Genomic DNA, 144,179 nt, shown 5'->3' on the forward strand with positions numbered 1-144,179 from the left:
ACTGTCTCTGCTGCTTCTAGGCTCCATGTAGGTCATAGCCCTTCCAGTTGGTTGTCATGACAACCCATCCACTCTTCAACAATATATTTTCATGACGTAACAAATGAAAAGGAAGAAAAAAGGACCCAGCCCTAGCTCCATCTTTTATTGGTTGGCAAAATCCCCACAGACTCTACCAAGAGTTCCATGCTCTTTAGCGAAAAGGAAGGCCTGACCAAAAGTCACTGGCTTTGCTTAGTTCCCTCAGCAGGACAGGTATGCCCGGGGATTATGTTCTTTTTATGAAATTATTCATTTGGCTTATTTGTTTCCAAAATACAGAATGTATAAAGGTCATTTTAAGTGTAAAAAAGGCCTTCAAATTACACGTTTGCAAAGTGAAATTGCAAAAGGACTGACTAAATGCTGGGGAAATGTGTGGTGTTCAGATGTTACGCTTTTATAAAATAACTCGTGTTTGGAGGCCTGGACACTTCCTCCTCCCATATGTCTTGGCGATTTTGTCACTCATTTTGGTGGCATCAGCTGTCTCTCCAGAAGTGAGCACAATTAGCCTCTAAGAGGGCACAGAAATGTGATATTAAGGGAATGTGAACTACTCCAGAGTGGGAAAAGGAATGAGGTGAGCCCTTCCCACCACATAGAGAAGAGCTACCTTCTGAGAAGAGAGGACTGAACCACTACCCAGAACTTCTCCTCTGTGAGAAGCTGGGTGCTCCAGGCCAGGCTCCTTGAACATGGGCCATCTGAGTGTGCTGACGGGAGGGTCACAAAGTAGGTCCCACTAACACCACTAGGACCCCTACTCTGACAGGTTAGCAAAAAGGGCTAACAAAGGAGAAACTTCCTTCTAAGATGTTAACCATTGCTAATGAATACATTCAAACTCATATATACCACCCTCACAGCGACTGTGGTAACTTTCCTTGGTACTTTTCTATGCCAGGGTTTACTGTAACATATGCACAGGCCTCATATCTAGCCTAAGAAGTTTAAACTATTTACATCAGACTTGCAAAATTTGCCAGACTTTCACATTTTTCCCCCGTCTTCCTGTTTTGCAGGTTTACTCCATTTCCAGGCATAAATGTGAGAGAGGCAATAATCAGATTAATGTCCCTTGAGCCCCAAAACACACCCTGTGGGGGCTTTAGTATCAGACTACTCCAGAAAACTCTACACATTAGTGGACATGCCAAATCGCACCAGGGAGCTGCAATATATTGAGAAGGGTAATGAATGGTTCCATATGGCCTTGATTTCTTTTAAGTACCCTATCAATGTTTTAAAAGTAATTTGTATTTACGATTCCAATTACTGGGCATTTTAAACAGATTTTCTGATAAGTGGACTCAGACACATGCTCACTTCACGAGTTTTCCCAGGATGAGAAGTAGAGTAGTTGGACCACTTACAAAGCCCCGTGCCACCTGCTGCAAGCCAGTCTGGGGCAGAGTTGCATTGATTCTGCCTTCAGGTCTTTCTGTCCCTTAGAAGTAATCTGTAGGCTCTTACAATAGGATTTTCAAAATGTAGTCACAAACTCAATGCTTATTGCTGGCTTTCAAAAGAAGAGTTAAGCACTTCCTTCAATTGGCAAACAGTAGCCTGGCTTCTGTGTCCTCAAGGACCTAAAATGTTGGGAAGATAAAAAATAAAAATAAGAAGTACTTTGATTTCAAATCTCCTCAGATTTTTTTTTTTATAGACTCTTGTTCCCTTGCTTATATTTTCAAGCTGCTCTTTTATTTCTTGATATATTTTAAGCACACTATTTCCTATGTCTGCTTATTAAAATACCCTAAATCTGTGTGTCTGACCTTACTCCCCCCATCCAGTCCCAGGATCAAGACGGGCACAACATTTGGGGGCGAGGGTATCCTCTTCCGCATAGCTGGTCAATTTCACATTCATTTTTACTTTGACTCATTGGAGTCCCAGTTTTATGGGAGATACACACACACACACACACACACGTATATGTTTTATTTTGTATGAAATTATTTTTTCCAGCTTTTTAAAGATATACTTGACATGTAACATTGTGTAAATTTACAGTGTACAATGTGATGATTTGATATACATATATACTGAAGTGCTTACCACAGTAAGGTTAGTCATCTCACATAATAACATTTTTCTGTACATATGTGAGCATTTAAGATCTATAGTCTTAGTAGCTTTCAAGTATACAATATAGTATTGTTAACTATAGTCACTATGCTGTGCATTAGATCCCCAGAACTTATGCATCTTCTAAGTGGAAATTTGTACTCTTTCACTAACATGTCCCCATTCTTCCCACCCCCCAGCCTCTGCTTCTGTGAGTTGGGCTTTTTTAGATTCCAATTATAAGTGAGATCACACAGCATTTGTCTTTCTCTGCCTAACTTATTTCACTTAGCATAATGCCCTCAAGTTTCATCCATATTGTCACAAATGGCAGGGTTTCCTTCTTTTTTATGGCTGAGTAATATTCCACAGCTACCACATTTTTTTTTATCCTCTTGGCCCTCAATAGATACTTGGTTGTTTCCATGTCTTGGCTCTTGTGAACAATGCTGCAGTGAACATGGGGGTGCAGGTATCTTTTCAAGATAGTTGTTTTGTTTCCTTTGGATACATACCCAGAAGTGAGATTGCTGGGTCATATAAGTAGCTCTGTTTTTAATGTTTTGAGCAACCTCCACGCTGTTTCCCATAGTGGCTGCACAATTTACATGGAGAGAGGTTCTTATTATGCTCATGATCTTGGACAGCCCCGAGGCTTTATCTTCTGTCTCTCAGCCCTTGTACACTGTTGAAGTGGAAGCTCAAGGACACTGTTGTCTGATGGACTTTCTAGGAGCTTGCTCACTTCCCAAGGGTCCCACCTTAACTTTGCAATTGGTCTGTGTGGTTTTCTTGCTTTCTTGCCAGCTCAGCAATTCATTTTAAAAAATAGTAAAAAATCTTACGCAGCTTTAGTTTTCATCATGAGGTTTGTTCTGGGTATCTACTCCACCATATTAAATTGAAGTACTTTAAAAACAAGATTAGATCATGTATAATCAGTTGCTAAACAGAGTTGAGTTACAGTTTCTCAAACACTTCTATTCCCTTCACTTTTTATTCAGAACAAATATTCATCCTCAGAACACCAGACAATGCCTGAGTGGAGTAGGGGCAATGGTGTGCTGGCCAACTGACTTTCAGAAAGAAAAAGAAAAACAACCTGATTGTCAGCATTTGCCAATTTCCGTAGGGTAAATACTCCCACAATGGTCCATTTCAAGCTACCAATTTGATTCACTGAACAAAGTTTGGAAGAAATGTGCACCGTTGCTTCTCATGAACTGTAATGAGCCCATTCTAGCATGTCACTGTAAAGGTAGAAAACACATGTTAGGGTGGCTAAGTCAAATGCCTAGAGATTAGTCAGGATACATAAATGAGGGAAGAGGACCTGATGATGATGAGGTGAACTGGAGAGCACATACCAGCTAACTTGCCATATGGCAATGGTGCCGGTATTATCAGATCTTCTAAATTTTTCAAGAAGGGTTAGAAATCTGGCTTTTAGGTAAAATCTCCTTTTTAAGTGTTGGCAATTGACTCAAAAAACTTTAAAAGCACATGAGAGAGCCTAAAAACAACCTGATGGGGCAGATTTGGCCAGATAACCACCAGCTTTTGACTGGTTGGAGTAGTGCTTGGGGTTATGTGTGCTTGTCTGGTTTCAGCAGCCCAGTTTTTCTAGGCCAAATGGCCATATAAAGAAATACTGTTGGAGAGACAGTGCAGGGTTGGGGGAGGAGCATACGCCATGGATTGTGACAGACTTCATTTCAAATCCTGGGCCTGCCCACTCACTGTGTATTGTAGGGAAAAACCCTGTAAAATCAGAGGCATGGTTCCTGTTGGGTTAGGTTGTTTTACAGGTAGAGTGAGATGTTAAGTGTATGGGACCTGCCCTTTGTGTGTAGTTTTTTTTATGGCTCTATCATAATTTTTAAGCAAAAGCCAGTTTAGTCATAGCTGAGCACAAACACTGGAGAGTGCAGAAGAGAGACCTCTAGCTCAGTGTTCTCAACCTTCACTTCCTTCGGCTTATCTGGCAAACATTAAAAATATATATCAATGCCAGACTCAATACCAGGATTCTAATTCAGTTGATGAAAGATGGAGCCTGGGCATCGCTATTTAAAGACATATACCTCCCTTTATTGTAATTTCAAATGCTTTAGATTCATAATCTCATTTAACCTAAACTTTCCAACAGTCCTAGAAGATATTCTCATTTTATGAATGAGGAACTGAGGCTCAATGGTTAAACAACAGCCCAGGGTCACAAGGCTGGTAAGTGAGCAGATCAGACCTAAACTGAGAGCCTGAATTCTTAACCCGCATACCATTTAGCACTGCTGTACCTATCTCATACGGTCTTTGTGAGACTTAAATTAAGCATGGCAAATAAAATGCTTCGTTTTAGGACTGGAACATATTAAGTGACAAACAGAAGTTAGCAATCATTATCTCATAACACCAAAACAGAGAGATTGCCTCCTACTTTCTCTTTTCTTGCCTATGAAATTCTTTCTCAGGTAAATCTTCAACCTTTTTGGGGTCCTCCTCTATCTCCCCTCTGTAAACACACGTAGTTGACCCCCAACTGAATAAGACAGTCACTGTAATGACCCGGAGGAGGCAGAAGGGGTTTGGAGCAGGCTTCCCTAAGAAAAGCTACTTTGGCATGTGAATTATTTTGAGATAAAAGCAATGGAGACCCTGTGGGCTCAGGAGAAACTCCTGCTCCTTCCTTAACCACCTACAAGAATCTAAATTGGAGGCCTTGCCCATAATGACTGTTATCACCAGAGATAAACTTTGTGACTTACCTATAGGGCAGAGCAAACTTCTAGCTACTGACCTTCTGCTCTTATCTCCTTCCCATGGCCTTCCTCCTCTGCGAAGCCCCAGGCACCTTATCTCATAATAGCTCAGGATGCTATATATACCTCTTTTCCCCGTCTCTTAAGTTGTCATATGTGTGTCATTCCCATACATAAGTATGTATGTAACTCAACTTGGTTACTTTTGTTGTTAATCTGTCTCACATAGATTGAATTATTAGACCAGTTGAAAGAACCTAGAAGGGTAGAGTGAAATTTCTTCCTTCCCCACAAGGCTCTGCCAGGGTATGTCATGCCTGAAGGAGGCAAAGAGGACGAGAGAAGAGCAGAGCCCTGGACACTCTTGGAGAGGAGGAAGATAAAACCCATCTGGAATGCCCTGAAAGACAAGCCAAAGCTCAAGCTCTTTGGTACGTATTGTTCAGTAAATGTTTTTCACCTAAATAGTTTGCTGAGAAGTGGGGAATCAGAAGGGACTAATGAGAGTGTCAGACAAAAAGGAAGGGGAGCAGCTATAGACGTGAATCCTTTCTTTCAGGCTCAGTCACATACAGGGTGGGGCAAAAGTAGGTTTGCAGTAGTATGTGAAACAATTCTTGTACTAGTTATTAATTACTGTATTACTTTGCATATGAACAACTGTGTACCCACTTTTGCCCCACTCTGTATTTGTTTGGAGGCTTACACTGTATTTGTGTTTCCTGTCTTCATTGTTGAGGCAGACATAAAAGCCAACCCAAGAGGGAAATGAGCACTTTGCTGACAGGCAGCATGCTCAGTCCCTAGTATTTGGGCTCTGGAATCTACTCAGCTTGTTCAGGTGAAACATTTCAAAAATTTGCGTTCCTCTAGTGACTGAATTTACAAAACAAAGTGGACAATCACCACCTGAAATTGTAGAAATAAACAGAGTGTAAAAAGAAAGTGGGGAAAGTTTCGACCAAAAATTCTATCTTGAAGGTCGTGATGGCATTACTTCTTGATCAACAACCTTAACTTACTCAGCTTTCATATACTAAAAACTTGAGAGGAAAAAAAAGGGTTGGAGGTGGGGTGGGAAAGGACCAAGGAGGCCTTTAAGATCAAAGCAATTTTAGGATAAAACAGAAAAATCACTGAGAGTCAACCTCTGAGTTTTCAAAGGTTGGCCATTAGGACAAATTACAACAGTAAATTCTTTGGGTAAGATGCACATTTACTGGGCTGAACATTTATAGCCACTGCCATTTGAAGTTTTGAACCTCAATTCATTTGAAATTTACCCAATACTCTATGTATGAAGTCTTGTATTTGTGTTGTACAAATACAACACAAATAAACTCTTGAAATACTGAAGTTTTTAATACTGCATGTCTTAAGCTCAGACTGTAAGCTCTTTGAGAGAAATGGCTCTGTCATGCTCCCCACCCCCATTCCTTACCAAGAGGGTCACAATGAGCTCAGTTGATCTACTGAACCTTTAACTCTTCCATTTTTTGGAATACCCTTGGGATATGCATTCTGAAAATGGACACATGTTTTTAGTGAAAAATCTAATGGCCAAGAGCCCAGCCAGTGCAAACACATTCTTTCTACGTCTTCACTTTAGTGACAGAAGATTGCTTAGATTTAGAGAAGCAAAAGAGTGGATTTCTTTTATAGTGTGTTAAAGTATTAAAAAGAAGCTGAGAGTTCTTTGGCGTTTATGCAGTATCACGGTGCAAAGCCCAGGCCTCTCTGTTACCCTCAAAGCTGAACACCAGACTCCAGGTAATGTCCTCCAGCCCCCGCCCCTCACTCCCACTTAATGGGCCTTTGAAGCTGACAGTTGTTTTGTACATCACGCTCCGCAACATCAGGCTATAAACCAAATGCAAATTCAGGGCTCCTCAGCCAGGCAGGCCCACAAGAGGAGCCGCGCGCGCTGAGGAGCAACCCCCAGAAGCAGACAGAGGCCCCTTCTCCAGCATTCTCCTTCTAAAGATAACCCGAAGGAGCGGGAGCACATTTGTGCGTGGACAGAAATGTAAGCCCGAGATGGGCAGGCACGAAGGTACTGGGGACATTCAGAGCAAGAGAGCAAGGGCACAAAACACGCAGGGTGATGAGAGTCAGCCTGCGGCCAGGGCGCTGTGTGCTAGTGAGTATGTGAGTGTACGAAATCTGCTCCGCAACCGGTGGCCGCGCAGCCTGGCCTGGAACGGCCTCCAGGTCGACGAGAAGCAGCTGGCTTTGTTCCCGGAATATGAATGCGGGAGCCGTGCCCGGGGTAAAGAAGGAAGTGTTCCCTGGCGGGAACATGTAATCTACCTTGAGGCTGGGGCAGAGCGTGAAACTCACTGTCAGGCTTCCCCGGCGGAGCTGCGGACTGCGCTGGAAGCCCGCAGTGGGGACAGCCTCGATTGCCCGCGAGCAGCGCCCTGGGAAGCCGCGGAGCGGGCCTCGCCGCGTCCCCCAGCTCCCGCCTGCGGCCCCAAGCTTCCGCCGCCGCGGCGCAGCCAGCACTCCATTCCATTTAAAAATAACACCCACGTGCGCCGGTAAACAAGCGCGCACGCACGTCGGTGCCGCGCGCCCTCGGCGAGCAAGTGCGGCGCGCGCCCGCCCTCCTCCCGCACGTGTCGGCAGGCTCGGCCCGCGCGGCTCGGCGGCTGCTCAGGCTCCTCCCCCCGGCGAGCCGCGTGCCACCCGGAGCCCTGAGCCCCGCAGCTCCCAGGCCATAGCGCCCCCTGTGATGCCGCTGAGTGCTTTTCGACTTCCCTCCCCCGGTGCCACCTCTCCATGGCAGGACCCATCTGCCCAGGTCGGCTCCCTCTCTCTCGTTACCACCCCAGTCTCCTCACAGCCCCCTCACATTAACTTTCCCTCCCTCAGCACGCGGAGGACAGGCTTCTGGCTTCTCCCCTCCTACCCCCCACCCCTCCTTAGAATTTTACTCGATTGTTTATTATTTTCTGGGGGGCGGGGGACGGAGAGGGGCGTCTAGGACCTGGAGACTGGTGGCCGCGGCCAGTCAGCGCGCGGCGTGGCTTGACGAGTAAGCGGCGCAGCGAATGGCTTCGCGGTGTGGAGCTCCCGGGTCACGCGCGTGTGGATACAATGACATCATCTGTTTGTACGCGTCGAACTAGCTTGGTGCAGGGGCGGGGCCGTCCGTCACTTGAGTGACGGGCTACGCGCAAAGCCCGGAGCCTGGAGTCCGCCGGGTGGGCGGACTTCTGCGTACGCTGGGTTGGGCTTTTTTGTGTATCATGGTGCTGCGGTGCCCGCTCTAGGCTCTAAAATATCTCCAGTGGAAGGATTTAAAGGAAAAAAAGACTTTTATAAGCCAAAGTGGATAGAGTTTTGGTGTGCGTGTAGCATGTAGTGCATTCTTAGTGCACAGATGAATGATTTGGGCACTGATCATTGGAAAAAGACTTGTAGAGAGGTGTGTTTGTTTTTTTAAAAAAGTAAAAAAATGCACAATTAGACGTTTGCAGTTATTTACAAATTAGAATCAAATGATTTCCCATTCACAATTGTTCAATCTGCTCTTGCATTTGGGCACGGGGGAATAATTTGCTTTTTTGAGTTAGTTACACTTCCCTCGTTTGCCATGAAATCCATGAAAAATGAAACACGATTGCTTTCGGGTGTCCTGGGTAAGAGACTGAGCGCAAACTTTTTGGTGCCTATTCAAATCTGAGGGCATCAGCTTATCGAAGTTCTGAAGGCTTGACCAACATGTTTGCTTGTCAGTATTTCCACGCCGAGGTAACCCTTGCCATCTGCGGTCAGTATCTTATCTTGGGTGTTACCTGGTGTCGGGTTCTAAATGGGAACCGGACACCAGGGCGGGCCCAGAGCCTGGCGGACAGAGGCGCTTGACGGGGACCCCAGGTGCCAGGCGCCCCGCCGGGAGTCAAGGAGATCACGCAACTGCACTCGTGAAGCGTTTGGGGCTCTGCGCTCTCTTCTCCAGGGCCAGCCCCGCGCTTTGTTGTCGTCGAGGCTCCGGGGAAGGGAGGAGGAGCCCGGCGGGGATGGCTGCGAGAGCCCTCGGAGTCGCGGCCCGCGGCGCGCTCCGACACCCACGCCTGCAGCCTGGCGGAACCGAGCCGCGCAGGCGCGCACGCGAGCGCACGCACACACACGGACACCAGCACACCCGGGTCGGCCGCCCAGCCCTCCCCCTGGGCGGAGACCCACCCGCCCGCCGTCAGCTTAGGTTGAGGCACCCTGCGTGTGTCTATAACTTTGTGCTGCTGCCGCGGCCGCCCTGCTCGTGAAAGGGAGGAGGAGGAATGTGGAAGGTGGCAGCGCGCAGGCTGACAGGCGGTTCCTCAGGCGGGCTGCGGTGGCGGCCGGAGCGCCTCTCCTTCGCAAAGGTTGCGCGACCCCTCTTCGCCGTGCCCCGGGCCCTCGCGGGATTGTGCGTCCTCCCCCCTCGTCCCTGAAGGGAAGGAACCGAGGTAGGCGCCGGAGCTGTGCAGCGGGACGGCCGCCTTCCCGGTGACTCCGGATCTGCTTCCGAGCTGGGCCAGGCGCTTCCCTTTTCCCTCCCCGTGACTCGGTGTGCGCGCCCCTCTTCTCTCCCGCTAGTGTTTTTAAAGGACTTGAGCGAAGGGGGGAAAACTGTCAAGATGGCAGCAGCGGGAGCAAGGAGGTGATGAACGTGCTTGTCCGGGTTTTCTGGCGACCCGGGAGACTTGGCGCTTCCCGACCTGTTGGAAGATTTACGTTCCGACTTGCCCCCTCCCCCCGTCCTTTACTGGGAGAGGGGTGGAGGGCAGAACGTCCGTGAGAAAATAAACCACACAAAACCCCAAAGTAGCCCTTTCTTCTAGGCTCGACCCTTTGCGAACACCCGCCGAGCTGCTTGCCTCCCTTCTTCCCGTATTTTCTTTTTTTCTGGAAGTGACAAGGGCCCGTCTGCGCTCGGACCCACGTTCGCCTTCGCAGCCCACGGGCGAGGAGGGGAGAAGGGGGCTGCCCGCGCCGTCCCCGGCCTCCGACCGGTCGCTGGGAGGGAGGTGACGGGGGTGCGGAGGCGGCAGGGCTGGGGACCGGGAGAGGAGCCGAAGACTCCAGACTTTGGCGGCAGCGCCGCGGGAAGCACTTGAACGGGCCCGAGTAAAACATAAACAAATGCACGCCCGCCTGAGCTCCGGCTCTGACCGAGTCCAGGTTGCGCCAGCTCCGGCCGCAGCCCGCTTTAAAGGCGCGCCCCGCGCCCCTCCCCCTTCGTCCCCGCCCTGCACCTAGCCCAGGGGAGACCTGCAGATCTGGCGGTGGCTGGGGGAGGGTGCTGCCCCGTGCGAGCCCGTCGATTCGCCCGCGTCTCCCCGGCGGCCTGACCAGGGGGCGGTGTCTGCAGCGCCAGGTTCGCGGGACGCACGTCTCCAGATCTGCCTGCTCCTGGAAGGCGGGCGCGGGTGGGTCGGGAAGCAGCAGCCGCGGCGGCTCAGGACTTGCCGAGGACTGGGCTCCAGCTCGGGATAACCAACTCCCCTTTTCTCTCCTCTCGTGCCTCCCCAGGCGACTGCAGTAGCGGCGGCGGCGGCGCCCGGGAGTCCTAGCCTTCTCTGCGTCCCCGTCCCTCCCCCGCCGCACCCCGCCCGGGCAGAGAAGGGAGAGCGAGAGCCCGAGCCGCGGGCGGGCGGCGAAGATGGCAGAGGCGCCGGCCTCCCCGGCCCCTCTCTCTCCGCTCGAAGTGGAGCTGGACCCGGAGTTCGAGCCCCAGAGCCGGCCGCGCTCCTGTACGTGGCCCCTGCAGAGGCCGGAGCTCCAGGGAAGCCCGGCCAAACCCTCGGGGGAGGCGGCCGCTGACTCCATGATCCCCGAGGAGGAGGACGATGAAGACGACGAGGACGGCGGCGGTAGGGCCGGCTCGGCCATGGCGATCGGCGGCGGCGGGAGCAGCACGCTGGGCGCCGGGATGCTCCTTGAGGACTCGAGTCGGCTGCTGGCTCCCGGAGGGCAGGACCCGGGGTCTGGGCCAGCCCCCGCGGCGGGTTCGCTAAATGGGGGGACGCAGACGCCGCTGCAGCCTCAGCAGCCACTGCCACCGCCGCAGCCGGGGGCAGCTGGGGGCTCCGGGCAGCCGAGGAAATGCTCGTCGCGGCGGAACGCCTGGGGGAACCTGTCCTACGCTGACCTAATCACTCGCGCCATCGAGAGCTCCCCGGACAAACGGCTCACTCTGTCCCAGATCTACGAGTGGATGGTGCGGTGTGTGCCCTACTTCAATGATAAGGGCGACAGCAACAGCTCTGCGGGCTGGAAGGTGCGTACCCACCTTGGGCGGGCGGTGGGACCCGCTGGGCCTCCTGTGCAGTGCGAGACGCGCCTTCGATTCGTCGGAGCGCGCCTACAGGAGCTGGGGAGAGGGGTTGGTCGAGAGCCTAGGCTGTGAGGCTTTGGGGGTTCTGTCTGACCCCGAAGGAGGGGTACCTGGTGATGGCCTCAGAGGGGCGGCTGGGGGGGGTGTCTTTGGGAACTTTGGGGGTTGGCCAGGTTGGGAGAGGGTGCAAGGAACTGCGGAGAGGGAAGGACAGATGGACCAGAGTGCTGGATCCTGGGGACAGCGCAGAGCAGGTAGGTCCTAGGCCAACTTTGGAGTAGAATTCACCACAGTGGGGTGCAGTAAGGGCGCTGTGGGTGGAGTGAGGGGATGTGGGGTTGTGTTTGGGACTTGGTGCCGGGAGGAGGAGTTGAGTTTGTGTTTTTCAGGAGCTAGGTGCGTTGTCACTAACTGGGTGAGAACCCTTGGCTGGGTCCAAGCTTCAGGCTTGTGGGTGTTAACTTACACAGGCATAAAGATATCATTAGAAAAAGCAGTGGTTGCAAACCTTTTCCTGACTGGCGTTCTATTGACACCTTTATTGCTTAAAGATGTATCTTTAGTAAATCGGCAATAACCTCTGAGATGTCTGGGGTCTGGAACAGGCTAGCTCTGCCACCTCAACGCTGTATGGCCCCACCTGCTGCTGGGGCTGAGGCCTGGACTCTGGCCTTGTTTGAGATGGGGTCCAGGTCTGGAGGCCTGGTGCCTCACCTAGGCCTTTGGAAGGGAGGTTTGGTGGCAGGGCTGGGCTGTAATGGCTTCTACCAATAAGTGAACCTGAAGAGAGGCTCTCTACTGTTCCTTTTCAGCCTCTTGGGGGCACTGGACACGTGGTAGGGAGAGAGGTGTGGAAAGGCCTATGATGTAATGACTTCCTGCAGTTGGGCATCCAAAGAGATTAGCTCCTGTGCCCCTGCTGATACCCAGCTGGTTTGCTTCTCCTGGCCCCTTCCCCCAAGATATGAATGTGTCAGTTCCAGGCAAAAGAAGAGTCCTACGCATTTGGAGATACTAATTGCTTATCAGTTGGTTTTATTTGCAATTTGCTGCTGCTGCTGCCTTTTAAAATTAAAGAGGTAGTTGCTTCCTCCTTCTGTGCCTTCCTTTATTGTCTTGGGGAGCCCTGTATCTTCCTGGGTTCCACTAGGTGTATAAAATAAGAACAGTTTGGCCTTAGTGGAGAACTGAAGTACTAGAGAGGAGACTGTATATGAAAACCTAAAGACTTTAGTGTACCGACTTTTAATTTGCTTAAAAATAAAACCCATGTAAAGTGCCTTTAAAAAAATTTTTTTATGGCCAGTATTGGAGAGGCCTTGTTTAGATTTAAACCCTGTTTAGATTAAACAAACTTTGAAAGCAGAATTTGTGCTTTGATATTATTCCATAAATCTGTTTCATTTCCTTTAACAAATGCTGACAGTATGAATGTCACATTTGATTTAATTTTATTGCTTTGCGAAGGAATGCCAGTCTTGTGATATGAGGGCGCTTTACAGAGTGGCCGACAGTTCCGTTTCAAAGCAGTGCTAATGTGATACCTGAGTTTCCAAATGTATAGCAAGGGTTAATCTCAGTGTACAGTATCAGGAAGGGGTGAATTCACAGGATCTAAGAAGATAGATTTGGGGTTTTGGAATATTTTTCAAATTTCTCACACTTGAAATTTAGTCTGCATGTTTTGAATTTGGTGCACAGAACCTGTTAATTAAGAGTTAGCTAACTTTTCATTTAGTTCAGTTTTCAGCTTTCCTATGATTTTTGCAATTAAGAAGTAATTTAATTCCATAAATAGCATTTCATGCTGTTGTGCTTATAGTTAATAAGTTTAATAGCGTTTGATTTAAAAAAAAAGAATTCTGTGAGAAAGTGGTATTATCAAAAGTAACTATGAATTGAGACTGGGCTAATTATACTTTCATGTAGCTTGCAGGATTTGCAATAGAGATTTTGGGCCTAGTCATAAACTTTGTGGTTTTGTGTCCTAAACATTTTTTGGTCTCATAGTTCCTTTTTTTCTTCTCCGCTATCTTATTTTTCTTGAACCAAAATTTTATGAAATATTGTAAATTGAAACTCTCAAGCCTTAATATGTTTAATAGAGGGCATGCATTTTATGATTATTTTTACTGTAAATTGTTATACCAATTCCACTTTTGGGTATTACGGGACAACTAATTCTTGAAGACTGTAGGGATATAATTTAGTTAGAGTTTTTGTAAGATGACCTTTATCAAAAGATGCAGCCATGCAGGAACTTCCAAATCTTTGATGATGGAGAAGGCCCTTTGAGACTGGGGCTGGTTTCATATTCTGATTATGAGTACTAGCCAACCCTTTTTGTGTTTATGGTTTAGTAGGGGCAGAGAAAAGGGAAAAGGGAGAGGTCAGGAGCTGATTGTGACCCATGTTCATGTGTCCAAGTTTCAGGAGTTCACTCCTATCATGATTAGTCATTTTGGAAGCATGCATGTGCATTTAAACCACACTACTTTCATTCTGAGTTATGCATTTGGGTTTTTAACCTCTAAAAATGTCTAGAATTCAGATTAATGTCTCCCAGTCACGTGTGCACCTAGGGACAGTATGCAGGGTCTAGGCCTTACTTCTTTTGTGGCTTTTTGGGCCATTGCATTATGAGAGCCTGTAATCGGAATTATCACCGTAAGGTTGTAGAATGAAAGAGCCCTTGGGAATCAGGATCAAGACCAGTGGTTCGAAGCCCTAGTTGCCTGTTAGAATCACCTGGGAGTCTTTAAAACATGCTAATACCCAGAGAATCTGATTTAATTGTGCTGGTGTGTGGATTCGTGTTTGTCATTTGGAGAGGGAGAAAGGTTTGAAGTTTCTCAGGTGATTCTAATGTACAGCCAGGATGAGGTTTGCTGATCTAGTTCAACCCCTTATTTAATAGGTGAAGAACCTGATTCTTCAAGTTAATGACTTTTCTAAGATCACACAGCTAGTTAGTACAGAGGTAATTAGTAGCCAAAGTTCTAGAGGTCTTTGTTCTTAATCACACTGTTTTCCTCTTTAAGTAAATCTTTTTAAAAGGTTATTTACTCAGTAATGAGTAGCCTTAACATAAGTAGAGTTGCTTTCCTGAAAAACATATTTACCTCTCAATCTGAAAACATCTTGGTTATTATTTCAGCATCAGAAAGACAGGTGAATATTGATGGAGGCTGAGTGAGTGCATCATGTTTGTATAGCTTGTCCAGTGCCTATCAGTATGGGTATTTGGGAACTATGAAGTGATAAAGGTGGCAAAAAACAGCTCATTTTAACACAAAGAGGACTTTCTTGGTTAACTTAGGTTTGTCAGATGCCTGCTGTGCCAGGGAGAAAGGTAGTGGCTATCTCACAGGTTCCCTTACCTCAGGCATTAAAGTAGAAGTGAATAATCAGATGTGGTTAAGAGGGGAAAAGGTTACATTTCCTTCATTCACAATAAGCTTACTTGCACTGCACCCGTAATTAAACTGGTGGGTTTTCTCAGTTCCTCCTGTCTTGGGCAGACCTCTAGGACTCCGGAGTTCACCTTGTAAGGCCTGTTTACCACTTATTCTCTCTCTCTCTCTCTCCCTCTCTCTCCCTCTCCCTCCCTCTCCCTCCCTCCCTCCCTCCCTCCCTCCCTCCCTCCCTCTCTCTCTCTCTCTCTCTCTCTCTCTCTCTCTCTCTCTCTCTCTCTCTCTCTCACACACACACACACACACACACACACCCCCACACACCCACACACCCATTTCCCACGGATGAAGGCACGGAGACATTGGGCAGCCATTCAAAATGACAAAGTCATACTAGTTCCATATTGTCCGTAATTTTGACCTCAGTCACCTTTGGAGTAACTCACCAAAGGGCCAATTACGGTCCGTGTGAGGAATCTGTCTTCTGCTGTGCCCCTGTTGCCAAAACGCTATTTTGTAATTTCCTATGGCAGTACTGTCATCGTCAGTGATTCTCCACTAATATACTTCCTCTTCCTACAGCAGCAGTACACTAGGGGGGCTGTTTTCCTCTTTCAAAGCTGTGTCATCAACCTATGAAGTGAAGAAATTGGCCCTTTTGGACTTTGATCTGTGAGCCCCATGTAGCAGAGAGACTCTTTAAAAAAGAAGCAAAGTGTTTGTTTTGATATGTTTATCTCCTTCTTAGAAAATGAAAACTATGCAGACTTATTTTTAGGAGTTTTTAGGAGAGCTCTATTTTAAGAGAATGACACCCTACAAGAACATCTTGTAGTTAAACTTTTTAATACTCTACTCGTCAGTCTTACTTAAAACCTGCAAGGTGTTTTTATTTGGAAAATTAATGAAGAGGCCTTTCCCACTAAAAAAGTCATTTACTTGCTCTGGAAGAGTTTAGCAGACTCAATCCATCCAAAGATCTTGATTTAAAAATGCAAAGATAAGACTGTTAGGCTTGTGCCTTCTGGTGAAGTATCCCACTTACCCATTGCTGATGCATCAGATTCCAGATTCCCGGGGCTGGAGAGAGCATGGAATTTTGCTTTCATACCCACTCATCTTGCCTGTAGGAAACATACTTGATCCTATTCTCGACTACTCGTTTTTCTCCTCACCTTTTCCTGTATCACAAATTGAGGGGTCCTGAAGATCCATTTTGGCTTTTTGCTGCTATAGATGGAACTTGGGATGACATACATACAGGGGAAGGAGGATCAGTGGACATTACAGCAGGAGTGCAGTAAGTGAGTAAAAGACTGGAAAGAGAAAGCCCTTTTACCAGTTTGTGTCACTTCATTTGTGCCATTTCATTCATTCAGCAAATATTTATGAAAGGCACACTATGTGCAGGGCATTCTGCGGGCCCCAGGGAGCTAGTAGTAACACAAGACAAGGTTTCAGTTCACAGTGTTCACAGCCTATTGGGAAAGACAGAAAATAAACATGCAAATTTGTGCTCTGTGAACATGTCATTATTGTCCATTCTCTTTTCCTTTTTTCAAATGTATACTTCTGCTTTCCCTAGTGTTTCAGCTCTGCAAATGGCAGAGTTGGTGCTGAGCTCTGGCTTGGAGCTGGCCTTTAATTCTCTGCAGATTATTTTCAGCTTGCTTAGGAGTTGCAAGGCCACTGTAACATGGCTGCAGTAGCTTGGGTCTGTTTGGGAGAAGCTGGGGCTTTCCCAAATCCACCCAGATTGGGGTACACCTGGGGCCCTGGACTGATCTGGGAGCCCCAATTCTGTCTCATGGGGCCTGGTGTAGGACTGGCCTCCCTCTGGAATGGATGTGGAGCCTTGTTACAGGCAAATCATCTGTATCACTTCTTGCCTCAAATTCAGAACTAAAGGAGGTCCTGGAGATTACCTAATGATTTTACAGGTAAGGAAACAGTTAAATGTGTCCTCCTGAGCCAGAGCACCACTGTTCTGTAATGTCTGCTGCTAACCTTTGTGGTTTCACAGCTGTTCGAGTCAGTGCCTCCATTTCTGCAACCTCTTACTTCATTTGCTCTCCTCCCCTCCTCCTCCCCCTCCTCGTGGCTGGCTCACACAGAGTGGCTGTGTTTCTCTTTTTGCATTCTCCATCAGCACTCTCAGCCCCCCTTGCTGAAAAAGCCTACTTTATCCACCCCACCCCACCCTACCCACCCTGCCCCTGACTCCTGCGTGTTTCTTTTGTTATTTTTCTGTGGCTCCTGTATATTCCCAAGTACACTATAAGAGCCTCGAGAGCACAGAATGTGTCTACCAAACAAATAAGTGTTTCTGGTACTTGAGCTGCTTTTGGGATCACCATGTCTGTCCTCAGCCCATAGGTAGCCTTGTCTGGGGCTTGACACTGAAAGGGGATGATGTGACTCAGGAGCGAGGTTAGGTCATGTGTAGAGTCTTTTGGATACTTGTAGCTATAGAGGTGGCCTAAGCTGTAGACCTCCTAGTGTTGATGTTGATATGATGTAGTAATTATGAAATGATGCTCTACTATCTAAGGCATTTCTCACAGTGTCTTGTTTCCTACTGTAGAAGTCCCTGAAAAAACTTCATCAGTGCCAGTCACTGCCCATCACAGAAACTGAGGGAAACCTGATCTTGGAATGACCTTTCACTAAGAGGAAATTGAAATCTAACCTGCCATCTGTGTGTACCCCACTTTATGCAACATCAACACGTACTGTCTAGAAAGAGTCACCATGGAATTATTCTGCCTAAAATTTACTTATCTACTTCTTATAGGAGCAAAGTTGTTGTATAGTACTAAGTTGTCCATAACGTTCTGCATTTGGGTGCATCAGCCTCAGACGTACTTGAAGTTTTATGTTCATGGATTGGAAAACAGACATCACTTACGAAGGAAGAAGAGAAAGCAAACAGTCTTTGAGATGGACCTTTTCAGGGAGGCAGTCTGTAGGTCTTTTGAGCTAGAGGTTTCTAAATAGGTAGTTAGGCTAGTGATAGTGATAAAGGACCCCAATTCTGATCAGATCACTGCCACAGGCAGATTCAGTACCTTTAACCATTTTATTCTTGACCAAGCAATTCTTATTTCTCAGTATCACAATTTCCCCAATTGGAAAAAGAAGTAAAGTAGCAGGCATCCATAGACTATTGTGATATATTGCTCCTTCCTCTTAAAATGCAACTGTATGATTGTTGGAGCATGTTTCAAGCTGGGCTTTTCTAGAGTGTGCATCTTCCACCCTTCACTCTGACTTTTGTTTGCGATTTTTATCTTGAGAGTTTTTTCTTTTAAGTGCGGCAGTTAACTGTTACGGGATAACATTACAAAATGAAGTGGACTGTAATGGGCTGTTGTCCTTCCAGTAATTTGCTACTCCAGTAATCGCTTATGGTGAAGAAGCCAGGTTATCTTTGGGGGCTCACCAGGCCTGCATGTCCAGATGCACCCTAGTCCTGCACTGGAGAGGTGAACACAGAGCAAGGAAAGCTTCTGGCATACTTGTTAGGGGGCAAGGCCCAAGCAGGAAGTGACCCTCGCCCCAAACAAATGAAATGCGTTAGCTTTCCCCTGCAGAGGAACCCATAAAAAATCCAATAGAGATGCCTTTGGCAGTTTTCAGTATGTATTTCTAATTTCTTATTTATTTCTTTTATGACCTTTACATGTATGTGGGGGAGAATTCATGTCATATTTTTCCTTGTGTTTTAGATGTCTAGAGAAATTAATAACTTGGCTCCTGATGCCATTGAGCATTTATTTTAAATTCAGAGCCAGCAGAGGGAGTACGAAAGACTTTAAGCTGATCTCAACTATTTTTCCCCTTATAGCTAAAGTAATACCTTGATTAAAAACAATCAAGATCTCTGATATATCATGCTTCCGTGTAGGCTTAAGTCATCATGAGAAAAGGATAGCTTGGAGGAGGGGCAGTTAAAAACCTAAGGTAACTTTTTTAAAGGAAACTTTGGTCTTCTGAAACCCATCGTCAGTGTCCCATCCCCAAATAGTTAAGTGAAAGCCTTTTAATGGAAAATTCTCCTGCCTGTAATCTTTTAGCTACTTCACTCTTGATAATATGCATGTGTGAATGTCCATCTGTACCTGATACCAAACCTTAGACATAGATCAGAGGAATATTCTGTATTCTGTGATGTTTTGATTGAGATTTTTGATATTTTCAAAACCTTCAGTTTCCCATGGACTGAGAAAAAGGTAAAAACTGCATCATTTCAAGCTCGGATTTTGGATCCACTGGAGACCATAACTTTGAAATTTTTTGCAGTTCTGTGATGCCATAATTTGTCATTTCCCTCCATTTTGCCCCATATTTTGGTTTTGGTGGTTTATTTTAATTTGGGAGTTATAGTAGGTTGAAAACTATCCCTCCAAAATTCATGTCTACCTGGAACCTCAGAGTGAGACCTTACTTGGAAATAGGGTCTTTGTAGCAGTAATTAGTTAAATTAAGATGAGGTCATATTGGATTAGAGTGGGCCCTAAATTCAAAGACTGGCTTCCTTGTAAGAAGAGGAGAGGACACACTAGATGTGGAGGCGGCCAACTGAAGACAGGCAAAGACTGAAGTGATGCAGTTACAAGCGCAGGAGCACAAGGGACTGATGAGAGCTACCAGGAAGAGGCGAGGAAAGACCCTTCCCTTAGTGCCTTCAGAGGGGGAACAGCCCTGCCAACACCTTGATTTTTGACTTCTAGCCTCCAGCACTATGAGAGAGTGAATTTTTGTTTTTTGAAGCTCCTAAATTTGTAGGACTTTGTTATGGTAATCTTAGGACACTGAAACACCAGGATGGAAGAGAGGGAGGAGCAGGGTTGCAGATAGAGGAGAAGAAAATGGTTTTAATTGGATTAGAATTAAAATGTTAATCATTCATAGGCAACTTGCTGGTAATTTAAATTTTGTTCTTTATCCTTTTGTGAGAGAAAGAAGGGAGGCATGAGCATGAATTCTCCTTGATTTCCTAATTAGAACTCTTCCCTCCTTCCCGTTTCTATAGAGTTTGTCCTAGGCTCCCTCCCCACTTCCCTTATTGAATTTCTTCTTCTTGGCCTAGTTTGGGAAGTTGGTTGTGTGGCTGTCCTTGTGGAGGATGGGCTTTGAGATTTACACTAAGGCCATGCAGTCTGGGTGACAGCTTTGGTCTAGAACAGCCAGTCTTTGAGGGGAGAGAAGAGCCTGGGGTCCTCAGTGGAGGATCATGTTGAAGAAGGACCCTCTCTTCCCTGTTTCTATCAGGGCTTGAGAAGATGGAGCCCTATCAGGTTTGTGGTCATTGACGGTGGTGGTAAGGCTAATCCAGAATCTCTCTATAGAGTCCCCTCAACTCCTAGTTAACATCCAGCACCACACAGTTACAGATTTTGTGTGTGTGTATGATGAGAACATTTAAGATTTACTCTCATAGCAACTTTGAAATGTGTAATACTAACTATAATATGTAATGTGTATTATTAACTGTAGTCACCATGCTGTACATTATATCCCTATGACTTGTTTATTTTATAACTAGAAGTTGGTACCTTTTGAAAATAGGTACCATTTTAAAAGTTGCTACTATGCACCACATTCTTTACATATATTACCGCTAACCCTCATGTTAAACCGCCAGAATACTGTCTTCAGTGCTTATCTTCTGAGTGTGGTGTGGCTGATTTAGGCTACTAACACCGTTCTCTGTGTTGGTGGGGCAGTGGACTTGGACCCACAACTTAGGCTCCTTCCCTTGATTTTTGCAGGAGCTAGTGACTTACAAATGGAGTCAGTGCTTGGGCTTTAGTGGGGGAGCAGGAGTGGCTTTAGAATTCTTTTAGAAACCTGTTGGTTTGGGGATTCATTTCTGTTTGGTTACTGACTTGTTTGACCATGGCTTACTGTGGGTCAGATACAGAGTGTACTATTTAGAACTAGTGGAGTGATACATAGTGTGTGGAAATCCTTTGGGTTGGGCTGTTATCTCTGAGAAATTCTGCCTTGGGGGGAGGACAAGGTGTCTTTATTTCTAGAGGCTTCAGGTAGGTAGATGAATGGAGACACCACCACCAAGAAAAATAGATTTCAGGGGGAAAAAAATTTACAAGAAGTTCCTGGCAGAAGTTTGGCTGCCGAATCAGATCTTGTAATTAAAGGTATTAAAAATGTTTTGTGAGTGGTTGACTCTTTGCAATGCAGTTACTAGGGTTTAAAGGCAGGCTGCCAAGACAGAAACAGAAAATGTTGCATAATGTAAGTTGCTGGCCAGGTTAAAGTGTTTATTTCTATTGAGCTTACTGCTTTTGTCTTCAAGGTAAAAACATGTATGAAGAGGGCCTAAAATTACGGTTTTAATTGGCTGCGGGAACGCAGAACCCATGTGCCCTAAGATAAAATGTGGTAGCAGAATACTAATCTCTTGTGTGTTGGAAAAAATTTCAGAACTCTCGGTTTCATAGTAGAGATAGGTGAGTAGTGTCTGGATTGTGTCCAGAAGATAGACTGAAACCCTGTGATAAATACGGAGCAGGCAGAACGGTTCTGCCTGATAACTGAATATAGCCACGGCGTGGGGGAGGTGACAGGGCTGGAGGCAGTTGCAACAGAAGGTGGCCATGGCCACAGTGGACTTTTAAAGGAACAAATCTGGGTGTAAACCTGAAGTTTAAGGAGGGCATAAAATTACAGCCAACATAGCTTGTGAGATGTCTCCTTGAAAATTGGAGGTACATTAGAAAGATCGAGTGGATACTTAAGTCATTAACTCACATAATTTAAGTCTCAGAACTGATTTTTTCCCCTGAATTGTCCAAATTATTGATTTTAAAAATGATACTTCTTTCATCATAAATTAGCTAGATAACTGCCTTGGCACCATATTTCATATAAAGTTAGGCTGAGTGACGTTTAAAGCCTCTTGCTCAACTTCTCCTTTTTTAAATTTTTATTTACTTAATATTTTTTAAAAACTTGGTATATCTGTAATGGTTTTATATGTAAAATGCTTTCTTTAGATCTCTGCATTAGAACTTTTCATGTTGGTAAATTCCTAAAAAATTTGACCTAATTTAAAACTCACTGTTGCTGTATTCTTCCAGACTTTTACCTCGTGCAAGCGCTGTCATGGGGCTTCCTGCCAGCACTCCTTTCCAAATGAAGGCCTCGTTAGTCTAACCCTTCACGCATTTGTATCTTAGTCTGTATTGGGTACCTTTTTTCCCCCAGCTGGTAGAGTGAGAAGGGACATACTTTCATTCACTGGTTATTTTTCAGTACAGTTCCATTAACAGATTAATTTGCCATGTCTGAATATGCCTATCATTCAAATAAACAGTGGCCCTTGGACTAAATTTTAAGCAAGGTAATTTCTTTTAAGTAAAAATTGAAACTCTCAGCCCAAGCATTCTTCTGAATTTCCGTAAAAGAATAGTAATCAGTCAGATCAGGTGTATCATTTGTGTAGCCCTGAGGAGCCTGGGATGGGCTATGAAAATGTTGTAAGCCGGATTATTTTAAAGTTATCTTTGAGCTGATACCGGTGTGAGTGTGCTTGCTTTGGCACATGTGGGCTCTTAAGTTCTTGATAGATAACTTCCTAGGTGAGCCAGTATACTTTTCTTGAAATTAGTGGCCTAGATCAGGCCTTCTATCTCCAACCCTGTCCAATAAAGATAAGCTTACAGGCTTCTGTTTGAATAGATGCATGTCCTCTGCTGAACTGAATTATCTAAATCAGTCCTATTTAGTGTCCTCCCTTTCCATAAAGATCCTTATTTCAGGCTGAAAGTCTAGGTCATTTGGGCCATATTTTAGGCTTTACCACTTTCCACCATTGTGTCAGTTGCTACGGTGAAATTTGCCGCTTGAGTATAGGTATCATTTAGTAGGTATGTTCTTTGGGAGGAAGGGAGAGTTTTATTCTTAGTCTTATAAAATCAGAGAATGCTTTGAGTCAATTTGTGGGCAGTTAGTACTGAATAAGTGAAGTGCCATGTATTAAATTAGGAAAGCTAATTTGTGCTACTGAAAATTAGTGTCTTCTAAGTTGATTTTAATTATTTAACAAATGAATGTTTTTATAAAAAATTATCATTTTTACAAAAAATGTCTCATTTTTAAGATGCAGATTTATCTACAGTTTAGTAAAAAACTTTGAATTGATGAGTTAGTTTCATCTGGATTTTCTTCTCTAGGCTCCCTGTGTTGACCTTGTTTATGTGAGCAGAGATATTTCACCTGATATTTCTGTGTTATCTGCCCTGAGATTCCCTGGTCTGTTTTATGTTCATCATTCTGACTTAAACAGGATCACAAAGCTTACAAACGTTTTCTCCCCAACTTGTTACTTCATGCATCTGTGCTACTCAAGAAGAAAGAAGAAAATAACTCTATCTTGATTTTATCATCCACATCACATGATCTTAAAACTTTTAAAACTCATTTGTCAGCGTAGTTACTGGGAGGATAGTTTCATTTATCAAGTGCTCTGAGAATTACTTCTTCAGTCTCTTCTCTTGCCTCCCCTTTAAAGAAAAACAATTTTGCTCAGGAAAAAATGTTACTGTTTTTTTCTGGTACATGATTTCAAAGTTGATGCCTTGTTTGTGAGAAGTTACAGCACTTTGCTTCAAGTTCCTCGTTATTAACTCTTCTGGAGGAAAAAAAAATAGTACATCTTGTTAAAAGGGTTTCCTGATAGGTCTTTGGACTGTTACCAGGCCTTTTGCAAATGAGGGCACTGCCTTGGTCACCAAGCCATTTCTTGTTTTTGAACCCAAGACAGCTGTCGTTGGGTTGATCCTTAGATTGATCTCAGACTAAGCATTTCAGATTTGCCTGTCCTAGTTGTTGCTAGCTGCTCTCCTGTTCTTTTCTCTTTCCTTTTATGTTTCCTGGACATTATCTAAAGGAGGCTACTTCTCTCTTTCCCATCCACCTATTTTCCCTCTGACTTTTCTCCTACATCAGTGGTTTTCAACATCGCTGCATTTGAGAATTACCCAGGGAGCTTAAAAAACACTTGTGTCTAGGTCCCATCCTAGACCAGTTAGTTCAGAATTTCCAGGTGTGGGGACTGAGCTTCTATATTTTTAAAGCTCCTAGGTGATTACAATGTACAGTTAGGGTTGAGAACCATTGTCTTAGAAAAATGAGAGATTTTGGCTGTGGATGTTATCCACTATTTCTGTATTGACTTTAAGGTCTATTTCCACCTTCTCCTCCATGGGAAGATCACAAGGTAGAGTTTGTTCCCCAGAAGCTCCTTATAAAAAGGCGCACTGTCAATTTGGGGTCTAAAAGAACAGTTGGCCTCTAGGATAAGGGCATCATTACTTAACAAACTGTGTTTATCTAGGATCTCCTCCTGCACTTCCTTTCCTATAAATGAATGTGGTTGTTTTAAGTTTCCAACTCCCACTTGTTTTTATAGTCTCCACTGGATCCCAGTTAACTTATTTTGAAGTTTTCAGGAATTTGTAAGAAGAGATGGTGCTATTTCAAGTCATTGCGTAAGACTTGAAAAGTGAGACACATAAACTTGTATCCCTTTTCTTTGCAGCCTGCTTTGATATCCCAGCAGTTCAACTGTAGTCTGTAGTCTGTTGCATTCAGCTAGTGGTCCTGTGTGGTCTCCAGATCAGCAGTTTCAGTATCACCCAGGAATATCCAAGAATCTGTTGGAAATGTAGATTCTTGGGCCTACCCAAGACATACTGAATCAGAAACTCTGGATCTAGCCATCTGTGTTGTAATAAGGCATCCAGATAATTCTTACTGCAAGTTGATGTTTGAGAACCACTGCTTTAAGTCACTTGCTAAGTCAGGAATTCCCCTGGTAACAGCCTAGGAGTCAAAAATCAAAATCCTCATGCCATCTTGGCTTCAGAATCCTGAAAGAGTAGGAAAAGGTGAACAGCCATGCTGTAGTGGTGCCTGCTGAAATATAGCAGAGCCCTAGCTCCTTGAGTGTTCTAGACTTCCCACCGAGCCTTGTTGCTGTGCAGCTTTCAGTACAGGGCAAGGGCACCAATGAAGGATCTGCTCAGGTGCACAGAGGAAGCCAAGTGTTTGTCCTAGTGCATATATTGTGTCAGAGGACTTGTGTTTAGCTTGGCTTCTTTTTGTTTTCTCATCTCTTCCCCTTACTTGTTTGTTTTGGTCTTTGGGAAATGTTCTTAGTTTTCAGTCCAGAATCAGACAGGGGAGTAGTCGCACTGACTCATCCACAGTCGGACGTGGGACCTGTGGGAGAAAGGTAAGATTAAAATGTGCTGGGTGTAATCAGTGTGAGAGGGTGAGTGCAGTGAGGGAAAGTGATGCAGCTCCTGTGACAAGGTCCGAGGCGAGGCCACGGTGAGGAAATGGCATCCATCTTGGCTCCGATGTCTAAAAGGCACACGGCCTCTCCCACCCCGAGGTGAAGCCAGGTAAAGATCAAAACAAGTGATTGCTGCGCAGCGGTATCGCTGGATTCTGTAGTCCATTAAGCAGGGCCTCATGATCGGACATAACTGATGGCTTTAGAAAATATAAATAGTGCAAAGAATAGTGGGTTGGCCAGGTCTTGGAAGTTCATTTCAGCATCTCTTAGCAGCTGCTTCAGAATGTTGCCCGAGATTCATAAATACTCTTATATCTGACACGTTAAAAAACAAATAACAAAACAGGATTTGTTTGGATTACAGATTCTTCTGTTAGTAGCATCTCATTTCGTATGTGAAGTCCTATTGGAGGTGCCATGGCTTGGGTGCTACACTTCAAAGGGGTTTCTCCTTGGGAATGGGGAGGGCAGGCCAGTTGCTCTCTTCAGATTCCCCAAGATTCTTGAGAAGGATCAAGAAGAGGGCAGGTCCAGGTGTTGAGACATCAGAAGGGTATGCAGTGGTGGGGCAAGCTGCATCGAGAGACTTACGTCTGTGCCAGAGTTTAGAGGAGAGTCCTGAATATTGTGCCATTAACACTGTAAACAGCCCTGGCTGTTTGCTCAGCTGGTTGGAACGTTGTCCCAGTACACCAGGGTTGCAGGTTCGATCCCCAGTCAGGGCACATACAAGAATCAACGAATGACTGTATGAATAGCTAGAACAACAAATCGATGTTTCTCTCTTTTCCTCTCTCTCTAAAATCAGTAAATAAAAAAATTAAAAAAATAACAACACTGTAAAATAGCATTCAAAATTGGACTCCGGGAAATTATTAGGGACTTTTAAGATTAGAATCCAGTCAGATGCAGCTGGTGGGAACTTGAAGTGCTTAGGACAATAGGATGCTTCCCACAGCTGCCACTGCTAATGGATGAAATGTGTCAGTACACTTTCAAAAGGTTACTTGGTTTTCCAAAAGGATGCTTGCATATTTGGGGGACAAGGAGGGGAGGGTATCTTGAAAAAATCTGGTATCTAGGAGGCATTTCCAGAGGAATAAAGTGCCTTAAGGAATAATCAGGCACATCAGAAGAAGCCTCCCTGGCAGCAGTCTAGAGGGCTTGGCTTCCAGCCCAAGGATCAGCGGGATCTGAGTCCTTGGCTCCTGTGGTCCAGATCTGAAGATGGTAATAAGGGACATCTGTGTGCTCAACCCTCTTTGGAAATCCCCGCTAGGAGGCTGTAGAGGAGGGCTTTGGTTTTTAGAAGGTGCCCGTCTCTCAACTTCTGCATAATGCTGAATTGGGGAGAGTTGTAGTTGAAGTTGGAAAGCTTTTATCCCCTCCCCACCAAAAGGACAAAAACCATCATATTTTTAATCTGCAATTGGTACAAATGGGTGTGATGTGTGTCGTCACAGCCTTAGGTTTACCTGTCATTTTCATGGTCATAACTAAAAGCTACGGTTAACTGAACATTTATTATGTGCCAGACTGCTGAGAGCTTTGTGGATATTAGCTCTTCTTCTTTATAGATGAGGAAACTGAGGTACAGGATGGTTACGTGGCTTAGCCAAAGCCATACAGTTGCTAAGGGATAGAGGTGGGATATCTGCATCGGTATGTCTCTATTTTGACGAAATAAACTCTAAAATGGATCATTTATTCAAGCTTTATGATTTTGATTTTATAGTACAGCCTGACATCTCTCTGGGCTGTTCCTATCACATCTCTCATTTTGTTTTAAAAAAGAAAGAAAGGAGGGGAGTTTGCATGATATTCTGTTTAAATTAAGACAGATTTGTTCTACCTGGCTTTTCATTCTTTCAGAACCCATAAAAACAGACTTGAGCGTTAGGGTGTGGACAGGCATTCACAGTGAACACAGAGGCCTTTAAGACTTGCACTCCTGTGAAGTATCATTACTCTGAAGGATGGGACTTTCCAGACTGCCTGTTTCCCCAGGCTGCTAAGCAGATATGTGTTCTAGGGAAGGTGATCCAGGTCGTATTTTGCAGATTCATAAATGAGATACTGAGATGCTCTCTGAACCACATCTGGATTTCCCGTGGCCACTACTTTCCCTCTCTTCCTCGCCCCTGTGGAAGTGGAAGCAGCCTAAGTGTGTACCACCACTGGGTGTGCAGCCGCATCATGCCTGGCCTGGTTTCGGAAACCAGTTGGTCATTTAGGTCTAGCTTTCATTCTTTTCTTTGGATCTTTTCCCCACTTTGAGGCCCCGGACATTGTGTGTGATGGTTTAAGAAGGTAAACTGATGTGAACAGGTATTGAATGACGGAAGCATCAGGAGAAGGAGGCCAAGGTGCCCAGGACTCAGGTGATTGATTGATTGGCAAGAGGGATCTTGGCGTATTGGGTGATGGCCCAGTAAAAACACCTTGGCAGGAGCGGGAAGGTTCTAGTTGTATGGTTGTGATGAAATATCAGGGGCAATGGCTGGGCTTAAGGCAGGTAAACCATTATGTAATTTCTTCAAAGAGCATTATCAAACAACACATATGTATTCTCAGCTAAATGGTATCATTAATGAGCACATTTTATAATTAAAATGCATATACTTTGCTTTCAGTCTCAGTCATGGAACCACTGAGACACTTTGGGGAGGAAAGTGAACCATAACAGTTCTTACGCTGGAATGAAAAAGAAGAAAAAGCAGAGTTATTTTGTGGTTCTGAAATAGTAAAAAAAGTAATAATATTTTGTGTTTTGATAGTGTCTTCCAAGGAGTTTAGAATTATGAATACTTTCTTCTTTGTCAAAGTGGGAGAGGCATTTTGTCTGTAAACGAAATCTCCCAAAGTCCCGTGTTTGAGGGGCAGAGGAATGAGAAGGAAGAAATAGGAAACGGTATGTTCCATCTTTTCTCCATTATCACCCTTTCCTGAAAAATGATCTGCAGCTTCCTGCCAAGGCTTTGTTAAAAGAACTTGGTTGTCTGGTATTTCTCATCTACATGAAAAACAAAAAGTGTCTCCATTTTCTCTGAGATTAATGATAAAGATAAAGCTTTCTCAATACTTTAAAATATAGGCTGCACACTCTCCAAGAAAAGCCCTAAAAACAACCGAGGCTATTTTTGGAATATTACGTAAAGAGAGTTTCAACTGTCATATAGGGACAGAATATTTTCCTTGTACTTTTAACCGCCAGAGAAAAAAGGGGGAACTCAACCTTCTCTCTTGGTTGGGTTGGCATGGGCCATTTATTTAGTAGCCACTTAAGTAAATGCCTACCAGTTGCTTTTAGATTAAAGATAGGGATCATACTAAACATCTTGTTCTCCAGATGTGGGAAGCAACCCCAGCAGGCTCATGACTTGTCCTAGGACTCATGAGTGGAAGTAAAGGTGAAGCATGTGCTAAGAAGTCTAAGATTCCCGGCCCTGTGTTCTAGTGGGAGACAGTGCTCAGCCGGGAAGTCACGTGGAAGTCTCTGTATCTAGTTGTAAGAACTCAGAAACATCTCTTTTCTCAGTCATTGGCAAATAATATTTCTACAAGAGGCTAGACGTTTTTAAATGAAAAATTTGCATTCTGCATGTAAACAGATGTCTTAAAAGAGCTAGAAGAAAATAAATGAACTATTGTAAGACAATTCATTTAACCTATATAACTCAGTATCTAGCAATTGGGTTTTTGTCATATAGGTGATAAGTGACTCCTAGATGTTAAAGGGTGGGTTTATGTATATATCTATTTTTTTGAGGAGATAATTTTTAGGGCAGATTTTTGAAATTTTGTTTTCTCTTGCTTCCTATATATAAAGATAGGAAAGCCAAGTCTGACCCAGAAAAAATAGTGCAGTGTGTCAGTCTACCCCGCAATCTGTTATTCACTACCTGTATTGGGTGTAACTGTCCCCACACCTGCCAGCCCACTACTCCTGACTCTTAATACCTAGACCACTCTTCTTGGCAGCCCCAGTTTATGTACCTAACATTTTCTGTCCATCTCACCTGGGCCCTGTTTCCTGAGGGATTTTCTAGGGGAAGGACTAATCTGAGAAGCAAATTAATGCTGAAAATTGATGATGGAACCTCTTGAGTTCTGGAATTGAGTACCTTGAATGTCATCCGATTTAACCCATTATTTTCTGAATGGGAAATTAAGGATGAGAGATGCAAAGGAGCTTACCTGAAAGTGCACAGTGAGGCCACTCTTAGCGATGAACTGGCTTGGTGGTTATAGTCACCACCTTTATGGAGGGAGAACTGACTTACTGTCATGAACATCTATGAGCATGCCCACGCTTGTCTGGACATGTTCCTCCCCTCAGACACCACTACATCATTCTCCTGGGAGGAGCAAGGCTTTTTATTTGGAGGTGGAAGTATTCTGTGGAAATGTACCTATGGAAGACGTCCTCAGGCAGCCAAAATGCTGCCTTACAAACCTCCAGACCTGGAAGGACTGTCTGGTGGCAAAGTATCAGGCTCCCTCACTGTATCCAGAGTGGTGGAGCCTGGGCCTGAGTTTTCTGAGTGGTTGTAACTTTGAGGGTTGTGACTTTGGGAAAGAGTTACACTGTCTGTAATGTTCCCAATAATTAGTTACCTTATGCCAGAGCAGTGGGTGCAGTTAGCTGGATCAGTGGCTTTATTTGGCAGCTATTAGCTGCAAGGGAAATTCATAGTTCTGCCACTCTTAATGCTGGGCAATCCATACAGTAAGTACTGTTTAGTAGACTTGGGTCTCTTTTATTGGGAATTAAATCCCCAAAGCAGCTTTCTGTAACTATTAAAGTCTGATTGATAATGCTAAGCTCTTTTGTAGGCATTGAGAAGTGTGGTAGTCTTTGGAACAAGCAATTTCTTTGGCTTTGGCAGTGAGAGCAAAAGTGCCACTTCTGGTCACTTTTAATGTTACCTGGAGATTTCAGTCTCAACACTGATTACTGTAAGGTTTGTAAAATGGGATTTCTAATGCTGTTGTGAATTAATCCATATGTGCTTTAAAGGTGAACTAAAAATACAGCAAATTACCTGAATAAAACTCCCATGAACAAAATTTTCTTAGCCACACAAATGGCTGGAAGTTCTGGTCCCTCAGTAGCAGGTTGATGGCAGTGGTGCTAGCTTCTGTAGCGTGGGCTAGGGTCCAGGCCTGAGCCCAGGACTCACATGACATGATATTTGGGGACAGGGCATGGGAATGTGCTGCCTGGGCCACAGCTATGGTCATTCATTCATCTGTTTCATTCCCCCGGCGTGCTGATGCTTGGAAGACCCAGGTGGATGTGGAAGTGGTCTTTGCCTTTGATGAGTTTACATGTAGTGAGTGATAAGAATGTGCACATAGAAAGTTGCAGCATCTATTGGGAGGGCCCAGAGTCTACCTTGCCTGTAAAGAAAGAAAATCTTGTTGAGCTGTGCATCCTGGCATGTATTTCTGCCCATCCTTCCTCATTTGCACCTTTGATAATGAAGTTTCTGACAGTCTGGTGTGTTGTTGGAGTTAATTTTCTATTGTTGATAAAAGTATTACAGTAATCAAAGAATTCCTTGTAGAAGTTTTGCAACCCTCAAGGAAAAGTGATAAAACACAGAACCCTGCTTGATAGATCGCAGCATACAAGGAGGAGGGAGTTGCCCTTCCTTTCGCTTTGGCTTTGTTATTTGTTTGTGTAACTGTGAAAGTACTGAATCTGCTTTTTGTAAAGGAGATAACTTGGCTCATCCCTAACGTGCAGAGTGTTGGGTGAATTAATGAGTAGAATGCACATAATAATATGTGTCACTTATGTAGTCTTTGATGATTTCACCTAGAACCTTGCCATCTGGAAACTTGCATTTATGAGGATGCAGAGCCAATTTTGTGTGATACTGAGTCCAATGTGTATTTAAAGTGGTTTAGATTTTCATTTGGCTAAAACTTAGGAGGTTGTAGATGAATAGAATAATAAAAATGATAGCTTTTCCTGAATAGCCTCAGAAGTACTCAAGTGAGAGGTAAAAGGCAGGAATCTTATTTCATTTCATAGCGATGAAATTCAAACATGGTAGCTCACACAGGGTCATAGAGCTGTCCTTTTTGAAATGAGAAGCTGAATTCAGTCTATGGTTTTGGCTCTTGCTTTGCCATGTAGAGGAGGAAGAAATTTCACTCTACCCTTCTAAGTTCTTTTGGCTGATCTAATAAATTTACATGAGACAGATTAATAAGAGAAAATAACCAATTTAATTACGAGCATATGTATTGGAACTCCACGTACATGAGAGAGTCTGAGACCCCACATACATGAAAGGTTCAGAGACAGAAAGTCCAAATGAGGTATACATGGCATTCTGACCTAAGGGATGAGGTAAGGCACCAGGAGCTTCAGAGGGGAGGAAGGTCATTTGTAGGACAAGAGCAGATGTTCAGTAACTAGAAGTTTGCCCTGCTCTATGGGTAGGTCATAAAAGTTTATCTCTGGTGATAACTCTCATTATGGGAAAGACCCCCAGTTTAGAATCTTGTAGGCGTTTAAGGGAGGAACAGAAGTTTCTGTGAGCCTGCTGGGTCTCCATTGCCTTCAGCTCAAAATAGCCCACATGTCAAAATAGCACATCTGGGGAAAACCTGTTCTAGTTACCACCTAGCAGTGCTATTTCTAAAGTCTTCCAAGTCTCGAAGAATCTTTGCCATCTTATTTTCCCAGCTCCAGGGAGTAGAACTTTCCCACCTGGAGTTTAAATTCTGCTGGAGGTGTCTAAATCTAAGCCAGATAGATTGCTAAGCTGGTTGGGGCTCACAGGCCCTTTGGCCTGGGGACCAGCTCCTGCCTGTTGAGTGGGGAGCCCAGTTGATGTGCACCCATGGCTCCTTCCCTGTCCCGAAGGGCCTTCTGCACATCCTCAGCACTTGAGTAGAGTGAGGCTGGGCTCTTCCTCCTACGACAGCTGAAAGCCTCTGCAACACGTGCCCTATACTTCCCTCCGATTTAGAGAGGCCTTTTACCTCCCATTAGTGCTTCTAAGGTTATTCAGGGTGTTTGGGGAAAGCTATAGTTATTATTATTCTATTAGTCTGTAGACTCCTAGGTTTTAGCCAATCGAAAATCTAAACCACTTTAAATACACATTGGACTCGTTATCTTCCAAAATTGGCTTCCAAAGAGTGATGGGGTGTGCTTCCCTGGGCATGTGGGCCCTTCATTCTGGCTCTGCCCTTATGCATCCTTTAAGGGTACATGGGAGAGAGGTGTGGGGCACAGGCCTAAGCTCTGCTTCCACCTCATTCCCATCTTGCATTCTCAGTAGGCTCCTTGCTATATTATTATCTCTAAAAACCAACACAGATGTGCCATTCCTGAATGGACACAAGCCTACAAAAAAGCAAAAACCACCTTGCCCTAGGATGTAAATTTCAAATTTATGTTTGTGTTCCAGTTGTACCATAGTGGCAACTGAAAAAGATATATGCAGTATAAAAGGACGAAGCCTAAGGGTAAGGACAGTATAGTACTTGACAGGTGCTAGAGTTAAACCACATATTTGGCTCTTGAGTTTCATAGCAGCTGAAGCAAAAAGGGACATAAGATCAGCTTCCACCTGTGTAATTGCCTTTAAATAAAAACAGATCAGTTTCACAGGAGAAGCTTGGCTTTTTCTGTTACCTAGAAATTTTTTCTCTTAGGACGTCATAAAGAGAACCCTGATCTAATAGATGACATTCTCACATATGAAATCTGGCTCTCTGAGGCCGTGAGCCAGTCTATTTGTTTGAGTGTTCTTTTCTCAGTGATATATTTATGTCTGTCTGTCTGGCCTTGTAAATCCTTTTCTGACATGCCAGGAGTTTGGTTGGGTGGGCATGGCTCCAGATTCAGGAAGTAACTGGGACTTACAGGTGAAGCAATTGGATGGGTGTGCAGCACAGGTGCGTCAGTGTGGTCTAGCCTCCAGCAGGACTTGCGTGTGAGACTAGATGGGTTCTCAGGAAGTCAGCCTCAGGGAAGGGGTTAGGAAGCCAGGAAGGAAATTGGATTAACATTTATTGAGTACCATCCTCACAATAAATCTGAAAGTAAAGGTTATTCCTTTTTAATTGCTGAAGAAACTGAGAGGCTCAGAGTTGGGTCTAGCCCCTGACTGGTTTCTGGAAGGTGTTTGGTGCATCCAGTGGACCAAAGCTCACCCAGCTTCTGAGCTGCAGAGTGAATACAGACCCAGCCTGCCCACTCCTCCTGGTTTCCCTGCTCTGTCAGAGGTCTCTGTCACTTAGAACAATTGCTCAGGGCTGGAACAAGCCTCCAGGAGGCAGATGACGGGTCCTGAGACTGCTTCTCCCTGGGCAGAATTGGTCTCCAAACTGCTCAGGGGAGTGAAGTTGTTTCATTGAGGGGCATCAGATGTGGGGGTTGATGGGAGTGGAGTGTCAGGCAGCACTCGGAGATTTGTGTGCCCATCTGTGGTACATATATTTTACCAGTTCATACAGTAAGGTATATATGTATGTGTGTGTGTGTACATGCACACACATAGATCCCACACTTTGCCTTTAACGTGAAAGCTGTGGCTCAGTTCTGCCCATGTTTTTTCTCTGCTCCATTTTAGGCCCATCCATGTTCAGCAAACAGACAAGGCATTGTTTAAAGTACAATGTACTCTCTGGCTTTTGCATTGTCATCAGAAACCCTTGACGAAATGTTTAATTTCTCTCTGAGGTTATCTGTTCTTAGTCCACTTGCCTAATGGTACATTTAGTTCTGGAACCTGAAACTTTCCTTTTGACCACCTGTGTTACACAAAGTCAGTCACAGGACACAATATTTTTTATAGAAAACTTAAGGATTCCTGCAGTTTGAGATGACTTGGTGTTTTCAAACTAGTAACATTAACTGGGACACATGCTGGAGAAGGGCTCCCCCTCTCCCCTTGCATTTCGCCAAGTCTAGCCATCCATACTTATTATTTGCAGTGAGGCAAAAGGGAACTGTCGTTTAAGTGTCAGGTCCATCTAAAAATGAAGGTAAGCCCGGTGGGCATGGCTCAGTGGTTGAGCATGATGCAGGAGATCGAGGTTCTATTCCAGGTCAGGCACATGCCTGGGTTGTAGGCTCAATCCCCAGTAGGGGGTGTGCAGGAGGCAGCCGATCATTGACTTTATTGATGTTTCTCTCTCTTTCCCTTCCCCTCTCTGAAATGAATAAAGATATATTTTTAAAAAGTTAAAAAGAAGATAATTTTTAAGGCAATTTTAAGTTAAAAAGCTCTAAGCTCTTGTGACAATATATTAACCAGTTGCATTGCTTGTAACCTCATTTAAGAATGTGTTTTTATTTCATCATTTTAAAATTGACAAATTCAACAGGGGTGGAGGTGATAGGTGTGAGTTGTTTTTTTGAGTAAATTACTTTTGATACATATTATTTAATATATTTTAACAATTCAGCTCCTGTTTTCCTCTGTACTGGGCTTATTCTTTCTGCTTGTGTGCTGACTCATTGGCATGGACCATGGGCTGGATATAATATTATTATTTTTTAAGCCAAACTATATGAAAAATTAAGATTTACAAAAAGATATAATCCAAGGTTGTTATACAGTCAAATTTCTTTCATTAATGAGCTGTTACATGTTTAAAAATCAGATTTCAGAAATTCAGTTATGGTCAATTTCACAAGCATGCGTTTGACATACAAAATTAGACGTGCATAGACACAAACAGCTTTCTCCCTTCTTCCGTCTGGTCAGCACTGTTTCTACTTCATATCTTCTAGTCTCCTTTCTCCCTGCAAAAGGCAGAGGCGAAGTAGAAGCTTAGATTATCAAGACACACTGAGAGTGTCTTTGTGGTGAGTCAAGTTACAGTGTCCTGCTGGCTGGGCCTCTCCGAGTGTAGCAGGCTGGAGAAACAGAAAATGCAGCCGGACTTGGGCCTTGCCCTCTCACTCACGGACTCAGCAGGATGCTCTCAGGATGCTATCTGCTCTGCTGGGATTATTTTTTGCAACTAGGCAAACAAAATGAAAACACATAGTTTGTTGTGATGTGACTGGAAAATGGAAAAGTTTGAAGGACAACTTACAACTTTTTTATGGAAAGTAATGATAATATCTTAGTTCCTTAACATTAATTAAGTAAACAGTGCTGTGGACTCTGCAGTAGGACTTTCGAAAATTGACATTCCTGAGGATATTTCCTGAGACAAAATAGCCAAACCTGGTTTTGGTCCAGTGGGGTTGGGGTAGTTTGATCCAAATGTGTTTTGAGGACAAGAATGGCTAGCCTCATGCTGCCTGGGCCCTGTTCTACATGTAGCTGTTTCCCATTTTCCAGCTTTACTTAACTTCTTCAGAAAATTATTGTTTTTGAAAATAAGAAGAAAATCTAAGTGGTAGAGAGAAATATAGGCTCTATTTAAACTGGCCTGTGTAATTTCTCCTGGTCACACACAGCCCGCATTTTGGAGTGCTCTTGATGTAAGCCCCCCTGACTGGGTCGGGAGTCCTGACCGGGCCAGGCCTTGGCCGCCCTGGGCCACACGGATGCATGTACAGCCTGGGTCCTTGTTTACTTCCTTTCCAAGTGCTGGGACATTCAGTACTGTGGACTGTGCCTGCACAAGCAGAGCACTCCTGCCAGCATTCACGCTCAGCCCTGCCATTCCTGACTGTCTTGGAAAGCGCTTCATGCGTGAGGCAGGCTTTTGTTCTTCGAGTGCAGGCGTTATTCCCCAGATTCCAGTGCAGACTTGCAGGCCCACTCCCCTGCCTTCTAGCCCAGCCGTGCAACCTCAGCTTTAGCTGCTATTAACTTTAAGAGCAGGAGGAGTCGTCAGGGAGTAGGTTGCAGCACTGTGGCTGGCTGCACAGTCCCAGATCCAGTGACAAATATTTGGGAAAGTGGTGCTATGGGAAATTTAAGGGGCTCTTGGATTACACAGTGTTGCCTAACGCGGATTCTAAGACACAGCCTTCTAATTCCAAGTGTGTAAAAAACTTTTATACTGAATGTTAGTCAAGCTTAAATGATCCTTTGCAGTTTCTTGAATAATCAAAACAAGAGCATGTTGCGCAGGATGAAACTTGCAAAAATCAAGTAGTATGTTTTTACCAAGGAAACTTTTTACCCTGTAGATACCGATTCTTAATCAAAGGATATCATGTTCTATACAATAAGTCATAGTAGAAACTCTTTTAAACATTAGTATTCAGACAAAACTGGCACATAGGTGTATAAAGTTAAATGTGAAGACTGCAACTCATTAACAGGATTTAATGTAAGTCCCTCCCCCCCCCCTTTTTAAGGATAATACTCAAATTAGAGGAAAGGGAAGAGGTAATGGGTAGACAAAACAAAAGCACTTATTTAAAGACTATAATGGGCAAGAATTATGAATGGAGAATTGAGACTGATGTTTCTGTCAGAATTTTGGATGCCATGCTCACAAATTCTATTACAGTTCAAAAAATATGCAACTTTTCTCAATTCAGTCTTGGATTTATTGCTCTTTTATGAGACTCATGTTACAGCTTTCAGACAGGAGGGAACATTTGAGCTCATTCTAAGTAATCCATCTCATTTGATAGAAGAAACTGAGGCCCAGCACTTGATGGTGGGCTGGGAACACCAAGCTAGTTAGGCCGAGTGGCTAGGAAATAGTCTTCTCACTCTAGGCCCTTTCCTTTAGAAGATGTGGCTGCCTGCCTCTGTGACTGCTATACAGACCTGCTGGGGGCATGGGTAGGACAGTGGGGGCTGGGGATAGAGACTTCTTTTTGCTGTTCTTGGGGTATTACGTTCTCCTTTCACAACCCAGGTGTAGCAGAGACTTACAGGGAGATCTTTCATAATGGGTGGTCCGTTTGCATTCAGAATAACCATGCCTATTACAGAGAGGCAACCATCCTAATGCCGAGTACCGCATGAGGGATGTACTTTTTATCTGTTAGAATAATGTTTCTCAAATAGTATTCGTTGGAAACAGTAGTAGGCTTCATGATTTGGGCAGTAAGGTTAAAATTTCAGTGGTATATTTTTGTCTAAACAGGACTTCTACAGGGAATCCCACCTCAGGGCAATCCCATGACGTCTTTCTGGTGGTGGGAGTCAGCATGAAATCCAAAATTCTGACTAATCAGGCAAAGCAGAAGGATCAGAATCCTATCAAACTATAGCCCCAAAGTTCACTTTTTGGTCAGGCATTCAGGAAGCAGCACATGAAAATTTGCTTGGATACAATTTCCTCATAGTTCTTCAGCAGCTTGAAATAACATCTTGAGCTGGCAGTAAACAATCTCAGGTTATCTGTTTTTCTTTCCATCTGATTGAACAAGTTTTATTGTATAGGGAGGTGAAATAAAATAAAACTTGGTGCTCCTGAAGCCAGAGGTATTGGGATCTGCTCTTTATACAGTCATGTATAGGTTCCAATTACCTCAAAAGAAAGAAATAATAGTCTTAAAAAGTTTATGAACATGTTTTAAAGTTATCCATTGCCACCTTTTTATTTTTAAAAAAACTTGGTAAATTGTGGTATATTGATTCAAAGGGAATACTACTCAGCAATAGAGGAGCAAACCACTGATACAAAACATGGGTGCATCTCAGAATTATGCAGAAGAGTGAATACTGTCTGATCCATTTATATGAAGTTCTTTAAAAGGCAAGACTAACCCATACTGACAGAAGGCAGATCAGCGATTGCCAGGGGCCATGGAAGGAGGAGCAGATAGACTGCAAAAGGGCACAAGGGAACTTTCTGGGGAGATGAAAACGTTCTGTATCTCTGTTGTGATTCCACTGGTATATACATTTGTCAAAAATTCATCTAACTATGCTTAAAATGGGTACATTTTTTTGCTATGTAAATTATACCTCAGAAAAGATTTAAAAAGAAAAGAAAGTTTAGAAAAGGCTATGATTGGAATTTCTTTGTGTAACTTGAAGAACAGATAGTACAAAGGCCAGTTTTTAAGCACCATAAGCTAGGCTCCATGCTTTCGCATTTCTGGAGCTATTCCCTTATTCACGGTTACTTAGGATTACCCGTCTTTCCCATCTTCCTCCGTGTTTTGTGATTTGAGCAATAGAAATTCTTAACTTTTGGGAAGCTAGAGTCCTTGTTAGTAGTGTGCAAGAATGCATTTTAAATTCACCTTAAATTATTTTTCAAGTAGGAGGCTCTGCGCATTGATGGTTTTATGGAATGGAAGCTTGGGTGTAGGTGGGGTGGGGGAAGGGTGTATGTTCCTCGTATAATTGTTCCGTGGTTCCTCGCACCTGTCTAAGCTTTTGTGTGATACTAAAAGAGAGTGCCATGAATTTTGCTTCTGGCATTTGTCTGCCACAGCTGGGTCCTCGGGTTACACATTTGTTGTGGTTTCAGAGTCTTAGAGAAGCTATTTGTACAGAGGGTGCTGAAAATGGTCCCTGCTGGTAGTAACTCAATGGGTAGGAGGAGGAGGGGGATGCTTATGCTTTCATTGCTCTCTAGTCTTTAATCTCAATCTCGATCCCATTAGAAATCAGAGAGGGCAATTTTTCTAGTGTGTCCACAGAGAAATGAATACATGCTTAGAAGTGTATAATTTAGTAGGTAATTTGAACATGTAGGTACTTGGGAATATTGTTGAGTGTCTTTAAAGTTCAGTCCTCCATGTATAGTCAAAATTGCCCTCTAAGAAAAAAACTAGCTTGTTCTTAATGGATCATGTTAGCTGGATTTGGTACAAATGTTTTTTCTTAGACTGGAGGATTACGCATTATAGTAACAAGATGTTCTTTTATTACCTGGTTTATCAAAAGATGTTGATTGTGAAATAGGTTGTGTAGATATTTTAGATCTTACTGGTTTTAAATAGATGAGCTTGAAAGAGTGAGGAAAGGTTGTGTCTGAAGGTTAACTGTGCCTGAGGCAAGCTAGAAATGGACAGGAGGGGGAGGGAAAAGTAAATATATATATTTTTTGCCATGTATTTCTTTGGGACATTTTTTTGTTTTTATGTTTGTGTAGTGTTTTGTTAACTGACTTTTCTTTTAAAAAATCACTAAAGCAGAGAGGAGATACAGCACAAAGCTGTATGCTGATATTTTTCCCTCTCTCTTGTTTTTCCCTCCCCCAAAAGTTGTTGGCAGGTTAGTTTGAAGTGTATGTGTGGGGGGAGCAGCTTGAGATTTTTAGATTGATTTAAACTACAACTTTATGAAAAGATGAAAACAGGTGAGGCTTGCGAAACTTGAGAGAAGAAGAAAGGAGAGTTCCTGTTCTCCTCTTTCCCTTCTCAGGAGAGTTGTAGACTATGAAAAGCTTGCTTTATGCTCCTGAGGTTTAGAAGCCAAATAAAGAAAACAAAGCTGTCAAGTTACTGGAGTTTGGGTTTCTTATTAATAGAGTAAAGGTATGAAACAGCCTCATGGACCACAGCAGCACCATCCAAGTTCCTGAGGGGTTTCTGGAAGGTAAGAGGCATTCAGCACTTTCTTCCCTCCTTCCCCACCTCAGCCACATTGCCCTCTTTGCTTTGGCCTCCCTCTAGCATTCCCTTCTTTTGGCTTGGGCCATGATTTTTATTACTGCTTTCTAAACTCTAAGAATATAGATGGCAAATCCGAGCTCTGGCCTCCCTGGTAGATGACCCTGGTCTTTCATCCCCCCTTGAGCCCTTTGGCACTTTGAGTCTGGTGTGTTGCAGTGACCTTGTCAGGTTAGGTCAGGACAGATGGGCCTCATCCCCAAATCTGGCTTTGTTGAATCTGGCAGAGCTCCAGCAATTTCCAAACTGACTCCTGCTGACCTCTATACTGTGAGATAAGAATGGGGTTTACCTGAGCAGTTTCGCTGAGGTTGGGGGGGCCCTTCTTTCTTTACAGAAACCATTTCAGAACATGTATATCAGTGGTCTGCACATGTCGGGGAGGTGTGATTTTGGTGATGCTCATGATCCAGAGTATTTTCTTGGTGTTTTCCCAGACAGCACTAGTAAGAACTAAGAGTTCACTTTATCCTTCCGGCATTTTAATGTTGTGCTGGAGGGGATTTTTTTTTATTTTTTAGAGGTGTGATTTCCACCCTTCCCAGTCTTCTCTCCCCTAAGCAACTAGGTTATGCAAACCCTCATCAAGCCAAGAGTTTGTTGAGGTCAAAAGCTTTTTGCTTATTTTTGTGTTGTTTATGAGAGGTGTGAGCATATAGTGGTTTTAGATAACGATATGGAATGCAAACTGAAGAAGGAAATAGAGTAAAAGTACTTTTTATTGTAAATGTCATCTCTCCAATTTGTAAGCTGAATTTTTGGTGCTGATTATATGGAATTCATTTTCCAAGCATGGTCATTGTTTTGTATGTAATACAACATAAATTTTTGTGTTTTTTTCTTAAAAACAAACCCACAAAAGCTATTAGATACTGAAAAACCCTTTTGCACTTTCTTTGAAATCATGTAAATAAGTTTTTATAGTTTTAGCAACTTTCTGTATTTCATCTCTGTTAGAAGCATGTCTTTCTGGAAGGAAGACAAGTTTGTTAAAATCCCAAAGATTGGTTATTTACTCTAGAAAAGAAAGGAGTAATGAAAGCAGAAATTTTGTAGAGCCTGCCTACTTAGGTCTCCCATTTTTAAGACTTTGGGATAAATCCTGCTTTTCTGGTTATAGTAATTGCTGTCTAAGGGAACTTTTTGTGTACACATGAAATCATAGTGACCTCTGTAAGACCACATGTTAGCAGGGGTCTGCTGGTGTTAATGTGCCAACCTGCCACTTTATCTTGTTAGTGATGAGCTTCATAGTTCTGGAAATTGATTTTGCATTAATGGGCCAAGGATAGGATATTTTAGCATTCCAGTAAAATAAATACTTTAATGGCGGCAGCCCTGTTCCTTATAATTCTGCCAAACTCTGCACTAGGCCACGCAGTTGTGTCTTCACTTGTCCCAAAGGAGAAGCGCTAGAATGTGGGTGATGCCATTGGACTGGGTTGAGAAACTTACATCTCACAGGTTGTAAGTTCTTGGCTAGATGAGAAAGACAGAGCAACCTGAGAGTGTCCAGTTGAGCCATTAAAAAGTTTCCCCTGAAGTTTCACTCTTTCATCTTCTCTGTTCCCATTAAATCCAGAAGTCCACTGGGTTGAAACTAGGTAATAGGCTTAGGCACAAAAGAATTGCTTGTGATTCTGCCATGGCCAGTGTGGCTCTGTTGGTAGGAGCGTTGTCACATGCACCGAAAAGCCATGAGTCAGGGCACCTGCAAAAGGCAACCGGTCAATGTTTCTCTCTCACATTGATGTTTCTTTCTCTCCCCCCCCCCCCAAAATCACTGAAAAATGTCCTCGGGTTAAGATTAAAAAATAAAAATAAATTGCTTGTAATTCTGAACATGGAAGGCATTATTCTTTTCAGCTGTGAGAATGCTCATCTAAGGGAAGTTGCTTTCTTATTAAATGAAATGATTGTTTTGTTTCTAATTGGAGCAGGACGTCTTCATGCTGCCTTGTGGTATTCACACCCATACTGGATAATGACTGTGTAAAATTAGGGATTCCGTGGACTAAACTTAAGCTCGTAGTGCAGGGCAAAGGGGTACTAAGATCCCATTATGCATTGTTATCAGCCCCCTGAGCCAGCATTCTCTTGGTTAGATACCCCATATTTTAATGTTTCAAGGACATTTTTTAAACACAACTGTTCTGCAATTTTAATAGGCTTTGCTGGCTCATACTGTAGAACTGAGTCCCGCGCAAGTGTGTGCAGTAGCCAGAGAGCTATTTTAGGAACAAACCTCATGTTTCCTCTAATTTTTAATAAGCACTTAGGTCTGCCTAACTCTTGAGATGTATCACAAAGTCCATCACTTGCCACCTACTACAGTACTAAAGAGGTACTAAAATTAGAATTCATGCTCTGCTTTTTTAAAATTAGTGATTCTTCTTCCTTTGCTGAAACTTATAGTCATCGATGTTTGTTAAATAACTTCTTCTAAACCCATAAATTCTAGGCTAGGATTTGAGAACCTTCAAACTAAACCAAGCAAGAAGAAATGTAATAAAAAATATAAAGATAATTCCTCTCATGGAGTTTTGAGGTTCCCAGTTATTTGGTGAGGCATGTGTTTTCCCTTAAGGATCGGTTCCCATGCAGTTCATAATTTATAATATTGTAGGTTTTCTGTGCTTTAATCTTGACCTTCTTCCTTTTGACGCTCCCTTCTGGTTCCCCAGTTTAGGGAGGGAAAAACCTCCTTGCTTCTCAGTCTGAAGCAGTCTTTCTGCCCTGGAATTGCGTTTTTCAATAGTTTCTTCATCTTCACTTGAGTCACCTACCTCAACCCCAGAGGAGGAATGGATTGGCTGAATTCTGCTGACTTGTTGCTACCCAGCTCTGCTGATATGGACATTCGTAGGGTGGGGATGACAGGGGATTACCAAGCAGTTGCTGAGTGATAAACTGGACTGAAGCAACCACAAGCAGGATGCGAAAAAAGAGCCACTGGGACACATTGCCCCATTGCTCTGAACCAGCTGTCTGCTGGGGGGTAAATACAGAGCTCTATCTTCAACAAACTTTTTAAGTACAACATGAGTTAGAAGCATCATTCCAAAGGTTTGGGGTTGTCCAGATTTGGTGGTGGTAGTGGGGGGAGAGAGGAGTGTTACACATTTTATGGTGATTGACTTACTAGAAATTCACCATCATGGAAACAGAAATTTAGGAAAAGAATTCTAAATACGTTCCAGGAAGGCTCCCATTCATGGAATTGCTTTGGCAGACAAATGGCTTCCAGGAATGCCAGCCAGATTTATGTAGCAAGATGTGGACGATCGATAGTGTCTTTTCCTGTTACTATGACCTGGTGATGGTTGGAAACTTCCAACCTAGGGCAGGGGCCACCTCCACATGACTCTCCATCTCCTTCACTCTTGGCTTCTTACAGTGGCCAGGAAGGAATTTCTCTTTCATCTGTGCATGTTCTTCCTCTCTCCCCTTTCTTTTTAGATATAATTGGTAAGATTACTGACAGTTACTATATAAGAAACTTGAGATGTAATCCGAGTTCTTGGAAAATGGTATGAGATTCATTTGCTTACTCCTAGACCAGAATAACTGCCAGTACAAGTTATTTTTTATTCCCTGTCCTCCACCTTCCTTTTACCCTGTTGTTATTCCAGTTAATAAGTAAATGACCGTTTTGCACTGAAACAGGTTCCGGAATGTTCTTTAAAGACAACCTTTTTTAATGGGCAATTTAAAGACAGGGAAATTTTATATAAAAGAGAGATATAATTCTTCTAAGTACTAACTTTGTTGCTTATTCTAGGACCCAAATACATATTAATTGCTATATACCTCTGTGTTCTCAGCCATACCTAGAATAAGTGCATGTGTGTGTATGTATCACAACTATAGTTTGTGGATTTATGTTTTGAATACAAGTATTTCTTTTTATTTGAGTGGTATTCAGTATTTGATTTAGAAGGCAGCATAAATAGTTCAATAATTTAGGCCATTCATGATGCTCCTCGTAATAACCTTACATACAGTCTGTGTGCTCCTTGCCCTGGACCTCAGTGGGAATGTGGTGTTTCTACAAAGACACTTTGGTCTTTTCCTTGATGATCAGCCACAGAAAGCTTTCCCAGTTCAGTGTGCCAACTTCTGACTTCAGTTCAGTGGATTTAGTTTTCTAAAACCCTTCTCCCAGCCTCCTTTAAAAACACACATAACTTCATTAAAATCTGACTCACAAATTTAGAAATGCTTTAAATTAGTATCTGAGAAGCAAGCCCACTCCACATCTACCCACCATATGTAGTTGTTTCTGTTAAGGGCTATCCCATCTCTTCATAGAAATTCCAGCCTCTTCTTTCTGTCTCATTTGTGCTTGACTATGGACAATGGATTGTCCCATCTCAAGTTTAAAGTGTAGCCATATTTCGGCACAAAAGCATTGAGTTGCTGGTTTTTTCCATAAAGACCCATCTGAATCTGTGTCAGCCCTCTGAGCACAGCTTGCCCCTAGATTCTCCCGTCTTTCAAGACTTCTGAGCCGTAAGCCATTCCCTCCCTCCCTCCCTCCCTCCCTCCCTCCCTCCCTCCCTCCCTCCCTCCCTCCCTCCCTCCCTCCCTCCCTCCCTCCCTCCCTCCCTCCTATGGTATTTACTTATTTTTTATTGAGGTATAACTGACATATAACATTGTATTAGTTTTAGATGTACAGCATGATGATTTGATATACGTATATATTGCACAATGATTACCACAGTAAGTTTAGTTAACATCCATCACCATAAATAGTTAGAATTCTTTTTTTAAGTCATTCACTTTAAAAGACTACTGACAAAACCTAGTTGTTTTGGGAAGACTAAGTGAACACAAATTGGTGTTCCAGAGACATAAGCCTTTAAAAATTTATTTCCTTTTATTATTAAAGTGTGTGTGTTCATTGAAGAAAATTTGAAGACTTACAGATTGCAAATATGAAGAAAATAAAAATCACCTGTAATTCTTTAGTCTATTGTTAACATTTCATTGTGCTTATTTCCTGGTTGGTTACTTGACTAGAATTAAGTATTATTCCTATGGCTTTAGGAATAATTATATATTTTTCCTAAACCTGGTTTTTCCCTTAAGCCTCAGGGACTTAGTCATCCTATGTCTTAGCTAATTTTTGTAAAGGGATTACAGATACTTTTTCATGTCATTAAATAATCAATAATGACTTCATTAAAAATAAAGTCTTATTTTGAAATAATTGTAGATTCACATGCAGTTGTAAGAAATAATACAGAGAGATCCCATGTACCATTACCCAGTTTCCCCCAGTGATAACATGTTGCAGAACTATAGTGCTTACAACCAAGATCCTGACATTGACAGTCAACATACAGAACATTTCCGTCACCATAGGGATTCCTCCTATTGCCTTTCCCCCACCTCCATCCTGAACCCTGGCAACCACTAATCTGCTCTCCAGTTTTATAATTTATTCATTGCAAGAATGTTATATAAGTGGAATCATACAGTATGTGACCTTTTGGGATTGGTGGTTTTCATTCAGCCTAATTCCCTGTTGATTTATCCAAGTTGTAACCCATATCAATAGTTTGTTCCTAGTCATTGCTGATTACTATTCATTGTATGAATATATCAGACTTTATCCATTTATCAGTTGATGGATATTTGGGTTGTTTCTACTTTTTGACTATTTTGAATAAAGTTACTATGAACTTTTGTGTGAACATAAGTTTCATTTCTCTGGGATAAATGCCCAATGATATGCCCATTTGAATGATGCCATTTATTTCATTGTATATTGTATGAAATAAATGTCATTTATTTAGCTCGTTATTTCTAGATAGGATTGTTCCACCCCACCCTATCCCCCGGTTTTTCTGCAGTTACACATATCACTGATGAGAATTTTATAGGTGTTAATGTACATCTTTTTTTTTTGGCAATTTTTTTACTTTATTATTGTTGTTGATACTGTTACAGCTGTCCCCATTTTCCTCCCCTTTGCCCACCTCCACCCAGCCCCTGGTAATGTACATCTTTTATTTCTAGAAGTGAAATTGATGCCTTAGTATATGCAGAATTTTTACACTTTGCTTTTTACCTTAGTTTCTCTCTTTGTCCTTTCAGCAAAACCTTTTATTTATTTTTTTAATTCTCACTTGAGGATATTTTTTCCATTGCTTTTCAGAGAAAGTGGAAGGGAGAGAGAGAGGGAGGGACATCGATGTGAGAGACACATAGATTGGTTGCCTCCCATATGCACCCCTACTGGGGCTGGGGATTGAGCCTGCAACCAAGGTACATGCCCTTGGCCATAATCAAACCTGGGACCCTTCAGTTCGCAGGCCGACGCTCTAACCACTGAGCTAAACCGACTGGGCAACAAAACCTTTTAAACTCCTGTCAACACAGAGCATTGTTATTTTAAGAAACCTTTGTACATTTCTGCCATGCCCCTGTACTGTAGCAGCACCCAATTACCACTTACTGGTCTTACTTAGCCCAAGAAAATCTTTCAGAATAGCAGAGATACCACCACAACCTTGTTTTAGCATGAAGTCTATGACACTGCTGCAGTGGTTTTGTAGAGCCTCAGAGGATTTGGTATAAGATGAATACAAAGAATTGTAAGAAATTACTCCAGGTCCTGCTGTTCTTGTGTGTTGTCTCCTATTGTGCCTTATCCAGAAAAAGTAGACAAGGGTGGGCTATCATAACTGATAGACTTAAAAAAAGAAAAACCTTCGAGATGTGAATCACTTTTTATAAAGGCTGATTAATACAAACAATATAGGTGAGAGAGTACGTGTGTGTCTTATGCAGTATGGTAGCTCATTTGAGAGATGAGAGTTAAGTATGGTCTTTTAATGGAACTGTTAAGAGTAGGCAGAGTTGCTGAGATGCTTCTTTTCCCTCCTTCTTACACTAAAGTGTTTCAGTGTTTCTCAGGGTTAAGAATATATATCTACCAAAACTTGGAAAATGTATTTATTTGTGTTTTCCGAGATAAATCTTTGGTAGAATTCTACTTTTTGGTAGAATTTGGCAAACACATTCCTCCAAGTGTAAGATGTGTTTTCTCTTTTACTGTTTCAAGATCTGTAGTTGTTTTCTCCTTTACCTGTGCTACGATATTTAAGATGAATCAGGCTGATTTCAGTAAAAATTGTTTTACTCTTAGAATAGCAGGTCACTCTTCTAGAAGGTTGGACGGTTTCAGAAGAGATTGTGCTCACTAACTTGTTAGGTGCTGTATTAGTGTTGACAGTCAAAGAAGGACATCCCAGAAGAATCTTTGACTATGACATTGACTAGGAAGGGTGACTTAAGCTACTCTGAAAGAATATGGTGTTGAGGGTGATGGAATGCAAGCAGCAGCATCAGACCTTAGACTAAATTGACTGAAACGTGGATGTTTGATTCTAATCTGTGTAATTTTAGGAGACAAGTCAGCATCGTGCAAAATTTAGCTTATTGAGGTGAGAAGGTACTAGAGGAGATAAAAACATATATTTTCAACAAACAAGATTTATTGCATAGATGTTTCAGGAAAGGTTTGCTCATGAGAATCTAGAATTATGGTGGATGTGATACATAATAAAGAGAAACTGAAAGAAATAGTATATTTCTTGGTAAAATTAAATGAGGTAAAAATTTAAAAATTCCTTTGACCTCTTCAGTGGCAGGTTAAGTTTTTGTGGATTATTATACCTTTGCATGACTGTGGAAGAATTTACTGACGCAGTTTGTGTTCTTTTTGGATTTGGATAACATTTCACAGAGGGACATGCCTTTGCGTGGAGTGAGTAGTCCTGTTCTAAAACTGTATTGAAGTGTGGAGGCTTCAGGTGATTTATTAGTACATAATATTATGTTTGACTCTGACCTATTTGTGAACAAGAAATATTCAGTTCATGTTCATTGTTCATTATCGTGTTTGAACAACAAATTATTGTTACAGTTTAGGGTCTCTGCTAGAATAGAAGAGCCTGTGAATTCAGCCGAAAAAAGAAAGCCTGTCTGGATGTTTCAGGTCCCCTTAAGTTTTTTAGGGTTTGTTTTGTTGCTTTTTTGTTTGTCTAGTTTCAACTCTTACTTAGTATCTGGGGAGTTGTCTCAGCTCTGGTTCATCCCTGTGGAGATGTCCTCGTGTGCTACATCTGAATGTCATGGGTGGGTGGCGAACTTGAGACTTCTCCCATTCTGTTGTGACATGGCTCACCTGTGGATTTATAATGGCTCAATGAGATGGAAGAAAATGGTATTTAAAGCCAAATGCTTCTGTTTCACAGATTTTTTTCACACTGTGTTACAGGGACGTGGCCTCTTGGCTTTATAATTTTTATTTTTAAGTTTAAGATGTCACATAGGCCAAAATAAACTTTTTAATTGAAGTCAGTGAAGTTCATGGCCACACTCTTTTATTATGGGGATCCTTTTATTTAACTATTGCTAATATTTTGAGCAGCCACTGTGTATCAGACATTGTGCTAGGTCCTTTACATATAATGTTTCTCTGTCTCGGAAAAGGAAACATATTTAGACCAATTAAAACCTTATCCAAACTGGCACTTGTAGTAAATAAAAGGGTGGGATTTCAGATCAGATTACGTTAATTTCACAAATGGTTCAGTGATGATTGGCATTACCCTAGAAAGAGAAGATGTATTTGTTTTAGCGCAGGGAATATGAGCATGTTTCCTATTTTGATTACCTGCTTAGATAAAATGAGGGACCAGGCCAGGACCTCGGAGGGGGCAAGCATGAAAATGTAGCATGAGGCTGAGGTAGGACAGCAAATAAGAAGAAAATTAAGTTGAGGGAAAAGTCACACATGCAAATATTTTGTAAAATATGGTACTTTCACATCACTCTAAAGAGAAGAAAAAAGTTTTATCTTGTAATGTGAGTATGTGCTACCTGATAATTACTTTGCAAATTGTCATTGGTGAAATGTTTTGGATATTTTAATGTAAGAATTATAAGTAAATTAAGACAGTTGGTGCCACAAAGCAACTTTGCTCTGAAACAGAACAATTATAAATTTAAAAGAGGTGGGACCAGATCAGAAAACAGCTCATTTGGTATTAAGGGTTTGAGGGGGCTGATCAGAGCCTCTTCCTTCATTGTCAACAGTGTTCATCTCAGTTAATGACTAATTGCTGCTCTTGCCTAGAAATCCAGACACTCTGGAGATGAGGAATTCTTTTTGAAACTAATTCCCCAGTACATCACCCCTTTTGTTCACCACCAAAGACTGTACCCTGGCTCCTCTTCTCAAGGGCAGTTCATTGGCATGTCTGTCTGGTAGGGCATGTTTTCTGCATAGTAATCGGGCCTCTGCAGTTGTGACATTCTTCCCCCTCACCCTAAACTCTTTGGGTTCTTGACACACAGTGGCAATGCTATTTGGCCACTGTTGTGTGTGATTACATTTTTGCCACTGGTAGAACAAAAATCAGGAGAAAAGGAAGAGAAGTATTCTCAGATTTATGTGTCTGTAACAGTTCTACCACTCTGTGATTAAGGAAACCCTATTAACAGCTTTCTTCTCCTTCCCAGGAAGCAGCCTCGTGAACAGACAAATTCAGAGAGCCAACAAGCTTTCTCTAGTGCTTTTACCAGCCTGTCCTACTTTCACCCAGGGCTTACGCACCAGACTGCGTGTTTTGAATGGTTAAAATGTGTATTTTGATCACCTTAAGCACATGCTAGTTTCACAGCTGTTTTAAGAGCTGGCTATTTGGCCACTGTTGTGTGTGATTACATTTTTGTTGCCTGCTGTGGCATAGGCAGAGGTAACGTCCCGTAAAGAGAGCTCAACAGGAGTACATTGAAGAAGGCAGTGCTAGTTCAACCAGCAAGTGCCCATGTTTCTTTTTGTTTTGTTATTTGTAAAAAAAAAAAAAAAAAAAAGGAGCCCTTGGGATAATAGAATATTTAGGAGCAAGGTGTTGTCATGACTTCTCAGACTCATGGAATTTAGAACTGGACTTTTTAATTATTAACTTATGTGTTTGGTCTTTCATACCCAAAGGGATATACTTAGGAGATATAAGGTTTTTGTGGGGGGTTTTTTGTGTTTTTTTTAATCACTAATTGAAATACTGTAGAACAATAATATTTTCTACTCTTTTTCAGAAACTTGCTTCACTGATATTATGCTTTCTAGTTCCTGTAAGGTTGCATGTTCTTAAAATTGGATTGGAAGATGCATTTGTTTCTAACCGTTTGTCTTGCTCTCTTCAGATGCTCAGGTGATTGTGGATAAATTCTATGCAGTCTCCAAGACCCAAGGGAGTCCCCATATTCTCATTTTTCTGCCATCCTGACACATAGTAAAATATAAGCATCTTTTAAGGGCTCACAGATTAGATTCTTTGGATGCTTTACCTCAAATGCTAAGGAAGAAATTTATTCTTTCACTCAATAAATGTTTAGCAACGCTAACTACGTGTCAGGCACTGAAGTTCATATTCTTTAACAGTGGATTACCCTAGAAGAAGGGATCTTGGTCATTGCCAGTTTCTCAGTTCATTTTGAGAGTTGATGGCAGATCTGACCTTCAGTCTTGTCCTGTTTGCTGCCATTTTTTAAGGACCTTGGGATCATAGGATGTCAGAGTTGAAAGATACGTAGAAATTCTAGTTCAGTTCCTTCGTTTTATTCATCAGGGATAATGTAGAACTGCATTTGCACACCCCGGTCATCCTCAAGATCACCTGAAGTTTCTCTATTTTAAACCTAAGTATCTGTTTTATACTCAGAATCATCTTTATAATGCTTGAGTTGGGTGAAATCTCTAGTTCAGCCTCTTGGAAAACTAATATGTGGATAAATTGGCATGCCTACTTAAAGATGATTGGGAATTGGCTATCACAGGCCTGTTTTCTGGTATTACAAGTAGTTCTGCCAAAGAGGCTTATTCTAACTGGGAATTCTCTTTTTTCCCCCCAGAGGCAAATAGAACATGGACTAGACTAGGGAAACAATCTAAACCAAGTATAAGTATTCTCAAAGAACTTTTCCGAACTTGTTGGGTAAAAAACAAACAAACCCCAAACCCAACCCCTTTGTAATGCTGTTGCAGCTTCTCTATCAAAAACAAAATTTAGAAACAAAAACTCTGTGACAGAAATCAGGAAACCAAATATCCTACCTGCTAGCCAGCTCCATGGGTTCTGAACAGAGTGTACCACTTAGGATCCCTTTTAGCTGTCTTTGGGTTTATTGGAAAACCACTCCGGCATGTTTGTCAGTGGCAAACAATTTAAAAGCTCATTTTTTGGCTTTGGTGCTTTTACAGGGTTTAGCATTTCTAATAGTTACTTCTTTTAAAAGTTTGAAGAGAAATATGCTATTTTTAGAGGGGGGAAGCTTAATTTTTAATTTTTCTTTACACCTACCCTCCCAGGGTTAGAAAACAGACCCTAAATTCCCTGGACAGATTTGTTTTGACCTCAAGATAGCTGCTTATGTAGTTAATCCTCTGCATTATAGAGCACATTTTCTTTTGTTAACTCTGAGGTGGCCAGAGTGCTTCCACCAGCTGCAAAGATTTGTGAATCAGACCTCAAGATTTTGCCTTAATCCAAATGGACAATTACCAAAGGACGTGATACAGAAGAGGTTATTGGAGGTTAGTTCTTTAGTGTCTTTAAGATTAGCCTGCTGTAGTTCACATTCAGTAAATCGATGGTTTATAACTGGTAAGCTGAGTAAATGGATTATCTTTAAGCCTTACTAATTTTAGCCTTTCTTCCAAAATGAGTGGTGAATCGTCACGTCACTTCCAAAGGTTTTGTTTCAGTAAGTGCTTAGAGACAGGACAGGTCCTAGAGTTGTTCCTAGGGAGAGGGCTGTGGGTAGGAATGGTTGTGCTGACTGAGGATGATGTCCACATTCGTGGAAAGGTGCCAGGGTGTTACCTACCCAAGTATAAACAGGCCTGGGTTCTAGTCCAGGTTTAGCTACTTAGTACCTGCGTGTCTTTGGGCAGAATTGTAAAGTTCTGGGGCTTGGCTTGTTTAGTTTTAAAATTAGCTGAAATACTATTTGTCCTGTCTACTTTCAAGGTGGTGGCAAAAATACAGTATTGAGACTGCAGGTGGTATATTGTTAAGAAGAGAGGTGGAAGGCTAAGTACCAGATAGCCAAGTGAATTTGTTTCTTCCTGCATATCTCTTTATAATAAATACACTGTGGATCATCTTTGGGGCTATCTTGTGTTTCTGGGTCAACCACATGGGCCAACAAAGTAACCTCTTAAATTGAAAGGCTGTTGTGTTCTTACCTGTCTCTTTCTTCATGCCATACCCCTTTAGTAGAGGTGTGTCTCATTGCAGGTCCTTCAGTTGTAGCTTATGGCCTGACATCACATACGTGTGTGCTGGTAACATGCCTAGTGAACTCAGCTGTTGACCACAGGGCTGCTTGTTACCTAGGCTCGGGTCCTTTTGTTAAACTCAGGAGATGCGCATGTTGAATTAGAAAACATACAAACATACACATATTCATACACTTTTAAAAAGAAAAAAGTTGAGGAAAACCTGTTATAACCTCTCTTAATTTATGTGAGTACCTTGCAGATCTGGTCATATTCACACAAGCTATTTACTTAGCTGCATTAAGAGATTTCTTTGCTCTTTGATGTGTTTTGTTTTTATCTGTACATAGGTTTTATAATGATTATTTTAAATTATTACTTTAATAGGACAAGTACAGGATAGATTTGTAATTTAACTATTAACCTGTGGGAGAATTCTTTTAAAAATATTCTTTAACACTGTAGTTATTGCTTTTATAATTTTAAAAGAACTGAATCTAAAAGTCACAGGAATTGCTGAGGTTCTAACTGTGGGCTCGTGACCAGGAGCTCATAGTAAATTAGCTATAGGGAAATTTGACCCACAAGAAAGGCAGTATAATTAAAAGGAGGATTCAGTGTTCCTAAGTCTGTACAAGTGAGGGTCATGAGACTGGGCCTTTCAGTTAGGCTGAGCCTCTTCGCCTTTGCACTCTGAGTCAAAGAGGAAAAAAGAATGAAGTGCTGGAGTGTGTGTGTGTTTGTGTGTTGATTTTTGAGACAGAGAGAGAGAATACTTTCCTTTTCTGTGGTCCCCCTCCCCCTGGCCCCATTGCTGCCACCACCAATTTGTAACCCAAAGATAAGAATATAAAGACTGTTTTCCTACAATCCTGATGTTTAAATTTATTGAAACTTATTTTATGGCCTAGAATATGGTCTGTGTTGGTGAATGTTTTATGTGTACTTGAAAAGACTGTGGATTTGCTCTTTTGGGTTGTGTGTTCTGTAGGTGCCAATTGGGTCAAGTTGGTCACCTGTATTTTGCATTCTGTCAGTTACTGTGAGACAAACCTGGAAATATTCGTTTGTAATTGTGGATCTGTCTGCTTCTCTTTTCAGTTCTATCTGGTTTTGCTTCATGTGTTTTGAAATTCTGTTACTAGCAGAGAAACATGTAAGGTTGTTATATCTTCTTGGTACATCGATTCCTTTGTTATCAAAGAATATCCCTCTTCATCCTGGCAGTGTTCTTTGTTAAAATCTATGTTAATAAAGAAGGTATGAATATGGTGACTTCAGCTTTCTTTTGATTAGTGTTTGTATGGTATATCTTTTTCTCTCCTTATGCTTTAACCTGTCTTTACATTTAGCCTGTTTGTGTTTATATGCATGTAGATAGCAAATAGTTGGGTTTTGTTTTTGTTGTTGTTTGATTCAACCTGACAATCTCTGCCTTTAATTTGGAGGTTTTTAAAAAAAGAATATTTTATATAATGTAATTATGATTTGTTTAGGTTTAATTCTACCATCTTGTTTTAGTTTTCTATTTGTCCTGAAGTTCTTTGTGTCCTTTCCCCTTTTTTCTCTCTTATTTTAAATTAAGTTGTTATTGTCATTTAAATGAATCCCTGTTATCTCCACTCCTGTCTTACTAGCTACCTCTGTTGGTTATTTTATAATGGTTGCTCTAGGGTTTATACATATTTAGCAGTTTGTAGCCAATCTTCAAATAATATACCACTTATATAGAGTGTAAGATCCTTGAAACAATATGCTGCCATTTCTTTCTTCCTATTCTCAGTCCTGTTTTACTTCTACCTATGCTATAAACCGCACAAGAAATTATTATTGTTTTGCTTTAAATACTCATTATCTTTTTAAAAGATTAGAAATGAGAAAAAAAATATTTATCTATATATGGGTCATTTCCAGCTCTTCATTCCTTTTTTTAAAATTCAAATGTCCATCTAGGACCATTTTCTTTCTGTTTGACCAACTTTCTTTTAACATTTACACTGCAGATTTGCTGGTAGTAAATTCCTCTTAGCTTTTGTTTATCTGTAAAGTCTCTATTTTATCTTTACTTTTGAAAGACATTCTTACTAGGTATAGAATTCTAGGATGATAGCTTTTCCCCTTCCTGTATTAAGGATGTTTCTCCATTGTCTCCTGTCCTGCATAATATCTAAAAAGCACTTTGTTCTCATTCTCTCTATTCTTTTTAACAAATGTCTTTTTTATCTGACCGCTTTCAGCTTTTTTCTTTATCACTAGTTTTGATGTGGTATGCCTTTGTGTAATTTTCTTTATATTCTATTTAGGGTTTGTTAAGTTTTCTTGGATCTATAGGATTGTTGTTTCTATCAAAACTTTGAAAAATGTATTCATTATTTTTCATTCATCAGTTGGTGGACATTTGGATTGCTTCTACTTTTTGGCTATTATAAATGTGACTGGTATGAAATTGGTGTACAAGTTTTTATGTGGACATATATTTTCATTTCTCTTGGGTATTCTGCCTATGTATCACAGACATAATACCTTTACTGTCTAACCTAGGTCCCTGAATAATGTCACTTTGTTAAAATGTTGGTGAGATGTCATAGGCACTTAACTCTTGTTTATATCAATTAGCCTGTGGTAAAATTGGTTTCATTATATGTTGTTTAGCTTCAAGTCATAGAACCTACTGATGACATTAAGAGAGGACTTACTATACCTACGAGGAATTGCTGGGTCATATTGTAACTGCCAAACTGTTTTCCAAAGAAGTTACACCACTATGCTAATTTGTTTAATGCCCTTCTCTGGCACTGGTTTGTCATTTCTGGGTTTGTTTCTATTGATTGATTTTTTTCTCCTGGTTATGGGTCATAATTTTTTCTTACTTTGCATGCCTAGTAATTTTTGCTTGGATACCAGACATATATTGTTGGTTGCTGGATTTTTTTGTATTTCTTTAAATAGTGCTGGACTTTGTTCTGGCATGCAGTTAAGTTACTGGGAATTAATTGTATCATTTTGAAGCTAGCTTTTAGGCTTTGTTAGGGTGAGTCCAAAGCTGCCTTTAGTTTAGGGATGACTTGGCTTTAATACTAAGATGATACTTTTCTGAGGATTTTATCTGATAGCATGTGTATTATGAATTATTTCTACTTTTGCTTGTGGAAACATGAACTATTCCTAGCCCTTTGTGAACTCAGAGACTTCTTAGACAAACTGCTTAATGGTGCTTCTCTCCCTGACTTTAGATAGTCTCCTCTCACACAAATCAGAATTCAGCCTAAGACTCTAGGGGACTGCTGTGCTGCCCCCTCCTTCCAGGTGAGCTGCCCCCTCCTTCCAGGTGAGCTGCCCCTCCTCCCAGGTGAGCTGCCCCCTCCTTCCAGGTGAGCTGCCCCTCCTCCCAGGTGAGCTGCCCCCTCCTTCCAGGTGTGCTGCCCCTCCTCCCAGGTGAGCTGCCTACCAATACTAGCTGTCTTGGCCTCCTTCAATACTGATCTCCACCTCTTCAACTCGGTGTGACTGCTGTGCTCTGAGTTCCCCCTTCTCTGTGCTGTGGGTTGGAAACTGCCTCCTGGCAGTAAGTTCAGGGAATTACAGGGCTTGCCTCATTTGTTTTTACTCTTCTCATGAATTAAGTCCTGTGCTGCCTATTGTCCAATGTCTGAAAAACGGTTGTTTTATATATTCTGTCCAGTTTTCTAGCTGTTACTCCATTAGAGCTGGAATCCATGATAAATGTGATGTTAGTGCCAAAATCTCCTACTATATTAACTGTTTAAAGTAGATAACATGTTGTAAAGAGGGGAGGGGAAAGGAGTTTGTGTAACTGTGGGGCCAAGGCAGAAAGTCTGCTTATAAAGCACAGACATGGTACCATTACTTTCCAACCTAAGGCTTTTGTGATTTGAAGAAGAGATAGCTGAATTTTCAATATGCTGTCACTGTTTGAATAATTGCTCCATTTAGTCTTCCAAGTAATATTTATTAAATACCCACTGAGTACTTGGTGCTCTGCTAGGCATTATTTCTCCTTATTCTTACTTCTTAACAGTTGGAGTGTGCCAGACAAATGAAATAAAAATAATTTCCCTGTTCTGGTTACCAGTTGGATTCTTGGATATATCTCCTAAGCTTTGGCATTCAGAAACTAGAAGTGGAATATGGTATATTCTCAGCTGAAAAGTTGATCCCATTTCCTTACTGGCCATCTGTTTATTTGTGTCCAAGAATAACAAAAATTTCATAGTCCTATCTGTCTTAATTAATTATTTAAAATAATGAATGGGCTGAACCATGCTTGTCCCACTTTGGAAACAATTCCTCCTATAGGCTGTTGCAGTAGGAAGCTAATACATCTGATTAAGAATAAAGACCAGACCTACATAAGCATATGTTGTATTACTGTGTATGAAGTCATGAGGCTGTGATTAATGGTCCTTAAGAGTTTTAATTTGGCGTGTCTTACTCCTAAATCACACTTAAGCTTGGTTGCAAAGCCTGACAAATGAGTCTTTCGTACATGCCAAGCTAAGACATGTCGCCACCTTCTTGGGGCCTCATTTCCTAAACCTGCCTGGGTTCCTCACAGGTTAAATTACAGGAGCAGGTTTGCTAGGAGTCATCAGGAATTTCCACAGCTCATTCTTAGACCAGAATAGTTAAATAGCATTCCTCGCCTGAGAGCGTGGTTCATTTCCTAAACCATTTTTAACAGTGTCCTCTGTAAGATTTTTACATTATTTAAGTCCTTTCATTATATTTTTGGGGGTCAGAAAATCAGATCATGTTTGTATTCAGGAGCACAGAAATACACAGCATCGTTGACTGATTCCTGTCTTAGAGGTCTTACATGGTTTCATGCTGCCTTTTGATTTGTTTTTATGTGTGAAACATTTTTCCTTAACACATTTAGCAGTACATAATTTTTGTCTGTTGTTTTCCTCAAATAGGAGGGAGACAGTTTCTTTAGGAGGAAAATATGTGGTGGGAAGTAGCCTCAGTTTATTCCATTTGGGATATAGACATTTCCCCTATAAACTAAAGTTACTTGCTTTTTGCAGACAGGCCACTGTGTTTCTCCCATAGTACTTTATAGATGGAAGGGCTGTGTGTGTTTGAAGGCATAATGCTTTTCTGCTGGAGATGGGACCTTGCGAATTAAGAAGCTGTGTTTCTCAGTCTGATGATGAGAACACCAAGTTGTTATTTATTTTGGAAAGAACTAGTCATTTGTTTATAGTAAGAATTTTCTTTTATTTTCCAATAGCTACTTTTGTTGGCAGCTTCTTCCTAAAGATTTCAAGTTGTAGTCTTTAATATGGGGTGGGAGTAGGGGAGAAAAAAAAATAATGTTATTAATGTTTTACTTGATAAAAGTTGTTTTATTTGATATAGGGTCTATTATTTTTGTTGCTTAGTGTTTTATTACTGACACTCAGAAAATGATTCTTTTTTTGTGCCCATGGTCTCCCACAGTATCCAAAATGTAGGCAATTTTAAAATGTTCAAATAAGGGACATGACCAAAACATTTTTAAGTGTTTATTAAAATCATGTCTTGTGTATACTCTCACTTCCAAAATGAGTTTTGAGGATAACTAGTATTTCAATTGTTCAAGTTGGATAATTTTGTTTGGATGGAGAATCTGTGTTCTTGTGAAATTGGAGTTTATGAAATAAGAGCGGAAAAAATAGAATGTATAATTGGGCACATCCTGTACTGCTCAGTGAATCACTAAACCAGTGTAATCACCATTAGGCACTTTGGAAACCAGGCTTCTATGTCCTTGCTCTGCGTGAAAATCTACCAGTTGCCCATGAGGAAGGAGCAGCAGTTCATCCCACCTGTAGTCACTCATCAGGATGATACCTGGAGTCCTCTGCTCTGGCTACCTTGCTGGCTGACTGCTTGTGTGAGTTGCAAAGGCATCAGGTGCCATCGAGCCAAACCAGGGCTTTCTTTGGTCATTTTTACGGCTGTGGAGGGGGTCACATTCAAAATACAATGAACAAGGCAACATCCAGAAGAAAGAATTAAGTATATGTGTGGTGCAATGATGTACCTCGGTTATTACAGTGAACAATCATTAGAATAAATCTCTCCCACTTTGGCCAATTTCTCTTCAGTACAAACCCACTTTGGAAGGAAGAGAGGGTCATTCGAGTAAAAACGCCTGAAAAAGTGAAATCCAAACTTAGGCCCAAATTAGGTGTTCACATCTTCCCGACCTTGTGTAAAAAAGCCTTTTAAGTGTTTTTAAAATGTTATACGGGGGGTGGGGGGGTGGATGCTTTTCTGAAAAGTGTGTGCATAGCATCAGTGGACTTTCAGAGGAGTCCATGGCTCCCCAAGAGGAAGATTCACTGACCTAGAGAGTTGGGTATAGTGGTAAAAAAAAGCAAGCTTAAGTTTTAAACCCAGTAGAAAGGGGGATACTTATCCCTGGAAGAAAAAGGAGTATTTATTGGCTTTCATCTGTGCCTGTATGAAGCACCCAACTCACTCTAGCTTCGAATCCTTTAAAGGGAAGACTTTGATTTCCCTTGTGGGCAGTAGTATTTTGAATAGCTGTTTAGGCTGCTAGGTGACATGGAGCTCATTTTTAAAGAACTTTTTGCATTGGAAACACTTTTTCTTCCCCTTTGCCAGCCCATCTTTGCCTTTCTGTTGAGAATCTCAGCAGTCTCCCAACTCCCTGAACTCTGGCCCTTTCATAGTCCTGCAGTGTTGTCTTTCTTTAGCACAGCATTTCACAGTGGTTATAAATGAGTTTGGAATTGAATCTGTTTGAATTCAAGCTCCATTATCAGCTGCATGACTTTGGGTGAGTCATCTAGTCTCTTTGAACCTCAATTGTTTTCAGCTGTAGAATGGGGATAGTACTATCATAGGGTTGTTGAAAGAATTAAAGAGGTAATAGTTATAAAGTGCTTTGCATAGAGCTTTAGCACATTATAAGCTTCCAGTAAACCTTAGCTGCTGCTGTTAGATGGTGAGGACATTGATGAATGTGCAATTAATCTTTTCTTTTCCCAACTTGATTGATTGTCTGTAACTTGAGGACAGGAATGTTTTATTCTTTTGTGTATTATCTAGACCTCCTAGAATAATAATTGTTGGTTGCTTTTCTCAGTGTTGGCCTGAGTCCCTGTGAGGCCACCAACAGAATCACTCCACACTGTAAGCTTGTGTCTCACCTCCAGTTTTTCTATGAGAGGCACCAAGGTGTTTGTCAAGTGCTTCTAGAGACATACCTCAGGCAAAAAGTGCTGGAATTTTGGACTTCATTTCATTGGCCAGGTCCAGTTTGACCTTTTGGTCATGGATATTTAATGAGGCTCAGTCTTTCTAAGGTTCTGCAAGTTCTTACAGGGTCACGTCTGTATTCCTTGGATAAGCAGACTTGAATTTGGTCCCGTTCCCTCGTAAATAAGCGGAAAGGCAGCTTAAAGTCTCGTGCTGTGAATGGTGGATCAGTTCTATTTCTTTGGATTTTAGAGAAAGAAGTGGGCAGGGGGAGAGGGGGAGAAGGATAAACATCTATCGGTTGCCTCTCGTAAATGCCCAACTGAGGATCCCGCACTGCAACCTTTGGGTACATGGGACAACGCTCCAGCCAGCTGAGCCACCCAGCCAGTGCTATTTTTTAACATCTGTCTTTACTTCCCCTTCCCAGTATTACCCCTGGCCTTCCTTCTGCCTGTAAACACAGAGACATGGAGGGGAGCCTTTCTGCTTCTCTAGGGAAGGAGCCAGCATGCATGGCAATAGTAGCATTCTTACTGGACTGCTCCATCCCCGCTGCTGTGATAATCTTACACGTCCAGTTTCCGCAGATCCCATGTGGGTCCATTCACCTTACTGGCTTACTCTGAGCAGGGGTGGCAGCAGCCCCGGCAGCAGACGTAGATGAAGTGACTCATTTTGTGTGATGTCTGTGAGCCAGGCCTCCTGTGTGCTGTGTTCCCCATTCAGGCATTCTTTCAGAAACTTCCTTCTCTGGAGTTCTAGAATCATGTATAAGAGGGCCTTTAAAAATAAAATTGGAAGCATTCCCCTTCCTGAGCTACAGTGGAGGCAGCAGGAGTGTTGGCCATGCCCAGGTCATGGGAGAGGCAGAAAAGGAGGCCTGAGTCCGGGCAGGCATGGTTTGTGGCATCGTTCCCTTTCTCCTCTTGGACATGTCATAGGACTAAAGCATGCTTCAGAATCTACCAGAATCTGCCAGTGGTTTCCACTGTCTGTTTATGGTTGCTCCCAGGCAGCCCTCAGGAAGGCTTGGGGCAGACATCCTGAGCCCACAGTGCCTCATTGATGAGCTTAGATGCTGGCTTCCTTTCAGGATTTCTGGGTCATCAATGAGTGTGGGGAGGAGTTGTATAGGATATTTTGTGGGCGAGTAGGAGATACCTGTGGCAGGTAGGTTTTTGTGAACCCACCTGCACATGTAAATCTTTCCTTAATATCTCACCTCCTCAGTTTGGGTGGAGAAGCTTGCCACCTCCAGGTTCCTCCCTAGAGACAGCTAAGGGCTGTCTCAGGTTTGGGCCTGACAGACACTGGCTCAGCCCCATTGTGCATCCCTGGGCCTGGACCTGGACCTCAGTTGTGGAAAAGCTTGTTTTCTCCTGGGCTGGCCTTGTCAGACTTTTGTTCCTGGGTGTTTGTTGTTGTTGTTGTTTTTATGTCATTACTGTATGAAATCAATGGCCTCTTTCCAGAATAGATCTCTCACAAGCCACCCACCCAACTTTGTAGAAAATACAGTTGTAACAAATAAAGTTATTCCGTTTTGTGCTGTTTTATTAAGGAGTAAATAATCTCAACTACTAAATTGAAGTGGTAGGGAAGGAAGTTTAGGTCTTGGGCTGTGGGTTCATTAACTGAACTTAACAAGAAGTCTCCTCCTTTTATGATGCTAACTGTTCTTAGTGTTTCCTTCTTTAAGAACAGTTGATGCAAGAGTTTTCTCCTTTCAGCTAAAACAACAACAGAGAACCCCCTACAAGTTCATTTGGTTAGTTCGTTAAATGGAATTAGAAGTAATGGAGAAATTTGATTCCTCATTGAAAATAGGTATCAGTTAATGGGCTGGTAGGAGTCATGTACCACCAAGATTCTGATGTCTGGATTGTGTGCACACTGTAACAAAAGCATCATAATGTAGTGTTGGGGCAACAGGGACAAGGGAATTTTATTCTTCCCATGAATCTGTTTGATATTTTGGGAATGTTCTGAGGGAGGGGTTCTTTCACACTTGGAGAGCAAGGTCCCCATCCTACTGTATGTACCCTGGATTTCCTAAGGACTTCTTGTGTATCTGAGCCAAAGGCTTAGAAGCCCGTGGATGATGAAGTTTAGGATGCATCTCCTTTCCTTATTCTGATGAGACGTTTCTTAGGATAGACTAATAGTTTTTTAAAAAAATCTCTTGATTTACTTTAGAAAGATATAGCTCTTTGGGCACAAATCCAAGAAAGTACAAGTGAGAATTAGGTTTTATAATTATATTTCAAAAGGAGGAGGGGGAAGTTATCAAGTTTGTCAGACCAGTAAGCTGTGTGCTTAATAAATAGCTGCAAGAATAAAGCCATGGGTCCAGGATGAGTGCACTGTTTAGAAAGATTATTTGTAGTTATAGGGCACACCTCATATGTGGGCTTGGAAATAAGAATTTAAATTGTTATTTCATTTTTGAAGGAAATAATCAAAATGTAAAAAGTTAAAGTTAGTATTGCATTTGATAGAACTTTTAAAATAAGCTTTTTTTCTGTGCATAAAAGTGGAGGTCAAAGAAATGATAAGTGCATCCTCAACTGAGTGGAAATGGAGCAGGTGTTTCCCTTGTACATAATTATGTTTGTAGTTACTAACATTTTACAGACTCAGTAAAAAGTTATTCACTGAACACATGCCATGTGCGTAGGATGTAACATTTTATCCAGTATTTCCTATAGTTTAAGCAGGAGTGCTGATAAAACTATATACAGTGAACTAGCATTTACTTGCAGTTACAGCTTTCTTAATAATTGTTATGTAGTTTCCTGAGAAAACTTCAGTTTCTTAACATTTCCATGCTTCTTGGTGAGTTTGCTCAATTGTTTAATCTTAAAATAATGATTGAAGTAATCATTTTGTTAGATTATTAGATGAGTGGTCTCCCCCTTTTGTGTAGTCCTAACAATTAATCTCATCCTTCAGGTTTATTGATGTAAACTGGTAAAGATTCTGGGTTGCTCACAGGACCACAGTTAAAGGGCATTATGTGGCTGGTATGAGATACTTGTCTTCATTGTATTAATCATTTGCATTAACCAATAAATTTTAAATTCCCTTTTTTACTGATTGATTTTAGAGAGAGAGGAATGGGGGGAGAGAGATTTGTTATTCCACTTATTTATGCATTCATTGGTTGGTTCTTGTATGTGCCCTGACCTGGGAATCCCACTGGCAAACTTGGCATATTGGGAGGATGCTCTAACCAGCTGAGCTACCAGGCCAGGGCAGATTTTAAGTTCTAAAAGATATGATGGCCACACACACACACACACACACACACACCCACACACCACACACACACACGATAGTGAAAAAATTTATTTCTCTAAAAGTAAAGAAATCCTTCTTCTGGGAAGCTGTGGTGAGAAGAATTCTATGCTCTCCTGCCTGTGTCAGGGTCCTCTGGCAAGATCTTCACTCCTCTGTGACTCAACTTTGGTGTAATGGAGGGTAATGCAACTTGGGGTCAGAAGACTAGGACCCCACTCCACCTTGCCACCCGCCGGCCATGAGATCTTGGGTGAGCGAACAACTTTGCCAGCACACATTTACCTTATCTTTAAACTAGAAATAGTATTACTATGTGCTGGGTGGCTTAAATGAAGATGATGGGGCGCTGAGGTGGTCTTGCTACCCCTGCCACAGGTACTCTGTATGTTAGGGTTCTTTTCCCTGCCTCTTACCTCCTGCTAAGGGAGGCCACAGTGAGTCAGCTTAGAATGGTGTCTAAATTCAGCTGATGTGTTGCATAACCTTAGTTACCTGCTTTTCCTTTCAGTTCTTCCTAGGAGGTGGGGCTGGGGGGTAGGGAGAGGAAGCTGCTCAAAGCAGGCTTGGAGGAGAGGAAGTAATCTGAGTCTGTTTAGTGTAGGAGCACACTTCAGTATGACCCTGAACATCCAAAAAATGTTATTTACTCCCAGTGCACTCTTTTAAAATGGCTCACATTTTAATGTTTAATTGAAAAGTAAGCATTAGTTCTTTGAAAATTTCACTTATGTGTAATCCCCTTATTTTTCTGTGGTTCAAGATAGGTGAGGTGTATTAGTTGGCCTGGGTAGAATTTAAATCAGTGTTAACAGTGTAATCTCTGAGGATGCTAGTTTTCTTTCCTGAGGTGTCAGAACTTGTTGGTCTTGTTGCCAGCCAGATACTAACAGTGGCTTGTCTTCCTAGCATTTTCTGGGATATCTGTCACTACCTTAAGGCACACCTCATTATTTTAATCCATGTTCCTAGGTTATTTAATGACTTGAGCACATATATCAGAGATAAGCAGACAGGCCATTGATTTTTGAGATAAAGAACAACTTTATAGCCAGGGAGGGAATGATAGAATCAGTTTATAAGTTAAAGTGTTTCAGGGTTCTCTGCCTTGTCAGATTTTGTTGTTGTTCCTAGGAATCATTGATTTCATGGATTTTTTAAAAACCTTCACCTTTCTGCATATTTCAGAGAGAATGTCCTATGAGGGTAATCTTGCTTTCTTTAATATGGAATTTTTTGTTCCCCAATTGGCCATTCCAGTATTTTGAGTAGGATTTTAGGTGATTTTTAATCTGTATACTCTGATGGAACTCACTATCAACCAGATATACTTAAAATGAGGGGTGTCTCTGAAGGTTTCACATAGGAATTGGCATGTGAGCTGAGCTTTGAAGGACCAGAGTTTCTAAAGGTGAAGAAGGATGAATGAACTCCATGAGAGCAAAGACTCTGTGTCTCTAGTTCACCCTGTGTTTCCAGCCCCTAAAAAAGAGAGCCTGGTGTATGGTGGGGACTCCATACATAGTTGTCAAAGGAATAAATGACTAAGCAGTGGGAACCCCAGGTAAGGGTACATAGAGGAACAGGTCTGCCAAAAGGTAGACTGGAGCCTTTGAGAGGCCTTGAATGCCAGGCCAAAAGGTATGTTCTCTATGCTGCAGGACAGGGGTGGTTGGTAGATGCCCCTTTGCATGCTGATATGCCGATTGATGGTGACTTCTGAGGCCATTCCTGGGGCTAGCAAGAAGGAGGACTTTGAGCTCTTGTGGACATAGGGCAGGGAATTGGAGCAGGATGTGGCAGTCTAGTGGCTTGGAGTTGCTCTCCAGTGTATTGGAAATGGCGAGTAAAGGAGTCTGGTCTTTATGTTAGACCATTTTCAGCATTTACCAGTCTGCATTCACATATTCCCCAAATGGACATACAGGCTGGTCAGGGGTCTTGCAGTTGCTGAGGTGGGAGACCTGGAGTCTGTATCAGGGCAGTGGAGCTGGGAGATCCTCCCAGCAGCAGATCCCTCCGTGGATTGCACTGGACTCAGTTATTTACTGATGACCCTGCCATAGCTGGTTCTCAGTATTGATTGCTGAATGTGGTATGAAAAGTGCTCCCTGTCTTCCTAGAGCTTGCAGTCTTGTTGGAAAATAATAGTAAAAAAAAAATTTAAAACAAACTAAAACCCTGGGAGTATATTTGGAGTATAGCTCAGGGACTAAGAATACAGATGCTGGAGCCCGAATGCCTTGGTTTAAATCCTTACTCTTTCTTATCAGCTGTGTGACCTGGGCCAAGTGCTTAATGACAACCTCTCTTGGTTAGCTCATCTGGTGATAGTATCACCTACCTCAGAGAGCTGTTATGAGGATTAAATGAGTCAATATATGCACATTTAAAGTGCTGAGAATGGAGTTTGACACACAGTAAGTGCTATAATTACTTTGGAGGTAGAGTCTCTAAGCCTCAGTTTCCTCTTCATAATGAGAACTTCACAGGATTATGAAGGTGGAGTGACATGCCTCTAAAGCATCCAGCCAGGGACCGAGTGCTCAGTCTATAATCACCATTGTCCTTCTTACCATTTGATCCTTCCCCTTAGTGTAAGATTGGTTGGTTCTCCTTGAACAGAGATACGGGAAGTTCTCATGTATTTTAGTCATCTATTTTTGCTTTCATTTTCAGAATCTGCTTCTCAGTACAAAATATGCATTTATTATCAGGCTACTCCATGTCAAGAAACATGGCAAAAATACCTCTGTGTATTATTCTCCCCTCCTCCAGAAGCCCTGTATGAGTCCCCTATATGAAGTCTCTGGCTTGCTTTTTTTTTTTTTTTTAATATATTTTATTGATTTCAGAGAGAGGAAGGGAGAGGGAGAGAAATATCAATGATTAGAGTTATAGATCGGCTACCTCCTGCATGCCCCACACCAGGGATCAAGCCCACAACCCAGGCATGTGCCCTAACCAGGAATCGAACCTTGATCTCTTGAATCATAGGTTGATGCTCAACTGCTGAGCCACACTGGCCAGGCTCTGGCTTGCATATTAACTAAGATAATGCATGAGCTCAACAGGGACTTTCTAACGGCTGATGCACAGTAATCCATTTTCTCAGTCTTTTTCCCCCACATGAGAAGAACTGGCAGCAACAGGACATTTTGATGTCCTTTGAAAGGACTCTCACGCAGGGGTTAGGAGGAGATGGGGGGTCACCATGGAGTTAAGGTACTCGGTGCATGATTTGTCCAGGCTCATTTGCTTCATCCAGGACACGAGTAGAGGCAGGTAGGAGGAAGGAGGCTCCATCACATTCTAAGCAGGCTCTTTGGTGTTGAAAGAGTTAAACTCGCATTGTCTGCCAGTTATAATTAGGAAGAAGTGGAACAATACTCTGGGACAGGGTGGGGAGGACACCTCTTTCCTCCCTCACTAGGCACTGGCAAGCAAAGACAAAGGTGGGAGGAACTTTGGGTGGTCTTTTGGGTGGTCTTCTGATCTCTAGGGGCCTTTGAACTTCTGGAGCTGGGATGGAGGCATGGAGGATCCTTTTTGCCTAAGATTGTGTCATGGCTTTAGACTTTGTGCCTTAGGACAGACCTGGGTTTCATTCCAAACTCCTTGACTTGCTGGCTGAGAACCTTGAGCAAGCGCCCCTATTTCTCATAGGTAAAATACCAACTGAGGGTTATGTGAGGTTATGCATATTAAGTGCTTAGCCTAGTTCAGAGCAAAAAGTAAATTAAAACTTGTCTATCACTACTGGTGGTGGCAATAGCAGTGATCACCAGCAGCAATCAGGTGCTAAGAAGATAGAAGAGGGAACAGCATTCTCAAGGGGAAGAGATAAAGTTCCCTTCTAGATTGTGAAGGACCCTTCAAGATAAGACCTCCAGTTCAGTCCTGTAGGGGGTGGGGGTTGTGTAATTTTCTTGCTCCTTCCTGTAGGTCTTTTTTAGATCTGAGGCAGTGGAATCAGGAGTAGGGGAGAACTGCCAGTAGGGAGAGGTTTGGTAGTTTGTGTTACCTGTTTAGAGGGAGGTTTTTGTTTATTTCTCTCCTCTTACCGTCTTATCCGACATGTACTTGGATGGCATTGTGAAGTCAAAGGATGATAATATTATAAGCAAATATTCTATCTTTTTAGAAGGGATTAGAAGGAGGCTTTAGTTGGGTAATATTTTTGCTTCATGGTAAAAACCACTCTTTCAGCAGTATTACTCTATACTCTTAACAAAGACCACTTTTTTCCCCCCTGACAGGAGACATGAAATAAGTAAAGTATCTGCTCTTTATGTGCTTTCTCAGGCTTTTTTATGAATAAAGTAGCACTTGTCTTTAAGCACCTTTGATAGGAATTTAGATAATAAACTCATGAAAAGAGATCTTTTCCATCCATAAGTCCCTTTGGCCTTGACTGTGAACCATGATAAAAGGATTAGAAACCCAGACTAGGAGTTTGATTTAAATACATTTGCCTGGTTTTATAAATCCTGCATTTCTGGCCCTGAAATAGGAAAGGCCCACCTTAAGCTTTGGAGGCCTTCTTACTGCTTCTAAGTCATCCGTGAAGACATTTAAAATGTTTTTTAACATGACCAATTTTTAAATATTATATTGGTTTACAATTTTGGCCCTTTCTAAGAGAAGATTGTTTCCTCTGGGTTGGTCATAGCCGACAGGTAGCTTGAGGGAAACCTGCTTCTAGGTATAGAGTGGTGAGGGGAGGAAGAGGTGGGTACAGAAATTTAGGGGAGGGGAATACAAGTCAGAGTGGGAATCATTGTCATACAAAGAGTGAGAAAGGAATGAAAAGGAGGGGATGAGAGGGACAAGAGGGAAGAGCCGGTCAGGAGAGGGAGAAAGAGCGTGGGAGGGTGAAAACAGGGAACAAGAACAGCCCGGAGAGGACAGAGGTAGTGTTAGGCAGGGGTGGCCAGAGGTGAGGCTGAGACACAAGGGTAGAGGTGGTTGAATGGGGGGGTGGGGGAGGCAGGAATGGGGATGCATTCAATTTGAGGGAGACAGTGCCTGAGGGATGCCTTTGTGGCTGTGAGACTTTCAAGGGAATTTTAACATTTTGGGTGTCTGGGTGACATCAGGAACCTGGTTGAGCTGGGGAGCACTTGGGCATATGTGTGCCCAATGGGATCACCTGAACTTTTGTGCTTTGGAGTGGAGAGGGAACAGTAGAAGGCAGCTTTGCCTGCCTGATTATGTTAATTTCTTGTGGTCTTGTGACTAAGGCCTGTTGTTGGCTCACCTAGTTCTACATTTCCACCTCCTTTCTCTAAGAGCACTTCTCTGTAACTAACTCTGTGACTTGTTTCACTTTAAAAAGAAGGAAAAGCTCTGTTAGACATTCTCAAACTCTGCCTTCCTTTCTTTTTCTTCCGCCATTGCCACCAAGGATATTGTCTTCTTCTCAAGGAGCCCTTACACAAAGATTGTTTGTTAATTGATTTATTAGAATGCATAAAATAATTATGAACTTTTGAATTGTTTATTCCTTTTATTGGGTAGAGGTGTGTTGCATTTTAAAAGCATATATAAGTGCCCAAGCCCATTTATTTTAGGCATTTCAATAGCCCTCTTTCTAAAATACATTGAAGTGTACTGCTTTCTTAAACTAAATCTGTGGAATTTAGTTTATCATCATGGACATCAATATTTTTTTGTTCTCTTCTGGTTTTGAGAAGACAGGAGACTGAGGTAGTTAGGATTGTGGATATATTTACATTCATTAGAATGTATACAGGGCTGGACAATAGTAGGCTTACAGTTGTTCGTATGAATAATAATACAATAATTAATAAATAATAATACAAGAATAAACTCTGTGTTTCACATACCCACAATTGTAAACCTACTTTTGCAACCCCTGTATTATATGCTGGGTACCTGGGGTATAGTGGTGAGCCAGACCGATTCCATCCCAGCACTGTTGCAGTTTAGTCTGTAAATTCTGAATGATGCAGACCAGCAAGTATGGAAAATGCATTTTACTTGTCCGTCTCCCTCCAGATAAATCAGAGATTACCCTCTTTTAGGGACCTGACTTACACATACTTTCAGTCATTTGCACCTCTGGTTTACAAACACTGAGTTTCTCAATCCATATGCAGTTTGGGGCTTTATTTTTTGGGTGGCGGGGTGGGGCAAGTAAAGAGAAGGGCACACGTTGATTTACATGAAGACAAGATAGTGTGTTGGTCTAGGATTTTTCTACCCTCTAAATGATTACTTTATAATCTTCAAAAAATACGCTTTTTTCTTACAGAAGACATTAAATAAGTTAGGAATGTACTTTTTAAGTGGTTTTCTCAGGCTTTTTAAATAAATAAAGTAGCATTGTCTTCAAGCATCTATAGATAATAAACGAAAAGTGTTGTACTGGGCCTACAATGAAGTACCTTCTGACAGCCCTTTTTTTCTTATCAGCATTTCTCTTTCAGAGTTGTTTCCAAGGGCCCAGGTCCTTTCTAGCATAGGAAATGTGCCAGTGGTCAGCTAAAGACACAGTGCCTAAGGATGGACACTGGTTATAGAATTACTGTTTATTGCTATTTATTGCTGTCCTTCCTGGTACAGGAAACACGCCAGTGGGCTGCTAAAGAGACTGTGTCTAAGGATGGGTACTGTTTACAGCATTTCTATTTATTACTCATCTGATAGTATGTAAAAAGTTTTGTCCTTATAAAAAATACTTAGTAGAGGTAATCAGAAAAGAAAGCTGATTTTGTCAAATGAAGCAGATCTGAAGCGAACGTTTCTTGTTTCTAGGTGTTTTCAGGAGCAGACCCTCCCTCAGGTACTGACTCTTGGGGTATCTCCCACCAGTTGTCAAAGAGCTCACTTTTGCACACCTGTATACTCCCATTTTCTCTTTCATCAGTACCTTAGGTGTGAGGATTTATGAACATTTTGCTAATTAAGACTACTTCACTGATAAGTATGAGAATGTGGTCAGAGAGGGTTGAAAATATTTGCTTGGTTTATGCATAAAATATTTTAAAATTACTGTTTTGAGCCCCTTAGAATTATGAAAAAAGGCCAACAGTAAAAAGAATATATATTCAACAGTTATCAAGATTTTGCCTCATTTACTTAATCCTTTGGTTTTTGTGTGTGTTTTTTCCTTGAGAATTTTAGCAACTCCTAGGCATGTAATTTCACTTCTCCATACTTCAGGGTGCCCCTTGGAAGCTGTAGACATATTCTAACATAACCCCCAGGCCATGATGACAGCTGTATCACCAGAGTTTGTTGGTATCATCTAATGTCCAGTTTATAGTAAAAAAAAATAAAATGTTTAATTGTGTAATAAAAAGTATGTGGTGTGTTTTTTTTAACAGTTGTTTTGTAGAATCAGAATCCAAACATGTGGTCCACACATGGAATTTGGATGTTACGTCTCTTTTAATCAAGAGCAGTCCTCAGCTCCCCTCCCCCTTTCTTTTTTCACCCTGTTGGCTTGTTGCAGAAACTGGGATCCGTTGTCCTAAGACTGTCCCACATTCTGGATATATCTGTTTTCTTGTGGTGTCATTATCTTGTTCCTTTATCGCCTGAATTTCCCAAACTGAAAATTAGCTCTAGAGGCTTAAGTTTAGGTTCAGCCGTGCACTTCACATTGCTTCACACTGGGGAAAGCCTCCTTATATTAATTAAATAAAAACTTTTATTTGTGAACACTGAGTTTGGTTTAGACACAGTGCCAGGCACTCTGGGGACTACAAAGATGAACATAGCATAGTCTCAGCTGCCTTAAATTTCTTTCTGTCAGCAACTGTGACCAGCAGTGTGACAAGAGGGTGAGTTAAGTGTAGCCAGGGACCGGGGAAGTCAAGAGTTAGCCAATCAGTATAAATACCTGGTATCAAGAGAGAGCGCCTTAGGAAGCCTTTGAACTGTTAGCACTCCAAAAAAGTTAATACAGAAATGTAATACTTTCCCTATGCAACAGTAACTGTGTGTTTCCTCAACCAGTTCTATTCCTTATCATTCTTTCTTGAGTAACGTTCCTCTCTCCACTGACCCACTGTGCATTGTATCCTTCGAGGTACAGTAATATTGCTGTAGATGCCTTTTATAGTGCACCGGGGTTAGGATAGGACCTGCAGACATTTCTGAACTTCCCATATCTAGTCAGTGAGACACCCAAAAGGCAAGGGAAGTTCATGGTAAAAGAGAACACTGGCACCATGTCTGAACTGGTGATTTACCGGTGCCAGCGGCTGTGTTTCTCCGTCTCTGCCTGCCGGACCCATGTGAATTCAGGGCACGGAAACGGAGTACAGTGTAAAGAACTTCAGCTGTCTAGTGTACACCTGAGTGTTTCTTTTCCTTCTTTCCCTTCTTTTGGAGGCATGTTTTGGAGAGGTTCACACTTTCTCAAGAATAAGGCTGAAACTTTAAAATTGTGTGGCCTCTATAAAACTATTTTAAAAACCTATGAAATAATGTTACCATTATTACAGTTTTTCTATGTACATGTCTTCTCTACCCAATCCTCACCCCTTGCAAATTTTATTTTCCCACAAGAAAATAAAATTTCAGCTAGAAGATGTCCTCTTAGTCGAGGCTTCGTAATTCAAGAACTTAAGCAAAAGAGGAAATTCCTCTGTCTATTCAAAATAAAAGGCTCTCTGAGGAGAATCTTTTTCACTGTTGTCTTGCAACATTTAACACAGTGCTGGTTACTGTGCTCAGTTTTGAATAAATGAAATGAGATGTTGGGGCAGTAGTGTTTACTCTGATTTAGAAATTGCAAGTAAACAATATGATCACAGTGAGAAATCACCTTAGATGAGGAAATTTGACTCGGGCACTGGGGGTGGGGATAGGGAGTGTGTGGAGGGGGTGGGCAAATTGGCAAGTAGAAGAATTTCTTACCTGCTAACTGATTTTTTTTAAGTTGTATGTTTATAAAGAACGTAGCATTTAAGATATACAGTCTAAACAGCTGCTGAGTAATTCTGGATTTTGTTCTTAAAAGAAAAATGACATTTCTTCCTTAAAAGCCAGTTTCTATTATAAACGACCCAAAATTGTTATTGACCAAGCTTTGATGCATTTACTGCGTAAAGGTCAAATACTTAGGTCATTACAATTCAGTTCCCCCCTTTGTGCATGCAGTACAATGCGCTCTTTGATACTATGATACACATTCTCAAGATAAGGAAGGTCACATGTTTGGGACATTAAGAGTATGCTCTACTCTTTTCTGGTTCCCTGTTAGAAGTGGCTATTGAGGGTCAAGTTGACAGGGGAAGCTGGACTAATTAATGGCTTTTGTCTACCTATGGACTACTTTTTGCTTTTCTTACATAGAAGTCAATTTAATTGTAACATTCAATTTACGTTGAATGTCATAAAGCTAAGAACCAATTGCCCAGAGCAGCCCACATATGGCCTTTAGTCTGGCTTTGTTACTGGGATTTTAGCACATACTTGCTAGGAGAGTTTTGATTGCCTCCAAAGGTTCATCAAGTATATGACTTCTTTGCGTTCCCCAGGGAGCTGGTCCTTTGGCTAAGGAAGCAGTGTGGGTTGTATGTTGTATGTGACCCTAGAGCTAGTCCACCTGTGTTCAATACATAGCTATAATAAGATTGGTCATGGGGCTGGATGCTGAGTATATGGGGATTAATAATAACACTCGGCTTTTGCCTATGTTTGAAACTCCGTGAGAAAGTTTTTTCTTTTTAAAAAATTGAGCAAAATGCAAGTTGCTTCACTATAGACAGTGTGGTGCCATTTATATAGTTTTAAAATATTCAGAGATTATTATATTGTTTATACCTATATACTTATGTAGTAAAAATTTTATAGAAATAATAAATACTAACTTTAAGGTAACCTATGAGGAGGGTGGGAGAGAAATGGAATGAGCAGGGGATGCACAGGATATTTCACCTGTATCTATAGTGTTTTATTTATTTCAAAAAAAATCCATTTAAAGCAAATATGGCAAAATACTAAGATTTGTTAAAATCGAGCAGTGAGGCCCTGGCCAGTTTGGCTCAGTGGTTGGAGTGTTGGCCCGAGACTGAAGGGTCCCAGGTTCAGTTTCGGCCAAGGGCACGTACCCCGGTTGCAGGCTTGACAGCACCCGCCCCCCCCCCCCCCGCCAGCGCATTTAGGAGGCAGCCAATCAATGTGTCTCTCTCAAATCGATGTTTCTCTCTCTCTTCCCCCCTCTCCCCCCACTCTCTGTGAAAAGCAATGAAAAAAAATATATCCTCAGGTAAGAATTAAAAATAATAAAATCAAGCAGTGGGTATATGGGTGTTTGTTATATTCTGTGTAATTTACTTTTGTCAGCTTAAAATGTATCACAATAAGAGGAATGATAAAATGGTACAATTCTAGAGCAGGAAGTGGTTTTAGACATGTCAGGAGTCATGCTGTAGGAGGTAAGAGGGGTGCCTTCCCTTTCTTTTAGAGATGCATGACCTGTTGTCATTCACATGGCGGCAGGGGAGACCAAATGGCATGGGAGAGAAGCCCTGAGGGGTCAGGAGAGATGGCAGTAAGGAGGTCAGAATGAAGGCAGTTAGCTATGGCACTGTTTTCTGGAACATGCTGACCTATTGCCTCATCAGAAGGTTTGGGCTAAGTCACGGGGGATGAATTAGTTACAATGACTTGAGTGTTTAGAGACAAGAAGAAGAGAGATTTTTAAAAAGCATAGCTTTTGTGTATAATTTAATAACTGGTTCCCTTGATAAGACTTCTCAGAAAAAAGAAAGCTGTTTCTACTACTGATTGGTTGTCAGTGTGGTTATCTTGTCTGCCTAGGGAGGCAAGCCCTCAGTTTGGGGAGGGAGAAGACTTGATTGTTCTGAGGCCTAGGTTCATGGCCTGCTTCTAAAATGTGACTGGCACCTCCATGCCTTCCCTCATGTGTCTGGGGAGGAATTCTCAGAGATGGGAGTGTGTGTGACTTAATATATTTATGGACATTGGGGGTGGTGAGCATGTGCAGTGTGTACACGTAGGCATTAACTTCTTATCTCGGGGAATACAGATGCAAGATGCTCATCTCTTTGGTATTTTATTCACTGAACCTCTCAACAGGAGATAGTTTCCTATGCTCAGGAGAACTCATTTAACAGAGGGAAAGGGTAAACCCAGTGTGCCTTATAGGTTAACTATTCTGCTAATAGAGTAAACCCTGTGTTGAGCCCACGTGGAGCTGGGGGAGGGGAATGCATGGGGCAGGAGACCAAGCATCTCAGAGACCCTGCAGAATTTGAGGAAGCAGGAACCTAGAAGACCAGACCAGCCCTTTAACACCATGCTTCCTGGGGAATGGCCTCTTCCTTTAAATAGGGATGGAGGGCTCTAGGGTGTGTTCTGAAGTTTGTGAGGAGGAGGATTGGCATGAACTCACCACTCAGAAGGGACCTCCCTTTGGTGTGTGCCAGCTGAGAAACCACGAGAAGCAAAGACCACCCAAACAGGCAGCCACTAACCAGAGCACTGTTCTTGGGGAGGACCAACTTTGTGTACTGGACTACCCAGGCTTCATTGAATTCCCTGGCAGAATTTGAGAGCTTATAGGATCCAGGCCGTGGGCAGCTCTGCAGCTTCCTCTCAGGCAGTCCCACTGAGCTGCCTTATTTAAGTCACAACTGTTCTGAATGAGCAGCCCTGGGAATGGATGGAAGATCTCTGACATTGCAGGAATTGGGGGATTCAGACCACTGCAGAGCGAGGGCATTCTGGGTGCTGGGCTCAGGGCTCTGCTACACTGCCATTGCCCTTTTAGTTCACGCTTGTCTTCCTTTAATAAAGTTTTCCCAGAGCTTCAAAAAAAGAAAATAAATTGAGGTATTAAAAGAACACATATAACTGAGAAGTTATTTTTCTGTCACCTATTTTTGTCTCTCCTAATTGCTTGGCTAGTTTAGCACCACTTGAAAAAATTTTATATTTAAGTATGATGAGTTCCACGCAAGCGTGCCAATCAGTAGCTTCTGGAGGTGCTATTGGGTCTAGTGACACCGTGTAGAACACCAAGTTGGAAGCCAGAGACCAGCCTAGAAACCAGGCTCTGTCCTGGTGTCCTGCTTCACTTGTACCTTGTTACGGATTTAGAAGTGTCAAAATCCAGCCAGAATAGTGGGTTCTCCAGAATAGTGGGAGCAAAATTGGTGAGTACAGCGGGGTGTAATTAGCCTCTGAGTGTTCTTCTGGGTATACAAAAGTGATATTAGTTAAATCTGTATGGGATTTACTGTACATATCAGACTCCTGAAAAAAGTCATTTTTCTAGAGTTGTTCTCTAAGACTGTATTTTCAGCAAGAATTTTCTTAGCATTTTTTTCCTCGGAAATTTTCTCCCCACATGGAAGTCAGAGTATGTCCCTTCCTCTAGTCCAGGTCTTTTCTGTCTCCTCTCTAGTAGATTTTTGGTATCTGTATTAAATTTTTCCCCCCCTAACTCAGGTTGAATGATTATAATGTCCAAGTTTTCTGATGTATTTGTAAAGGTAGCCATTTATCTAAAAGAACATCCTGAAATCCTGATGAGTGTTAATAAAAACGTAACTTGTTAAGCAAATATATGTCCAATGTCAAGTCAGTAAAACAGTTCAGAAAATGGTTTTCAAATTTGTAAAACAAATAGAAGGAAAAAAATGAAAACAAAATATATATAGCTGTCAACAGTGGTTAAGTTAGGGTGGTTGAAATGAGTAACTTTTTACTCTGTTTCTACATTTCAGTAATGCCATAATGCATGCTTATATTTGGTCACCTCCACCCGACACACACACATACACACACACACACACACACTCACCCACACTCACCCACCCGCCCATATGGCATTTTTAGGTGTGTGGGAGCGGTGTGGTGGACAGCAGTAGTTTGTTTTCATAGGCAGTCCTGAGAGACCCTAGAGATCCTCAGAGGAACTGCAAATCCCTGAGGGAAGGTTGTGAGAAATTTCATTTGGGAAAAGGATTGTACTCCTGAAGATAAGATTTGAAAACCGCTGGTACAGAGAAAGGAGTAAACCTCAGTGTCAGAGCCAGGACACCTGGGCATGGGCCCTGCCCAGCACTTAACTAAGAGTGTGACTTTGTGCGGCTCACTCCAGTTCTGGACACTGGTGTTCTGTCTCTGAAATGACTCATTAGGGCGAGGTGATGTCTGAAGTCCCCTTACAGCTCTGACATTTTAGGATTCTGTTCAGGTGGTGTCAAAAAATAACTCCAGGAAAAGAGGCTGTGATTTCCAACCTGTACTGCTGCCCTGACCTGGAGGATAACAAACTGCCTCACAACCCCATGTTGTGGGGTTTGGGGTTTTAGCGGCAGGCTTGTGTTCTAATAAGTGCATGTGGTTGGGATGAGGAGCAGTAGGAGCCAGCTCAGCGGTAGACATTTCTGCCTTTAAAGATGACTTTTACCTCTTTAGGTCACAGATCCAGGTTCTTTAGAAATAAAGTGGATGGTAATTTCGCTCATCCTAAAAGTGGCACCTTGTCCTAGCTAACAGGTCCAGGGTGTTCATTTCTGTATTTCTTTCCCACTGCTGTGTCAGCACTGTCTAGATGGCCTTAGATGGGAGTGAGGAGGCTGTGCTGACATCCAGATCTATGACAGGAGACCTTTCATGTTAATGGACCCAAGAGGAAAAGCATCCTCAGGTTCTGTTCTTTCTCACTGGTGATGCCTGGAGCCCGGGCACCAATTTGCACCTCTGATTTAAAGATAAGGTTTCCTCCTTCAGACCTCATCTCTAGTGGCAGCTGGGTGAAGATCCTGTCTCCTTTCATATGCAGAGCTTAATCCCTTCACTAAGACCCCTCTGGGGAAGGAAATGAACTTTTGCTACACTATTCAAGCATTAGCTTTTTTACTTTTTTGAAAATTTTTTATCTCCAGTTACATAAAGTATGTGGTGTTGTAAATAAAAAGCCCGGCTTGTTCGTCACAAGTGCATTGGACTAAAGTAAAAGAAAGGCAAATGAGACCATCTTATTTCTTGTTGTACACTGCTCTCAGAAAGCAGTCTCTGGGACAGAAAACCCAGCTGAAGTGTGGGTGCAGTGACCCCAGGTGACAGCAATGTCGGGTTCCTTCAGAAAGGAGCAGGTGGAGCTGGACCCCCTTCGGACATGTTTGGGTTTGCTCCCAGGTTGAGCTTAATACTCCCTCGCTCCCTCTCCTCATTCCACCCCCCCACACACAAAAAACCCCTCCAGCTGCTGCAACTACTGTACCTTCCTTTTATATTTAACGAGTAAATTAAGAATGGACTAACTCTCCCTGAAAAGTACATACCAGTTTTAAGAGGACAGACATTGAATGATCAATACATTGTGGTCTCAGTCCTTAGCATAAATATTTATGGAACACCACACTGCATGTGTCAAACTGCCATTCACTCTGAGCTACAGAAAGTAGAAAACTCACTCCTTGGTCTCAGAGTTTATAGTCTACTTGGAATGGCAATGTCCAACAGAAAAGCATACAACTATGAAATATAAGCTAGTTCAAAACTGCAAAGCACCCAGTGTAAGACAGTTCTGTTTTTCAACTTGGGGTACCTGCCTTTGGATGCAGAGGAGCACAGCAATGAAGGGGGTGGAGCCTGTCTTGCTGCTAGCGAGTTTCAAGTTGGAATTTGAAAGAAGTAATGACTGGAGGGGGAGGGGGAGGGTAGAATTCTGTGCTTACTCATTTCCGATTGTTGAAAGTTCATTTTAGGGAAGGGTAACTGACCACAATTTGATTTGGTGGAAGTCTAGAATTTTTAAAAAATACTCTTGCTGGATGTATATCACAGTGTCCAGCTATGACACTGTTGGTTTTCTTATTGGTTAGCATTTTTACTTTTTGGATTTGATGCCCTTGAGCAGAGACTGGCATGTCACTATGCCTGTCTTACTTTCTGCTCATTTCACATTGTTTCAAAGTCAGAAGAGCATAAGTAGTAAGTCTTTGTCCAAGTTATGACACTTTGGTGTTCTAGATGGTCTTTGTTTATGGGCTGTGGATGTTATTTCTGATAGTTTTGTGAAAATTGTAGCTATGGCAGTGGCTCAGGTATAATTCTCATGATTGGTAGAAATAACCTTATATATTCTGTATCATAAAATTAATTTCTAGAAAAGACCATATATATCTCCAAGCCATCTTTCCCACAATTTACTTTATATCTTGAATCCCCAAATTGCTCTTTCTCTTGAGGTTGACTCATAATAAGAAATGTTAAAAGCCTCTTTATAGCACAGCCTCTTCACAGATGTGCTTGTGGAGACATACTGAGCCCCTGTCCTCCATGGCCTCCACATCAGAAATTCTGAAGCTTTGGGGCCAGGAGGATCCCAGTGCACCCTGGGAGTCTTGTAACACTGGGGATGACAGTGTCCAGCACACCCACAATCATTCATTGAAGAGCACTTTCAAAGTACCTGATGACATGTACATCAAGGTAGATGGGAGACAAGCACAGAAAGGCCTTTCTTGGGAGATATGTCTACTTCATAATTTGATGTGATTAGAAAACTTCAATTGCCATTATTCATGAAATCTTATAATCAGTGATTTTTATCAGTCTAAATATATACAGAAGTTGAGAGAGTATGTGTATCAATAAAATTAATTCCTAAAATTAGTCTATCAGTCAGAATTAGGTTAGGCTACATAGAACAAACTTATGAACCATTCTCATGTAAAAGAAGTCCAGGGCTGATGTGGCCACTCTGAGAAGCAGTTGAGAATCAGTCTCCTCCATATTCTGTCTCACCATAGCAGGTAGTGAGGTTTTTTTGTTTTGTTTTGAACAACTGAAATTTATTGTCTTACAGATCTGGAGGCTAGAAGTCAAAATTAAAGGGTTGACAGGGTTGTGCTCTGGAGGGGGATCCTTCCTTGCCATAGCAGGTTGTTTTCATCTTCACCGTCCATCTAGATGTAGGCCAACAGGAGAAAGAAAAGCAGGACAAAGGGACTCTCATCTGAATCAGCTGCCTTTATACAGTCTTCCTGAGAGTTCATGGAACTCTTCCACATACAAGTCCTTGGCCAGAGCTAAGTCACATGGGCACATCTCACTTCAGGGAAGGCTGGGGAGTTTAGTCTCTTTTTTTCTGGGCAGCCATGTGCCAAGCTAAAAGTCAACATTCTGATAATAAGGAAGAAGGGGAGAAGGGAGTAGACTGTTCCACTAAGTCAGAGGTTATATACAGTTTTAAAATCAGTAGGTATTATTTTTTAAAGTTTTCACCCACTTAATACTTTTGTCAATTAATCCAAATGCTTATTTTTCCCACAGTTACAAAAAATCCTGAGCCTTAATTAAGATAAAATGTTCTCTCTTATTGTGTTTGAATTGTGTGGTCCATGTGAAGCATGAGTACAATTTTTAATAAAACTAATAATATCCGCATTTTGAACTTCTAAGTGCTTTTAAAGTTTAAGGTCAACAACTTTATTTACATCTACTTTATTTACTGTGACTTTTCAATGCTAAAGGTAGATTTCCTTGGAGATGGAGAACCTGGGAAAAGAGAGTGTCCACCTTTTTATGCTAAACTTCCAGGATTGTGTTGCATATGCTAACTTTATTCAACATGGTTTAGCCAAAAGAGAAAATCAAAGGGGGGGGGCATTTATCCTTTCAAGAAACTATATTGAGAGTCTTCCTTGTTTTAGGCATCTTCAGCACAGAAAAAGAGATGTAGTCGTGCTCTCTTTTGCCATTTAATGCTTCCCTGTTGCTTTATTATACAAATTTATATGATTTCTCCATATTTTTATTCACTTTCCCCCCAAGAAATATTTCAGTAATCATCACTAAATATAGTGCCACATAAAAGAACTGTCAGGAAGGACAGAAAGTTATAGGACATTTTTAATGTACAAGTGGTATCTAAATTTTAAACCTTTATTTTTTCTATTTTTAGACCTCATATACAAGTTTAATAGACAAAGTAAAACCTATTTACTATAGTAAGTATACCTCACTATAGCTTGAATTGGTGTTTTATAAATGAAGGCTTTTGCCAAGTTCTTTTGGCAGCTACTCTAGACTGAAAGCACTAAAAATTGATTCCTTGCAGATTATTGCTAATAGTTCCTTTTTTATGCAGCCCTTGCCACCCAGCCCAGGCTGGGGTCAGTGTATGATGTTAGTATCTGAAGTTCCTGCACAAGGACCTGCTGTCCAAGCAGAGTGAGTTGACTCAAATTTACTCCTGGATGTCTGCATTCTTTTCCACGTATGTCCACAAATAGCGTCAGAGCAAATTAATGCAATTTTCTGATTGTTGTGAAGAGAACCAAAGAAAGCTTGCTGTGTTTGGTGGCCAAAATACCACACAGTATGAGCGGAGTAGGTCTGCTGGCCCATTTTATAGCACTCTAATTGATAATTATTTCTCAAAGAGCACATTATTTGGCCATGTGGCAACAATCCAGTATCATTCCAGAGGCATTGGACGTGTAGGTGCATGTGAGCACTATAATAAATATACGCCTCCTTTTGCCAAGAATGGAAGTAGGTTATCCAAGAGGAAAGGGGAAGGGAAAGAAAATACCAATTCCCTATGTACCAGAACATGTCTGGCTTAAATCGGTAGTTAGAAACCGTAGAGCCTGAAATCTTGTAAGGTTTTCATATTTCATAGTTGAGTCCCCTGGTTCATATTTTGTAAGCTAGAAAATTAACTCTTCTTTTGGGAACTTGGAGAGTATATAAGTGTTCGTGCATGTGTTTGCTCTTGGTTCACGGGAACTGCCTAGTCCTTCATTTTTGCAGGTCTAGCTGCTAGATACTGCTGGAGGAATGAAGATAATGTGTGTGGGAGAGCTAAAATGGAGGGAGTCTTGGCTTTTTACACATTACAGCAACAAAGTCACAAAGTACTGTCTTTCTGACTGTGTGGCAAGGAGAAAGACCTTGAAAGCCTTTGCAGCAGGGTTGAATTTGGGACAGCCCACAGACAAATGAAGGGGACCAAGGAGAAATGCTTCCTCTGAGAATGGCCCAGGGCTCCATGGTGGAGATCTGGACTCAGCTGGAAGTCAGTAAATGTTATGGAGAGGACTGCCGTACGATGAGCAGTCAGTTGTCAGAGAGATGGGGAAGGTGGACATAACGTGGTAGAAGAGGAATGCAGGAAGAGATGAACCTAAAGCTGCTGCTCACTCAGCTCTGCTCATCACAAGCAAACCGCAGCATTGAGCAACAGCTGAAAAAGATGGTGACTGATGCGGATGAAACACTGCAAAGTGACTGTACTGGGGAGCTCTTCCTCCCACCCTGCCACCACCCCTTTTACTAATGGTTCGTTTTCATAAAGACTTATGGGTCTTAAGCAGAGCCAGGTCAGAACATTCAGAATGCTGGAGCCATGTGTGGCCGCCTCTCTTGTGACCTCATTTCCCTTCTTATCTTGTGTTATCTTCCCCGTTATCTTGTGTTCCTTCTCATTTGTGTAGGGGCAGAGAAGAAAGTTAGCTAGAGATGACTTGCCCAGTCTCATTTCTTGCAGTTGAGGGAAGTCCAGCGGTTCATAAACTAAAGCAGTGTGCTGTAAAGAGCTGCTGCGTGGGTCTGAGATCTGACCCTTCTAGCCACGAGGCTTTTGGGTCAGAGGCAAAAGAATTTATCACTCACCCTCAGCACAGCAAGCAGCATATTTTGCATTTTTTCTCTTCTTGCCCCCAAGCCCTATGGGAGTGACACAAGATGGTCCCAGGTTGATGCCCACGACCTCTCTATTCCAGTAGAGGAACCCTGAGTTTAGGGGTCCTAAACTTTTTGTAATGGGCAATAAGCCGCCCTTTGTTCTGGAGGAAGACGCTACCTTTCAAGGCTATTCACTATGCAAATGCAAACATCCTTGAAAGATAGTCCAGGACAAAGGCCATTAGTGCTTTGCTTGCAAAACATGCAGAAACACAAGAGACCAGTGGAGAATTGTCCCCCAACTTGGATTTGTTAGGCTTATAAGAAGCTTGTGTGACTTCCTTTTCTAACCACAAACATCAGGATTCAGCTGTCTTTCTTACTTGGGAAGACTGCTGAGGTCAGGGCTGTTTGAAAGAATCTTATGAACTTACTCTTGGAAAATCAGCTAATATAGGGTAATGCTGTTCACACAGTGCCTCAGAGGGTTGGAAGTATGTTACTTGAAGCTACCTTTGAACCTGAAAATGGCTCAGCAACATCTGTTCCTCCTTGTTTTGATGTGAAGGGTTTGATCTCAGTGGGTCCCCTACATACAATGATTTGTTCAGTCTTAGGGAAAGACCTGGTTATGCTGAGTACTCACACATACCCTATAAACAAATGAGCAACCCGACTAAGGGGAGAAAGTTGGAAACTTAAGGGAGTCCACATGATGGCCTTCAGGAAGTTGAGGGAGAAAATCAAAGGGCTAAACCTACCAAGTCAGACTCAACAAGGAGGCAGCTATAAGGTGAGGGGTCCTGTGTCCTCAGGAATGACCTTGGAATCACTGGCAGCTAGTGTGTGGACACCAGTAATTCCTGGAGCACTGTGACAGCTGCTGGGTGAGGAGTGGGTTCACCCCCCGAACTCTCCACCATACCCTGATCTCTTTCTCTTAAGCCCTCTGTCTCCTAAAGCCTTCTGCAGCCACAAACAGAGTCTGAAAGTACTGTCTCCTAAATTCCTTTAGCAGTCAAAGCACTCATTTACAGGAATTTTTTGTTTCTACTATATACTCAGCTTCTGTAGTCTCATATGTGACTATTCTTGCCCTTTGGGTAAGAAATATTACACTACTGGTGCTAGTGCTTCCTGTCTCCTAAATGCTCTGAAGCTTACCTAGCAGTGTACATAAAGTAGATTAGAGCCTAGTATGGATTAGTACTAAACTGCTGCATTCCTGTGCTGTAGAAAAACTGATTTATCTCATACACATTCTACCTGTTCCATTCATTTTAGTTTGGGGAGCAGTACTAGTTTTAACTTGCACATATGGGATTATCCAGATTTTTAAAATGCACCAGTATCTGAATGACTCAATGAATGGGGGGGGGGGGGGGGGGTGTCTGGGATGGGGGAAGTATGTTTGTTTGTGTTTTTTGTTTTCAGAAAAATGGAGTGAGTATCTGCTTCTTTAGTCAGTGGAAATGTCCTCTCTGTTCCTTATTTGATCATTTTATGTGGACTTTTGAGCTGTCTGATGCTCATCTGTGTGAGTAATTGGCACCCAGGGGTATCCTGGAATAAATGGTTGGTTCACTTGGCATTTAGCAATATCATTATATTGGTCATCAGCTACTTTTGCATCCTGTGGTTTTAAACAAGAAGAAATCTTGCAAAACCAGTGCAGTGAAATGCTGCTGCACATTCAGGTGAGGCGATAGGGTGAAGAAGCCACTCCTCAGCAGGCTCCTCATTAGCTGAATTTCCTGGGGGTCCACAGGGGACTGAGGGTTCTGTAAGCCTGGGTCATTTTGCAAAATTGACTTTTGTATTTTTTTTCCCTTAAAGAAAAAGTCCATTGGTGGTTTTGCTTGCAGTAGCCAACATGGGATACTGTTATGTGGCATTTACTTTCTTTCCTTCTTTCACCAGTAACACCTTGATTTTGGTGACTGTTAGAATAATTAACATGGACAGTTGGAAGACAGCCTGCTTCCAAATGCATACAGACTTAATCTATTTTGTAAATAATAGCCCAAACTTTTTCCTTCCATGGCTGAAAAATGTGCCTACACCCCTCCCAGTCTTTCCAGGGTGCGGGCCAGTGTGTGACTGTGCCCACACGTTGGCATATATTTCAGAGCTACCAAAAAGAAATGGGCTGCTCTTGAAATAACAAGACAAAAAAGAACGGTTTTTCTGAGCCATAACATCTGAGGAGCTGGAAACATTGGTGTTTATGTGTGTGATGCTGAAGCCAGTGAGTTTCATGGGAGGGAAGGGATTGCAGACTAAGAGCAGAAAAGTAGTTTTCCTGGATTTCAGATGTCAGACCCTCAAGCTGTTTTACTCACCCACTCAGCACCTCCACATCCATCCCTTTAATGTGCTTGCATTGTCAGTGCTTTCTGTTTTTGCGTGTTTCAGTGCCAGAAGACAAATAATAAAATAGCATTCATATGCAACCTTAAAGCAGTTTTCTACCAGAGTTTTTGATTGAGGTTAAACAGAAGCATCCCAGTCATGCTGTCAGTTGGCAGGCAAAAGCATTATATTTTAAAATGCACATAGTTCTAAAGCAAGCTCATCCCTTCTGGCTCAATAATAAACTAATTACATATATTAGATAGTATAGAGCTGAGTCCCTGTTTCAGATTAAGCCTCGTAATAGCAAGGTCCAGGGCAAAGCAGACATTTGCTTGATGCCTCTGGCTTGAGGACCCCGTAGCATGATGCCAGCTGTTTGAGGGCCTTAATCTGCATGCCAGGGACTGCCAGGTAATACTGGCCTGACTCAGTCATGGGCTAATGCTGCCTGAGCACAGATCCACCAGACATGCCATTAAGTAAGGCCTAGACACCTAACAGTTTGTGACAATAATCTTGTTTGGTCACTCCCTAAAAGTGGTGATCCCTGGTCAAGTTAGGACATGCCAATAGTGTCCCTTTTGGGATATATCTGAGAAGAAAAGGTATTATTTCTAAAAATGATCTGTTCCAACAAAGCTTGCTTCATGGCTCGTCATTTTTCTACCCTTTCCCTCCCTTTTATAATCTTGGTACCATATGTAGAAACTTAGAGATGGGAACATTTAATTCATTAACAGATTTTTGTAGCCTTTAAAGCTTCATGTTCCTTGGTCACCTGTTAATGGTGCCTCTCTCCTCAGGCAGTTTGGTGACTTGGAGGGAAACACACAGTGCAGTGATGAGAGCTTTGCTTTTGGCGTTAGCCTCTGGCTTGATTTCTAGCACCACCACCTACTAGACAAGTTACTTAACTTTTCTGCACCTTAGTTTCCTCCCAACAGGCTTGTCCTGAAAATAAAATGAGATTAGATATGTTAAGCACAGAGCATTGGCCCTCATAGGCACCAAACGCATTAAGTTCATTCAGATTGCAGGTGAAGCAGACTCTTATTTTGTATTTCTCTTGCTCCTTGTGTGCTTGCTTGGAGGAAACTTAGAACTCAGATGTGTTACCTGTGGTTTTGAGTATGCCTCAGAGGGCTCTTGGCCAACCTTATCACCAAGATGGGAAAGGATTCAGCTCTTTACCCTGGATGGACCCTTGATCGTTCTGCCAAGCCCTTGCTTCCACCAAGTAGCCCACACACTGTCATTTTACCCTTCTTACTATCTCTTCTTATAGAGAACCTTAAGCCTGCTTATTAGACCATATTGTCTTATTTTTGGAAATTGGGTTATATAGTTGAAGTTAATACTCAAGGATGAAACTTGTCGACTTTAAAACCACTTTACACTTTACAGTGCAAGCTTTCTTCCATTCTCACTCATGTGAGGATTGCTCACTGGCTCATGTTTTATAACATTTCATTTAAAAGGGTAGTTCAGCTGCTGCCCCCTTCCCACTAATTCCTTTAGTGAACAAATATTTTTTGAACACCTGCTATGTACCAGGCCCCATGCTAGGAGCTAAAGCTATAATAAGATATGGTATCTGGTTTTAAAGACTTTAATATGTGTTAGAGGAGACAGACTGTATTTCTCAAGTTATAAAGCAAAGGAGACTGGATGGATGGATGGATGGAAGATATTCATTCTCCGTGCTCCCTGCTCTTTATCCTTTCAGTTGGTATGGTAATCTAGACATTGGTATTACTGTTTCTGTGTGGTACTACTATTAGACCTCAAGGTCAGGAGATCTGAGTTTGTAAGTGGCTCAGCTTCCACTTACTAGCTGATTTGTAGCTCTTTGGTCTTCAATCTCTTTCACTGTAAAGTTAAGGCTGCTTATTACTAGATGGGGGATCATAACTCTCTTCACTCTCCCCCATTACTTTTTACTGAATTTCCTGCGCTGGTCACTTATATAGTATCATGAAGGTGATTAAACTCTCTGATGTAGTCCTGAATACTGGATGTATATTTACAATGCCCTTTTATTCTCTCCATTTCAAACTAGGAAAACTTACAGATTTATTTTTTAAAATCTAAGTGAAAATCATGTTAATAATAAAACTATTTCTGTTCTTTGCTCTACGTCACAGAGTCAGTTTTAACAATGCTCTGTAACTTCATGGCTTTTAACCCTTTAAAGTATCTATTTCGTGTGGCTACCGAGCATGCATGGTCTTCAAAGGGAATTTAAGTAGCGTGTGTTTGCTGATCCCTTCTGGGAGGGAGAAACAGATTCATTAAAATCCTGGAAGAAGCTTGGAAAAGAGGGGCAAATACTGCAGCTTTAACCTGCTTTCTGGGGACTGTGATTCCGTTGACTGCTGCTTCCTCGGCCCATGGGGAGTAGGATGTGGGGTTGGAAGGAGGAGGGTGTGGGGGAGGGGAGAACGCTGCGGGGAGTGGGTGTGGGCAGAGGTTGCAGGGCTTGCCAGGGTTCTCTGTGTGCCGGAAGTGCAGGTTTGGCTGTGGGGAATGGAATGTTCCCTCTTGCCCTCCAAGAGCAGAAACAGCTGTGGAAGAGCTTGAAACAAAGATTGCTAAATGAAAAAAAAACACACAAAACACCAAAGTAAAGCCCACACTGGAAAACCCAACAAAATTGTCTGTAATAGAGCAGTAGCTCTTTAAGAGAACTTTCTTCCCATCTAGGATTTCTTTTTTCCATTTGGGCAGGACACATTGTCTGCCCAGCCTTTCCTCTCCTAAGAAAGCCTTGTGTGTCTCATTTTGCCTGGATAGAAAATGGGTTCATTATGCTGATCACAAGATGATGATGATTTTATTCCTCCTAACAAGGGACCAGAACCTGCAGCTCACTGCATGAAAACTTGAAACAAATGTTAATTTTCAAAGAAGATCTCTGTTAGTACAGGATTATTGTCAGCAAATTTAACGGAAATCTTGTTTGTAGCTGGAAATTTAATCCTTCAGCCAAGTTCCCGACAGTATTTATTTTAGAACATCATCTTTTTTAAATAAGTCCCTTAATGGTTTAAACTTTTAGTATTTTAGGCAAGGATAAGACTGGGCCAGCCTGGAACTTGTCTTGCACATCAGCATTGATTGTGCAATCTTTTTTTTATGTGGTGTTTATTTTAAGTGTTCTTCAGAGCCTGAAAGGCCTTTTTGGCTATTATAGCTGCTATTCCATATAGTTAGAAATAACTTTTCTGGTTTCAACTCTGTTTTATGCCATCATACTTTCTATACTCGCTTTTAAAGAACAAGTTAGCCAGCCCCAACCTAGATAAAATCTAGTGGGAGAAGGCAAGCCAGCTCAAAGCTAATGACTATTAAGAAGGACCGGCCCTCACACTGCTCCCTCAGATGGTGCCGACACTTGGCCCTTTGCAGTGTCCACACCAGGCTCTTTGCACTGAGCGTAATGATGTAGTGTTTTGCCAGTCAAGGAACGAGAAACAGTGCGTGGTTGTTATTAACGTTCTTGAGGCTATCTGAACATGTACTTTTGTTCTTGGGGAAGTTCATGAAGTAATACTTTTCTGTATTCTTAACAATGGAAGCTAATGAGTACCTCAGTATTGGGATATGGCTTTTGCAGTGGTTATTTTTACTCAGTCTTTTGGGGTTTTGCTTGAAGGACAGTCTCTGAAAGGGATTGTGTGAGATTGTATGCTAATTCAGGGAGGCTTTTGAAAATTACAGGGATCAGTGACTGTCCTAGCCCATCCCTTCTTCAGCCTACATCAGACCTACTTTTGTGAAAGTCCACTTGCCCTCTTTTCTGTCCGTGCCTATCCAAGCTGGGTGGAGAAGTGGCCCGGGGCAGAGTAGATGACTGTCTACAGGACAGTGCAAGTCCAGGACCCTTCCCCCTCCCCCTTGCCTATTCTTTGTTTTGTTTTGTTTTTAAGAAAAAGATATCTGGATCCCAGTGATCTGAAAAATTGATCTAAGCTTCTCCATTTTACTCTGCACGTATAATCTATGACCCCAATGCTCATCCTTATCTTCTAAGTGGTAGAAATTTGGACTTATAGAACATCAACAGTGCTGTGTCACCAGACCTGGGAAGACTAGGAATCACCCGATTGGAATCAGATTCTGTCAGTGGAAATGTGAGAGGGAAATGCCAGTGGTTCTCAGCATCGATGGCACAGTAGACTAATCTGAGGAGCTTTAAAAATGTACCTCTACCCAGGCCCTCCACATGACAGTTGAATCAGAATCTTGAGGAGTGTGGGGCGCAGGTATTTAACATCCCTCCAGGTGATTTTCTTCTGGGCAGCAGGTGAAGAACTAACACCTAAGAGAAAACAGAACTGCCTTTGAAAGAACCTATTGTTATAAATCAAAGACAGCTTCCCAGGCCCTCTCCTGAAGCTGTGTCATTGGGTGGCTTTTCTGTGCTACTCAGCACCCTGGGTTTCCCATGACTTGTAGTTTCTGTTGGGCTTTTCACGTGGCCTTTATCTTCTGCAGTTCAGCAGATGCATGTAGTTGCAGTTAGGCATTTGGCAGTCTCATTCCAGTTGTCAGTGCCCAGACTCAGAGCTGTGAGACCTACTTGAAATGCTGGTCCTGTGTTCAAGGTGGAGGACTGCATTCAAAGGCAGCACTTTGCAGATTGTCCCCACTGACCTCCTCGTAGGGACCAGGGAGACGCCTGCAATCTGCCTGGTGGGAAGCAGTGGGTCTGGGTTGGGAGTGGACCACGATAACTCTGATTTGGCTGCGTTTGAAAGGAGGAAGAGGCTGTCTTTAAAAAAAAAAAAAAAAGGGCACAGGCTTTTAAGAGTTAAATTACACAACTCCCTTTTTATTTTTAAAGTCAGTGGGTTCCTTGTTGCCGTTGCTGAGAAAGATAAATTGATACCACATGTTGCTTCCAGACAAAACCCTCTCTGTGTTCCCGGGGAAGCACATGCAGCTGGTGTCTGGGTTAGTGGACAGTCTGCACAAGGTAAACATGGTTTGGAAGGGGTTGGAGCCGACGTAGCTACAGTTAAGAAATTACCAGTGACTCCTGACTGGCACAGCACTTTGAAATAATTTTAGGAGTTTGAAATCTTTTCCTGGAAGGTGCCACCCTCTCACCTTTGGCTTAGAGTATATGATGCTCAGAAAACAGTAAGTGAACGTTTGTGACGTCACTGCTTCTGTATGAGGGATCAGACCGTTGAGAGCTCTTTGTGCTTGGCACTCCAATGAGTACTTTACATGTGTAATTTCATTTACTCTTCTCAGAGATCCTAGAGTACAACAAAGAGGGTATTTTTAATCCCCAATTTATGAAAGTGGCAACCAAAGTTAAGTCAATTGCCCAAGATCACAGGACTAATGCCAGGGCCAGGATCCTACGTGGGAGCTGGCTGACATCAAAGCCTGTGATCTTCCTTCCATATCACACCTTAAACTGCATGTGTGAATTATCCACTTTGTAAAGTATTGATAGATTACTTTTTCATTTGAGGCGGCTTCTCTCTGACACCTAATCTGATCTGATTTGGATCTGTGTGTCTTTACAACCAGTTGGCATGTATGTAGTGACCATATGCACTATAGCATTAGCAATAAATCTATCTTGCAGTAGAAAACTGTCGTCAGGACAGCAAGAGAAATAATTGCCAGATTCTGTTGAGTACAGTCATCTTTATACTAATTTCTTCGAGAGGGGCCAAGCAAAGGGACCTCTAGGCTGTGCCCACGCCACCTCAGTCAGCACCACTGTGAAACGTGAGTTCCCTCTTGCTCCCTCCTCCACACACCTACTGCACATGCCTTCTTAAAGGAGTGGGCCACTAATTGCAGCTGCAATCACACAGGGTGCAGGTTTGCCAGTTTTGTTACTAATTAACCACACCTAGAGCATTTCTGCCCTAGCACAGGGCTTGCTTCAGTGTAAATCGTTTTTGTAAGAGAGAAGATTGACATAAAGATGAGATGAAGGATATTCTTAACTCTTTTTTTCTCTCTTGAGGCCCATTGTGATAGATTGTGTTCTTTTCTAAACCTTTGTGCCCAAGTTGGAGAAAAATTGGCATATTTGTCCCTGATGCTAAAGTTTCTTCCTAAAGATGTTTGCTTTCCTGTAATTCATCAGTATCTGGAGTTTTTAGCAGTGGATTTAAATATGCAGAACTCTCCACATGGTTTTGGGCTGGGGTTATAATAGCTTCTTGGCTCCTTTAGTGAGTAAATGTGATGAAAGAGCAGCCTGAGCTCTAACAGTAGGAATCCTGGTTGGTAGTATTTACTTTATCACCTTAGCCTTAAGGAATGCACAGGCTAGTACTTAGGCCAATTACCACTAGCCTGCCTCACAGGTATTTCAAAACGTGTATTTAGATTGATTAGAAAAATCACTCTAGTCCTGTCAAAGCATTGCTCCTCTACCTTCAGTTCCCAATCTCCAAACTAATGTAAAATTTTAGGAATTTGGACTATTTGGTATGCTAGATGAATTGGTAGAAAATCATAGAATATTTCTAGTGGTAGTTTTATAGTTTAAAATACAGACAGTAAATTGGAAGCTAATTTACAGACCCTAATGAAGAGGTCTGTAGAGAACTTTACAGATGATAAGAGGCATTTACAGCTGGCTTGTCTATTTTTATAAATCCCATTTCTTCACTCTTGGGATTGAGGTGAGGGAGGGGCAGTTTGAAACATTATAGAAATCATATCACCATTAACTTTTGTTGTCATGGAAGGTGGGAAATACTGCGTTTCTGACATTTTATCTGGCATTTAATTATTTACCTTTTTGTGCTTTACCAAAACTTAGGTGGAGAAGCTAGTGATTTGAATCATGACCTGTGAAGAAAACTAGAATACATTTCTGGCATCTGACCTTGGAAGGGTGAGGGGGCATTTGAATTGGAAATGGACAGAGGGGCTATATTTATTGGCCTTAGACTATGGATTTTATGAATGGAAGGCTGGCCAGCCTGTCTGGATAGGGTACTGTGAGGATGGTGATGGCACAGTTTTTATGTGTGTTGTCTCAATAATATAACTGGAAAAACCTGTCTGAATGTTGTGTAGGCAATATGCCTTAGGAAATGTATTCTGCTACTAGTAACCTCTAAAATGAAGAGTTGAGCAAAGATTGGACACTGAAGCTAATTGCCCTTTTAATCAGTTGGGGTTTTTTTCAAAATCCAAGGGTGGTTAACATTGGCTTGTGTGGCAGCTGCTATCTTCTCCTTAAAATGAATGCTATGATGGCCAACGAGCAGAGAAACACAAACATGAGCTCTAGAGTGAGCCTCCATTCTCAGGTTTGCTCTTCTGAAGGACTTTCTTTTAAATTAAAGAAAAAATTTAAGACCTACCAAATTATTACCCCTACTTCATAAACAAAATTACAATAATAAGATTGTGCTTTGTATCCTTCTTTCTTAAACATTTTTTTCTTTAAATGTTAGCACAGATAGGTTAAATGATGACATCTGAATAATTGGGTGACAGACCTGTGAAAGGTTGTAATAAAAGAATTGGGTTGGAGTTGAGAAAGCAAATTTCAGTTTGGGTTCTTACAGACACTAGTTGTGTGGCCTTGTGTAAATTTTGTAAAGTCTCTCAGCCTGTGCCTTCATATCTGTAGTGAGTGCACTGATCCCAACTTTGCAGGTTTGTTGTGAGGATTAAAGACAGTGAATCTAAAGCCTATGGCCCAGTAGCTAACAGTGCTGTAATTAGGCAGGCTTTCATTTCTTCACCCTTGCAATTAGGTCCCTAGGCCCTGATACCCTGTGGTTCTGGTCCTAGATGTGGCTATCCCATCCTCTTTACCATATGCCTTTACAGAAGCTTGATTTCTGTTTCCAAATGTTAACCAGTTGTAGCTTGTAATTTTATAAAATTACACACATTGTTGGGGTTTAGAGTTGCAGTAATAGATGACCATTAGAAAGTCCATATAGGGCATTTTGGAGGTCTGTAACTTGTTTTATTTTTCTCAGTTGATTCGGAATTGGCAAAATTAAAAATACATTTCAAAAAATAGTATTGCCCTAAATGCTTTTTAATGGAGAGATAATTGGATACTTATGATTGGTCATTGTTAATTCTAGGTGTTGATATGAACTCTTTTCAAAATCTAGAGCAAAGGAGCCTGGCCAGGGTAGGAATAATTAGGCCAGCGTCCACATTGGCCCCACGTAACTTAGGACTGTGTTGTTTTTTCATCACTAAGCTTGAGTTTAACTTTTTATTTAATATATCTAGTCACCTGAGTACTCAGTAGTAGAACCACCTTGCACTTGCCTGCTTTTTGAACCCTGCAGAATGAGTTTTAAGAGCATGCTTTATGTCTATTTTATTCAAAAACTGTTTTCCTTTTTAAAGAAATGTAATTTCTGAACCATTAGTAGAGATTTCATTATTCTTTTTAAAACCATAAGAGTAAAAGGGAAACAGGATATATAGTCTCTTGGGCAAAGTTCAGCTCATCATATACTCAGCATGTTGCCTGATTTCTCCTCTCAAATGTATCTTTATGGCCATGGTAGAGATACTGACTTATGACCCATGGTTGCTAATGCTCATTGCCCTGCCTAACCTGTAGGCCCTCCTTGCATGGGAACATACACATGGAAAACACTGTGAGTATTTTGGGTTATTTACTTACAGTAAAAGCCTGCTAACTTTGTGTTTTAGAAACATTTGGTAGAACACATGTATTTGTATCTTCTACATAAATACACTTGGTGATTGCCAATTTTAAAAAACTAAGGAAACATTTAGGATTGTTCATATTTAATATACAGCATCAACAAATTAATATATTTTGTCTTTAACTTGCAAAGACAAACACATGTGGCCTTCAGGTGCTGTTCCAAATGTGGAGAATACCACCAGCTCCTTTCTTTTACTGCCCATGAGGCATTTTATAGGTTAAAAGGAGCTCATACCAGTCAGTGAGCTATCTCCACCGTGGACTCTGTACTTGATGGTAGCAGTAAGAACACCCTACCTTGGTAGCATGACAGGCTCCTAAAGTATATTATCATATATCATCCTTACATCATCCCTGTCAGGCAGGGATGGTTTAGATGTTTTTATGGCTCTAATGAAGATGGAGAACTGATGTTGCCGCAGACAGATAAAATGATTTGCTCAGGGTCACTCAGCCGGTCAATGGCAGAGATAATACTGGATTTGGGTCGTCCCTGTCAACTGGGCTTCTCTACGAAGCCGAGAGGATTCTTATAAGATGAGGGTAGTCATTAGTGTTTGGGGGATGGATGTTTTGCCCAATTTCTCTTTTTAAAAAATAAACTTTTAAATTTAGAATAGTTTCAGATTTACAGAAAAGTTGCAAAATTAGTACAGAGAGTTCTCATATGCCCAACATTGTTTCCCCTACTGTTAACATATTGTATTAGTTTGGTGCATTTGTCACGGCCAGTGAACCAGTATCAATACAGATTGCCTTTGTTTTTACCTACTGGCCTTTTAATGTCCAGCCTCCCACCTAGGACACCAGGTCACATTTAGTCATCATGCTTCCTCAGGTTCCTTGTGGCTCTAGACAGGCGTTTATTAAATTTCCCTTAATTGGGATCTTTCTGATGTTTTTCTCATGGTTAGACTGGGGTAATGGGTTTTGGAAGGAAGGTGGCAGAGGAAGGTGCATTTTCATCACATTATATCAGTAGGTATTATCACCATGACTTATCCCTGTTGATGTTGCCCTTGATCATCTGGCTGAAGTAACATTTGTGAGGTTTCTCCACTATAAAGTTACTTACCCCCCCCCCCCCAATACTGTACTCTTTGGAAGGAAGTTAATATGCTCAAACCATGTTACCTGGATGGGGGAGTATATACATAAACTAATTGAAATTTTTCTGAATGGGAGACTCACCTACTTCTGTCAGTGCAGCAAATCCTCCTCGACACTGTTTTTTTCTTACGCCTGTCATGTGTGAAATTGTGGCTGGAGGAGATGGAGTCATAGGTAAAAATTCACACCGGTTCTGAGTTCATTAGATGTGGTTAAGAAAATGTAGATGCTGCCTCTGCAGCAGTGGAACAGGGGACCCTGAGAGAATAAAACAGCCCCCAGGTGATTAATTACCCTTAGAGAGCCCGGGAGGTTTGTTGCAAAGTGCAGGGAAAGGGTGGTGTGGTAATAAATTATAAGTGTGAACTTCAGTATAGGAAGTACAGGTACAGAAAGGACAACAAAACTTTGGAATTTGTGAAAAACGGTGTCACTGAGCTTATACATTCCCAGCATTTCCTGGATATGAAACCATCTCCCATCTCCTAAATATGAAACTTGCCATTTATAATGTCATTTAGTTCCAAGCTAAGGAGGGTCATACAGATGTTTAAAAATGAGTATGATTAACTATTTCTTCTTGGTGCTCAGTTTTTAGACCATTCTGGCTCAGTCCACATTTTCTCTTCTCTCTCCACAGAACTCGATCCGGCACAACCTGTCGCTGCACAGCCGGTTCATGCGGGTCCAGAATGAGGGGACGGGCAAGAGCTCTTGGTGGATCATCAACCCCGATGGAGGGAAGAGTGGGAAGGCACCCCGGCGGCGGGCTGTCTCTATGGACAACAGCAACAAATATACCAAGAGCCGTAGCCGCGCAGCCAAGAAGAAGGCAGCCCTGCAGACAGCACCTGAGTCAGCAGACGACAGTCCCTCCCAGCTCTCCAAATGGCCTGGCAGCCCCACGTCTCGCAGCAGCGATGAGCTGGATGCATGGACGGACTTTCGCTCGCGCACCAATTCCAATGCCAGCACAGTTAGCGGCCGCCTGTCGCCCATCTTGGCAAGCACAGAGCTGGATGACGTCCAGGATGACGACGCCCCGCTTTCCCCCATGCTCTATAGCAGCTCAACTAGCCTCTCGCCCTCTGTGAGCAAGCCATGCACCGTGGAGCTGCCACGGCTCACCGACATGGCAGGCACCATGAATCTGAATGATGGCCTGGCCGACAACCTCATGGATGACCTGCTGGATAACATCCCACTCCCACCGTCCCAGCCATCCCCCACCGGAGGGCTCATGCAGCGGAGCTCTAGCTTCCCATACACCACCAAGGGCTCCGGCCTGGGCTCTCCAACCAGCTCCTTTAACAGCACGGTGTTTGGACCCTCATCTCTGAATTCCCTGCGCCAGTCTCCCATGCAGACCATCCAAGAGAATAAGCCAGCTACCTTCTCTTCCATGTCACACTATGGCACCCAGACACTCCAAGACCTGCTCACTTCAGACTCACTCAGCCACAGCGATGTCATGATGACCCAGTCAGACCCCTTGATGTCTCAGGCCAGCACCGCTGTGTCTGCCCAGAACTCCCGCCGGAATGTGATGCTTCGCAATGACCCAATGATGTCCTTTGCCGCCCAGCCTAACCAGGGGAATTTGGTCAATCAGAACTTGCTCCACCACCAGCACCAAACCCAGGGCGCTCTCAGTGGCAGCCGTGCCTTGTCCAATTCTGTCAGCAACATGGGCTTGAGCGATTCTAGCAGCCTTGGGTCAGCCAAACACCAGCAGCATTCTCTTGTCAGTCAGTCTATGCAAACCCTCTCGGACTCTCTCTCAGGCTCCTCTTTGTACTCAACCAGTGCAAACCTTTCTGTCATGGGCCATGAGAAATTCCCCAGCGACTTGGACCTGGACATGTTCAATGGGAGCTTGGAATGTGACATGGAGTCTATTATTCGTACTGACCTCATGGATGCTGATGGGTTGGATTTTAACTTTGATTCCCTCATCTCCACACAGAATGTTGTTGGTTTGAACGTGGGGAACTTCACTGGTGCTAAGCAGGCCTCATCTCAGAGCTGGGTGCCAGGCTGAAGGATCACTGAGGAAAGGGGAAGTGGGCAAAGCAGGTCAGTGCCCAATGCTATGGCATAATAATAACCATAATGTGGGGGTGACTGGGGGAAGCTGCTTTTTATTTAGTTTGAACTTTACTCCACATTGAGAAACTGAGAACCAGGAAGCAATGGTGCACAGTAACATGGTTCCCAACCAGTTCATCTCCGCGGTTTACCTGCAAGACAAATAGGGCTGTCCGGTGCCCCTCCCCACAATTTGCTGACAGCTCTGGAATTTTATTGCCAGTAAAAAGAACACACACACACATTCATAGATATCATTCTTCTTTGTATCCAGTCGCCCTTGCTGACCTATGACGCAGGTTCCCCTCTTTGGTGGACGGATGAGGGTAGAAGGGAAGGGGAGGAAGGCAGGACCTTAGGTCACACAAACTTCAAGGTTAAGGACCCAGCCAGAGGACTTTCTTAGACTCTCCAGTCCAACACTACCATTGTTGATCTTTGATGTTATAATTTCATCTTCCTTTCCATGAAAGTAATGATTTGCAGGCACTTCTAATTTGACTGTAGACTATGGATTCTGGACTCTTTCTTTCTACCAGAAGCAAGATGTTAGATTCTTCACCATAGTACTAAGCATCTTTATAAGTTAGCATTGAGCATCTAAGCATTTAAAAGAGCAAAAGAATTAAATTGAAAACAGAAGTTTTTATGTTAGAGCACTCACGTGCTTCTTGTTCCCCAATGTGTAAATGATGTCAGGTTCCAAACAGAGTGACATGGGCTGTATAGTGACAGAGATGTTTTTAAATTGTGGCATTTTTAATACTGTTGGAACCAGAAAGATCACGCAACATGATGTGGTAAGAAAAGCATTTGGTTGGAATCAGAAGTTGAGTGTTCAGTCCCGCTGTTTCTACTTCCTGGCTGCTATTGAGTGTGTGTCAGCTCCTGAGCCTCAATTTCCAGTTTTATAAAATAAGGCTGATAGCCCTTGTTACAGGGTTATTGCAAGAATCAAATGCACTGAAGTATGTGAGAGTGCTTTGCAAAACTGTAGTGGGCTGAAATGTGTATGGTATAAATTAGGTAAGCACACTGACTGACAGATAAATAGTAAGCAGGGAGTCCAGAGAGGTTAAGTAGTTTGTCCAGGGTCACACAGCTGGACTCAGAGTCCATATTTCTTGAATGGCTTGAACAGTAATAGTTCTTTATCATTTTATCTAGATAGTAAAAAATGAGAAGTGCTTTGAACTAGAGCCAGAGTAGCAGATAATAGACCAGCTTGTCCTGAAATTCTCCTCAAGAAGTAAGATGAGACCTGAGGCCTTCTACTAATAGGTTTGCACCCCAGACCCTCCCATGTTGAAGAGCTCTGCTCTGTGCTTCAGCTCCTTTTAATTTTTTTAAATCTCAGCTTCTTACATCCTCCTTTAAGTGGTGTAAGAGAAAAATGGGATTCAAAGTATAAAAACCTGAGCCTTGTTTAACCCTCTGCCCTGGTGTAGGAATTACAAGGGTCTCCTATGGTGAGCTCACTCCAGCTCATGAGTAATTATAGAAAGGGGAACGTCAAGAAGGTTGTGATGCTAAAGCTAGCTTCTCAGCTTTCCCAGGCATACGCAGGCCCCTCATGGAACTCAGACATCTGTTTTCACTCATTTAATAGCCAGTAAGATAGTAAAAAGACTATTATGGGAACTAAAGGGGGTGACACACTTTCATGCCAGCCGGTTCAGATCATACCAGAACTCAGATGGTAGAGACTTGCCTTGAGAAATTTGGATACTTGGCTTTTAGAAGAATAAACAGTTTGTCTTCCTTTAAGAAGAGGAATGCGACTGTGGCTTCAAAAGACACAAGAAAGTTTTAATTTTGATGTAGTTATAAGGAGGCCACTTTCTAGTTCATTAAAGTAAGTTCAGAAGAAAATGCACTATCTTTTTTTTTTTTTTGGTCTGATTTTTTTCAGTGTAGATTTTCCTTTGAGTTGAATAGCGGACCTTTCTTGTCTATGTATAATTCTAAAAGATTGTATGAAAATATTTTAAGGGAGATTTAAGTACTTAAGTTTTTAAAACAGTAATGAATTATTATTTTGATAATAAAAAACTACTTTTGGGATAACACATTTTATTTTGTCCTAATGGAACTTGAGGATCATTTAGTCACCCTTTTTTTAAGAACATTTTGGGGGAGATAGTTTTGAGAAGATATTTCTTCAGTTAAAAATGGAAAATCACCAAATTTCCCTGAAAGTAAACTAGCTCAGAATGACCAGAGCAAGAGAAGAAACATCATAAAGACAGTATGGGGGAGGGGGGGAGATTGAGGGGGTCTAGTTTCTGGGTTTAGCATTTCCATTTTGTGTTGAAGTGAATTGCTCCAGACAGCCAGGAGCATGTGTGGCATGATGTATGTTCTTTACTTTTAAACTTGAGGCTATCACTTTATTGAAGATTCCTAAATTCACAAAATAGGCCTGAGGTCACAATGTCAGGCCTTACCTCATCCAAATAAAGCACCCAAGCTTCCCAAGGGTTGTTCTATAATGACTTATTTAAAATAGAAGTCATGGTATTCTCCAGACTCAATTCCTGACTTGCTTACTGAAGGTCATGTGAGCCTGAATTGGAGCTTCTTGTTAACAGAGCCGTTGGCCCACTCTACAGCCATGCTGGAGAACTGTGGTGACATGCTTCTATGGAGGGCTGGGTGTTTCACATATGTTGTTCATTTTAGGCCACATGTAAAATGTTTCAACCTATGGGTCTATCTGGAAAAGAAAAACAAGAACCACTCCTTTTCGTGTGCCAGCTACTGGGGTCTGAAGGGCATTGTCCTCTCTCAGACACTCCCAAGGCTTGGTGGAGAAACGTGCATATTGGCAGCACAGGTGTCTGTGAGCGGCTGTAGTGGTTGCAAAGCTGAGCTTCGAATAAGCCCTCTGGAGTTTGACATGTATCTGCTCTAGGAGGGAAAGCAGCATCAATCTCACTGTAGTTCTGATGTCAAAAGATGCCTAATTTCACAAACTCTTTCATTCATCTTCATTTTTTGGCATTTGAATACCCCCATTAGGAGCCCAGCATTGAATTTTGTTTGGAACTGCTTCATGTTAAGGATTAGAGAATATCAACTAGGAAAAGGCCAGGTGAAGAGGAGAAGGGTGGTTTTCTTTCACTAATGAATCTCTTAGAATTGTTGTCAAAAAAGGACAGAATCACAGAGTTTTAAAGGTGCAGTGTATGTATAATTTTAAACCTGAAACCTAACATATGTCTGTGAAATGGTTCTAGTAAGAGGTTCATGACGATACGGAAATGGAAATAAACAGCGGTAAACCAGTGTGGAAACAGCAGGTTCCAGTGTTGGAGGCCATGTAGAAATTTACATTTAGGCTACTTTTGAAAAGGAGCAAATCTTTGATACTTGGAGTTAACTTTGAATGCTGTGATTCTATTACGTCTTTATTTGTGTTGAGAGACAAGACTAATTCTAACCAAATACAGGCAATATAGGATATTCATGTCATTTTTTTTCTTGATGTAGGTGTTTCTGTGTCAGGGAATGTAGTACATGGTAAATATGAATCTGTACGTATTGCACAGAGAATACTCTCTGTTTTTTGCACTATTGCTTTAGTCTAGTCTTCGGTTATAGTGTGCCAGCCTCAAGAACTCTGCATCTGCAGGGCTCTTCATTCTTACCTGTTAAAAAGCCCCAAGTCTGAAGTGTCATTGATGGAGAGAATGGCTGTCTGGATCCTTTTGACAGTGGATCTTGTTGACAGCAGTAAAGGGAAATTGACACAGCTGTGAAAAGGGGTTTTCTGTGCAGAAGCTGCTACACTCCTTCCATACAGTCATTTCCCTGGAAAGCAGGGACATCAGCACGAAGGCTGCTCGTCCTGAGTCTGTTAGTTTTTCCCTGTACCTGTAGTTACCTCTGGCCAGCCTGCTAAGCATAGGGACAGAGTCTGCGTGACTCTCACTGCAAGCAGTTGCTGCATTTATAAGTGGCTTTCTGGAAGGTCTCTCTTGGCCACAGAGCTTATGTGGAACATAAATAAATGGGGCGAAAGTCACCAGAATTGCTACTGGAAAGTCTTGTAAACTTTAAGCTCCCATTAAGTGCTTCTTTTTAGAGTGTTCATAATGCTCAGTATTCAACATCTAATAAATAACATTTCATAGCAGAGCCCCAGGGACAGCGAGCTGAAGTGGGTGGCTGGCTTGTGTCCAACTGTGATGAGCCCACTCTAGAAATCAAGCATAAACCAAAGCAAGCATCCTGAGGGCTTTTTACAGAAACCAGCATCTGGATTTAGTCTGAACTCTGGCCTGTTAGTATGGAGCTCCTGAAGTACTAGGGCCTCTGTTTTTATCACCTAAAGACAGACCATGTGATAATGGAATAGGACATTTGAAAGCAAGGTTGTCCCAGAAAACCAAACATGTAAGGTTGCCACATACCCTTGGGTCCTTTGCTTCAACCTTGCAGTAAGGCTGTCTTTTCCTCTATGACAAATGGTCACCGCCACCACCCCACCACCTTCCCAACCAGGCCATGCATTTCTTGGGGGTGGGAGAACATCTCTTTTGTTTATCTCCATCTTCTGTGCCCAACACACTGCAGGTACTCAATAAACGAATTTTGTTTAATGCATTCAGGCTTTTCTTGAACACTTGTACCAATATGGGACCTACCATTTTGCCAGGCAGCTCATTCAACAGTAGAACCCACTCCATGGCTGAGAAGAGCTTGCTATATGACAAAGGCATACAAAAAATTCAGTAAGAATAGAGGGCCAAAAGGCCAAGAGTCCATAGTTCTCAAGGGGGTTGTTGACCTTTTTCAGCAATACTCTAGGGCAGGATTTCTTTAGGGCTTCCTTAGAATACTGGTCCCACGGTTTCTTGAAGAGAAGGAATTTGATTTAAGGGATCCAAGAAGCAGGACAAACCTGTTCCTGAAACACACAACCCTGTGACGAGCTCCTGTGCCCTTGGTTGCAGGTGTTTTGTTTCATTTATTTATCTTCCCACTAACAGTTGTAGACCTTCCTTTATAATTCTCGATATTCTGTTTTTTTAATAACTTCTTTATTTGCTGAAATCTATAACATTCATGTATTAAATGATGAGAATTACCTAGTCACAAAGGCCTCAGAGGTAATTCCAGTGTCCCTGAAGGATGAAACTTTAATTGCCAGTCTTGGCTTGATTGAAGGTTTTCGTATCAGTATGTTCCCTATCCCCCTCCCTCCCTTCCCCTCCCACTTCTCTCTCCTCTGTCTCTTTTCTCTCTTATGGAAAAAGTTTGGACCATTATTATTATTATTTTTAAGTAGTCATGTCTGTGTGAAGTGTTCAATTTGACTCCTTGGGGGAAATTAATGGCCAAGAAGAGAAGGCCAGAGATTCTGAGGTTGAAATCCGCTGGGCCTCCATTTTTATCCATGTCACTGTAAATTAATTGGAACTTCCATGGGTCATTTGTATGTTCAGAAATGATCAGAAAACAACACAGCCCAGCATATCTCTAAGTAATCAGGAAATATGTGTTGACTGAGAGACCTGTTAGACTGTACCTTTTGCTTGTCAACTGAGTGCTTCAAGCTAGAGCACTCCCTGCCCAGCCCCAGTTAATTCAGGTTGCCCTGCTGGCTGGGGTGGGAGAGCCCATGGAAGGGAGCTCTAGGCACTTACCACCATAGTGCTGGTCAGCTGAGCAGGGAGGTGAGGGTCACACGTGCCACACAAAGTGCAGATTTACCTCACTCCTGGAATCTGTACTCCTGGCCAGACCGCTGACGTCAGGATAGTCCTTTGTCTCTCTTTCAATCTCAATCTACCCTTGAGTTGCTCCTTTCAGTTCCTTCTTGGTTTCCTAAACCTGTTACGCTGGTGTGGTTTTTGCTTCTTGGCCACCACCTGTGTCGCCTGCATGTCCTGGTCATACCTATAGGTAGATGAGTGGAACTAAAAGAGCCGATTTTGTGTTTTCAATTTCAGAATCACTTTGGAGAAAATTAGATTGTCTTCGGAACTGTATATTTGAAGCAGGAAGAGAACACTTCAGAGCTCCTTCTCTTCTATACTTGGTAGTGGGGTGCTTAGGTGGGCTGGCGCATCACATCTACCATGACACCAAGCCCCAGGGCTCTAGGGCATCCCAGCCTGAAAGGTTGACTGCACACACTCAGTCATCCTCCACCCCTTCAGCCAGTGAATGCAGTCTAGGGTCACACAGGACGGGGCCATGGCCAACAAACCTGAACATTGTTATATTCAGGTCCTGGTTGTGGCTCTAAGCATTTCCTCCTGCACTTGTTCCCTTTTGTTTGTAAACAGTGAATCACTTTAGCGTTTGACAGCAGTTTGAGAGCTTCATTTGGGGGCTGGTAATAAAGGATGTGTATGGTGGGATACACAGAAAGGATGTGAAAAGATAAATTTTTGATTAAATACTATTTAATTTTTTTTAATTATTAATTTTAAAAAATTAAATTAGTTGAATGTTAAAATTGTGCCTCATATTGATCCTTAGGAAGTTTCGTGAGTTTTAGAAACTTGATTGCAATCACCCTCCCCCAAAAAAGGCATTAAAACTCCAGGTCTTGTCCTACAAGCAGTAGGTTTCTGCCTGATTGCAAATAAAACTAATAAGTCTTAGCAAATGTGAGTAGGTCTAAAATGCTTCCAGAAGCTGTAGCACAGAAAGGGTGGTATTTGAATTGGCAGGGAGGAAGAGAGGGCTCTTCCAGAAGATGGGTTCATTCCTTTATTCAACCAACATTTATTTTACGGCTAGTCTGTATGTCAGCTTTGCAGGCTACTGGGGACATCAAGAAATTTTGTTTCCCTGACTAGAATATATGCTTCTTGAGGGTAAATACCATGTCTCAGACAGTGCTTTTAAAATAGTTGGTGCTTCATCACTGTTTGATTGGAAAGTTTTGCTCTTTTTTTAAGAAATTCAACATTTCAGGAGCTTAATGTCTATGAAAAAGTAACCATTCTGGGCACTATGTGATTAGGTGCCAGGTGAGTAGCTTAGGAGTTTAATAGAGAACAACTTAGGGAAGGTGGGATTGGATGTACGGGTGTGATTCACATGGACGGGGAGAGCAAACCAGACACAGTGTGACTGCACCTGACCTGTGGGCCAGGAGGGTCAGTTCCCAAAGCCTGGATGAGGACAGTGGAGCCTGACCCCGCAGGCCTCTGCCAGCAAAGGTTTTTGGATATTATAATTAAGGTTAAATAACCATGAGTCCATAGAGGATCCAAATGCCCCTTAAAGGCATTTGCCTTAAAAATGGTTCTTTAAAAGAACATAATAAGAAACTTTACATGCTCTTCTGTGTGATTTGAAAATCTAAGAATCTTAAGAAAATACGAAACCTCTGCAACTTTGTTATTGACAGTAGATTAATACATATATTTGTGCCATGTCAGTCACCACTTTCGAGTCTGGATACACAAAGAATATTGGTTGATGTAATCCCTGGCCCAATATAAAGACAGATAGGACATTCTTAAATTGAGCGTATTTTAACCGTCAGTGATGCCTGCAGTTTAAGCAGCAGGGAAGTCAGTGCCTCTGCAGGTCACCCCTGCCCTTTGTCCCCAAGCTGTGAAGTGCAAGGAGGTTTGCTTTTCTCCTGTGTTCCCTGTGCCCTCTCAGCACAGCACCAAGGCTGGCGGGAAGGTCACTCTACACTAGCTCTAGGCTTGGCTGCATCCAGAAGGCAAAGGCTCCACTGAGGCCCATCACCAGCCTTCACAGACAATCTTTACCCGCCACCTTGAAAAAGCCCAGAAGTTCCTGGGAGGCAGCGGAAAGCATACCCACCCACACAAACTAAGCGGGGTTTTTTTAAATAGTGCATATAGCTGAGTGTCTTCCAATATCTTCCTGAGTGTCACCTTTGCCACAAGGAGCTTATTTTAAGTTTCCCTGTAAGATCCTCACCTTCTTCAGAAGCATTTCCTTGCTCATCAGAAAGTGCCAGAGCTTATGGGCTGTTTCCTGGAAACTTGAGTTTCCTTTTAGGGGGGCTCCTCAACTGAATACAGATTGGCCTCCAGTCTGGCCAGAACTACTATTGGCCCTGTTCTTTTTCCCTCCTCAACTTTTCTGTGTCTCAACTGGCAAGTTGACAGCAGTTGCCAAAACGTATTTCTCTGGAGCGGCACCACCCACGTCCCTTCTCTGGCAGTCATGGGGGATGGCTCTGCTCAGCTGGCAGCACAGGCAGAGGTCTGGATTTCAGTCGTCTAGGACCTTGCTGTCAGTGTCCACCAGGCTGGTTTTCCTGCACTTCCCTGAATCCTCTTTATCACCCATTCCAACCTGGAAGATGCTGAAAAATTACCAAACATGTCTGTCTATGCGCATATTTTCTTGAGCTACTTCACGTTTTGCCTGTGAAGGTGACCTCCAAGGGAACTGCTTCCATTTTGGTGTTCCAAAAATAGATGTGGCTGCCTAACCCAAGACCTTCCCCCCCAAAATGCTGCTTTTCCTGGGGGTGACACCAGCTACAAAATCCTTGGTGTATGCTGGCAGATGACTGTGGCTCATGATGAGTAGGGTGTCCCTTAGATCCCTCTGGGGCAAAGCAGAGGTGGTGGCAGGCAGGCATTTCTTTGCTCTTCTCAGGGGCAGAAACATTCATACTCTGAAACACAGCCCTGTTCCCTGAACCCTACGTGAGGCTTCCCTGTCAGATTGTGTGAACATCAGTTCATTTCCTTTTCTATCCTAAAGCTTCATATTTATAGTCCCCAGCTTGCCCCGGGAGTTGCAAGTTTGGCTTAAATTATCTCTATGTTTAGAGAGTGAGGAGCAAGGTGTTTCACTTTGATTTTCTTTTAAAGGCAGACTTTCCTGCAAACATCTTTGTGTTTTAGCCAGGAAAGCAGTCGATAACCTTCCTGGGTTTGTGGATGTGAGAGTTTCATCCTGATGTCTCTCTTTCCTCCCATGACATATTTGGTATTGGGGTCCTGTTCCTTTCTTCTCTGCCAAGAAGATTAAAACGCTACTGAAAAATCCAGATCTGTCACCATGGAGTTGCGTTGTGGGAAGACAGCAGTAGGAACATTTATGTTTTTATTCCCAGATTAAAGTTGATTGGGATTGTTATGTTTTGTGTGGAGTTCTTTGGAGGCGTTGCCCTTTCTTAGAACATCATGTGAGTTAGTGGTGCTAATTAGGCAGAAACTTGTCTTCCCTACAGATGCCAAGATTATAGAGGGACTTACTCTCACCAGAGACCAGATGACAGCATCCATAGATAATTTTAGAATGAGCCTCATCCTTTGGTCTCCCAGTTTCATTTTCCTGCATCAACAGCTTGATTTCAAACTTATTTATTGGGCAAGGAGGGAGAAGAGAAGGAACCATTTCCCTATTAATGAAAGTCACTGATGGAATAGCACATTTTCATATTTATTGTTAGTTGGCCTGTTGCCTAGTAACTGTAAAGTGATAGCTGTAATTCCCTTCAGCTGTATGCCTCCTTTTCCTTCCAAGTTTTGCTTAATCTGATGTGTTTTTAAACTTAGCAGAACATTTAGCATATACACATAAACCTCACAGTTAACTAAAATGTCTTTCTTTAAACAGAGTAAGAATGGTGGGAGCTTCATTAAAATCCATGAGACTTGTACCCAACCTGAGTATCATTAAATTCCCAGCTCATTAGCTGATCTTACTCCTAAATGTGCTCCCTCTTTCAGTCCTTCATGGCATCCAGTAAACATGTGCAAACATTGAACCACCAAAGAGCAGATACAAATCTAAGGCAGGTGAGAAACTGCTTTCCTTATGACTATTTCTAATTCTAGGGTCTTCCTAATGAATGGTGCTTCGGTTTTCCTCTTGGAAGAATGATTATATTGATCTGGTTCCTTTATGTGTCTCTTTATTTTACAATCTGTTTGCCTTCTATCACAGAGAAAACAAGTCGCCCTTCTGTTCTGTGGAGTGAGAGTTTTTGTATAAAATTTGTTTGAGAGCTGCCTCTATACCTTGGCCTGGGCCTCTCTAGTTAACCTCCAGGCTCAGGTGGTTTCTGAGCCAGGTGGGGGGCACACTTGTGAGACTGTGGGGGAGTTTCCAGCACCTAGTGCCACAGGCGGCCCCAAGCCCATTCTGCAGAAAGGGAAAGTGATGCTCATCTCATCTCCTTTTTAATGATGCTTCCTGAAGATTCTGGGCCTTTTGAGGGAATGGGCATTTGGCCTGGGGATTGTTGTTGGTTGTTGCTTTAGAGCAGGGGTGGGGAAAGCTTTTTTTTGCCAAGGGCCATTCGGATATTTATAACATCATTCACAGGCCATACAAAATTGTCAACTTAAAAATTAGCTATGAAAAAAGCTCCTAGATTGAATTTCGAGTCCTGCTTGCGATTGCCTTGGCAGGGCCAGACCAAATGATTTCTCAGGCTACATATGGCCCACAGGCTGGATGTTCCCCATCCCTGTTTTAGACTGTCCCATGTGGGCCTCCTGGTTTCAGGGCTGATGCCCTGTTCTGCCTAGAATGATGCCATATTGGGGGCTATAGTGCCCTCCGCCTCCTTCCTTCCTATGCTGAGCCAGCCCTAGCATCAGAGCAGGCTGTATGCTTGGCCTGTGAGTGTGTGGAAGAAATGTGTCACCATCCCAGTTCCACGGCTGAATAATTAGCACCAAAGGGAACCGGGGGATGGGGTCTGAATTAGGTAATACTTTATAGCTTCTCCCCTGGCACTTTCAGTAAGTCAGGATCGAGAGTTGGGGACCAAAGTCCCCTGATGACTAATTGCATAGTGATGTTAGGTTCTGGTTTATTAAGTGTTATTGTGAAGGAAAAAACCAAATCCCCTTGTAAAGCACCCTATCCACACCTGTTTGTTCATGCCTTAGGGGTCCAAGGTAGAGGCACTGGAATAGCACTGGCTCCTAAAGGGTCAGTTGCTCATAGATACTGAGATCTGGTGTCTAGTTTAGCCTTTCCCCCTCTGTAGTCAACAGGCCATTATTTTATAGTCCAGGATAAGTTGTCTCATACCCTAATAAGCAAAGAATAGCTCCAAAAAAGCCATTGGCCAGGGAAACTAAATACTGGGGGTAGGGAAGAAGGGGCTTCTTTTTCTGTTTTTGTGTCAGCTGCCAGTAAAACAACCTCCATTCTTGTGTTTGGAGCTATAACCAGGGTAACTACAACCATGGGTGTGGAACCTTACAAATACCAACCCTGCTGTCTCTCTGCACATTGGTAGTGAAAGGTTAAGACTGCCAACCAGTGTAGTCACAGAAGAGATGAAGTCACAAGTACACTTCTGAAAATTCCACATGAGCTCATGATGGTATCTCCCCTGAAGAGGGGATGCAGATGTTCGTGTGTATGAGAGCTTATTGATGCATTTTTCATTACTGGTTCACCTTATCCGGTGAGCAGATCAGGAGTTCATGTTACTGCGCTACCACTTTTCTCTCCATTTTTCTCTCCATTTTTTTGGCCTGGGGCCATTTTTTTCCCTACCATGACAACTGACACTGTCTCCATAAACAGAAGGTCTTATGTCTTGAGACCTGTCATGTCAGTTCCTTTCACTACATCTCTACGCATATACAGTTCACCCTTGGACAGTATGAGTTTGAACTGCACGGATCCAGTTATACATGGATTTTTTTCAGTAAATATATTGGAAAAATACTTGGAGATTTGCTACAATTTGAAAAAACTTGCAAATAACCACATAGCCTAGAAATACCAAAAAAACTTAAAAAGTTATGTCATGAATGCATGAAATAATGTACATATTTCCTCTTATGATTTTCTTAACATTTTCTTCTCTCTAGCTGACTTTATTATAAGATACAGCATATAATACATATAACTTACAAGTTATGTGTTAATCAACTGTTTATATTATTGTCTGTTAGTAGTTAAGTTTTGGGGGAATCAAAGGTCATAGCCGGATTTTCGACTGTGCTGCGAGTTTGGTGCCTTAGATCCCATGTTGTTCAAGGGTCAACTGTACTTTTTAGAAATATCCTCTAACTTTTCTAGGCTCAGTGGTTGATGAAGTCTGATAAGACTTGTGTAAATTAGATGCTCTGAGAGGACCTCTTTTGTGCCTTACCACTGAATACTTTTAGAAGCAAAATAATAATGTTAATTGTTAAAGGGATGTTTTATGAGAGTTGTTTTTTTGCCATATGTGTGTTATGTAATTTTTTTTTCCTCTGCAGATTTTTAATACAAAAAGCAAATTCCTAAGACAGCCCACCCAGAGATTACTTACTCCTTTTTTAGTGGGGGAAGTCAAGATGACCCCCACCCAGCAGTGTAAGCCGTTGTGGAAAGTAGCCATTTCATCTCCCCTGGTTTTGGGATATTAATGGAAGGAAAATTAATGGAAGCAAAATCGATTAGTCCACACAGCCAGTGAGAGAGAACCAGAAAAGCATAGCTGGTCTATTTAGAGTATCCACCTTCCCTGGTTTTAGCATAAAAGTCCCGTGTCCTGGGAAATCCCTGGTCCAAAAGTCTAGAGCAACATCCCACCTGCACCCTGAATGTCCCTAACATGAAAGGACCACCAAAACACCCCTAATTTACTCACCTTTGTTAACCTCCCAAGTGAACGATCCCATTTCCTTTGTGCTTTTTCAACTTGAGAGTGTTTTGTAGTCAAGCAGAAAAATAAGGTAAGTCGTCTCCATGCTGTGTCCTCAGGCTTGGAGACCTTTGAAGCTGGTGTAGCCAAACAGCTTTACTGAGCATGCCCTTGGCTCAGAGGTGGGTGAGGAGACAGGAGGCTGATGACGTGTGACCTCAAGGTGCCTGCCCACTCTTGCCATTTAAATGTCTTTAATCATCTCTGGTTTTCTTCTCCCGTAGACCCTCAAACTGACACAAGATCTACAGAGAAAACCCTTTGCCAAATCTGCTCTCAGCAAGTGGACAGTGATACCGTTTACAGCTTAACACCTTTGTGAATCCCACGCCATCTTCCTAACCCAGCAGAGACTGTTAATGGCCCCTTACCCTGGGTGAAGCACTTACCCTTGGAACAGAACTCTATATATAAAGTATGCAAATCTTCCTTGTACGGGGTGACGTGCCACCTGCCAGCGAAGGACAGCACCCTGCCAGCACCGCCCACCTCAGTCAGAGCACACCGTGAGCCCCTGTTGGCGATTCTGTGGTTTTCATATCGCGATGGTTTATGGGTGTTTTAAGTGTTGCTTTGTGTTTGTTTTCCTTTGACTTTCTGAGTTTTTCACATGCATTCACTTGCAGTATTTTTGTGTTAAAATGTTAACCATTCTTCTTTAGGCAAATTTAAAAACAGAAGGAAAATGTACCAGTTACCGTTTTGGCTTTGGACATCACAAGCGTTTGAGCCCATGGAACTCCTTACACCAACAAATTGCATAAACTAGAGGGGGATTTTCTTTCTTCTTTTGTTTGGTAGAAAACTATCCTTTTCTAAAAACTGAACAATGGCACAACTGTTTGCTGTGTGCGCCAATCCAGGATTGAACCCTGAATAGGCAAAACGAATGGAACATGGCCACCAACCCAGTGTGTTTCAGTTCTGAGTCATGGTGGCTGGGGGACAAAACCCCAGCACCTGACCTGCAGGTGCCAGGTCAGCAGGGTTTGTGGTCCCCTGTCAGTATCCTCAGCTAGTGCACTGAACAGTGATGCTATGTTGGTTAGGAATTAAGATCTTTTCAAGAAAGAAATCAGCTCAGCTGTCCACTAATTGCCAAATGCCACCGAAGGATTTAACTTTAAGGAGAAAGGGGAGAAAAAAGCAGTCCTGTTTTGCTTGCAGAAGAAATGATCTTACAGGGGAGCATTAAGCCTACAGTGAGAAACGTGTGAAAAGTACAAACCCAGGTCAATACGGAGGGAGTTCTACCTTCACTGTTTTCCTAAAACACACCCTTGATAATTTTCAGCCTTGCTGTGTGTAATCTGATCTACTAGACGTGTATGAGTGAGAGGCAATAGCATAAACTGATTTTATATATATATAATCTTAGATTGCAGTTGTACAAGTGACACAATGGAAGTACAAGATAGGGCAGTTTTGACTAGTTTTTTCCACTTTCCTGCTTCTATGGATTTCATTTTGTTTTCAAAAAGTTACGGTGCTGTATAGGGGCTTTCTGTTTAATCTGGAACGTGTGATTATACTCCTTACCTTCTTTGATAGACAGAATAGTTGGGAACACCTCTGGTACATACAAAACTGGTGTAACGACGCTCTGATTAGCACAGCATATGCATACTTCTCCAAAGTGATATATGAAGACTCTTTTCTTTGCATAAAATGCATTAGGCATATAAATGTATAAATATATTTTATCATGTACAGTACAAAAATGGAACATTCTGCATGGACGTTAGGAATACAGGCTAGTATTTCAGCACAGACCACCCTGCATGAGTTCTCGCTGATGCTTGCACCGTGCAGTGGGCACTGACTTCCTTCAACCAACACAGACGTGCCACCCAACCCCCTGCACTCACCACCGGCCGCCAGGGGCCCCCTTGTGCACCTTTGCTTTATAATTCCTCTGGGGGTGATATTGGTGGTGATAACAGCTCCTAGCATAATGAAAGTTCCATTTGGTATTGTCACACGTCTCTCCCGCCTAGCTTGGGTTGTCATGTTTGAGCGATGGCCCTGTTGATTTTCACCCTGCCTTTTACTGAATCTGTAAATTGTTGTGCAATTGTGGTTATAGTAGACCTGTAGCGAATCACCTTTTCTAAACTGCTACAAGTTTATAATCTTCATTTTAAAAGTATGTATAATTTTTTAAAATATGTATGCTATTCACGTGGTCTGCTTGTCAGTGAGACAGACTTTTGCTTACTGTATTCCTTTATATAATGCTAGCCACTTCCTTGATTCTTTGGTAGTCTGCTGTACACAGGAACTGTCCAGTATCGGCAGAAGAGGGCTGTATCTCTCAGTTTCTAAGCCATGCCGCCCTGTGTGGAGTGTTAGTTCAGAGACAGCGGCAGCAGCTGGTGGGGGGGTGGGAGGGAGGGTATCAGATACATGGGAGAATCCAAAGTGCTTCCAGTGTGAGGGCCCTGAGAATCTCTCCTGAGCTCAAAGAAACAAGTATACTAACAACATAGCTATTTGCCTTTGCAGTTTTATAGACCCTGGGAGCTGCTTTGGGAGTAAGAAAGGCAACCCTCAAATGTGTTTCAACTTTAAATGTTGCATTCCTTTCAGACATGTGACATCTTGTTTATTCTCTTTTTCCCCCAGTTTTGTTTTCAGGCAGAGTGTCTTACAGTGTCCTAGGATGAGATTATAATTTAAAACAGTTGAGGGAGGGACAGAGGTGGTATGAGACCAGGGCAGCCACAGAGCAGAGCAGGAAAATAGAGGGAAAGGTAAGCTTTGAATTTTATTTTTATTTTTTTAATAACAGCATCTACATGTAGAGAGTTGTGGAGAGCTGAGGTCAGGGCAAAATCAGGTGCCAGCAACAGTCCTAGGAGGCAGTCAGAATGTAATAACTAGGCCCATCCAGGATCACAGAGCCTCACTGTCATCCTTGGCCACGCTCAGCTGGCCACCCATCCAGGGCCCAGGCTCCTTTAGACCAGTTGGGTTCTAAATTGGTCAGACTGAGCAGAGGTTCAGCCTAAGCCCTGTGTCGCTTATATTGAGACCTGCTTTCAGGAAGGACCAACTGTTTGCCACCATGCAGAGTTCTGAGTGTCATGGGTCCCTCACAGTAAGTTTCCTGATCAGAGCTTCCCAGCGAAATACTTAGTAGCCTCCAGGGCCTGGCTGCTGTCATGTTTTCATCCTGCTGAGAATGCTCTGAGGCAACCCTTGGCCTCCAAGTAAGCTGCTCTAGGAGGCCTTCCACTTTCTGATGGGAAATTAGAAAAGTAACCAATATTGAAAGTAGGACATACTCTGCAGCTCTGTTCTCTTCAGAACTCCAGAACCGATACCTTTTACCAAAGTTAGAAAAGAGCTGTATCACAAGCTTTCGCTGTCCTGGTGTGGGGACTGGCTACCGGTTCCTGGTACCCCATTAACTGTGAATGAATCTGAGCTCAGTTTCCCTTAGTGCATCCTCTGCAATGATTGCTGAAACACATTTCCTATTACGGGAGTATTGTGTAGGCACGTGGTACAAGGTGGACTTCGTGTGTTTGGTGTTGAGTTTTGACATTATATGAGTGTTGCTTCCCCTTCCTGAGGAGAGGACCTCTTGGCTCTTGCTGCTCAGGACAGATATGCCCAGTCTCAGGGTGTCATTTCAGGGGGCTTCCAAACCTGTTCAAGGTGGCAGGCACAGACTTCACCGCTACCTAATGAATCTCTTAGGACTGTCAAGAGAAAAGTGGTCAAACGGCCAGTTCCGTTTTGAGCACTGATGCCAGTGGCTGGTGAGGGGAAATAAAAATGTTGCCCTTTCTCTCTGAATGCAGAAACAAAACCCTGGCAGCTCTGACCTCTGATTTCCTTTTTCCTGCTGTATTTGGGGAACATGGTATGATTAGGCAGAATATGTGTGTTTTTTTAATTAAGAAAAGCAAAATTTTTAATAGAAATGCAATCATTGGCTAAGAGGTACGAAAAAGCCAGCCTCACATGGAGATCGGGGACAGCAGGGCACATGGAGGGGGAGCGAAGGCCTTGTGACGTCTTGTCTGTCCAACAAGACCTGAAAGCAGATGCCCAAGTAATTGAAAAGAGTATACTATTTTTTATCTGAATGTTTCCTGGGTAACATTTATGCAGTTGGAATGAATGAAGTGTTTTCCTCTTGTCTAATTTTATTTGTATGTACTTTTCTTTGATGAATGATAGGTGATGAGGCATCTGCCATACCTCCAGAAGTATTTGTGCGGCTGCTTTTAAAACTTGTGTGTCTGGTCACTTATTTCTCTAAAATTATCTCATTGCCTGGCAATCAGTCTTCTCTCGTATACTTGTCCTAGCACATTATGTACATGGGAAATGTAAACAGGTGTGAAAGAGGACCAGAAAATTAGTTAATATTTTTAAAAATGTATTGTGCATTTTGGCTTCACACATTGAACTTTTTTTTAAGAAAAAAAAAAAGTTGCATGAATGGGGGGAAAATATGTATACAGTATCTGTAAAACTGTCTTATGTTTCAGTTTCTTGCTCATACTCCATACAACTAGAATTAAATATGGCGTATGGCCATATTCCAACACCTAAGAGTCAAGTAGTCAATACTTTGGTTTGAAGCGCCGCATCCTTTCTTCCAAAGCAAACACTATCATTGCATTCTCACTGAGGATTTTGTCTAGCCGTATGTTGCCATGAATTAACTCTACCATCTTTCTTTTCAAGAATCAAAGCCAGTTTGATTTGGGAATCTTCCCCTTTCCAAATGAAATAGAGATTCAGTCCTTACTTTCTTTGGTGTTTGTAGATATTGCCTTGTGTATTCCATTTAAAACTGTAATCTAGTTTGTAAAAGAGATGGTGACGCATGTAAATAAAGCATCAATGACACGCTATCTTACTCCAGGAAGTCTTTTGTTCTCCCTCCCCCTTTCTCTAACCCCAGAAGTGAATTGCTAAGTTTTCATCTCAAGGTCTTCCTGTGCAATGACTTCACAGGCTGGGAGAGACACAAAGCCCAAATGCCCCTATCATGAGCTCTCCAAACTCAGTGAATCCAGCAAACTTCTTCCCTGCCTACTTTTGACCTCCACAGACAACCAAACAAGTCAGTACGAGCAGATCTATGGCATTGTTCACAGTGGCTGGTGGCCACTTTGGGTGTGCACTGAGTCATATTGCCTAGAGGAACTTTTCAGTAGGGAGGTGGGTTTTAGAGTCTCTGCCTTCACTGAGTATCAGAGGTTTTGACCTGTCCAAGTTTTCGCCCTAATGAGAGTCCTCATGTGAGTCTGGCAGATGAACATTGGTCATGGGCAGTGCCCTCCTGCATATCGAAAGTCAAACAATACTTCAGGGTTCTGGTGGGAACAGCATAAATATTTCCTATGTTTGTACATGTAGGGCCTCTCAGTCAAGTTAGGGGCAACTCCACCCTATTGTAAAACTATTCCTAGTAGCCCAGGCTGTGTATTTTATTTTAATAGGCATGTTATAAAAATTATTCAGCTTTTAGAAACCCCCTAGGAATGGGTTCAAAACCCCAAGCTACATGATGGACTCTTAGTTCAGGTCAAGTAGGTAAACATGATTTTAAAGTTTGCCATTTGGGATAAAGTTTACATTGGCGGAGAATCATGCTTTCATAAGTTGGTCCTTACCATTGTTTTAATTACCTGTAAAGGTACAACCTCACCATCTTCTAACATGCAAGCCGACCGGGAGAACATAATTTCATGTGAGACTGCTTCCCAATTTTGATTCTGTCTCCCATTAGGTTAAAGATGGAAACCCAACACTAGATTCTCAATAGAGAGTGCTCCCAAACCAGGTAAAAATTCAACTAGTACTAAGTCAATCTCAAGGGTTGCAATGGGCCAGACCCTGTGATGGGCACCAAGAGAACTAGGACCTAGGCTCTGCCCTCCATGAGTTTGTAATGTAGGTACATTCTACCTACTGCACCTTGAATAAAGAACTAATTATTGCTTACTCTACCTGCTTCAGCTTCATGTTTAAAAGGGGAAGAATTTGGACTAATCTCTAAAATACTTTAGGGATTTGATTTTGCAGATGTTCAAGTAATGAAGGCAAACCATTAAGCCAGCATATGTGACATGCATCAGCCAAGTCACCCACACCAAGCTGGAACACAGCAGTCAAAGGTGGAGGAAGGTAGAATTCATAGCCTTTATCTGTCAGACACTGCATGTCCCTCCACCACTCAACTAGGACATGGAAAGGTAGAAAGATGGCCACGGGGGTAGATATGGAGGTGGGGAAGGCCTGCGATGTGCTGGCTGCCTCTCGGCTCAGCCTGTGGTGGGTACCTGCAGGGAATTTAAAGTGTGGAGGTGAAGAGAGGAGCATTCACAAAGGGACCCACCCACTCTGGCTCTGCTTCTATCCCCATCGAAGAGAAGCAGCGGTGCTGGGCTCAGAGAACCAGACACATTTGGAGCTGGAGGAAAAAGGGTCCTTCCCCCTGAGTTTTCCTCATTTGAATGTTAGAAGACTATTAACAATATTTAAGACCTGAAGAAATTATATCGTGTGTGTGCAGTTCTGCTCAGTGCTTGTCACTCTAATGGCTCAACTGTTTTTGCCTTTTTTCTCTGAGGACTTGCTTATAAACACTACAAACATCCCCGTTCCCACTTGGGGCAGAAGAATCTCAGTGCCTTTCTTATATTGGCACAGGAATCTGAATCCTTCATTCATCTATCCCATCTGCACCTACTATGTGCTAAGCACTGTGTTGTCCAAAGGAGATGGGCCTAAAGCGGCTGGACTGGAATATGTAGGCCTGCTGGCGTGAGTTCTTAGTGAATGAGTCCCATGAATGCTGCCAAGGGTGTGGTAGAGGAACAGGCATTGGAGCCCAGGTAGCCCAGAGGAAGTGAACATCTGAGCAGAAAGGCAGAAATGGGCTGGGCTTTCTAGCTGAAGTGATGAACCTCAGGGAGAGTCAGGGCAGCAAAGACTGGAACGTATTCAGGAAACAGTAGGCTTGTTTGGGTCTTAAAGAGCTCAGAAGAGGTGAGAAGTCAGGCAAGAGAAGTAGGCTGCTAGAGAATTCCAGGCCACGCTGCTCGGACTCTACTTTGGGAGGCTAGCGGGGCAGAGAGCTGATCAGAGTGGGCCTGAGGAAGAGCCCTCGGGCGTGCTGGAGGTGGGTCCTAGAAGGAGGATGTTCAGGAAATGAGAAGTCATGGTTATTCTAGAACTATTTTTGCAACATGTCACCCACAGAAAATAATGATGTATATGGCACACCATATAAAAAAAATCGCTCCAGGTCTCAGGCCCTACAGGCTGCCCTAAGAGCTAGGGATCCATAACTCAGCACCCCTGTAACTTTCCAACCTCTTTCAGAAGTCCCGCTCTAGACATACGGATGGCCAAGAGACACATGAGAAAATGCTCGATGTCACTAATCATCAGAGAGATGCAAATTAAAACCACAATGAGGTGTCACTTCACACCTGTCAGAATGGCTGCCATCAGGAAATCAACAAATGACTTGTGCTGGCGAGGGTGTGGAGAAAGGGGACCCTAGTACACTGCTGGTGGTAATGCCGACTGGGGCAGCCACTATGGGAAAGAGTATGGAGGTTCCTCAAAAAATTAGAAATGGAGCTGCCATTTGACCCAGTGATCCCACTCCTAGGAATGTATCCTAAGAATCCTGAAACACTAATCAGAAAGAATATATGTACCCCAATGTTCATAGCAGCACAGTTTACAATAGCTAAGATCTCGAAACAGCCCAAGTGCCCCTCAGTAGATGAGTGGATAACAAAGCTGTGGGACATTTACACCATGGAATACTACACAGTTGTAAAGAAGAAGGATCTCTTACCCTTTGGGACAGTATGGATGGACCTGGAGAATATTATGCTAAGTGAAATAAGGCCAGCAGAGAAAGAAAAACATCACATGATCTCGCTTATATGTGGAATCTAAAGAACTTAATATGAACAGAATAGACTCAATGACATGGAAGCATGGATCAGACTGACAAATGTCAAAGTGATGGAAGAGGGCGGGTGGGTGGAGGGGGAGAGAGTAACCAAAGAATTTATGCGCATATATGCACAACCCAAGGACACGGACAATGGTGGGGAGGGGGGTGGGACGGGGTGGAACGGGTCATTGGGGAGAAAAGGGGACATTTGTAATATTTTAAACAAAATGAAAAAGGATAAATAAAACCAGGTTCTTCACAATCTGGCCTCCCCTGTCTACCAAAAATAAAAAAAAATTAAAAGGAGCCCTTCTAAATGGGCCAGTGCTGTGCAGTTAGGCCCCAGATCCATGAAGCTGGCCCTGTTTGTATAATTTATACTCAAGGGGTCTAGAGATATTGAGGTGAATCTCTGACTCCACCTGAAATTGTACCATTTCTTAGATCCTATCTTGTCCTGCCTCTTCCCTTCAATGATTTTCCTGGGAGCACTCTCTAAATAAATCACTTACACCTGAAAAAAAAAAAAAAAAGTCCCTCTCTAGAAAAAAATCACAAGAAACTTGGTAATGGTCAAGTCTGGGGGACAGAGAAGAGATGGGACTTGAACTTTCTACTCTTCACCTTGTGTACTATTTTAATTTACCAAAATGAGAGTTTGTTACTTTTATAAATGTAGTTTTGAAAAAGCTGGAGAGGCTAGCTTTGACCCCCGCCTCTACTGAGGCTGGAGGGAGTCAGAAATAATGTGAAAGAAGGGTATTGGGGAGAAAAAGTGGAGATAGCCAGAGAACTCTACTGTTCACAAGGAATCTGACTGCTGAACAGTATCATTGCAAAGTTGTGCCTTCATAACTTCGGGCTTTTCATGATTTTCTTCTGTTCATATCTTGAATATCACAGTATAGGAAACACCTAATCAGAACAAAGGAATATGCACCTGTTAAAACAATAATTATGAAAACTATTCATATGCACAGAAAATTCTCGTTTGCGCTCTTACAAATCTAATTATTTATTGTTCTTATAACCTTATGTATTGATTTAAGAAGAATAAAAAAGCAGAATAGAAATGGAACATGCCTGGGTAAACTATGGCTGGATAGAGGTACTAAGAGGTAACATGCAAAAACTGAAGTAATTCTTGCGTCCTGGACACTTTTGGCTTTAACAGTGGTTTGGGACCTCAGGGTTGCCACCATGAAGGATCTATAACTGTTTCTCAGTCATTCCCTCCACATTGAAAGGCAGAGAGCCCTTGAGCCACCGTTGCCTGAGCCCCAGCTGGCAGGCCACATCAAAAGCCAGGGCCTGTTCCAGGCTGGGAGGAGGGGCTCCTCTTCCCACCAAGATGCACCCACTGGTAACTTCTCTAAGTAGGAAGAGGGTTCTTATGTAGGACCTGTCCATTGTATTCTGGCCATTGGATTATGGAATTTTTTGGTCAAAATTATCTTCATTTTGTTGCAGTGTATTTTTAAGTATTTTGAAAGGCAGTGCCTTCACATGATTCAAAGGCCAGAAAGCATATAGACCCACTCAGGGAATGCTTTCTTCCCATCCCTGTCTAGTCCTTACCTAGTTCCTCCCACCCCAAAGTTTCTTGTGTATCCTTCCATAATTTCTTATGTACCTACAATAAATAAAAACAGATTCTAACTTCTTCCCCCTGTTTATTACACAAACGGGACATTATGCACCTCGCTTTGTCAGTGATTTTTCTCACATGTGAAGGAGATATTTTCATATTGCATAGTATTCCTCTGTACTAACGTATCATAATTCATTTTACCAGTCATACCCTATGGATAGATACTGGACATTGAATTGTTTCTAAACATTTATTATCAGCAACACTGCAGCAAATAACCTTATACATGCATAGCATACATGTGCAGGAATCCGTGTAGGACTAATGCCCAAATGTGGAATTGCTGGGTCGGGGTATAGACACAATTCCAGTTTTGATAGAGATGGGCCAAATTGCCCTCCAACATCTGAACTCACAATACCAACAAAATATGAGAATCCCTGATTTCCCACAGCCTCATATTTTTAATGTTTTAAAAATGAAATTGCAAGTCTGTTTTTCCCTCTCTCACTCTGAACTCCTTTGTTTTAAGGTAACGAGGGCCTGGTGAGACTGAGGGTAGGGGACGGGAGAGGGACTTAGTAGGTAGGCTCAGGGCGGCTGGCGACTGCCAGGGAGGGAGAAGGCGCTCTCAGCCCTGCAAGCTGAACACCATCCTTGTGCCAGCATGCTGAGGAGTCATGCTGCCAACCTGCCCATCCAGTCTGGCCACGGGCTCCTCCCCTCACGCCACCAGCTTGGACCGCCCAGCCTCGGGGTCAGCAGCCTGACCTGACAGCTGCACTCCCTTACCTCCCAGAATTCCAGAGGGGAGTTGTCACCCAAAGGAAACAAGTCTGGTCTCTTTGGCACCAAACCACACACCTAGACCTATTCATAGCCAGATTGCGCAACCAGCTGGAGGACGGCCTAGCCGGGCATGGGGAGAGCTATGCTGCTCCTGAGCTGGCCCTGACCCACCGTGCCCCTGGGCAAGCCCTCGGCTTTCAGAGCAGGGCTGTTCCCTGGGCACTCAGGGCCTCAAGGGTCTGACTGGCTCTTCCTCCCAAGTGGGGGGAACTTGCTCCTCCAAAGGAAAAGCTCTACCACTCTCCACATGCCATTCAGGTTGGCTCCTGGGGTAGAGGAGGGCCTCCCAGTACTGAACACAGAAACCAAGAGGCAAGCTTTGACGGAAGAGGAAACTTAGTCACCTTACTAATAAGCCCTTTATGTCTTTGTGGGGAGCCAGTGTCACACAGTAGGGGAGGGAAATGCAACTTTGGAATGGGGCAGACCTTGATTTGAACCCAGCCTTACCACAGGCCAGTCAGTTCACTTCTCTGGTCTCTGTTTTCTCATCTGTGAAATGGGAACAAGGCTGCCTGTGTTGTGGGTTGTGAGGGCCAGTGAGTTCCAGGGAAGTACTGCACATACTTCCAGCAAGTCAGCAGCAAGTCCTTCGTCAAAAGTTCTCTTTCTTTATACTCATGGGCCCACACTCTGGGGGGGAGGAGGTTGGTTTTTTATCATATAAAAACATAAAACAAAGTTTGACACATTAATGAGCCCCATAAGTATAATTAGATTGCATAGTAATTAAGCATAAAAGGTAACCAACTTGTTAAGGTTTTTCTGCTCCCATTTTCTTTGATGTTCTTTGGGATCTGCGGGCAGCAGTCACACTCATGGTCCACGCCATACAGCCATCGTCACGAAGAACTTGAGTAGTTTCCTGGCCAGAGAGGGCTGGAAGGCTTGTTTTTGGTCTTGGCTCTGCCACTGAACACTATGTGGTCTTGAGTGAGTCATTTCCCTCTCTCTGGGCATCAGTTTCCCCATCTGCAAAATCTGCTTCCTAAACACTGGGCTTCATGAGGCTGTCATGACAACACAGAAATGGGGCACACACTTTACCAAACACAAAGCAAGCGTTAGAACCACAGATGCTGCTGTGAGTCAGGAAGTTTTCAGACGTTGGTATCTTCATTCTCCAGAAGGGAAACTAAGGCAGAGTCCAAAGTGGGCTTGTAGGTTCATGGTTCCTTGCTGCAATCCACTCCTCTGCCCCAGGTTTCCAAAGCCGCACGCTGGAGAAATGGAGAAAGGGGAAATGATGGAAGGGAGAAAAGGCCCTGGAGATGGAGGAGGTGGAGCGGGAGGTGGGGTATGGCGGGGAGAGGGAAAGGTGGCTTGTTCTGTGGCGTCCATTTCAGAGGAGCCCTGCACAGATGTTAGCCCTGTACCCCAGCTGTGCTATAGCGAGTCTCTCCCATTTCCGTGCTAAAAGAAGTGAAATGACACAGGGGTCCACAGTGGCTCAGAGGAAAGGACTGTTGGACACAAACAGGAGGCCAGGGCAAGTTGCTGCTAGTCTGAAGGGCTGGGAATGGTGACAAGCTGGAAGCTGGCCATGTAATGAAATGGTCACCTGGCAAGGGCTCTGTGTGTGTGTGTGTGTGTGTGTGTGTGTGTGTGTGTGTGTGTGTGTGTGTGTGTGAGAGGGAGGGAGAGGGAGGGAGAGGGAGAGAGGAGAGAGGAGAGAGAAAGACCAATTGACCCTCTGATGCTTCTGTCAGGACGGGCGGGCAGGATGGCATTCCTCAGCAGATCCCTTCCTGCCCAGGGCGCTCGTGTGGCCCTGCTAGGCGTTTGCAGAAGAATTGAATAGGAGAGAATGGGCCTGGGCGGTGTGAAGCTTCTAATTGCTGTGTGTACCTCACTGAGGGTAAAGGCTCAGCCACCTCCCCCTGCCTTGGCTCTGCCCAGCGCTAGCTCCACCTTTGGGGGGCGATAATCTTCCCCAGGAGTGGAGCCGGCACCCGGGCCTGATTCTGTAGAGTTAGGTTCTTGTTGATAGAAGCCACCTGTTAACTACAGAACTCAAAGCCAATTTAATTCTTATAGCAGTAAAATTTGTGTATAATAATAAATGCACGCTGAGAACGCAATCCTTTGTGAGAACTCGAGGACTGCTGCTTGTGAGGCCCCCGGGCTAGTGAGAAGCATATGGACTTTGGTGTGAGACACACTGATGGGGCCTTATCCTCTCCAAGCCTGGGGTCCTCGTCTGTTTCCCAGGGGTAATAATAATGCTACCCTTTCGGATTCTTAGGGGGATTCGGGTGAAAGCATACAAAATGCCCACCTATGTATTCACCCTGAAATTCAACGTATAGTTGTTGAGGGCCTACTATGTGCGGGTACTGTGCTGGAGATAGTGGTTAAGAGCTCAAGCTTTAGGCCCTAGCTGGTTTGCTCAGTGGTTAGAGCATCAGCCCGCAGACTGAAGGGACTCAGGTTCGATTCTGGCCAAGGGCATGTACTTCGGTTGCAGGCTCGATCCCCGGCCCAGTCAAGGCGAGTGCAGAAGGCAACCAATTGATGAGTCTCTCTCACATTGATGTTTCTCTCTCTCTCTCCTTTCTACTCTCTCTGAAAAGCAATGGAGGAAAATATCCTTGGGTGAGGATTTAAAAAAAAAAAGAGCTCGAGCTTTAGAAAAAGAGAAGATGGATTGGCACCTGGCTTTGCCTGGGCAGCCTTAGGTAAGTTTCCCAGCGCCCTGTGCCTCTGTTTTCTCATCTGCAATACAGAGGCGATGGTATCCCCACCTCGTCGTGTTATCTTGAGGATTAAATGAGACGATGCATGGACACCACTTAGAACAGTATCTTGCACATAGTAAGTGCTTGCTAAACTTAGTTATATGTACTAGTACATTGGAGTTGCTCAATAAATCATAGGTTATAAGATTTGTAATTAGGTTTCTAAAATGTAGTCCCTATACCCTATCCAAAGACCAAGAAAGCAGATATTTTTAAAAATGTGCTTGGATCCTGTGTGTCGGGAAGACATGAGGGAGCTTGCTACAAATTCAGATTCCTTGGGCCCATTCCAGAAGTGCTGAATCAGAATCGGACCGGGCTTCAAATTCTTTCTTTGTAAACATTGTTTCCCATGATTCTAAAGTACATGAAAGTTTGAGAATCCCTGGGAGTAAATGGTAAAAATGATCATGCATTTAAGGGGCATCCTCTGTAGTAGGCAGAATAATAGCCCCCAAAAGACGTTCATGTCCCAGTCCCTGAAACTGTGCCTGTGTTAGGTTATATGGCGAGGGCAACTCAGGTTGCTGCTTAGAGAACATTAAAATATGGAGATTATCTGCCCAGTGTAATCCCAAGGGTCCTTAAACGGAATAGAGGGTGACAGGAGAGTCAGGCCAGAGAGATGGCATTGTGAGGAAGACCAGGGCAGCTTTGAAAATGGACGAAGGGCCACAGCCAAGGAACGAGGGCAGCCGCTGGACCTCAGAAAAGAAAACAAAATCTCGCCTAGGGCCTCCAGAAGGAACATGGTCCTGCTTCATTTTAGTCCAGGAGATTCATTCTGGACTTCTGACCTCTAGAATGGTAAGGGAAATTTGTGATGTTTTAAGCCACTAAGTTGTGGTGATTTGTTCCAGCAGCAACAGGAAACAACGATGTTCTCAACCAAGTTGGGTTCACGCTGCTGGATCTAGAGAAGCCTGGGGCCAGCCGTGGGCTGAGGAGGGGCCAGCTGCCCGGTTCAAGGGCAGCGCTTGTGGCTTTGTTCCTTGTTCGGTTACACTCTGGTGCTCAGGACAGCTGTTGAATAAGACTCTTGGACGTCAGGAGGCTCAGAGTATCTATAAATTACAAACAATCTGGAGGTCCAGAGGATCTCTATCATGTTTCCCACCCTATCCGAGAGGGCCTGAGCACCTGAAAATGGGCCAATTGGTTCTGCTTAGAACCCTGAGAAAAGAGAAAGACATGACAGGAGCCTCCCAACTGGAGTGGGGCACCCCTCCCCCACACCCAGAACTCTGAAGATGGGAACATGAAGGGCAGTCCTCACACCCACCCCCTCCAAGGGTGAGAATTGCCAGGGCTCCCGGGTCCCCAGCTTCAGCTTCCTCACTCTCCCTGGGCTTTTCCTGTGCTGGACCAGCCTGTAGCCCTTTTCCCTTCTCTCCCCTTTCCATTCCCTGCCATCCTCACATCCCCTGCTCTTGGACCTCCTGAGCCCTCCTAAGTGACAGGCACTGTGCAGATGGTCTTACATACATTATCTCTTTTTTCTGATTCTATGAAAATTTTCAAACATATAAAAGCGTCGGAAGAATGATTACCCATATACCCATCACCTAGATTCAACAATTCTTAACATTTTGCCATATTAGCTTATATATTTATGTACATATGTATATATGTTGTTGTTTTTGCCAAATTTTTTGAAGTTCAGCCATCATAACATTTTACCCTGAAATACCTCAGCATATGGCCAGCATCTTTCAAACCCCGTAATACCCCTGAAAAGTAAGTGCAGTTATCAGCTCCATTTGACACCAGAAGAATATGAATGTAAGAATCTGAGATTCTAGGAAATGAAATTACTTGCCCCAAATCACACAAATGGAAGTGATGGAACTGAGATTTGAACCCAGGTTCACATCTGTCTTCTCTCTGGTTCCAGAGCTCAGAATTATAGTCATCCCGGAAAGGCATGCCTCTGGGCTTGGGTTTCTTTCTGTGAGAAAACTCAACGATTTCAAAGAGACAAAATTCTATCTTAACAATATCCCCTTAAGATCAAAGCTGCCACTTCCTAAGAGGTTGAGTAAATTCTAAGAGGCCAGGTTATGGGAAAAGGTACTCAGGCTACAGGCCCCAGAGGAAAAGGTCATGAATGCTGCCAAGCCTACTGGGATGCAGGTGACAAGTCGGAGCACCCCCAACATGTACCTGGATGTCCTCCCACCTCGGATCGCTATGAAGCAGGAGACTGGCGAATTGTCCCCATTTTACTGGTGGAAACAACAAGGCATAAAAGGGGCCTGCTCACAAAAGAATTTAATTCCCACATAATGAAGAAAGACGCCTAATTGTGGGCCTCAAAATGTGGTCTGTTAGCCAACAGAATCAAAATAACCTAGGAAGCTTGGTCATTGGGGGGTTTACCCCAGATCCAGGGAATCAGATCATCTGGGATGGGGTCCTGGACCCTTTACACCTTCCCCAGGGGATAATTGTCAGCTCAAGTTTCACACAAATGAAATAAAAGGCTCTTGGAATGTTAGGCCCCAAACTCAGTCTGACAGCCTCTGGGTGAGCCTCTCTGCTCTTAGCGTGTGTTGTGTCCCAGAGGGGAGGCACTGAGTGTCATTGTCCTTCCCTACAGTTTACGATGTTTTTGCCCAGTTGGATCTATTTGATCTTCCAACAAGCCCAAGAGGGAAGAAAGGCAGATATTTTTACTTGCACTATTCTGAAGATAAAGTTGTAGGAGCTCAAGGAAGCTGATACTTGTCCAAGGCCAATAAGCCTCATTGATTGAGGAGAAAACCAGGTTCTTCCAATTCTCAACCTAGTGTTTTCTGGTTTTAAAGTTTTAAAACCTCTACAGATGGACAAAACACATTTGAAAATCAAATCTTGCTCAAAGTAAGTGATAGGGTGGGCAAAAGAGGACAGAGCCAAGTTTAAATCGTGTCTCCCTTTGCTAGCTGCCAGGCCTCAGTGTTCTCATTCATAAAATGGGTGAAACAATCCTTACCTCCTAGTGATGTTGCAGAGCTGAGAGGTGACAGAAGAGCTAATAATGCAAGTGGGTAAGGCATCCTGGCCGCAATTATTACTAATTTTGGCTTATTAGAGAAAACCATAGAACATGCACACTATTAACTCAATGTCGTGGGTGCCCTCTGCCTCCCAGCACTGCATGGGATTTCTGAGGCCTAATTTTTTTTGGCAGCAACAGAGGAAACCAAGGGGTTAAGGGGGAGGCCTGGAAGCTGGCCCAGCTGGGCACCATTAGTTCTAATGAGGGTCAGCCTGGGGAAGGAGGCCTAGGCAGCTGTGAGCAGGGGCGCTGAGGGTGTCTCCCCGAGGAAACTTGGGCTGCGACTTTGTTTTTCTTATTTCTGAACTCAGTTTTACACTCCGGAGGGGAGTTCTTCATGCCTGAACTTGGGTTTGAAGCTGTGGCGCTGGTGGTTCTGCAGTAAATGGCTCGCCATTCCTTGTGGGGCAATATTGCTATTGATGTTGGGCCAAGGTGGTTAGGAAACGGGATCTTCCAAATGGGGACTTTGTGGTTTGGCCACACTGAGCTGCGCCTCCACAAGTACAGTTAGGGACTGAGACAGTTGCCCACAGGGTGCGGCTTGAGGGTAGAGCGGTGCTCCTCCTCTGCCACGGCGCCCCCGCCCCCCACTCAGCATTATTATTACTGCCCCAGGGTCCGCCGTATTCTGGCCTGACTCCACCTAGAGGAGGGGCTGTGTCGGGAACAGCTGGGCCCTGAGGAGGCACCTGAGCAGAAAAGCAGGAGACCAGGGAGCCGGCCTGTGTCTTCCAGAGCACAGGGCCCCTTACAAGACGTTAGAGCTGCCAGGTTGGAGAAGCGGAGAGAGAAGCAGAAAGGCAGTGGGCCTGGGGAAGGCCCGAGTACCCTCCAGCTGGCCTGGGAAGCCTCCATGACCTCCAGGCAGCCATAGGTGCCTTCTGCCCATCGCCCCTCAGCCCTCTGTCCCCTCCACGATATAACGTAATTAGCCATGTGGCTGGCTGGCTGTGCCCCGTTGCACCTTCCGCATGCAGCTGTGCGAGCTGCTCAAAACAAGCTGATGGAGTGACTGAATGAATCTGAAGAGGGGACTCGGAAGAGATCTCCCAAGAACGAGCTGAAGGGGAGCCTCCTGCCTGGCCATCTGCCCTGATGGACAAGGTCTCCCAGAGGACCGGCAGGTGAGAGTCCTTACTCCCGCCCTTCGAGTTGGATTTCTTTCAAGCTTCCCCTTCCTTTCTTTTCTGACTGTTCCCCAGAAGCGGTGAGTATGGCTTAGTGTTCGGCGTGTCGTGTGTGACATTGGACTTCACAGCCACCAGTGTTGCCAGAGGCCTCACCCCAGTTCTGCCATCCCCTTGGGTCGGCCCAGGTGTGCAGAGGGCAGGTGGGGTGAGCTGTCCACAGAGCTCCTTCAGCTCGCTCTTGACTGTGCCTGTGTGATGCAGAGGGAAGAGTGCTCCTAACAACACAAAGCAAATTCCCTGCTGTTCCAAAGGGGACCTGAAAAGGAACAAAAGCATTTAAGCCGGGCATCAGCTTTGCAGCGGGTAATGGGGGAAGGGAGGAGAGAATTGGAGCCCTGCCCCTGGTCTAATGACGGCCAGTGGTGATACGGTGTGAGAGCTAGGATGGGCTGAGTGACCGGGGAGCTAGTCCCACTGGCAAGTCTGATGACCCCTCTGGCCACCCACAGTTGACAGGGCCTGCCCCTCTTCACCCTGATTGGTCTGACTAGGTCTTTGCCCGTCTCCCTCAGCAGGCTGACTTCTCTCCTGCCAGGTGGAGAGGTAGGTGGACAGGGAGATGCTCAGAGCCCATGTGAGCCAGTTAGACATTCAGTTGACTCGCAGCTTTTATTTCCACGTATGCATTTGTTCATGTTTTCCCTCCTCTTCATTGCCCAAGAGGATTGATTGTGCACAAAACTGTGATGTGTGTTCTGTTATCTTCCAGGAGAATTACCTCAGCGTTGGCCAGAGCTTAGCTTTCTTGGTCACTTGGGGCTCTGGAGGTATATTCAGAAGGACCCAGAACCCCTGGATGTCCTGCAGGCGGGGAGCCAGCACATTCTAGAGGGAGGGACTGGGATGCCAGGGAGGGAGGGAGGGTACGGAATAGTCCACCTCCCGGGCTTGAATCTCCCTCCCTGAAGTCTGCTTCTCCCACTGGCTTCTGCACCCTGAGCATCTGTGGGCTCCCTCTGCTCCTCAGACCCCTGTCCTCTCCTCCCTACTGTTTCCCCTTGCAAACCCCAAAGCCCAGGAGCAGGAGGACACAGTGACAGATACAGGGAACTCACAGTTCAAACTGGAGAGAGGAATCCTGGGCCCCAGCTATTTTTAAAGCTAAAATTGAAGCCCAGGGTTTATTTCCTCAGTACTTAATTAGACTCCAGGGCTGCACAGGGCTGCCTCCTTCCCGCCCACGAGCAAGGCCTGTCCAGTGGGTTTGGGAGCTGACGCCATGTCACAGGCAGAGGGCCGGGGCCTGGAGTATTTTTACATTTGGGAGGCTGTGGAGAGCAAAACTGCTTGGCCCCCAGCCAGTTAAACTAAGTCAGTTGGGAAAGGGAGGGAGCAGGAAAGCTGTTATATCATCCTTCCTTCTTTGAACTGCATCGTAAATCTGCTAGACAGGAAATGGGGACTGGGGGGGTTGCACAGGGAGGCTGGAGTGGGGGCTGGGTTACCACCACCCTCAGAGCCTGGCTCAGGAAGGCCTGTCCTGGGGGTGGGGGACTCACATGGGCTGGGGAAGGGGCAGGTGAGAGGAACGTTGGGCATGTTCCGAGCTTCAGAATGGGTATGGATGACTATAATTTCCTGTGGGTAATTTCTGGGCCTGCTTCAGGTCCTCCAACTAAAACCACTTGCCTAGATACAGTTTTCAGAGCTGAAAGGGACTTTAGAGCCTCTTTAATGAGGACGTTGAGAACAACAGGAAAAATAAATTACCCAAAGCCACACATGAGAACTGGAAGTGGGGGTGGGGGTCTTCTGACTCATAAGATGGCTGGCTGCTCTGTCTCCCTTTCTTGCTGTTTCTTGGACTTTGTGGGGACACACACCTTTCATTCCAGAGTGAAGGTAAGGCATAAATCGCAAATTCACTTGGGTAAGACTAATTCAGTTCACATTAAGAGCTATATAATTGATGTTTAATACTTTACGGAGAAGAGATTTTGGTGAGCAGCAGCTCCTGAGCTGCGTGGAGGAGCACTTCTGATCACAAAAGTGGGGAGGCATCATCTACCCCTGATTAACCTAAGGCCATCTCAGCCTCAGTATTTCTGAAGGGGGTAAGTGAGGGAAGTTGAAGCCTGATGTTTCTGAAATAGAACAGATTTCCTCCCAAGGAGGAATGAGAATTAGAAACCTGGCTAATGACCACCCGCATTGATACATTTTGCGACATTTCTCCAAAAAGATCTAGATACCAGCCTTTGAGCGCTACTATTGTTGGATTAAATTTACGCTCACCCTTGAAACCAAGGAAACTCCTGTGTTTTCCATCTCTTTCTCCCCCCTCCCACAACACTCCTGAGGCTGCCTCTCAAATGAGGAATTTGATAGATAAGAATAGTGTAAGACCTTCCTACACACAGCAGGACCCTAAATTAAGGAATAGCCATAGCTAACATTTATTTGCTTTGCCAAGTGTTTCTTTGCCAAGTACTTCACTAGCATTATCTCATGGCATCTTGATAACTATTATTATCATCATCCCTATTTCACAATGAGGATCCTGAGGCTCAGAGAGGTTAACTAGCTTGCCCAAGGTCACCAAGGCAGCAGTTAGGGCTAAGAATTGAACCAGGGCCGGCTTATTCTGCAGCCTCTGCTTCAGCCACCCCAGGCTGCTTCCACTGGTGGAAACAAAATTGTCTGGAGTACAGAGGGAGCTAAGTAGAATTTCATCCGAAAGCAAGAATGCGGCTCACTCCGTTTATTACCTAGACTCAAGGACATAGGAGGGTGAGGAGTGTCAGGCCCGGGGAGTGTCTGGCTGAGAGGTGAAGTTAGATGGGATTTGCCATGTTCTATGCTCTGTGCATTTCTGCTTTACTGGGTAAATAGCCTAAATATCCCCTTCATTTCTCTTTGGCAGGGCCTTGGACCATCAGTACCATATCACCCCCATTCTATTCTTATATTGGGCACTCAATTCATTTGCATGGCCCAAACCTGCAATTATTTGGTGTCTGCTGAATGCCAATAAAGCTGATTCTTGATACTCAGGGACCGTGGACATAGCTCTTCGTCCCTTTCCTCCCCTTCCTGTTACTTCTGTTCTACTTACACTAGACATTTCATCATCTCCACTAAGAAGCACACAAGTAGAAGGAAAACTTGCTCATTGCTAGTCTTTTGCTGTCAACTAACTTATTTTAGGAGTTCCCGCTGGAAAAAGACTAGTGGGGAACGAGTTTGAGGCTTATAAATCACCTTCTTGGCTGTGCATCCCCTGTAATCTGATAGCCTAGATAAGGTCTAATCTTTTTTCTTAGTTGGGCCCTGGTTGTGTTGAACTATATGTCGTTTTCACCCACAACTCACCCTTGGTCAAATTCTGTGACTGAGGAATATGGACAGCATTAGACATTATTGCATCCCATTGAGTGAATTAATGCATGTAAGTTGCTAGGACATTGTCTGGCCCAGAGTAAACAATAATTGTTAGTTGTTATTACTCTTGATATTATAAGATATTGCTTGAAAAATAATACTCAATATCCAATGCATCAATTATTTTTGTTATACTGAGATTTTCATTATAGGCACTGGGACTGAAAATTGTTCTTTTTTTAAATTTAAATATATGTATTTTTAAATTGATTTCAGAGCCTGGCCGGGCGTGGCTCAGCGGTTAAGCGTCGACCTAGGATCCAGGTGATCAGGGTTCGATTCCCGGTCAGGGCACATGCCCAGGTTGTGGGCTGCGGCCGATCAATGACTCTCTCATCATTGATGTTTCTGTCTGTCTCTCTCCTTCTCCTTTCCTCTCTCTGAAATCAATAAAGATCAATTTAAAAATAAATAAATAAATAAATAAATTGATTTCAGAGAGAGGAAGGGAGAGAGAGATAAAAACATCAATGATGAGAGAGTCATTGATTCACTGCCTCCTGCTCCCCAAGCCCCACTAGGGATCAAGCCTGTAACCTGGGCATGTGCCCCAACTGGAATCGGGACAGTGACCTCCCAGTTCATAGGTTGATGCTCAACCACTGAGCCACACCGGTTGGGCGGGACGGAGTTTTAAAGCAGAAATTCCTCAAGGGTAGGAACCAAGAGTGGCAAAATAGAGCAGTACTTAGTTATAAACTCCTTCAGGGAAGAATTCTGCCTATAGTCATGATGGACTAGCTTGTATCAGACCAACTAGAGAATAACTAGAAAAACCTGAATTTTTTAAAAAAGTAAGAAACATTTATTTGAAAGCATCAGAGAGCTACTAAGGCAGGGTCTAAGGTACTGGAGAGAAAGGAAACACGGGGAATTGAGTGACTTAACATATGCAGCTGCTTCCCCCATGATGCATTTGCTGATTCGGAATCAGTACAGGGATGCTGAGCAGGACTGCTGGCAGTTCACAGGGCTGAGGAGACAAAAATTGGGCTTCAATGCTTTCCAAAAGGAGTCGTCTCATAAACATTCCAGTCCTTCAGCTGGGAACGTTGGAGGACTACACCCTGGTAGTAAAGCTAGTCTGAAAATAGACTAGCACTCACAGAGACTGAAACTCAGATCCGAATCAGTTTAATCTCAGATTACATTAAGGAGGTGTTTTTCTAGCTAACTGTCTTCCAGAAATAAAGGAAATCTTCTTTGCAGGAAGATAACAATATCCAGTCTCAAATTATCACTACAATTTTTCTGACAGAAAAAACATCACAGTATCTGGCATGAAAATAAAATACAAGGCATACCAGGAGATAAGACCAAATCACTGAAAACCCAAGGACAAACCCGGCATATGAAACCCAAGAAAGTAAAAAAAACATAATAAAGATAAGAGCAGAAAATTAATAAAATAGTAAACAAATGTACAATGAGAGAATCAACAAAACCAGAAGTTGGTTCTACAAAAGAATTGATAATATTGATAAACCTCTTGCAAAAATATTCAAGAGAAAAGTGAGAAAACAAAGTATCACTATCAGGAATGAAAAAGAGCATCTCACCACAGATCATAGATATTTAAAAGAGACTATGAGAGGGGGAAAAAGAGAGAATACAAGGATATTATAAGTAACTTTTTGCTAATAAGTTTGAAAATATGAAATGGTAAGTTCTTTGAAAAAGACACTGTACTAAAGCTGAGACAAGGACAAATAGAAATCTAAATAGTCCAATATCTATTGAATCTATAATTTAAAACCTTCCCTTAAGGAAAACTCCAATGAATTCTTCAACTATTTAGGGAAGAAATAGCAACAATATTACATAAACATAAACTCAGAGAATAGACAGGAAGCAGTTACTACCTTGCTTTATGAAGCCAGCTTAACCTTGATACCAAATCCTGACAAATATATTAGAGGAAAAGAAAATTGTAGACCAAACTCTCATGAACATAGATGCAACACCCTATTGAAAATATTAGCTTAAAATACATGAAAAATATAATAGAACAAATCTGAGTTTATCCCAAGAATAAAAAGAAAATTAACATTCAAAATTCAATTAATGCTGGCAGATGCCAGTTTAACCAAGGGATCGAGGTTACCATCACCAGTAATAAGACATGTCAAGTACCCCCCAAGTGACGCACTGGGGAGAGCACATCATCTCTGCGTATTTCTCAAAAATGAAAAACTTCAATCTATGTGAAGTCATCAGACACACCCAAATTAAAGAATATTCTAAAAAATGCCTGACTAGTTCTCTCCAGAAGTGTCAAGGTCATGAAAGACTAGGAAGGTCTGAGCTGTCACAGATCAGAGTGGACTAAGGAGACACGACAACTGTATGCAATATGGGATTCTGAAATAGAAAACATTAGTGGAAAAACTAATAAAATCTGAATAAAGTATGTAGCATAGTTGAAAGTATTGTACCAGTGCTAATTATTTAAGTTTTTATAATTGTTCTATGATTATATAAAATGAGCATTAGAGGCAGCTGGGTGTAGGATATAAAGGAACTCTGTACTATTTTCATGACTCTTCTGTTAAGTCTAAAATTATTACAAAACAAAAAGCTAAGATAGTTCAATTAATGTAATTTGCCCATGAACAGAATAAAAAAGAGATCTTATGATCATCTCAATAGATACAAAAAATACATTTAATAAAATTCAATACTTATTCATGATTTTAAAAAAATTCTTAGCAAACTAGAAAGATAAGGAGTTTCCTTAATCCTATAAAGGGTATCCATAAATAACCCCATCAAAAACATCATAATCATCTTGATTTGAAAATGAGACAAGATTATCTATGATTATGACATTCATTCAACATTGAACTGGAGGTTCATAGCTTGTGCAATAAAGCAAGAAAAATAACCAGGTATTAGGACAAAAAGGGAAGAAATAAAACTGCCATTCTTCATCAGTATCATGGATAATATATAAAAATGTATATGAATATGTGTGTGTATATACATATTGTTTATGTAGATAAAGCTATAGAGAAAAATCCAAAAGAATCTACAAACTATATAAATTGGTAAATGAATTTAGCAAGGTAGCTGGAGGTAAGATGAATGTAAAAATCAATTGCATTTTTGTATACTGAAAATAAGTAATCAGAAAATGAAATTCTGAAATGATAATATTATAGCATTATAATATCATAAAAGACATTAAATACCTAGGAATAAATCCAATAGGTGATGTGCAACATTTTTGTGCAAAAATAATAACATGTTATTGAGCTAAGGTAAAGAAAACCCAAATAAATATTCAGGCATTAGAGGACTCAGTATAGTAAAGATGCTCTCCAAATAATCTATAGAGTCAGGGAAGTTCCAATCAAATTCCAAGAAATTGGTAAACTGATTCTAAAATCTGTATGACAATGCAGCAACCCAAGAATAGCCAAGCTAATCTTGAAGAAGGACTATATTGGAGAACTTGCATTAGTGGTTATTTGGATTTATTTTAAAGCAACAGTAATTAAGACAGCATGGTATGGTGCTAAAACAGATATTTGAGTAATACAAAAGTGACAATGCAGACCAGTGAAGGAAAGGCAGTGTTTTCAAAATGATGCTGGATCATTTGTGTATCTACAACAGGAAAAGAGGGACCTTAATAACTACATCACACCATCCACAAAAGCTAATTCTAGGTGTTTAAATATGATAGGCAAAACAATATAGCAATTGGAAGAAGTGAAATATCTTCATTATTTGGCGTAGGCAAATATTTCTTTAAAAAGACACAAAAGCACTAACCTTAAAGCAAAAAGTTGATCAATTAGACTACTATGAAATTTTAAACTTTTTAAGAAAATATGTCTTTATTGGTTTCAGAGAGAGGAAGGAAGAGGGAGAGATAGAAATATCAATGATGAGAGAGTCATTGATCCGCTGCCTCCTGCATGCCCTGTACTGGGGATCAAGCCTATAACCCAGGCATGTGCCCTGACCAGAAATTGAACCCCAGTCTCCTGGATCATAGGTCAATGCTCAAGCTGAGCCACACTGGCCAGGCTGAAATTTTAAACTTTTTAAAATCAAAAGACATCATTAAAGGAGTATGTGGTTCCATTTATATAAAGTTCAAAATCAGACAGAGCGAATCTATGGTGTTATGGTCTGTGGTAGACTAAACAGTAGCTGTTCACATTCTAATCCCTTGCACCTTTGAATAAACCTTGTGTGGTAAAAGAGAGATTGCAGATGTGATTAAATTAACGATTTTGAGATGGAGAGAGTACCTGGATTATCTAGATGCACCCAGTCTGATTATAAGGGACCTAATAAGATGGAGGCAGGAAGATCAGAGTCACAGAGAGAGAAGATGCGATGAGGCTGGTTTTGAAGATATTGAAATGAGGTTAGAAGTTACAAAATGTGGGAGGCCTCTGAAAGCTGGAAAAGGGAAAGAGATTCTCCCTTAGAGCCTCTGGAATGAACCCACCCTGCTGACACCTTGATGGCAGCTTACTAAGACTAATTTTGGATTTCCGACTTCCAGAACTCTAAGAGAATAAATATGTGTTGCTTTAAGCCACTGAGTTTGTGGTAATTTGTTACAGCAGCAGTAGGAAACTAATACATGGCCAGAACACTGGTTACCTTAGGAAGGAGAGAAGGTGTTACACAGGTAGCTTATATGTTCTTTACCTGGGTGGAGGTTACATTTTGTGAAAATTTATGATTTGTACACCTTTCTGAATATATATAATTCAGTAAAATTTACATTTGAAAAACACAAAAATTTCTTATTGGGAGTGTATGTTTTTCTACTACAGCCAGCACAAATCTTTGCCAATAAGAGCTATTCAGTGTCTATCTGTGCAGTAGCTGAGCAGAATAGAAATTCCCAGATATTATTTAAGGGCATCACTAATAGGAAAATATACTTAATTCTATGAAAAGAGGAGTCCTATGCTAATGTTAGAAGATAGTCTTGGCTTGTCTCACCTCTAAGGATAATCCTTTCTCTCTAAGAAATTAAAGAAATAAATTTGAGAAATTTATTACTTTCAACAGCCTAATTTTCAATCAACATATATACGATTTTAAAAGGTATAACAGCAGGAATAACTAACCTATAGACCTCATTATCCCAAGTGGTAATGCAAGATTAAAATCATAAGAATGTTTTTAAAAGTTTTAGATAAGTCTGTGGATATTAGATCCTTAATTGACAGTTAAAGAGAAACTGCTATGGTTGAAGTATGGCTCCAGCCTTTAAAGTTGACCTCCATGAGGACAACTCTGTGCTTCCTCTGTGGGTGGATCTCGGGTCTGACTCAGAGTAGCCATTCTTAGGTTATTAGGAGAAAGAAGATCAGAAGCATAGGCTTTTCAGCTACCAGATGAAGGCTCTGAGAATCCAAGCATTGGTCTCACTAACATTAAATTAACAATATTGTTAAAGACTGTGTGTTTGTATGTGGGAGCAGCTAAGGTCATAAAACAGTATGTTTTGGAGTTGGTGACCTGGTTGTCCCTGGCTGTAGTTCAGGTCTACCCTTCATCAACTGTGAGACGCTGGACATTGGGCATGCCGCTCAAGGTATCTGAACCTCATCTCTGAGTGGGATGCTAAGACCACCCCTACAAGGTTGTTCTGGGAGTTGAAGAAGTGAGATGAAAACACCTGGTCAAGTGTGATGTGCTGTTCAAATATTGCTATTGGTTTTATCTTCAAAGGGAAAAAATAGTGCTCTGGTTACCATATTTAATTGTCAAAAAGATTTGTCTGGAGCAGTAAGATGCAGTCAAAAAGTTTAGGAATCTCTGCTTCTGTAGATTCCCAGTATTCATTAGCCTTTTCCCCCCACCTCTAGAAATAGAAACATTCACTGGTCTTTTAAAGGCCTTGAGAAGTCCTGCAGCAAAGAAATGAGTTTAAGTACATTTATAACTCAGTATTTTCCAAACTAATATGACCAACAAAGTCACCTCTTTATACACATTCATACTTTCATACATTCCCTATCTGGTCTTATCCATGCCTACGACCTCAGTAATCCTCATACACCAATGATTCCCAAACTGATATTTCTAGTCCAGACCTGCGGTCCGGATCTATTCATCCAATGACTTCTACTTGGATGTCTCAAGAGCACCTCCAACTCAATCTGTCCGAAGTATCTAAAATCAAAATCAGTATCCTCCATTCCATACCTAGATCTTTTCCAGGGCCCCCCAACTTGATGAATGGCTCCAGCATCCACTCAATTCCACAAGGCAGAAACTTTGATACCCGTTTCCCCCTCATCCCTCACACCTCTATAAGGCAAAATTAATTTTAGACCGTAATAAAGAATAAAAAACATTTATTTGAGGAAAAGGAGCTGCAACCTGGGAGACACAGATTCAGGTAGCAATTTAAATTGTGTTCTGCAGAGACAAAGGGGAGGCTGCCCCTCTATAGGGAAAGTTCTGCCCAGGTTTCCGATTGGGTCCATTTTATGTAAATAAGGTACCCAAATTCACACACTTCTGATTGGTCTGAATTGCACAGTCCTGATTGGTCATCCTTATGTGTCCTGACTGGTTGTTATAGAGCAGTGCTGATTGAACCCAGCAGATCTTAGTCCATTGGTAGAAAGGCTAAACAGGAACCTCCCCCTCCACCTAATAGTTGACATACTCAGCATAAACGAGCAGGACATAATACAGAAAGCTGAGAGAATGGACCGAGGTTCTTACATGCATACAGAGTACATGAGAAGCCCCTGTCAGCAAATGGCCACTAGGCTGTTATTATTTATGAAATTCGGGCCCTTGGTTGACCATGTCCATCTTATCAGATAAATTTATTCTTGGGGTTCACATAAAATGAATCAGGATCTCCCACATTCAATCTATCACAATTTTCTGCCAAATTTACACCCTAAATATATCTCAGACCTATTCCATGCTCTGCATCCCCACTGCCACTACCCAGGTCCAGGCTCCCATGAATTCTTATCTGCCACACTCTAAGAACTTCCTAACTAGTCTTTCTGTTTTTTGTGTCAGTTCATAGGCCGTGAAGGAGTAGGATAAGTTTCAGAATCTAAGTTTAATTCCTGCCTTAAACCTTTCAATGATTTCTCCCTGCTCTTATGTTTTCTGTGCCCCAGTCACCAGATTTTATATATTTCTTCAGGTGTCCCCACCACAGGGCCTTTGCTTATACCCTTCCCAATACCTAGAATGTTCTCACCCTGGCCCCACTCTACCCCCTTTGTCTAATTAACCTTTGCTCATTCTTTAGATCTCAACCTAAATACCACTTCCTTCAGGAAGCTGTCCTGACACATGCCCTAGACTTAATTAGGACCCAGGCACACACACCCAGCAACACCCACCACCACTGTCCTCTCTTGCAAGCCTCTTCTCAACGTACAATTACACATTTGCTTTTATACTATTTAAAATAATGTCTCCCCCACTATACTGTAAGCTTTATGAGGGCAGGACCTTGTCTGTTTTACTCAATATTGTCTATCTAGCAGAAAGCTCCACAAATATTTTTTGTTGTAGAAAAAAAGATCTCAACGCATCTCACACTTCCATTTCTGCTGGCTCTCCTCACTGGCCTCCAGCTTCTTCAGAAAATAAAAACTCAGCTGTTGAGTTAACCTCTTTTCTCCCCAGTGATTAAGCCATTTGACTGACTTCTCCATAGAGCCCTTTTCCCACTAGCTCTGTTTCCAAACTCACATGCAGCTGCATGCTGACCCTGCGGGTGGCCTCTTCACAGGAATTGCAGTGTGCGTGGCGCCCCCTGGAGCAGTGCAATGCTATGAGCTGAGACCCCTCTGCCTTGTCTTTAAGCAAAAGGTTCATCATTGGTTTGGTTTGATTTAAGTATCCTACCCAGGGCAGGTTTGGGGGCTCATGTTTATCACCACCCCAGGCTCCCTCCCCTTCTGAAACCCACCCCCACTGCTCCAGCTTTTGCTCGGGTCCTCCGGGAGACCAGGCTGCTTCCATTCGCCTGCTTGCTCAGGTCTGTTTGATTCTCAGGTCAGTCCCAGTCTTTCCCAACTCCAGGCCTTCGCAGAGGCTGTTCTCTCTGCCCAGGAAGGCCCCCCGCAGCCTCCTTCCCCCCATGGTTTAACTCCCACTCATCCGCAGGCCTCAGTTTACATGCCACCTCTTCAGAGAAATCTTTCCTGACGATTCAGTTTGATTTTGTCGACCCTGCTCTTCCTTCTCGTGGTATACGACACTTTTCCTTCAAGACGCCTGTCATGATTTGTACTTCCACATGTATGAGTGTATTTACTTCTTTAGCGATCATCTCCCTACCAAACCACAAACTTCATAAGGGCAGGGCCTGCGTCTCTTTCGTCACCAACCCCGTGCCCAGCCCAGTGCCTGTTTACGGAGCCGGCTTTCCATAGATGTATGTGAAAGAAAGGCAGTGAATGAACCAGCGAACGTGGCTGCTCTCAAAGCAGCTTCCGACCCTTGGAAATCTGCCTGGCTTGAAAACAACTCCAAGCCCAAACAAAACTCAAGGAAGTGTAATTTGAAGAAATAAATCGAATCTTGAATGTGTCCATGCCAATTCTCTGTCTATTTTGATTTGGTTTTTCACTTCTTAGGTTCAGAGTGACTTAACAGGTCTCTAATCTCCAGGGGCAAGTACTTCCCTTCTCCTTTGTAATAATAGGCCGCCTGGGGGTTTGCTGAGCTGTGGTTTAAAAAGTCCACAGGTGACTTCTCTTCTGCACAGCCCGAGGAGAGGTTCCAGAGGGCAGATCTGTGCATCTGCCTGCCCTCAGTCCCGGGCCCTCAGAGGTGAGGTTGGGCACACATGGTCTTCAGGTAGAAGAAAAAGAATCTGTGTCGTTGGAACAGACTTGCTGTCCCCTCTTGGTTCCCTGTTTTTGACCACAATTCATTCTTACTGAGAGTAAAGCAACTCCAGAAGCATTTATGTAGTAGAGATGGCCAGGGCCTTCCTTCCCCATTCTTCTCCAGATCCTTTCTACCATTGTTGTGCACCCAGACCCTAGTGGGCTTTTGCTTCCAAAATCAGCCCTGTGACCCTTTTTTGCTGAAGGCTCTGGAGCTGGTTTGGCCACTTAGAGGGAGAGTCTCATGCTGGTAGACCTCCTGCTGGAGCCTGCAGGGTCAGGCTGAGGCCACCTGCAGGGAGCCTTGGCCTGCTCTTCTCCTAGGCCCTGTCCTGCCTGCCCCAGCCACTCCCCAGCAGGGTCCTTATACTACATGCACACAAATCCTCACCCGGGGTTGGCTTTGGGGGAACCTGATCTAAAACGGTGGTTTCACGAAGCCACCAGTGAACAAAACCAGAAAAAGGGATCTGAGAGGACCTAGTGGAGCACAGACCTTGTCCCAGGCATCCCACATTCAAGTTCACTCATCCTATCGTGAGTCTTCATGCTGGAGACTGGCCACGATTATGGGGAAAACTTACACAAGGAAGGTTAATGGGACAATTTACAGCTTTTACCTATGACAGCTAGCCTGGAGGCGAAACTGATATTCACATAACCCTCCTATACCCTCACCCTCACCTGGCTGCCACTTCTGCTGGTTGTTCCCTGTCGAGGTGACCCAGTCCTTCATCCTTGAGGAGCCCCTGGTCACCATGGTATGGTTGCTATGATTGTTGGGTCCCCGTTAACAATGTGCATGGGAGTCACCTAGAGCTGCCCCGAGTTCCACATGTCCTCCCACCAGGCTCATGGCAGAGGGACAGCGCCTCCTAATGATCAGGGCTCACTAGAATGGCAGCTCCTTTGTTTTCCTGACGGTCTACCAGCATGGGGAGCCCCCGAGTGACCAAGTGGTTGCCAAAGTTTTAGGTTTAGTGATGCTTTCTGGGTCCCTGGTAGAGGTGTCTCCCTTCTGGGAATGAGGCCCTCCAGACCCACAGACCCTAAAGTTATGGCCCCGGGAAATACACCTTCCCCCAAGTAGGTCACTGGGAATAGTGGTGAGCAGGGCACTCCCACCCCGTTGCCTTCCCTTCCCTTGTCTGTATTTCAGGTTCCCTTCCCCTCAAGAAGGAAGGGACGACTCAGGGACTCAGGTGCGCATGCAGGGTCCCCTGCCAGGTCAGTCTAAAGCCGCCCTCTGGGGGACTTTGCTGAAGCCTCACCCTTGTTTGGCCTTCCCTCCTTCCCTGTTCTTCTCCCACCCCCTTACTGGTCACCGCTGGGAGCACTTCCTTGAGAAATTACTTGCTCCCAAAGTCAGCTTTCTCGAGGAGCCAACCTCAGGCAGAATTGGAAGTCATGATGAGTGGGGTGGGCAAAGCATTCCAATTTTGAACATATGGGATGGAGACGGAAGCCAGGGTTGAAGGGAGGAAGTTTGAGCCACTGGACAGAATCTCGAACTGGAAGTTGTGGGTGCTGCTACTATGGCCACACCGAAAAATGAAAACATAGACGTTGGCCTCACCAGGTGTCTGACAGGGATAATGCTTTAACTTTGAGCAATATAGGGAAAATGTTCTTCTAAGTGCTCATAGCACATTTCTTTAAATGCAGTGAATTTTTTAAAATAATGAATTTATTTGCAAATAATACATGAGATAATTTAATAACAATAGCTATCACACCTGATTTTTGGGGTGGGACATGCACTGTGCCAAGTATTCTACAAGATTCTCTCCTTTCATCCTTACATCTACCTCACACAGAAGGTATGATTATTAGTTATTAGTTTTATTTTATGGATGTGGAGACTGAAGGATGGCAGGTGATTCACCTGTGTGGGCCCTGGGGCTGGGACTAAACCCAGGCCTGTGCTCTGAGCTGCCCCACTGCACCGTAAGCAAAGACGCACAGACGTGCTCCGCCTCTCCCCAGAATGTCTGTGGGATGTAGGGTGTTTGCCATTCTGGGTTTTAAGTGTGCACACCCAGAACCCAGGCTTCATTTGAGTTGATGAGAAAGTGGTACTTGGCTGGGCTCCCCAGAGGAGCTGAGGGTAATTCCAGAAGCCTCTTTGATCCTGCTCCAGTGCAGGAATTTGGCTGATATTAATTCAGTTGATATTACTAATGCTTTCATTTGGCATTTTCATGAGGAAATCTCGGTGACACTTGGTTCTTGGGTCCACAGGTGAGCCCTCCGTGCTTAGTGTTGCAGTTATGTTAGCAGCTCCCCCTTTCTGTTTGAATGTTCCCAAATCTCTTCCCTAGGCCAATGTCACCTTTAAAACACTTTGAACTGTTTTCTTTAAAGATTACATTTTAGCTCCTGAAAATAGTTTTTCAGGACCATAGATCACTAATTTGGTTTTGTGTTTGAATTTGGTTTGGCAATTTGTGGGTCTGGATTTCCATAAATTTGTGGGTCTACTCTCACAGATGAGACATATGATATGAACATCCTTGCTAGACTGAGAGCCTTGGAGGGTGAGGCCTGTGTGTTGTTCATGGCTGGGGCTGGAGCCTGACACAGTAGGCTCTCTATAAATGGTTGTTGTATTAACGACTAAAGATAGCCAGCATAGCCTGGCCGGGCGTGGCTCAGCGGTTGAGCGTCGACTTAGGATCCAGGCAATCAGGGTTCTATTCCCGGTCAGGGCACATGCCCGGGTTGCGGGCTAGCCGATTAATGACTCTCTCATCATTGATGTTTCTACCTCTCTCTCTCCCTCTCCTTCTCTCTGAAATCAATAAAGATATATTAAAAAAAAAAAAAAAAGATAGCCAGCATAGTTCATAGTTAAGAGCCTGGATCTAAATCTAAATCCCAGCCAGCTCTGTGACCCTGGTCAAGTGACTTAAGGTCTCAGTAGCTTTGCTTTCCCATCTATACAATGGGTATGACATTGCTATACATCTCTCAAGACTGATGGGAAGGTGAAATGTGTAAAGCACTCATAACAGTGCCAAGCACAGAGTAGGTGCTTTCTCACTGAATTTCTCACAGACCGTGAAGAGAGTGTGGCACTGGGGCTGGCACAAACTCTCCTCACATTTGTTGCCCTCTCCTCCTACTGCACTGGAGGAAACAAGTTTTGCTGTGTCTGTATCAGCTTGAAACCCCTTCATTCTCATTCCCCACTCAAGTGTCTTTGAGTGGGGTTGGTGGACATTTTAAAACAGATCTCCCTGTTTGCACAAAAAGTGCTGAGATCCGTAAAATCTCCCCTGTGAGGAGCGAGGGGAGATGCACTTTTCTTCCCCGAAGTAAAGCTAACAATTTATTACAACCTGTCAAAAGCTCCCTCTAAGGTATCACTTCTCAATTTTTTAAAACTCTCTCCTTGTCGGTGCAGTCAGAATGACAAAGTCCAGAGTCATCCTCAAGAGAGAGGAGTGACAGGAATGGGCCAGTGGCTGGCAGCCAGACATATAATGCTTTAGCCAGGAGGGAGGGATAGTGGGGCTCTCAGGGAAGAGTCTGCAAGCCACCAGAAGCAGGGGCCAGCAGTCTGCAAATGGCTGCCATGAGGGACCACATTAGCTCAGAGGGACTGCTTTTCACAGGCTTGGAAATCTGCCCATTTTTTTCTTTTGTTCATTCAGCAAATATTCATTGAACACTTACTCTGTGCCAAATGCTGGGGATGCAAAAGTGGCCAAGATAAATGTTTCTGCCTGCATGGAGCTTACATTCTATGATCATTAATGTCCAACATCCACTGAAAATACTGTACACCCAGGAGAGGTTAAACTGAACAGTAGCAGCTCCTCGGGGATTCTCCGAGACTAAGCTGTGGCATGCCTAAGGGTTTCCGGCCAGTCAGAATCACTTGGCTCCTTCGCCATAGGGAAAATGGAACTGGAGCTCTTGTTCCCATGTGTGAGTCTCGGGCCTGGCACTGGGAGGCCCCAGGCTCCGGCCAGTGGGTGCAGGACTTTATGCTCAGGAGTTAAGGCTCCACTCTTCACACACATCGGGATGGCCACTATCAAAACAGAAAATAACAAGTGCTGGCACAGATGTGGAGAAATGGGAACCCTTATGTACTGTTGGTTGGAATGTAAAATGGTGCAGCCACTACGGAAAACAGTATGAAGGTTCCTCAAAAATTAAAAATAGAGCTAACATATGGTCCAGCATCCCAACTTCTGGGTATATATCCAAAGAATTGAAAGCAGGTCTCAAAGAGATACTTGCACACCTACATTCATAGCACATTATTCACAATAGCCAAGAGGTGGAAGGCACCCAAATGTCCATCGAGGGATGAATAGATAAACAAAAGACAGTACAAACAATGGGATATTAGCCTTAAAAAGGGAGGAAATCCTGTCATATGCTACATCATGGATGAAGCTTGAGGACTAATGACGCTGAGTGAAATGGGCCAGTCAGAAAGAGACAAATACTGTATGATTGCACTTACATGAGTTATCAAGAACGTCAAACTTAGAGACAGAAAAAAGAAAGATCATTCCTAGGGTCTAGGGGGAGGGAGAAAAGGCGAGTTGCTGTTTAATGGGTGTAGTTATAGATTTGCAAGTTGAAAAGTTCTGGAGATCTGTTTCATAACAATGTGAATATACTACCAAATTATATACTTAAAATGGTTAAGGTGGTAAATTTCATGTTACTTTTTTTTTTAATCACAATTAAAAAAAAAGAGTAAAGGCTTCAGTGGCCAAGGGCTGTGGCTGCTGCCTGGACATAAGAGGAGGATGGAGAGGGTGTGTGTATGTGTGTACATGTGTGTGCATATGCGTGTATGCGTGTGCATGGATATGTAGGTGTGTATGTGTATACATGTGTATGTATGTGTGTACATGTGTACATGTTTGTGCATGTGTGTGTGCATGTGTGTGTGTATATGTGTGTGTAGAAACAGGAGAGGTCCTAGAAGTCAAAATTAACCCAGTTGCTAGAGAGTCTGGGGTTATTTTTATGAGACAAGGCACACAGAGGAAATAAATTGGGGCCCAGTGGCCGGTGGTTGCCCCTGCCAGGTGTCCAAGTCCTCAACTTTCTGTTACAAGAGAGGAAATAGAATATAGTACAGAGCAAGCTTTCAAGAGTTCAACTCCCATTTCTGCCACTTACTTAGCTATGCGGCAATGTACCTGAGCTAGCCAGTGCCTTGGCTTCTCATCTGTAAAGTGGGGTCAGATAGTACATCAGAGACGTAGAATGCAGACGAAACAAGTCATCCTATGGAAGCCCGCAGCATTTTGCCCAATCTGCTATGTCAGTGTTTAAGAAGTTGCGGATTCTTGACAGGGTTGGAGCATATATGGGAGAATTCATATTGCAATAGAATAACTGGGCATCTGGGTGGAAAGTTGCTGAGTGGAAAGAAGTGTGGTTACTCCTGGCCGGCATAAGCTGATGGCCGGAGCTGACCCCTCCCAGGTCAGAAGGCAGAGAGGTGCGCGCCCTCTCCACCGCCATTTGCGAGGCCAGCCCAGGAGCAGGCTGGATCACAGCAGGATGGAGGAGGGGCCGCTGCTCCCCAGCCACGCCTCCCGGGGCACAGTTCATTCTCCCTCCGCACACCCGCAGCTGGGGTGGGGAGGAGGCAGCCCAGGTGTGTGGAGGTGATAAGCCACACGTGCAGGAAGCTGCCAGAAACTCAGGCGGGCCTCGGGACACATGCCAATTTTGGGGCCTGGAGCCTCCCATCCAGGCTCCAGTCTCCACTGAAGAATCACCCAGACTAACTCCTGAGGGTGCATTTTAAAACCAGTTTTTCCAGCTATTAACCCTGCAACTCCTGACAAAACATACACCCAGGTGGGGCTAATTAAGGTGGGAGGGAGATCAGGACTCTAGGAATTCAGTGCCAGCCTCCCCTGCAGGTCACCCAGGGGCTGGGGCCTTGGACGCCATCAGCTCAGGGTCATATGGTAAGAAGGCACCTCATCCGTGTCTGGAGGCAGCTGCTTCCAGGAGCCCACATCTGATGGGGGAGGTTCCCCTCTCCTCAAGCCACTCTAGGTACATGGACCTGGCCTTGGGGAACTTGGGAATCCTGCAAGGTGACCACTGTATAATCATAACACCTAAAGATGAAGGACTCAGATGAAGGAACATTGTTTTGTCTGTGGAGCCAGGTACTTTACAGTCATTATCTCCATCCTCACACCCACCCTGTGAGTGGGTACAATTATTATTCCCATTCTAGAGATGGGAAAACTGAGGCTTAGAGGTGGTAAAGTGCTTGTTTAAGGCCTCCTGCCTTTACACAATAGAGTTGGTATTTAAAGCCAGGTCTGTTGGACTCCAAGTCTTACTCATAGCCACTTCCCCTTCCTGCTTCACACTGAAGAGAAAATGATCGACCTTAGCTGGTATATTTTGCACTGCCTGTTGTGCTTATAGGCAATAGCTAGTGTTAAATATTGATGCTAAGAGCAATGTACTAATGATGTGAAACAGTCAAAACTTGAAAACTCTTCGCCTAAAACAGGATCATGTCACTCCTTTTTTCAAAAAATCTTCAATGACTTCTTTACTTACCAGGTGAAATTCACACTCTTTATTTTAGCCTGCAGTACAAAACACTAAAGAGAGTATGACAAAATGTCAAACTCCTGTTGCCCTTTTCTCTTTCAAGAATGATCTTCAGACTGGAAAGGGAAAAATAAGCCTACTGAGTGGGAATCGGAGCCCAAGGTTGGCGAGAAGATGGCTGAGGAGTATGCTGGGCTTGGGA

General features: G+C 42.9%; 1 protein-coding gene across 1 annotated transcript; it reads left to right on the top strand.

The window, feature by feature from the left end:
* The first annotated feature begins 9,172 nt into the window (after positions 1-9,172).
* On the top strand, positions 9,173-112,698 carry FOXO3 (forkhead box O3). The gene is made up of 4 exons (XM_016217508.2): positions 9,173-9,325; positions 10,392-11,139; positions 93,755-95,190; positions 108,049-112,698. The coding sequence occupies exons 2-3, from the start codon at positions 10,522-10,524 to the stop codon at positions 95,153-95,155; spliced, it is 2,019 nt and encodes a 672-aa protein (XP_016072994.1). The 5' UTR covers positions 9,173-9,325; positions 10,392-10,521; the 3' UTR covers positions 95,156-95,190; positions 108,049-112,698.
* Positions 112,699-144,179: the final 31,481 nt, after the last annotated feature.

Source organism: Miniopterus natalensis, chromosome 5 (assembly GCF_054644295.1).
Source record: "Miniopterus natalensis isolate mMinNat1 chromosome 5, mMinNat1.hap1, whole genome shotgun sequence".
Lineage (NCBI taxonomy): Eukaryota > Metazoa > Chordata > Mammalia > Chiroptera > Miniopteridae > Miniopterus > Miniopterus natalensis.

What these genes read in the sequence shown, in the direction of transcription:
- FOXO3 (XM_016217508.2), top strand. Translation starts at nt 10,522, where the DNA reads ATGGCAGAGGCGCCGGCCTCCCCGGCCCCTCTCTCTCCGCTCGAAGTG. An exon ending in ACAGCTCTGCGGGCTGGAAG is followed by an intron (nt 11,140 to 93,754) that starts GTGCGTACCCAC and finishes CTCTCTCCACAG; the next exon opens with AACTCGATCCGGCACAACCT.